The 116,118-nt window shown below is 43.8% G+C and overlaps 3 protein-coding genes across 4 annotated transcripts; 1 reads left to right on the top strand and 2 right to left on the bottom strand.

The window, feature by feature from the left end:
* The first annotated feature begins 11,622 nt into the window (after positions 1 to 11,622).
* Positions 11,623 to 12,738, top strand: LOC148976942 (uncharacterized). The gene is given in 1 exon segment (XM_089118174.1): positions 11,623 to 12,738. A coding segment is annotated over 1 exon segment (1,116 nt).
* A 6,458-nt stretch (positions 12,739 to 19,196) lies between these two features.
* On the bottom strand, positions 19,197 to 88,145 carry mal2 (mal, T cell differentiation protein 2). 2 transcript variants are annotated; one of them, XM_089117473.1, is made up of 4 exons: positions 87,874 to 88,145; positions 87,438 to 87,545; positions 59,027 to 59,200; positions 19,197 to 24,383 (listed from the first exon to the last, which is right to left on the bottom strand). In XM_089117473.1, exons 1-4 carry the CDS (start codon positions 87,985 to 87,987, stop codon positions 24,312 to 24,314), a joined length of 468 nt encoding a protein of 155 aa, XP_088973599.1. In that variant the 5' UTR covers positions 87,988 to 88,145; the 3' UTR covers positions 19,197 to 24,311. The 2 variants fall into 2 exon arrangements, with proteins under 2 accessions (XP_088973599.1, XP_088973598.1); XM_089117472.1 differs by having other exon boundaries at positions 87,438 to 87,608; positions 87,874 to 88,133.
* An 8,728-nt stretch (positions 88,146 to 96,873) lies between these two features.
* Positions 96,874 to 103,217, bottom strand: colec10 (collectin subfamily member 10). The gene is made up of 6 exons (XM_039691023.2): positions 103,054 to 103,217; positions 102,005 to 102,076; positions 98,919 to 98,990; positions 98,041 to 98,094; positions 97,837 to 97,932; positions 96,874 to 97,727 (listed from the first exon to the last, which is right to left on the bottom strand). Exons 1-6 carry the CDS (start codon positions 103,166 to 103,168, stop codon positions 97,330 to 97,332), a joined length of 807 nt encoding a protein of 268 aa, XP_039546957.1. The 5' UTR covers positions 103,169 to 103,217; the 3' UTR covers positions 96,874 to 97,329.
* Positions 103,218 to 116,118: the final 12,901 nt, after the last annotated feature.

Genomic DNA, 116,118 nt, shown 5'->3' with positions numbered 1-116,118 from the left:
CAACTGCAGAGCACTCTGAAGTTTGAGCTGGCCCAGGAGAACTTGGTATTTATAGTGCTCGCTGAGATGAGGGTGACTATTCATCAAGTTGTCAAGCGCCATCTTCAAAAGTGCAAAATCACTTTCTTTGCCACTCTCGAAAAAAGGAAGTGTCGGTTTGGGAATGCCATAAGATGTAGCAATCAAGGTCTCCATACCCGGGTAAGTCCATGGTGATGCCATCTGAACTGGTGATGCAGCTGTAGGAGGTGGTGGTGCCATTATGAAACTTGTACTGGTAGTTGGAGCCCCTTGGTACTGAGACGGGAGACTAGTTGTGACAGAAGATCTTGTCATCGGCAACACTCCACCTTCCTGAGTAGTTACCATGGAGGGAATGGGAGCAAATGAGACGGGCGCAGATGGAAGTACAGAGACTGGTACTGCAATCGGTGCTGTGCTAACAGGAACACTGATTTGGGCACTTGTGACGGGACTAGCAGATGGTGCCAATACCTGATAAGGAACAGTGGAGGAAGATGCTACCTGAACTGGCGCTAGATTTGGTTGCTGTACAGGTGGGTACTGCATGGGAACCGATGGCACCAGAGGTGGCTGTTGAGTCAATGGTGATGACAGAGGTAACTTGGAGAATACAGCAGGAGCTGACGTAGACAATGATTCATTGTTCGTCCCTGTCAGGTAGGTCTTTACAAGACTGGCAATGTGTACCTCCTTCTCGAGTTTCTTCAAGCGCCTGCGTCTCCCCATTTCTCTAGCTATTCTCTCTTTAGCCAAATGTGCTTCCTCCTGTAGTCGCTGTCCTTCTCTGGCTTGTGCATCCAATGCTGCTGCTTCTAAGTCAGCTTTCCTTTCTTCTTCTATTTCCTGTTGCAGATCAGCTAGCTCCAATCCTTTGATCTCCTCCTCTAAAGCCGCTTCTTGTATATCAGACGTACTTCGAAACAGATGGAGTCCGTAAGATAACCGAGAGGACCGTCGTGACTGTGTAGCTGACCGATAACTTGTCAAACTCCTAGCCCTGGTTGACTGAGCCTGGTCTGGTTGTCCTACAGGCGTAGAGGAGGTTTGGACCACAGGCTGTTGAGAGGGCAGAAGAGTGACTTCGTACTGGGCCAAATGTGCAGGTGGACGGGTTTCTCTCTTGGGTCGATCCAATGACTCCAGCTGCTGACCTTCAGTTGATGACTCCATAGTGTCGAGGAAAACCCTAGCTCCGGCTCGAAGGACCAATGTAAAGTATGGACTAGTGGTTCTTTGTAGGATGGGAACACTACAGAAAGATTCCGGCCAGAGAATCCTTTATCATCCTTTTATTTCACAGACCAGGATGCCAATATACAAGTTTGCAAGTGTATCTGCTGTGTGTGTGTGTGTGGTCTAAACAGAAAGAAAGAAAAAATAAATAATGAAATGATAATAAACAAATAAAGAATACTATAATATACTTATTGTCATCATTCACAACAGTATAGTAATGAAAGTAATAGTTAACATTAATCCAGTACAGAATACGTCACTATATGCCCTTTTATGGTGTACTACTGCACCTTTAAGTGACTATGCAAAATATAACATTATATCGCTATAACGCTGTAGCATCAAATAAACAGTAAATGCTGCATCCGAACACGGAATTATATGTCTAAATATACAACACAAAGAGGTCTATATCGACGTATAGATGGGCTAATTATTTACCCACAGAAAACATATTAACTATTACAGCACGCTCTGTTTCATGACTACACAAATCACACAGAATAAACGAGTTTGAATGAACATAAATAAAGTTCAAAGCATAGTATAAACATACAACAGTAGTCAGAACTTACTTGTTTTTCATAAAACGCACACAAAAGTAAAGGAAGGGGTCTCTGAGAATCCTCTCATCATCTCTGAGCGCGAATAACTGAGGCGCAAATATCTGAGGCGCGAATAACTTAGGCGCGCGCATTCCTTTCCAGGTGCAGTTCACGTGATGGAGCGCGAGCGCACTTAGGAAATATCAGCGCTGAACAAATAGGCTTTCAGACAACATACATACATAATAAACACCATATTGTACATAATAAAAGTTATATTTTCATGATAAAAGAAGTTAAGAACACAGTTAAGTTAAGTTAAGTTAAGTTAAGAACATAATGATACTCAAGAAAAACAAGAACATGTCTCCATCACAACACTCTTTACAGTAGTTTTAAATTTATTAATGGACATAAGGGTTTCTAACTTTAGCTCTTTTTGTAGATTATTCCACCCCCAAGGTGCTAAATAAGAGAAAGCAGTTCTTCCCAATTCGGTTGCAACTCGTGGCACGTTAAAAAGCAACCACTTCGAGGAGCGTAGCTGATAGGTACCGGAGCAGACAGAGAGGAGGTTACAGAGGTACAGTGGAAGTTTGCCAAGTATAGCTTTATAAATAAAGATATACCAGTGCTGTTGTCGGCGAATTTTAAGTGATGTCCAACCAACTAAATCATAAAGAATGCAGTGATGGGTGAGGGACTTTGTATTTGTTATGAATCGTAGTGATGCATGGTAAACTGAATCTACATGGCGCAAGATGGAAGATGCAGCATGCATGTACAATATATCTCCATAATCAATTACAGACAGAAAAGTAGCTTCCACAAGTTTCTTCTTAGCACTAAAAGTAAAACAAGATTTGTTTCTAAAATAGAAGCCAAGCTTGACTTTAAGTTTCTTGACTAAAACAGAAATATGTTCATTAAAGGAAAGCTTTTCATCTATCCATATCCCCAAGTATTTGTATGAAGACACTCTCTCAATTGATTTCCCATCTAAGGACAAGAGGCCACAGTTGTCAGGTAGTTGTGTTCGAGCTTTTGAGAAGACCATAAACTTTGTCTTCTGTGTATTTAAAACCAGTTTTAGACTGAATAATGTGCTTTGCAATGCCTGAAATGCAGTCTGAAGTTCCTGCACTGCTGCTAAAATGGTGGAAGCCTGAGTATAAATCACTGTATCATCAGCGTACAAATGTAATTTGGCTTGAACATCTCTATCCAAGTCATTTATAAAAATTGAAAACAGAATGGGTCCTAAGATTGATCCTTGAGGGACACCTTTGGTTATCTGAAGAAAATCTGATTTATAACCTTCAGCGTAAACACATTGAGTACGATCAACAAAGTAATTTTGGAACCATGCAACAGCCTTCTCACTTAAACCAATTGACCGTAATTTTGTCAATAACAATCCATGATCTACTGAATCAAATGCCTTAGAAAGATCAACAAATAATGCAGCAGCATGTTGCTTCTTATCTAAGGCCCCAATAATATAATTTATCACTAATGTAGCAGCAGTGATAGTGCTATGGCCACTTCTGAACCCTGACTGAAAATTATTTAAAATGTTTTGGTCAGCTAAATAGTGTTTTAACTGTACATTCACAAATGATTCCAAGATCTTTGACAAAGCAGAGAGTTTTGATATTGGACGGTAATTATTCAGTTCTGATGGGTCTCCACCTTTATGTAAAGGGAGGACATAGGCTGCTTTCCAACTTTTGGGAATAGAGTTGGAAAGAAGACTCAGATTAAAAATATGCGCTATAGGCTCAGCAATAATATCAGCTGCTACTTTTAACAGAAAGGGATCCAAATTATCTGGACCTGCTGACTTTTTGTGATCAAGATCTCTGAGGGCTTTATAAACTTCTGATACTGAAATTGGTTTAAAATTAAAAAATTCCAGATTTACATTTTCAGATGCTGACATAGCAGGGCATGGGACAGATTTATTTACGGTTTGATCAAATAAGAATCCAGCTTGAATAAAGTGTTTATTAAACTGATTGACTATGGCTGCTTTGTCTTTTATTTCCTCTGGACCACTGAGAATCTGTTCAGGGAGGTTTGAGGTCACACATGTACCCGACAAAGATTTAACTGTTTTCCAAAACTTTAAAGGGTTGTTTAAGTTTTCTGTGATTGATTTCAGATAAAAGTCAGATTTAGACTTTCTAATCATCAAAGTACACTTGTTTCTTACAGTTCTAAATGCAGTCCAATCAGCAGAAGAGTTGGAGAATCTAGCTTGTGCCCACATTTTATTTCTTAAACAGATTAACTCTGATAGGCTGTCTGAGAACCAATGGTTGTCCTTACCACTGATCCTAAACTTTTTGATTGGTGCATATTTATTTACAATGGAAATGAAAATTGAATGAAAAAAATCCCATGCCATTTCAGCATCTGAAAACAAAGACACCCTATTAAGATCACTGTGATACAGATCATGCAGAAAAGCCTGTTGTTCAAAGTTTTTAAAATGTCTTTTTAGGATGATGCGTGGTTTTGCCTTGGGGACTTTTGTATTTCTTACACAAGCGACTGCACAATGGTCACTGACGTCATTACAAAATACGGCAGTTGAGGTATATTTATGAACTGAATTTGTTATGATTAAATCAAGGAGAGTAGATTTTATTTCTGCTTTGGGATTTATTCTTGTTGGTTCATTAATAAGTTGCACTAAGTTTAAGTCATTACACAAGTCTTTAAAACAATCAGAGCTCCCAGAAAGCCAGTCCCAATTCATATCACCCATAAGAATAAATTCAGAGTCATTAATTTTATGTAATATTTTGGATATAGTTTGGAAAGCATCCTTTGACGCAGACGGAGGTCTATAGCACCCAACTACTGTAATAGCAGCGTCTTTTGAGATATTCACTTTCACGGTCAGAATTTCAAACTGTTTAGCTTTAGTTAATGACAGGGTTACAGAGCTTGTAAACTTAGATTTCACATATATGGCAACCCCACCTCCTTTGCCAACCCGATCAGTTCTGTAAACTTTAAAACCTTCAATAGAAATAAGTTCATCAGACACCGATTTTTTAAGCCAGGTTTCAGAGATAATAATGAAATCAGCATTGGTTATATTAGCCCAGATCTTAATCATATCCATTTTAGGGACAAGGCTTCTAACGTTTAAATGTATAAAACCAAGGCCATGTCTGCTTTTGAATTCTGAAGGAGTGGCCAAGGATTGTAAAGTGTTAGGAAGATCAGGAACAGGACCAGGATTGGGGTGAACATTACCAGATAACATCAATAAAAGCATAATCATACAACGTAGTTTTTGTTTGGCTGGGTGATGTTTGTCACCTCTTTCCTCTATGAACTGAGAAAAAGAGTAATCCGAGACAATAAAATGATCATTTAACAGTAGTAGCTTCTGGAAATGCAGGATCTTATTAGTTTGTGAATAATTATTTTGGTTACACAGGTTGATTTTCTGGTGGTGTATCTCATGATGATTTGTAAATGAAGTTGAGAAATGACCATAATTTAAGTGTAATAATATACTGCTTCTCATTTTGGGCTTGTCAAGTTCATCTAGTACAATACTGGACTGTAAAAGTATGAAGAGTATAAACAGATGCATGATGTCAAGTTACCAGGCTTGGTTGAAGACAGCCTTAACACAAGACAGCAGATGAACAGTACCTTAGAGTCAGAAAGTCAAGACTACAGGATGGAGGCTAGCAAGGAGACTTCCAGGTGAAAGCTGGCAAGCAGAGCTAATAGCAGCAAATTAGGAGAAGGGCTATCAGTAGCAGGCTAGCAGCAGGGCATCTAGAGGTTGGCTAGCTAGTGGGACTAGCAGTAGGACATCCAGGTGGTAGCTAGCAAGGGAAGCTAGCGGCAGGGCACCCAGATGGTGGTTATCAGGAACAGGCTAGCAGCAGGGCATCCAGTTGGTGGCTAGCAAGTGGAGCTAGCAGCAGGGCATCCAGTTGGTGGCTAGCAAGTGGAGCTAGCAACAGGGCATCCAGGTGGTGACTAGCAAGCAGAGCTATCAGCAGCAGGTTATGAAACAGGGCTACCAACAGCAGACTAGCAGTAATGTAAACCAGTAGCAGGGTAGCAGCAGGACATCCAGGAGGTGGCTAGCCGGGCTACTGACAGCAGACTAGCATAATAGATCATGCAGGTGGTGACTAGCTGCAAAGCTAGCTGCAGCAGGCTAACAAGCAGGGACTACCTGTAACAGACTGCTTAGCAGGATATCCAGGTGGTGGCTAGCAAGCAGGGCTACCAGGTAGTCAATGTCCAGGTTTTAAGTTCAAATTCAGCCTTATTCACGATTAAAATAATCCCAGTATGGAGGAAAATGTCCTGTTTTTCGAGAGTATACTCATTTGAGATTAAAAGACATAAAACATCACAAGAAAAAACTTGAATCTCGAGTTCTCAAACACTGAGATCCACACATGGGTGGAGATCGGCTGCCATCTTGGATTTGCGCTGCCATCTTGGATTTGCCAAGATGTAATCCAATTGTTTTTTATAAGGAATGGTATCGAGGATTAGTTCACATGATATAAAAATAGAAAATGCTTGTTTATAAATGAGTGGTAAAGAAGTAAATCAAGGATTAGTGAAGAAATTCTCCGGAGCTACAAACACAAACAACCGATCGCACGCGCATGCGTGAGATGTTGAACGTTTTGTTCTATTAACTTTGAAAAGATGATGATGTCGTCAATATAAACGAAACAAATCTTCCCTCTTAAATCAGACAGAACTCTCTCTATCAGACGCTGGAAGGTAGCAGCAGCATTTCTGAGCCCATACAGCATAGACTTCAATTGAAATAGCCCCTTGGTGGTGATAAAAGCAGTTTTTTCCTTACTCTGTTCCTCCATCTCCACCTGCCAGTATCCAGACTGAAGATCCAAGGAACTAAACCAAGAGGCTCCTTCCAAGGATTCAAGGATGTCATGGAGCGTCCGCCACTGTCTTGCTGTTCAGCCTCCTATAATCCACGCAGAACCTGTGTGAGCCATCAGGTTTGGGGACAAGGACCACCGGTGAAGACCACGGCGAGAAAGAAGGTTCGATAATATTGACTCGCAGCATCTGATCTACTTGCTCCTCTATAATCTGCTTTTTAAGAGGAGACACTCTGTACGCCTGGGATTTGAGCGCTATGTCATCACATAAGGTGATTTTGTGTTGTACAATTGAGGTCTTACCCAGGTTGTTGGAGGGGCCAGGCAGATCTCAACTTCAACAACTCCTCCTGATTGTCCGAGTCCCACATAGTGCTCTCGGGGAGAATGGAGAAGAGTTCTGGAAGTCTACCTGTGGATGGTATCGCATAGTATAAATTCAGCTTTGCATCCCTACGAGGAAGAACTTGACCCGCCGGGATCACAGGACCTGTTGGCATCTGTGATGGCAAGAAAGAGTAATAGGTGTTTCCTTTTTCAGATCTTAATCCATATCTGCCTTGTCCCACTTCCAGGACTGCTCCCGTGTCCCTCAGGAAATCCAAACCGGCAATAAGAGGACATGTGAGGTGAGTGTCTTTTAGGATATAAGTATCCAAACTGCATTCTTGGTCATGCCATTGAATCCTAATCTTTTGCAGATCTCTGGACTGGTGAATCGTGCCGTCCGCCATTATGAACCTCTGTGGACTGGAGATAACGACTGATGGAATCTCACCTTTCAACTGTACCACAGGCTTTCTTGCATTAACGTGTATGTGCTACCTGTGTCTAATACAGCCTTCACTTCTTTGCCGTTCACTCTTACAGGCACCATCAGAAGAGATGACACTGGATGGGGTTGTGCTAGTGTTACTCCAGCCAGGTTTTTGTGAGAGGTACGTTCAGCCGATTTCTTGTTGGTCTTTTCTTTACTGCTCTGAGTGCTGAATTTTTGCCAGTAGTCTTTGGCTCCGATGTGGTCCTTTTCCACCATAGAGCCAACCTTCACCAGCTGCTCAACCGAATTGACGGTTCCCCTCATACATCCCGCAACCCTGGGCTTGATGTTGTTTAGGGCTGAAACAATTCCTCGAGTTACTCGATTACAAAAATTCCTCGAGGCAAAAAATCTGCCTCGAAGCCTCGTTAAATTCCTATGACGCGCACTTTACGCGCACGCAGGGATCTGATTGTTTCAAACGGACCGTTGTTCAGGAAGCACACCATAGCGCATTATACATTTGACTTCATAAATGGCAGAGAATGTCTAAAGTTTGGGATCATTATATGTTTATAAAGAGAGAGAACAAGATGCAATGTGTCTGCAAAGTATACCTGGCAGGGCTGCCAACTCTCACGCATTCATCGTGAGACTCGCACAATTGAGCCAATTCTCACTCTCACGCCATACCCCCGATTTCTCAGGCTGAGGTGTCCATCCCTTCGGTCAAATGCCTGAAAGATGAGTTTGTCTATAGATCTACCTGTTGAGCCACTCGTGATCGACTAGTTTTACCGCCGCATATTAATTCGCAAGTTAAAATATGCTGTAATCTAGTGCGAGCGCGCATGCGAGATGTTGAGCTCCTAATCGCGGCTCGCGCACGACGGCAAAGAGGTAAGCGAGCGCGTGCACCCATGTCTCTCTCACGCGCCAGTCAGACCAATTGCGGCAATTCATCATGCTTAAACTTTTATGTAGTCACGCAACAAAAATTTCAGCATACATTCACACTGTATACACCGGGACGTGATGGAGGAACAAATATTGTGAGACATACACACATACACACACTCTGATGTTTGTCTTGAGATTACATATGAAAAAGTCTGACTCTTATTTATAATTTTTTTTTTCCATTTATTATTTTATAAATTGTATACATTTGTATACCTGTTTGGGTTGATATTTTATATTAATTTATTTTTTGTTTCCAGGTGTAATCCAGGTTCTTCCAGGTGTTGTTTCCAGGGTAATTTGTAGAAGGTGCAATCCTTATTTTGTAATGTTGTATTAAGAAGACAAAACTGGCCAAATGGTCTTTACTATTTAAGTTTGTATTCAAAGTTTTACATGTTATGGGATACATGTAACTGCTTTTACAGTTAATTGTTTTAACTGTATTGTTATATAATTGTTGGCACTGGCACTTATAAACACTAAATGGGTAAAAATTGCAATAATTAGTTGTGGAGCCAAATGTTGGAGTTGGAATAAATACCTGTATTTTTTTTTTTTTTTAAAGAAATAAAAGCCAAACACCTTATCATTTTTGTAATACATTATTTGTTTTGGTTGCTTAAAAACACACAAACAAATTATCCGATTAATCGATCGATTAAGTGCTAGATTAATCGATTACAAAAGGAATCGATAGCTGCAGCCCTAATGTTGTTAAGTATACGATTTACTAAGTCCTCCTCAGATATATCTGGCTTCCATTTCAGACATAAGGCCCGGTAGTCACATGCAAAGTCCCTCAGACGTTGTTGTGGCTTTTGAACCATTGTCCTCAGCTTTTCCTCCACTTCTGAGATGTAATCGTCTGAAAGAAAAGCAGTCATGAATGCCTCTTTGAAGGATTTTTCAATCCGTTACCTTGACCTTCTCCGCTTTCCACCAACTCAGAGCAGGTCCCTTCAGCACTGTGCTTAAGGTTCCTAGGAGTTCTGCACTGGGAAGGGGCCGAATCTCTAGGAAGTTCTCACATTGTTCAATAAAATTGAGCACCTCCGCCGTATCACAAGAGTCACCAAAAGAGGGGAATTCGATGCGGATAGGAGGTCGGGCACAGAATGAGGATAAACCTGCCACTAGTGAGGGGGTAAGCAGATTAGAGTGTCTATCATACATAGGATGTTGCACATCATAAGTTGCATTGAGGGGTGTATGAGTGGGAATTTTCGCTCCAGATACTCTAGCTGGGGTCGGTGGTTGTTGGACAGTGGAAAATCGGGAGGTATCTGGATAATGGGCCTGTAATCTGGTGAGTGTGGGAGTGCTAGTGAGCCTAAATTTTCTCATTTGACTTTCCCATTTCGCATCTCTCCTCAGAAAACAATTTGTCACAGCCCTTTCTAATTTTTCCAGAGCATCGGCAACATAATCTTCCAACTTTGCCAAGCTAGAATCTACAGCCTGCCTGAAACTTGTTTCCCGATTTAATGTACTGTCCATTGACTGTTTGAAATCTTGTTCTATGGTTTGTACTTTGTTATCAAGGGCCAATAAATCAACTTTACATTGAGTTATTTCTGCTTGCAATGATTGTACCATATCAACAGTTTGTGTACAACTCCCATCATCATCATCATCATCAGATTGTTCTGCATCAGAAAGGTACAATGAACTAAGCATTGAAGTTATTTCAGCAGTAGGATTACGTCTAGTCCCAAAAGAGACAGGAATACAAGTAAGATCTTTTGCTTCAGTATCATTTGGGACATTTTCAAATGTAACCAAGTCATCAGCAGTATCAACCAATTCTGTAACTGTATCGGTATTCACCACATCCATCTTGAAAAGAAAAAAACAACAAAACAACAACACAAAGTGTTAAGTGTTAAGTTAGATTAAGTCTTTTCTCCCCGTACGGGCCACCAATATGTAACGCAACGCTCAGCCTCACTTGAATGGCAGGTTACACCTCAAAATATAATTAGGGGGAAAAAACAGACAGGAAACTGACATTGAATCAACGTGGAAACGAAGTCTCTCATAACATCGAAACAACGTTGATTTTGCTCATCGAATTAACCTTGAACCAACGTCAGATGCAGCATTCTTCAAAGCTAAATGAAAATCGAAAATTGGATTGCTTTCATAACGTTGAAACAACATTGATTTCAAGTTGATTTTCCGTTAGTTTTGAACGAATGACGTCTGACGTTGGTTCAACGTTAATTCGATGAGCAAAACAATGTCAGATCAACGTTGTTTCGATGTCATGTTTCCACGTTGATTCAATGTCAGTTTGCTATCTGGGAAAACCTTTATATTTAAGTGAAAAATAAACTGATTCCCAGTGAAAGCAAAAAATCAACAACAAGATGAATGAGTCAGCAAACAGGGGACGTCCTCCGGACGTTGCGAACGTCTAATTAGGTCCGGGATCTGGTCCGGTTCATAACGTTCGCTGGGGGACGTTCGGAGGACGTCCGCATTTGGTCCGGTTCATAAAGTTCGCTGGGGGACGTTCGGAGCACGCCCGCATTTGGTCCGGTTCATAACGTTCGCTGGGGGACATTCCGAGGACGTCCGCATTTGGTCCGGTTCATAACGTTCGCTGGGGGACATTCCAAGGACGTCCGCATTTGGTCCGGTTTATAACGTTCGCCGGGGGACATTCTGAGGACGTCCGCATTTGGTCTGGTTTAACGTTCGCTGGGGGACATTCTGAGGACGTGCACTTTACATTTTGACATGGCTAGTGCAAATAAACCATAAAAACATAAGAAGTGTTGGTGGTGTAACAGACTTTGTTGAATTCTGTTATGACGCACTAATTCTGGAGGTACTGGCGCTCATTGTATATGCAACGTATTTTTCCCTTCGGGGCTTGCCGTAGTTAGGCATGTGTCATGCGCACGGTATGTACTAGAGTGTCGCGGGTTCTAGTGAGAGTTGGTGATCTGACAGGTGAAGCAATATAGTGGAGAAGAGTTCCAAAGTTAAACGGCTACCGTTTATTGTTTTCTTACTTCCAAGTGTTAGGCGAACCCTGTTTAAACGCTCGGTCACATTGGTGGCAGCGGTGTTGTTTTGATTTATTTGCGTTTACGTGATCCAGTGTTTCGGCGGGAGTTTAACTAGTTAGTTTACAGTGAAAAGAGTTAGCACGCGCGGGTTTAACGTCGACGCGGCCATCATGTGGTGTAAAGACGAGGATGATGATTTCTATCTGAGACGGGACCGCGACAAGATCAACAGGCACGTGAAAATCGAGCTGCCGCCGCCGTTCTCAGGCGACGAGAAGCAGAGCTTTCTGTGCTGGGCGCGCCAGTTCGAGGTCGCCGTCAGAGCGCTCACAGAGGGGGATGGTCCTGCGTCGGTTAATTATGAGCTAGTGAGGATTCTGCCGACACGTTTAAGCAACGCAGCATTTCTTCTGTGGGACAGCCTTCCTAAAACTGTTCAGGCTGACTATACAGCTGTAAAAGAAAGACTGAAGGAGGCTTTCGGGCAGAGGCAGTTTATGGATCGCTTCAGAGCCAGTTTATTAGCCCGCCCTCGTGCTCCACGGGAAAGTTTGGAGGTGTATGCGGCAGAGATAAGCAGGTTAGTGGACGAGGCTTTTCCTGAATATGGCGACAATGCCCAAAGAGAAGAAAAGTTTCGTCGTTTCTTGGCTTGTTTGGATCCTGTGCTCAGAGCTAAATGACATTAACAGGGAGCAACAGATTTGGAGGAGGCCGTGATAATTGCAGGTCGGTGCGAAAATGCCAGAGACTCGATAAAGACTGATTACATGCCTGTTAATGCTGCCTATGCTAATAATGATGGTGGTGCAGTGGCTGCTGTTCACTCTGTGGCTGATAATGGAGGACTATATAGAGCAGTGGATAGATTAACAGAAGAAATGAGAGATATGCAAATGGAGCTGAGGCGCTTGGGTGATGAAAACCAAAGACTGAAATCCAGTGTGAGTCCTAGAGCAATGGATGAGTGGAATGGAGGCCGCTCTCAGCCGAGTGGAATGTGCCAGTGTCTCTGCGGGGGCCGTGGATGCCAGTCACGTGTCTTTGACAGCGCACGGAGGGGCCGTTCACCTGAGAGGAAATCATTCCAACATTTTGGGCGCACATCAGGTATGGATGTTCGTGGTCATAAAGACTCATACTCTGCTCAGTCCCCTGCAAGACGCAGCCCTAGCCCCGGTCCTCGCAGCTGGAACAGCGCTGAGGATGACTCGAGAAAGCGGGGAGTGCGTTTCATGTCTCCTGGCGGAGTGGAGCACCGCAATGGGCCGGGAAACGGATTTTAGCTGATGTTGTGGCCCAAACACCAGCTATGTTGTCTGTGGGCCCTGTAATGGACAATGTTGATGATGGTGACTCAATTTCAAAAAGCGTCAATGTGATTGTGGATGATGGCCAGGAGCTGGTGTCGTACGTGAGAGGAATAATTGAAGGTGTGGAGGTTCAGATCTTAGTGGACTCTGGTTCCAGTGTATCTCTCATGAGTGCCGATTTCCGTATGTCAATTCCATCACTTCGCAATCGGCCATTGAAAAAGGACTATGTGTCAGCCCGTGCTGTGAATGGTCAAATGCTGGATACACTCGGCACCATCACAGTAACATTTCAACTGGGAATTGAGTCATGGCAGCATGTATTTCATGTGATAAGAGAAACCACACAGACTGTGTTGCTGGGCTGGGACTTTTTGTTGAGGAACCATGCTTTACTGGACCTCGGCCGCGCCGAGCTACAACTGTGGGACATCTCAGTTCCTCTCCTTACCAGCAAAGATTTTGTTCCACTGTGCTGCAACGTGTCACTGGCCACCACTATGAACTTGCCACCTCTCAGTGAGTCAGTTGTGGCAGTTAAAGTGTGTACACCCAATGCAGTCCATTTGGCTATTGACTTTGTTGGCTATCTGGAACCCAATGTCGCTGAGTCTTCTGGTCTCGTGGTTGCTCACACAGTTGGCATGGTTCACAACGGACTGACAAAAGCTCGGGTTTTGAATCCTACCGGACAGGACATTTCATTGAAACAAGGTATGCACCTGGGTGAGTTTTACACAGTTAATGACTCAGATGTTCAGCTGTTTCATGCTCCAGTTGGCGTAGCTGCAGCGACTTTGTCCAGGGTCACGCCTCCTGTGTCGTTGGATGAGTCACCTATTTCTGAATCAGAGAGAGCTGCGCTTTCAGCATTGCTGTTGGAATACAATGACATTTTCAGCTCCTCCAAACGGAATTCCAGTAGATGTACACTGGTGAAACATCACATCAGAACTGGTGAGCAGACTCCTATCAAACAGCGTGCATACCGTGCTTCCCCTGAAAAACGTGCCGAGATAGAGAAACAAGTGGCTGGCCTGTTAGAGGATGGAGTTATTGAGGAGAGCTGTAGTCCCTGGGCGTCACCAGTTGTTTTGGTGAAAAAGAAGTGTGGCACATGGCGTTTTTGTGTAGACTACAGGCGATTAAACAGTGCGACTATTAAAGACTCTCATCCTCTACCCCGTGTGGATGACACACTGGATGCGTTATCAGGCGCAGTGTGGTTCAGCACGCTATATTTTTCCAACGGTTACTGGCAAGTGGAAGTTGCTGAAGAGGACAGAGAAAAGACGGCCTTTACAACAGGACAGCGCCTCTATCAGTGGCGGTCCATGCCGATGGGCCTATCCAACGCCCCCGCCACGTTTCAACGATTAATGGAGCTTGTCCTCAGAGGGCTCCCGTGGCACATCTGCATGGTATATCTCGACGACATTTTAATTTATAACAGGACATTTGAAGAACACCTGTCTAGCATGAGAGAGGTGTTTTCAAGAATCCAATCAGCTGTTTTGAGACTAAATCCAGGCAAATGTCACCTTGCCAGAGATCACGTGGTCTTTCTTGGCCATGTCGTCTCTCGAACCGGTCTTCAACCTGATCCAAAGAACACAGAGAAAGTTTTGAACTGGCCAGTTCCCCATTCTCCTTCTGAGGTGAGAGCCTTTGTGGGTCTATGTTCCTATTACAGACGATTTGTCAAGGATTTTTCTAAACTCGCTGCTCCACTAAACCATCTCGTCGGGAAAAATGTGCCCTTTGTGTGGACTGATGAGTGCGACAAATCATTTAACCTTTTGAAAAGTGTGTTGTCATCCGATCCTGTAGTAGTGTTGCCTGACTTCAGTGTGCCTTTCAAAATCTACACTGATGCATCCAACCTGGCCGTCGGTGCAGTTCTTGCCCAGGACAGAGATGGACTTGAACATGTGGTCGCATACGCCAGCCGGGCATTGAATTCCACGCAAAGGCGTTGGTCCACCTTTGATCGTGAGCTGTGGGCTATTGTGTGGGCAGTAAGGGAATTCAAGCATTACATTGGACTTGCCTCATTTACCATTATCACAGACCATAGACCACTCTTGGCGCTTCGCCGTATGTCCATTGATGATGATCCAACAGGAAGGAGAGGGAGGTGGATTCTGGAGCTTGATCCGTTGAATTGGGTCATTGTACACAAAGATGGAAAACAACATAAGAACGCGGACGCGCTTTCTCGCCGCCCTGAGCCACCTGGCCCTAGCGAGGCAGAGGCCAGTGTTAAAGAGGTACTGGAAGTGAATGTGGTGAGTTCTGGTCAAACAGATGACATTACACGTTCCTCTGAAGTCACTGATTCGGCAGGAGATGCGACCGCTGTCAACGCACATGACAATTCAGATTGCATGTCCTCCATGAATGTTTTGTCACACAGCTTATCAGACATTAGGGCAATGCAGCATGCTGACCCTGATATTAAGACTGTGTTAAGGTTGGGTGATGCAATCCCAAAGACCATCAAGGAGAAAAATTCAAGAACCTTCTCGGTGCTTACGGAAGCTTTGGACTGAATTCAACCGTCTTTCTGTAATTGATGGGCTGTTATGCCGCTCAGTTTTCTGTCCCCTCACGAGTGGCCCTGTAGTACAAATGGTTGTACCCTCTGCTCTGATATAAGATATTCTTTTGCAGCTGCATGGGGCCCCAGCTTCTGCCCATTTCTCTTCAGAGCGTGTGTGGGAACGGGCAAGACAATTTTGTTACTGGCCTTCTATGTACAGGGACATCAAAGCATGGTGTGAGCAGTGCAAGGCGTGTCAGACACGGCGCGGTCCGGTTCCTGCCCTCTGTGCACCAATGGGGGGGTCCCAGTCAGTACGGCCATTTGAAAGGGTAGCTATGGACATCTTAGAGCTGCCTGTGACTTCAAAGGGAAACCGGTATGTGCTGGTTGTGGAGGATTACTTCACCAAATTTGTCAACCTGTATGCCTTGCTTAATCAGTCAGCACAGACAGTAGCACGTTGTCTGTTTGAGGACTATGTTCTGATTCATGGCGTTCCAGAGACTTTGCATTCGGACCAGGGTCGTCAGTTTGAGGCAGAGGTGGTCCAGAATCTCTGTCTTCTGCTTGGCATTAAAAAGACACGCACCACACCCTACCATCCGCAGTCAGACGGTATGGTTGAGCGATTTAATCGGACTCTGATTGATCAACTGGCTAAGACTCTTTTGACCTATGGGGGGGGGAAGGGACGATTATGTGAAACATGTAGCTTTCGCTTACAACACAACGACTCACTCCAGCACTCGTTTCACACCTTACTTCTTGATCCATGGTCGGGAAGCACGGGTTCCCTGCTGATGTACTGTTACCCACCCGTACTCTTGTTCCTCGGATGTCAGCATCACATGCTGAGTTTGTTTCTAAATTGCTGACAGAACTGAACTCTGCCTTTAGCAGTGCACGGATGCACAGTGAGGCAGCTCATGACCGTCAAAAACTGTATCATGATGTAAGATTGCGTCACCAGCCCTATGATGTAGGTGCCATGGTGTGGCTCCACAATCCGGTGGAGGGTCGCATGAAACTGGCACCCCATTGGAAGGGACCGTATAAAATAGCGCAAGTCATGGATTCATGTGGGGAACAAGGACTGACTTACCGGATTATAGATCCTTTTGACTCTAGTGAGAGGGCACAGGTCGTACATTACAATAGGGTGCGGCCTTACACGTTGCCTTTTTCTCCTCTGTCACAGGACCAGACGTTGTCAAATGTTCCAGACTCACAGCCTGAGTCTCTTTCCATAGAGGCAGGAGTTTCTGGTGGAGAGGAGTGCTTTTCTCCCCAGAAAGATCTGAGTGCTTTGTCTGACTCACCATGTTCTGTTAAGGGGTCTGAGCAATACATGAGTAGGACTGGAAGAGTTCATAGGCCTCCGGGCCATTTGAAGGATTTTGTTTTCTATTGAAGTAACTGTATACCTATGTGTATGGGAGAGTGCAAGTTGAATTTGTTCTATTGTGGAGCCTGTAGTTACAGAGGAAAATAGTGTGTTCTATCAATAGGCTTGTTACAGTACCAGTAATATGCTATGTACTCTGTTTTGTGGTTTTTTTTTTTTTTTTGGTACACAGCTGTTTTTTCATGACTGATGATGTTACTATTCTGAAACATAAACGGGGACGTTTATTTTGTGAGGGGGGGACGTATGTAACAGACTTTGTTGAATTCTGTTATGACGCACTAATTCTGGAGGTACTGGCGCTCATTGTATATGCAACGTATTTTCCCCTTCGGGGCTTGCCGTAGTTAGGCATGTGTCATGCGCACGGTATGTACTAGAGTGTCGCGGGTTCTAGTGAGAGTTGGTGATCTGACAGGTGAAGCAATAAAGTGGAGAAGAGTTCCAAAGTTAAACGGCTACCGTTTATTGTTTTCTTACTTCCAAGTGTTAGGCGAACCCTGTTTAAACGCTCGGTCACAGTGGTATAAAAAATACTGCCTATGAGCATTTTTAGCACATGTTCAAATGAAATGATATGAGGCTTGAGTGTTCGCAAAAACATAAAAAAATCTTAATTAAAAGTGCCATTGAATGATAATTTGCACCTAGGAACGGGTCATAACTTCAAAATAAGTTTTACTATATTCATGCTTTAATAATGATATTTTTATTCAAGTATAGGTTCTAATTCTAGTTTATGTTTGATGCATTTTAACCGGCATGCGCATGAAGTTGAGTTGCCATGGAAACGGAGCGTCACCAGTGCAGACAGCAAAACTCCGACTCTCCCTGTTTTCACTGCTTTCAGGTGAGTTTAGTCTCTAAAATCACACAAATAATACACACGACTGTTCTTGACACTTCTCTTAATTGTAACTGACACGCTTCTGTTTATTACTTTATAGAAATGGGTTGTGTCTTCGAAAAAGTCCATTAGCATCACTACCGTTTTCAGAAGAGTTAATCACATTTTATGTGTTGATGAGAGGTTTTGATATTTTTGTAGCCTAAATATTTTGCTTGGAATTGAGCTAAAAACGTTACGTTTTATAACTGTTAATCGATGACGTCACTTACACGGCTGAAACTAGCTCAATGGTTAATAAATATTGATAAATAAATTCTGTGATTTCAGCAGCAACAAGATAACTTGGCTATGTGACAAATGGTTTGTTGTGTTCCTAGATCGCTGATGCCCTGCTCCGATAGCAGAGTTGAACTGACCATCATCTGAACCTGGCAACCGGACGGGCAAACACACACGCTATACCCTATGTGGCCCGGCTACACCGTCTGCCCAGCGAGAGACTGTTCTTGTCCCGTCTGCCCAGTGAGAGACTGTTCACGTCCCGTCTGCCCAGCAAGAGAGACTAGTATATATATATATATATATATATATATATATATATATACAGTATACTGGGAAATATCCTCTTGTTACAGGGTAAGTGTGACATTGCGGGCCGTAAATTAAAGTGGTGCTTGTTACCCTCTTGTTCCATGTAGTTACAGGGTAAGTACAATAAAAATTTACACACAATCTCATATCACTGATTTGGAAACCTTTAGGCCTATTTGAAAAAACAACTTAGGACAGTTGGTCTGAAGCAAAAGTCTACACTCTACAGTTTAAAAAGTTCAAAATATTGTTATTTTTCTTACAAACACCTATCATTTCCCTTCAGAAGACATTGATCCATCCATTGGGGTTGTATGGATTACTGCAGCAAAAGTCTGTAATAATCCATACAACCCCATCAGACCGCAGTGTTGTTTGATGCTCCACTTTTTTTCCAAAACTCACATGAGCTCGCATGATATGTATTCGCAGAGATGCATTTTTATTTTTATCAAAACCTTCATTTGTGTTAATCTGAAGAAGGAAAGATGTATACATCTTGGATGGCATGGGGGTACAAGATGAGTAAATGAGCACGTATTTCTGGGTGTACTGCATTTTCAAAAGGAACAAGCCAAGCAAGACAAAAAAGGGGGACAAAACATGCAACTTTATGTCAAGACTTTAAGCATTTGAAATGAATTGTTGATTGAAAAAGAAGTTTTAAAGGAAAAAAAAGTGTGGTAAATCTGTTTTGAATTAAGTTATTTTTCAAGGTTTCCGAGTCAGTGATATAAGATGTGTATGTATTTTTATTGTTATTGCAACAAGCACCACTACATGAGTATTTTTTCCCAATATTTAAGCAAAAGTTTAAGCACTTTTGTTAAAAATATTACTGTATAAATGCATATGTACCCTGTCATTTAAAAAAAAAAATACATGTAAGTACTTTATACGTACACTATTATTACAGAAAGTTACACTGAAAAATCGCTTTAATTACACAGTACATTCCAGGCTGTAATCATTACCAATGTTTTTTTATTGTTATTTAAATCAGTATAAATTAATGGAAATATGTATTTTTGAGATAAGAGTGAAACATGACTATATTTTCTTAAGATTCAATAGATAAAGACCCAACTACCACCAACAATTTGATTAAATTGTTAATACACTTGCATAACATTTCATAACAACCTCTGTTTAAACACTGTGATGAGTATATTGCCTGGATAAATTTATATTTTAAAAGCATACAAATGTATAAACTACACCTTTTTTTTCCCTTGAGTTCCTGCATGTGTTTGTTCAATCTTATTATCCTCCCAAAAAAAAAAAAAACAATTCTTAGGTCACCCAAATTTTGCCATGTTGGAATAATTAAGACCAGCATGATAGTTAACCCTTTGCAGTCAAGATTTCAAATCAAACAAGCCGACATCAAACTGTCAGGGTAAAGGTTTAACTGGTTTGGGAAATTACAGACCTTTTAAACATATAAAGGTTTAAAAACTTGCAATTAATAAAAAAGTGAAACACATTGTTTAATATTTTCCTTTCAAAACAGTAATTGATACAAACAAATCTTTAACAACACGGTAAATGATTCACTCTAATAAATTTTATTGACGCCTCTTTAACTTAACTTTAACGGTATATTGTGGGTAATGATACTATCTACACCAAGGTTGCTCTAAAAAAAAAACCCTTTCAATGAAGGAACTAGGCAATTGCATTTTTGCTTTTATAATTCATGAAAAGGATGCACTCTAGTGGCCACATTTGACCAAACAGAAAATTCCACAGGCTATTACAAAAAAATATGGTTTATAAAAGCTTTTATAAAATCTAACATGAGTTAGGTACAAAAAAAACAAAAACAATTTTATTAAATATACTATGCTTATTACAATACACAGTTGCATCTAACTTAAACACATTTGTCATAAAAATACCTTTTGCCTTGCTGTTGTTACAGCAGTTGCTAGAAAAAAACCTATTCCAAAATGTATTTAAAATACATTTATTTCATACTACAAATCCATATTTACTGGCATATTGCTTGAGACTTATATAAATATTATATTTAAACTTTATTTGGAGTTCTTCTTTATTGCACAATGCACATTTCTTAATATTAAGCCTAAAATGTGTTTAATATCACTATCCATAAGGATAGTATGATTTCTGCATAATATCAGATTTTAAATGCAAGATATAAATTCTGTCTTAGAAGAAAATAAACACAATCTATTTGATACAGTGGCTAAATAAACGGGAAATAAAGCTTCAACTTCTGATGTTTCCAAACAGCACAGCAGTAATGACTTTATGAACTTCTTTACTTGCAAGACATAGGGAGAAATTATAAGGGAGACATAGGGAGAATTATAACCATACAACCATATACTACAGTATCGCTTCAAACAGTGCATTGTAGTGTCCCGAGTAAAAATATATTCATTGCTAGGAGAGGAAGAATTGTCTAAACTCTTTAAATCATCTTAATCGACAACATGTATTTTAGACCCTATAGTGACTAAGCTACTGAAAGCGATGCTTGCAGAGGTCATAGGTCCTCTTTTTAATATCATTAATTCCTCTTAGTCACAAGGATTAAACCTAGTGACCTAGAGAAATTAAACTTCTTATTAAAAAAACTGCAACTTGATTCAAGAGAATTTGTCAATTACAGGCAAAAGGCAACAAGGCAGTATCCTCACAAATCCTTTCAGAGAGAAATGGTACCTGCAAGGATTTCCTATCAGACCGTACCATAGGACTTGCTCTTATTATAGTCACAAATAATTTGCTCTTATCGTCCGATCTCTCTATAGTGTTACTGGATCAATATTCTTTTGAATAGACTCGGAAATTATGTTGGTGTTATAGTGGAACTGCATTGGCATGGTTCACAAAATTAACAGAATGCATATTACAGAATAACTTATAGTCTGTAAAAAATTGGATGACTAGTAATTTACTCTTTCTTAATTTGGAAAAAAAAAGAGTTTCTTATTATTGGACAACAAATGCTCGTAATAACCTATAAAATCAAACACTTGATGGCTACTCTGTCATGTCTTCGTCGTCAGTTATGAACCTGAGTTCACTTGAGAATATACTGTATCTTCATTAATAAAAAACAATACAGGAACAAATGAGTAACCCACTATTAACATTCTAGTAACTATTAACTAACAAGAAACTCTGAATAACAATTTAGTTAGTACTCAGTCAAATGTGGTAATTCACAAATAGCTAATCAATAACTACCTAATATTGACTGAAGACATTGTAAGCTTTCAAGGTTTTTGTTAGGTTTTGGATAGTAATAAGGTCACGGGTGATGATCATGAAGGAGGTGGAACCTTTATTTACAGGTGAGGTTTCCCCTGGGGAATTCTTCCAGTGTGGGACCCGTAAAGACTCCGGTTCCGGTGTTGTGCCGAATTCTGACCCCTGCCAAATTATTACCCCACTAGGTTTAGGATTAGTTTTGGGGGAGGGGTTAGGATTAGGGGTGGAGTTAGGATTAGGTAATCAGGCATTGACTTCAACGAGGGGGGTAATAATTTGGCAGGGAGTCGAAATTCGAGCACAACACCGGTTACGCCGGGTAACGACACAAATTATCATTGAATAATTGAAAACAGGTGTGGGAAGAGAATGAGTGCATCAGCGTTTGGGACGCACAACAATTGAGAGTAATATAAAAAGGCTTTGCATTCTAAACAGGAGGCCCTACCGCCGGGGTGTCTTCCAGCCAGTGTGTGGCTCGGCAGTTGGATTGTTAGGCCAGTTTTGTGTTCCAGATGGACAGACCGGAAGCAAGGAAAAGGGGTAAGTTTGACGTACTGAGACCGAATTAGAAAATTGGAGAGGAGAATCATTGTTGAGGAGGGATGTGTTGCACATTGACTGGGTTCTGATTTGATGGATGCCCTTGGGAATGTTCTTCTTCAAGTCCGTTGCAATCTCAGATGTCGTTCTGCCAATATCTGGTGCAGATCACAGCTTAACCAACCACTTTTAAATCCTTTTAAATGATCATTTTAAACAAACTTTTATCCTTGTCTGTCTGTGTCGGCTCCTCACGTTGATGCCCAAGTCAGGGGTGTGGCCGGTCATCATAGTGCCCACCCCGACCTTTGACAATAACTCAAGTGTTACTACATCTTTCTAAAGGAACTGCTAATTATTTGGATCAGTATTCTGAAGTGAAGATCATGGGAACACCATAGTAATGACTAAAGTGTTACCAAATACACCAGAAGGAATTACTGTTAAAAATTTTACAAAAATCTTAAAAGCTTTCAATGACTTCAGTCAATAATAGGTAAATGGTAAATGGACTGCATTTTATATACACTGTAAAAAAAATATAGTTGGTTTAACTTAAAAAAATGAAGTAACCTGGTTGCCTTAAAATTTTAAGTTCATTGAAATGGACAAATTGAGTTAATACAATGAAGGAGTTTGATTTAACCATCAGAAACTCAAAATAGTATGTTATGTGAACTACATAAATTATTTAAGTTGATTTGACAAAAGAAAAAATGTGATTACAAATCATGAAAATATTTTTTTGCAGTGTAGCACTTTCACAGACCCAATGGCCACCAAAGCGCTTAACATTTTTGTCGCACATTCACTCACTCATTCATACACTGGCGGCGGTGTCAGCCATGCAAGGCGCCATCCCATCCAGCTGGGGTTAGGTGTCTTGCTCATGGACACCTTGACACTTGGTCAGGTGGAACCGGGAATTGAACCACAAGGTTTGTAGACAACCTACATGAACCACTGAGGTAGTAATGTTTTTCACTTTAGAATACTCATCCAAATAATTAGTAGTTTCTTTAGAAGGAACTACTAATAATTTGATTCATAACACTTGAAGTCATTACTAGTGGGTTACCATACCTTTTATTATAAATTATGCATTATTTATGTTAATTATGAACCTGTACATATAGTATATAACTCAGAGAGGTATGAAAAAAATGCTAGTTACTGATTAGCTAATAGTAAACTACAACATTCAACTGAGTGCTACTAATTGGTTAAGCAATTATTTTTATTGTTAGTTAATAGTTGTTACTGAGTGTTAATGCGTTACTCATTTGTTCCTGTGCAGTTATTCATTAATGAAGGAACAATATTCTAAAATGTTACCCACAAACCTAGATTAAACACACATAATACGCATTGGCACCAGATTGGCACGCCATCACCATTTTCACAGATTCACTTTTTAAAAGTTTACACAGAGATGATAACGGTATTGTTTTCAAGACTTTTCACAAAACCTACTTCAAAAGTTTGCGTCCTACTTCTCAGGCCACCAAAACACTGCTGTCGTGTAAATAACAGTCAGAAAGCATTAAGAGTTTTCTGTTGTCAATTGAAAATGGTGATGCGGCCGCTAAGTTAACTAATAATTTTTGCAATGGAAATGAATCAATCAAAAACTTAGACAATGCTAGACAATGACTTTCTTCGATTTTCTCAATCAGTATTATAAAAAGCACTATATAAAAAGGTGAGCTAACTTGACTTGACTGTTTAAAGTGTACCTAAAGTATACTTGAAATAGTTCTGCTTAAGCACAATCAAATATACTTAAGTATATCTTTAGTTGGTCCTCAGTAACTAAAGAACAAAATATTTTTTTTTCCAATTTAGAATACTTTTAAGTATACCCATTTAGTATACCAAAAGTACAATTGCAGGGTATTTATATTAAGTACATAAATATGTATTTGTAGTATAGTTAGCATAACATACATATATTTCAAATACATTTTACTATATTTATTTAGTATATTTTTATTTTTCTGATTATTTTTCACTAGGGTAATACAGGTGAAAAGGGATTTACAATTTGTTTTTGGGACTGACTCAAAATCTAGCACTGACTGGTGAAATATTGTACCACTCTGAGCACCAGTGAAATGTAACGATAACATCTTAAAACAAGTAAAATTTAAATACGATTGTATATCATTTTTGGCCAAATCACCAAATATTTAAAATATTTTACAGCTGTTAAAATGACTCTTTACTTTAATGCGAATAAAGACCATGGAAACATTGTGGTAAACCAGTGGTACCATTATCACCTTATGTAATGTCCATAATAGTACAGTTGACATTTGAATACATTCGTGTTATGAATGGGTCACATATGCTCCACTTTTTGTGAGTTATTTTCTCCATCTCCTGAAGCCCATGAACATACTGCAGCCATAACACAGAGTCACTATAAAGGCAAATATCTGCGGAGAGAGAAATAACAGAATTATTTACATACTGTAAGTGTTTAGTATTTGAATCACTTGAAAGCAAATGCAAGCAGGGCTCACATTACAATTTTGTTTCTGTTTTAGAACGTGGATGGTGAAAGTAGCATAGGATGGTTCTTATTGAACACTTTTCAAACTTAAACAGGCAGAGTAACAAATGTTATTTTGGCACAAAGTAGAGCTTAAATGACGAATGACAAAAGGCATTGGCGAAAGACATTGATGCCATTGACTGGCCCTGACGTTCCCCAGACCTAAATCCATCTGAGAACATCTAGGTTACCTCTGTAACCTCTGTTCCCCGAGAATAGGGAATGGGACATGCCTCCTTGCCATGCCTCGGGGCCTGCCTACCAAACAGTACCTTCAGACAATAAGGTGATTGTCATGTTTGCAAGGCAGCACTTTTATACTTCCAGGGAACAGGGAATGGGAGACTGCATTGAAACACATTGTGGAACGCCTCAGGCGTGACAGGTGTCTGAAACTGCTATTGAATCATGGCATTCCTATTGACCTGCAACAGCCCATGTCATCATTGTGTGACCTGGAAGTATAAAAGGGCAGCCTTGCAAACATTAAAAAAAAACGTATAGTCTGAGCGTACTGTATGGTTGGCAGGCCCCGAGGCATGGCAAAGAGCCATGTCCCATTCCCAGTGGCAGTTCTACTTTGAATTACACCCAGGGCAAGACCACCTTTGAGTGCAAACCCCCCCACCACCACCAAAAAAAAAAAAACAGCAACAACAACCCAATAATAAAATTACATACCACAGTTAATAGAATCCAGTTATTTTGCTAGATTAATCTAACTTTCAAGGGAGGAACCATTAGCACATTGGTTACTGCCTTGAATTATATGCATGGCACACTTTTAGTTATGAGTTGTTAAACTATACTTTGTCACAAGATACTTATGTAGGAACACATTACTTAGGCTATCGCTTAAGTAATTTAGAACAGCTCTCATATTAACAACTATCCAAACTGTTATAGACCTAAAATACTTGTAGCTTTTGTAGCCCTATGTCACTCTTAAAATGTCAGAGAAAAGGACAGAATCAGAGATTATTTTTGATATATACTTTATTGTCCCCGAAGGGAAATTTGTTGTGGACACTGTCCATTCCGTAGCTTTACAAGACAGCAAAAAAAGACAATTCACAGCAAAAAAGAAAACACAAACAGATATTGCACACTCTCTATATGGCCCTACATATTACATACTCCATGGAACACATAAAAATTACAGTTAACATATTGCACTCTCCCTTAGGCTTATTTACAAAAAATACGTAGTTGGCATACTACGCACCCTATAGTACTGTATTGCACAATCCATCTGGCCTGCAGAATATACAATTAACATATTGCGCATATTGTAGAATACACAATTAATATATTGCACCTCCTCTATGGCCTACAAATCATCCAAATGACCTATAACACCCAACTCAACAACCAACATATTGCACACACCCTCAAAACACTACATGTTCGAGTTAATAAGCTTAATGGACATAGGTACAAAAGAGTTTTTATAGGGATTTAACCTACATTTAGGAACTCTGAATCTTCTGCCAGAGGGTAAGAGCTGAAATTCTGGGTGGAGGATGTGGGTCGGGTCAGAAACTATTTTTTGTGCCTGTCTGATGACCGACTGCTCATAGATTTTCTGGGGGGGCAGATAGTTTTTGACCCCCATAATCTTCATAGCTATTTTTATTTGGCGAGCGATCTGTGATTTTGATTGTACTTTCAGGTTCCCATACCAGCTCGTAATACCATACTTAAAAATGCTCTCTAGTATTGCGTGATAAAACAACAACATACATTTTTGTTCTACTCCATACAATCTAAGTCTCCGTAAAAAATGCATCCTCTGCTGGAGTCTTGAGCAGATAGTGTTTACATGGTCCTTCCAGGTCAGTGCATTATCAATATGTACACCCAGGTACTTGTAAGAGCTAACCTGAGTAATGGGTACACTGTTAATTACTACAGGCCTGGTGTCACCTATAGCTTTTGGGTCAAACACCATCTCCTTAGTCTTAGTTACGTTTAGCTTACGATAGTTGTCATCGCACCACCGAACAAATTCCTCGATTTCTGTATAATACGTGGCTGGAGTTTTATCTTTATGCATGATACCCAGGATTGCTGTGTCATCGGAGAATTTAATAATATAATTGTCAGTATGGTGTCGGAGGCAATCATTTGTATATAATGTAAAAAGGGCCGGTGAACTGACACAGCCTTGCGGGACACCAGTGCTGATCGGCCTGGGCTCCGTAAGAGCATTATTTACTTTAACCTGTTGAGTGCGGTTTGTTAGAAATGAAAAGTACCACTTAACTCTTTCCCCGCCAAACACGGAATTTTCCGTGTTTAATGAAAAAACGCATCTGCGCCAAACACGGAATTTTCCGGGTATCCGTGTTTTAGGTGGTATACGGTAAGGAAGACCCGCGCGCATGTCCTGAATGATTGCGCAACTCTTTGATCAGAGAAACAGATCGCAATCGTCTCAAACAGTGGAGTAGTGAGAATGTATCAGACAGACAATGCAGAGGTATATGGCTGAAGTACTGGAGGTTAATGGACTCGGAGTCCGATCACTCTTTATTTGATAATTCTGAATCTGATCGGGACGAAGTAGTCAGTGAGAGAGATGCACATGTTCATGCTAGCCATGGACGTGCCGCAGATAGATCGTATAATATTATGACACTATAATATACGTGTGTGTGCAGGCATTTATGTGTGGCTGTCTAAATATGAAGGTGTAATTGTCAATTTATTTCTCTCTTTGTGCACATTTACCACATTGTAATATGTATTTGTGTGTGTGTGTGTGTGTGTGTGTGTGTGTGTGTGTGTGTCTAGGCCTGTTTATTGTAATTCCAATTATTCATTATTCACAGGTAGAACACAGAGAGGCAGAGCAGAGGCAGAAGTTTTATTGCAAAAGTTACATTTCCCTTACATCCTGGGAAATTTGATATATTTTACATTTATTTTATGTTTTTAATTTATTTTGGAAAGTTTTATATATGAAGGAAACAACATCTGAATGTATTCTGCTTTTAAATGCACTTGTTTGATAAAAATACCTTTTTCTCAGTTTTTTGTCCAAAATGTTGTGTTTTTGACAAAACCTACCTCTGTTCAAGAGGCAATAAAAAAAGAACAGATGAAGATAAAATAAAAACGTTTTTTTTGCCTAAAAGCAGAGGCTCAGATCTTTATTTTTATATATATCATCTTCATATATTCATGGAAGAAAATATTCAGCGGGGGCATTCAAATTTAGCGAAAATCGTCAAAAACCCTGGCGGTGGCTGGCAACTTTTTTTTAAAACGCTGGCGGGGAAAGAGTTAAGAATAAAATAATTAACATTCATGTGTTTCAATTTATAAATGAGCATGTGAGGCTGTATAGTGTTGTAGATGCGTAGAAAACAGAGGAGTCGTTGGTAACTTTATGACAAACTCACTTTAATGTCATCTTCCATGAAGTTCCTGAACATACTAACTAAACTCCGCCCCCTAACCTCGCGCTCTCCTTTACTGCTCCCGTACATCTAGGAATAGATGCGACACCCCAATATTCTACATCTTTCTTCTTTTTTTTTTTTTTCTTTTTTTTAACAAGTGAAAGGATTGAGAAAAAAAAAACTAGCAACATGTAACATATAACACATTCTCAGATCTATTTCAAACACTGTGTACTGAGAAATCAATCAGTGTGTAACAAAGTCTTTGAACCTTGAATTAGGCTTGGACACCCTTCCCGATCGAGTGACAACAAGCGAAGCTGGATTCTCTTGCCTGGAGCTGTCGCTGCTTTGTGGCGACGGCATATCACATCCATTTTCTGAAGTGTCATGTGACATTACAGTACATGGCCTTGCTTGGGGTTCTGGAGAGATCACGGGCATGGACGTGATGGTGGTCTCCGGACAGTATGATTCAGTCACCCGTAGAAGGTGACGGCGGTTTCTTACAAAAGTCTTCCCATGAGACTGGACCATATAACTGTTAGGTTGAATAGCATTTCCTGAAACTGTGGCCAGCTTGTCAAACCCACGCGTCGTTTCCATGCGTACCGTCTGCCCGGGCTCCAGCGGCGAAAGACGTCTGGCAGATTTATCATGGCTGATCTTCCCTTTTTTTCTGAGTGCAAACAAAGCAGCCTGGACATTAGTCTGAACTTTCGGTGTGAGCTGGGATGGTACCATGGGAATCAAGGACCTGGTGCGTCGGGACAGTAGACGTTGTGCCGGAGAAGGCATGCCGTCTCTGGGTGTGTTGCGCAAGTTGAGCAAAGCTGCATGGATGTCAGAACCGTCACGCGCACACTTTTCTAGAAGATGCTTTGCAGACCTGACAGCACGTTCCGCCAGACCATTTGACCTAGGGTAATTGGGACTGCTCGTGACATGCTGAAAGTCCCACTGGTGAGCAAAGCTCTTGAAATCCCTGCTTGAAAATGATGTTGCATTGTCAGTCATCAACTGGTAAGGGATCCCATGAACAGCGAATTGCCGTTTCAATAACCTGATCACAGCATTACTGGAAAGGTTCGGAAGGACCTCATACTCCCACCAACCAGAGTACGAATCCACTAAGACCAGGTAAGTCTTCCCTGACCACTCGAATATGTCAGCTGCCGTGATGGACCATGGACTGTCTGGTATCTGGTGAAGTTGCAGAGGTTCTCTCATCTGATGCTGCTTTAGAGCATTGCATGGGGCACATCTGGATACCTCCCTTTCAATATCACTGTATATTGTGGGCCAGAACATGGTTTCGCGTGCCCGTCGCTTAGTGGACTGAATGCCAGGATGACCTTGGTGGAGCTGTGTGAGGTAGTGTTTCTGGAGCGAGTGGGGGATTACATACCTCTGACCACGAAGAATCAAGCCATCATCCACAGTCAATTCATCTCTCATGGCATAGAACGGACGGATGTCATGTGGAACGTCCTTGTACGAGTCAGGCCAGCCAGTGAAAATCGTGTCTGCGAGTCGCTTGCAGACAGCATCAGTCTGTGTGTTTTGCCTGAGTTCCTCAATCCTTCTAGATGACAGCACCCCTTCTAGAGCTAGCACATCATAGTCCTCGATGGTTTCAGGGCTATCAGTGGTGTGGAGGTGTGCACGTGATAGTGCATCCGCAACATACAGTTCACGGCCTCGTTTATAAATCACATTCAGATGATAACGCTGAAGTTTGAGCATCATTCGCTGGATGCGCACTGACGCTGTGTGAAGAGGCTTTCTCAGAATGGTTATGAGGGGTTGATGATCCGTTTCCACAGTCACTGGCCGGCCATAGATATAATCATGGAATTTTACACAGGCAAAGACTAGTCCCAAGAGTTCTTTTTCAATCTGTGCATAGCGCACTTCCGTGTCTGTGAGGGATCTCGATGCAAATGCAATAGGTCTGCCATCCTGAAGACAAACTGCTCCAAGACCATGCTGGGAGGCATCAGCAGATAAGGTCACAGGCTTGTGCACATCAAAATACTGTAGGACAGGTGGACTTGTCAGTTGTTCTTTAAGTGTGTCTGCAGCAGCAGCATGTTGTTCAGTCCAACACCATTGTGCATCTTGGCGCAGGAGCTGACGAAGGGGAGCCGTTATCTCGCTGTACCGATGGATGAATTTTGAGAGATAATTTGTCATGCCAAGAAACCTCTGCAAACCATGTTTGTCTTCTGGAGTGGGCATCTGGCGAATAGCCTTGGTTTTCTCTGGGTCGGGTTTGACACCTTTATCTGTAAGAAGGTGGCCGACATATGGCACCTCTGAGACCCTGAAATGACATTTTGTCGGGTTCAGCTGCATATTAATGGCTCTGACACGGTCTAACACACATTTGAGACGTTTGTCATGTTCTTCAACAGAAGAGCCCCAGATCAAGATGTCATCCACGACTATTTCACATGGCTGGCCTGCAAAGAGCTGTTCCATGCATCTCTGAAAAACTTCACTTCCAGTCGAGATCCCATATGGCATTCGTAGAAATCTGTACCTCCCGAATGGGGTCATGAAGGTTGTGAGTTTCGATGATTCCCCGTCCAAAGGGATCTGCCAAAATCCGCACCTTGCATCCAGAATGCTGAAAATCTTTGCCTGTGGCATATCAGCGATTACTTGCTCTACAGTCTTCAATGGGTGATATGGCCTCAGGAGAGCCTTATTAAGATGTACAGGGTCTATGCATATGCGTACCGAGCCATCCTTTTTGACAGCAGCTGCCATGGCAGACACCCAAAGGGTAGCCTCCTCCACAGGCACAATAATGCCCATTTTCGTCATTCTTTCCAGCTCTTGTGCAACTTTGTCTTTCATGGCCAGCGGGATCCTTCTGGGCGCACACACAGTCGGATGCACCGACTCATCCAGGCGCATGTGATATATGACTGGGAGCTTGCCAACAGTGTCAGAACGAAACAAGTCCTCATATTCGTCCATCTCGGGAGCCTGTTGCTGTATAGCATGTACTTCTGGGCTAAGTTGTATGAGATTTAACCTCATGCTGTCTGGTAAGCCTAATAGGCTCTTAACATTTCCATCTACTATGTGGAATTGCAATTTCCCCCCTGAGAGAACAAGGGTCACAGTGCCCAGTGTCTGAATTGTGTGACCACCGTAAGCTATCAGATTCACTCTGTGTGACTGATCAATTTGGGCATTTGAGTCAATGTGCTGTAATGTAGATAAAGACATAACATTGCATTTAGCCCCAGTGTCTATTTTCAGCTTAATCTGCTTGTTACAATTTGTTGTGAGAGAGGTGAATATTTCTCCTTTGTTTGCAGACAGGTCCACGCTTTCACAAAGAAAATCATCTTGGTGGAATTCACCTTCCACTGCATTTACTCTGTGTAGGTTTTTTTCACTAGATGGCGCCATCCTCCCGCCTGTGTATTGAGGCTTTGATCTACAACACTTGGCAAAGTGGTTCCATTTGTTGCATGAGTTACAGCGTTTATTGAAAGCTGGGCATTTGTTGCGCTCAAAATCATGCTCACCCCCACAATTGTTACATCGCCTTTTGTTGTGCTGCACTGCAAACACTTCAGCCTCCCTTTTAAGCTCCTTGGTACCCTTTTCAGAACGCTCAAAGAGCATGCAAATCCTGATTGCTGATTGCAATGTCAAGTCTTTTTCCCTTAACAGTTGAGAACGAACTGCATCATTATGTATGCCACAGACAATCCGGTCACGTACTAGTTCATCAGTTAGCTCTCCAAACTCACATTTTTTTGCCAACAGTCTTAACGTGGCCACGTAGGACTGAATTCCTTCGTCAGGTTTTTGCATTGTGATATTGAAAGCGTGTCTGTCCATTATCACGTTCCGTTCTGGCAAGCATATCTCATCAAATTTTTTTATTAACACGCAGGATCCTCTTTGTCCTCGCCCTCTTGAAAGTGAAATGACTCATATTTATCTAGTGCATCTGAACCGGCAAAGTTGAGGAGAGTGTAAGCTTGCACCTTTTTTGATTTGTCCGACAGTCCTGCTTTGCTGTACACGTCCCATTCTCTCTTGAATTTCAGCCAGTTGTTAGCGATGTCGTCATCAAATACGAGCGGTTCTATGCGCCGGAGACTTTGAGCCATGATTTCTCAGCACTCTCACTTCTGACACCATGTAGATGCGTAGAAAACAGAGGAGTCGTTGGTAACTTTATGACAAACTCACTTTAATGTCATCTTCCATGAAGTTCCTGAACATACTAACTAAACTCCGCCCCCTAACCTCGCGCTCTCCTTTACTGCTCCCGTACATCTAGGAATAGATGCGACACCCCAATATTCTACAAGTGTTAAAAGCCGAACTAAAATCAACAAATAAAATACGTGCATAGGCTTTGGGATCTTCAAGATGTTTACTGACCAGATGTGAAATGCTACTAATAGCGTCGTCAGTGCCACGCCCCTGCCTGTAAGCAAACTGAAATGGATCTAAAAACACACCAACATCTTGTTTAAGAAATGACACCATTATCTTTTCAAAACATTTCATAACAATGGAGGTTAGTGCCACCGGCCTAAAATCATTATTTACCTTTGGGCATGGTTTTTTAGGTACCGGTGTAATTACTGATTTCTTCCACAAGGTGGGTATGACATGTGAGTCTACTGATTTTTAAAAGGTTGGAGACCATGCAGGTGTCAGTTCATCTGCACATGTCTTTAACAAAAATGCGGATATTCCATCCGGACCCGTTGCCTTCTTAGTACATAAGTTTTTAAAATGCAATCTTACCACTTTGGGTTCTACCACCAGCCTTACATCCTGCTCTGTGGCATTAATTGTCTCTAAAATATTCTTCCCTTCAAAAGAAAACTCCTGGGTTTCGAATCTCAGATAAAAGTTATTCAGTTCATTAGCTCTTTGCAGGTCATCCGGAGTGCTGATGCGTTTTTGAGCCGGTGTCATGTTCGTGATTGCCATCATCGTGTCCCATATATTTTTTGAGTTCTTTTCTCTAAAACTCTGTTCGATTAGTTCTTTATGTCTCTTCCTGGCTTCCCTGAGCAAGTGATTAAGCTCAGCTTGCACAGCTTTCAGTTTTGCTCTGTCCTGGTTCTTAAATGCCAATTTCTTACGGTTGATACAGTCTTTAACCTCCTTAGTTATATATGGTTTATTGTTGGGATACATAATTATTTCTCTTTGGGGTATAACATTGTCTACGCAAAATTGTATGTAATCCGTGACCGTCTCTGCCGCTTTGTCCACGTCTAGTTCGTGAAAAATACTCCAGTCTGTCGAGAGAAAACAGCCTTTAAGGGACTATGCTGTCGCTCGTCCACACTTTCACAGTCTTTGTGTATGGTTTACAGCTTTTGAGAACAGTTCTGTAAGTAGGAATGAGATGTACTACATTGTGGTCCGAATTTGACAACGGGGGTTTAGCCCTGCTCACATAAGCATTCTTTACATTACAATAGCACTTATCAAGAATTCTGTCCTCTCTTGTACCACATTTAACATACTGTGAGAAACCCGGGAGTGACAGTTCCAAATTGCAGTGATTAAAATCCCCTAGAATCACAACCGCGGCCTCCGGAGTGCGCAGTAACTGTTGATGTACACAGTCAGTTATATGTGCCGCAGCGTTCGCGGCGTTCCCGCTTGGAGGGACATACACACTGCACAGGATGATGTTACCAAACTCTCTGGGCAGATACAGGGGTCTTAAACTCAGGCACATTAGTTCGACGTCGGGATTACAGACAATTTTCCGCACTGTATATTGCCTGCACCATTTATCATTAATAAAAACACAAATGCCTCCGCCTCTTTCTTTACCTGACGTCTCACTCCTATCGGAGCGAATGAAAGAGAAGCCCTCCACTTCACACAGAGAGTCAGGAACATCAGGACGCAGCCATGTCTCCGTGAACACCATTATAGATGACTCGCGGTATTCATAGCAGGCTGAAGCGTTAATCCGTAACTCGTCCATTTTCCTTTTCAAAGATCTCACATTGCTGAGGATCATGGAGGGTAGCGGTGGCCTGTTACCCCTCCTTCGGAGACGCTGTCGGATACCTCCTCTCTTTCCTCTTCTCCGAGTTCGTCTCCCCGGGTCCGAGGACCGTATATCCTCGATGAGGTTGGGCGGTGGATGGTCTTCCGCAGCACGAAGGGCCAGCAGCTCGAGTCTGGTATATGACAACGCCAAACTATTTCCTTTGGTTTGGCATGGCCGGAGGAGTTCCAGAATAAAAAATACAAATATAAGTTTTTCCAGGGTCGTCATTGTGTCGACTATAAAACCAAAAACACTAAAACCAACGTTAAAAACAGACAAACAAACAAGCTACGACGTGAAACAAGAGTCCGTGTCGCAGCAGTACCGCGCCACCGGAAATGGACCGCTATTTTCTATTTATTTAGAAAATAGAACATTGTACTTTGCATAATATAGGCTACTGGCGACTAGGCGACTCAACGCCGGCAATATGTTATGGCGCCGTTTTATATATAAACAATATTTATATATAAACAATATGAAGGTTAGCCAGAGGAGAACTGGCCCCCGACTGAGCCTGGGTTCTCCCAAGGTTTTTTTCTCCATCCAATCTGATGGAGTTTTGGTTCCTTGCCACTGTCGCCTTGCTTTTGGCTTGCTTAGTCGGGGTTATTTAATATTTAATATTTAACAATATTATTGATCTGTGTTGTACTACTTTCATGTTATCACTGTGAAGCTGCTTTGATACAATCTGTATTGTGAAAAGCGCTATATAAATAAATGTGACTTGACTTGACTACCGTAAAAAAAACCCACATAATTAAAGTTGATTTTAGTTGATCATTATGAAAATTATTTTCATTTCATGAATAGGCTATAGTGGCCAAAATGATCACATACATAGAATCTTGTTCAAAAAGCCTAATAGCCTACACAGTGAAATCAATTCACCAAGTTAATAAGTCAAGTCAAGTCAAGTCACATTTATTTATATAGCGCTTTTCATAATACAGATTGTATCAAAGCAGCTTCACAGTGATAACATGAAAGTAGTACAACACAGATCAACAACATTGCTAAACACTAAATAACCCCAACTGAGCAAGCCAAAAGCAAGCCAAAAGCAAGGCGACAGTGGCAAGGAACCAAAACTCCAACAGATTGGATGGAGAAAAAACCTTGGGTGAACCCAGGCTCAGTCGGGGGCCAGTTCTCCTCTGGCTTACATTCATATTGTTTATATATAAATATTAAATATAAATATTGTTTATGTATAAAACGGCGCCATAACATATCGCAGGCGTTGAGTCGTCTCTTCACAGGCGTTGGTCCTCTCATCACAGGCGTTGGGGCATCCGAAATCCCCGTGAGAGGCTGGATACAAAACTGGACCTGACGAACGCCATTTTTCTCGGGACAAGCGTCCCGAGATAACAGCAGAAAGGCAGATGGGAAATAATTAGCATAGCTGATGTTCATAATGATTTCCATTATACGGGAGTCGGTGTTAGAAAACCACTATCTCACAAACTCTCCGTAACCTGAACTCTCCGCAACCCAACCATACGCGCCGATGTGTTTGACTAAGGCTGTCAAGCCCCACTGTCGCGGAAATGCGTTTCAGTGGCAAACGGTTCCGTGACTATGTGAATGCTTGACTAAAGAGATGCGTCTTTAATCTAGTTTTAAACTGTGTCAGCGAGTCAGAGCCTCGGACCGTATCGGGAAGGCAATGTTAGCAATGGTAGCAATGTTTCTAAGGTGGAAAAAGGCTGTTCTTGTAACATGTGAAATATGATTTTCGAAAGACAAGTTGCGGTCCAGTATAACACCCAGGTCTTTTACTGTAGTGGATAAAGTAACAGGATATCCGTCTATATTAAAGTTGTATTGTAAGAGGTTTTGTGAGTTGTTTTTTGGACCAATAAGTAATACCTCCGTTTTATCTGAATTTAATAGCAGGAAATTACGCGTCATCCAGCATTTTATATTTTAGATGAGTTAGTGTTTTCATCTGGTCGTGATGAAATATATAATTGAGTGTCTTCAGTGTAACAGTGGAAATTAATTCCATGTTTTCTTATAAATATTACCAAGTGGCAGCATATATATTGAGAATAGCAGAGGGCCTAAAATCGATCCTTGCGGTACTCCATAGTCTACTGACGTTATCTTTGATTTTTTCCCATTTAAACAGACAAAATGATAACGGTCCGATAAGTACGATCTAAACCAGCTTAATGCCTTTCCCTGAACACCAGTGTAGTTTTGTAGTCGATCCAAGAGTATTTTATGATCTATAGTGTCGAACGCAGCGCTAAGATCAAGTAGGACTAGTATTGAGATACAGCCTTGGTCAGAAGCTAAAAGTAAATCATTTGTAATTTGAACTAGCGCAGTTTCTGTACTATGATGTGGTCTGAATCCTGACTGGAATTTTTCATAGATATCATTTTCTTGCAAAAAAGAGCACAATTGAGCGGACACTACTTTTTCTAGTATTTTAGACATAAATGAAAGATTTGAAATGGGTCTGTAATTTGCCAAGTTATTTGGATCTAATTGCGGTTTCTTAATGAGAGGTTTTATTACTGCCAGCTAAAATATTTGTGGAACATGACCTAAAGATAAAGACGAGTTAATAATATTGAGGAGAGGCTCTTCCACTAAAGGTTATAGTTCTTTCAGTAGTTTAGTGGGTATTGGATCTAATAAACAAGTTGTTGGTTTAGATGCAATGATAAGTTTATTTAGCTCCTCCTGTCCTATCGTTGTAAAGCGGTGTAGTTGTTCTAGAGGGGCCATAATTGAAGCTGAATCATAAGACACCATAGAGGATTGTACATTTATAATTGTGTTTCAGATGCTTTCTATTTTCTCATTGAAGTAATTCATAAAATCATTACTACTAAACTGTAACGGTATATTTTGCTCTGGTGATGTCTGTTTATTTGTTAGTCTAGCCACGGTGTTAAATAAAAACCTTGGATTATTTTGGTTATTTTCGATTAGTTTGCGGAGATGCTCAGCCCTGGCTGTTTTTAGTGTCTTTTTATAACGTGACATACTGTCTTTCCACGCGATTCTAAAGACCTAAATTAGTAAATTAGTTTGTTTCCATTTACGCTCTAAGTTGCGAGTTTCTCTCTTGATAGCAAACGTAGCACTGTTGTACCATGGTGCTTTAGTTTTCTCTCTAACCTTTTTTAATCTAATTGGTGCAACAATATCTAATGTACTAAAAATGGTGCTTAAACTGCTAGTCATTTCCTCTAATTCATCTGTTTGTTTGGGTTCACTTAGCAGCTTAGATGGATCAGGTAAGCTATTTGAGAATCCATCTATAGTGGTTGGAAGGATTGTTCTGCCTGGTCTGTAACGTGGCGCAACATGACATATTTCAGCAGTACGTATTATGCAAGTCACCATGTAAGGATCAGTGACATCATCGCTTTGTGGTATAATATCTATATCAGTTGGATTGGTTCCATATGTGTGTGTATGATCTAGTGTATGATTTAGATGATGAGTGGGACCACTGACGTTTTGTTTGACCCCAAAAGAGTTTAATAAGTCTGTAAACGCAGCCCCTAAAGCATCATTTATATTATCTACGTGTATGTTAAAATCTCCAGCAATTATTGCTTTATCGACATTCACCAATAGATCGGAGAGAAAGTCTGCGAACTCTTTTAGGTATTCAGCATATGGCAGCAATATTCAGTAATAATAACATTTAAAGCAATAATAACATTTAAAGATTTGTTTTAAAGGAGTATCTTTTATGTTACCTACTAAACTTAAAAAAGGTTAACACAAAAAAGGTTTTATAAAAAGATAAACCTCATATTTCAGCATTTAAATCAGTCAATAAAGATATATTCCTGACATTTATAATGTACAGTAGCTTATCTTTTATTATTAATAGTAAAAATTTGGTCCGATTTCCCCATGGCTGTCGTTGCTATACAACCATGCACTGGGCTCTCCACAACGACAGAGAAGTTTTAGTAGCTAATGTATTTCCACCACAGAAAAACGCTTGGTGTATCTCTGCTAAAAGATTTATTTACGGAGAAGAGAAAAACACCCAAGAGTTTGGGTGCACGTGCTGAAAAGTTTATGAGCCCACTTCCCGTGAGCCCATAATGAGCGCGCTTCCCGTGCGTGCGCCTATTTGAAATAACGACCTCGAGCATGCAAAAAACGCGATACGTGAACTAATCAGGAGACCCTCTTGACATTGCTTCTGTGAACTGCTCCTTCTCAGCAAGCAGGGGTGCCATTGCCAATAATTGAATCGAAGTGATAAAAAATAGAAAACCTTCGCGGCACAGAGGATTTTTTTAACTGCTCGTGCCGCCCCCCATGTGACATGAAGAAATGCCGCCCCGGGCGACTGCGCAGTTCACCCGCGCCTAAAACCGCTACTGCCCATTCCCTGTTCTCAGGGAACAGAGGTTACAGTCGTATTCATTGTAAAATTGTGGACCTATTTTTCCAAACGGCTTATGTACATTCTTCCGTTGAGAGCTTGAATAATAGACACTCCAGCCCAGTTGGTGGCGATAATGCATCTTTGCCAATTGACCCTTCTCATTGAGCTTGATTGACAGGTAATCTGACCAATCATAGTTCGCCATCCGCCATTAGAAAATAGAACATTAACATGGGAGGATTTGAACCTGAAAAAAACTGAGTGTACTGATGTCTTGAAAAGAACATTCATTCTTATGTTCATTCATGTTTATTTGATGCTATAAATGAGTATTTATTAGGGCCCAAGCCCTGAAAGGAAGAAGGCCCTATTGTTTTCCTTAGGATTATTAGGGCCCAAGCCCTGAAAGGGCGCAAAGCCCTATTGTTTTCCTTGGAATTATTTATTAGGGCCCAAGCCCTGAAAGGGCGAAAGCCCTATTGTTTTCCTTAGGATTATTAGGGCCCAAGCCCTGAAAGGGCGAAGGCCCTATTGTTTTCCTTAGGATTATTAGGGCCGAAGCCCTGAAAGGAAGAAGGCCCTATTGTTTTCCTTAGGATTATTAGGGCTCAAGCCCTGAAAGGGCGAAGGCCCTATTGTTTTCCTTGGGATTATTTATTAGGGCCCAAGCCCTGAAAGGCCGAAGGCCCTATTGTTTTCCTTAGGATTATTATCAGGGCCCAAGCCCTGAAAGGGCGAAGGCCCTATTGTTTTCCTTAGAGTTATTCTTTTATATTATTATTAGGGCCCAAGCCCTGAAAAGGCGAAGGCCCTATTGTTTTCCTTAGGATTCTTATTATTATTAATTATACGACTATTTGGGCACTTTTGGGGCCCTTAACGTGCTCGAAAACTATTGAAACTTTGCACACAGGTCAGAACCCGCGTCCATCAGGGCCGGGCTGAAGATGGTACCCGGGCGTGGTAGGGGGGGCTAGACAGCGCCCCCTGGAACGGGGTCCGAAAACTTGGTCCATAAATCAAACACGCTTGCATGTAATAGTATGAAACTCGGTACACATGTAGATCTCATCGTTTCATATATACCTCACACTCTTACTTTTACCCCAGCCCAACAGGAAGTCGGTTATTTAGGGTTGTTCGTAAAACACATGCAATGGAATTTGAAATACTCCTCCTAGAGAATTCAAACACATGGGACGAAACTCAGTCAGCATGAAGGCAAGACATTGAGGATGAAAGTTTGCGAGGGGATTTTTGATATCTCGAACGGTTTGGCTGTGGCGAGGAAACCAAATTATGGCGAGAAACGTGAAACAGGAAGTGTGTTATAACTTAAGCATACATTAACTGATCTTGATGAAACTTCATCAGTGTGTTCGCTGTAAGAGGACGATCACATGGATGTGACTATTGTGAGTCAAAGTTATAGTGCCACCAACTGGCAGCAGGAAGTGTGTCACTTCACAAAATGCTTTGAAATCACCCTCTTATTTTTACCCGATATGCTTCAAACTTCATCTGTATAATGTAAATGCACGGCAGATGAAGACCTGTGAATGGATTCTTGACTTTAAAATTCTTTTTTTTTTTTTTTTGAGACTCTTAGCAGCTTTTGGGGCCCTTAACGGGTTTGAAAACTCTTGAAACTTTGCACACAGGTCAGATCCCACAGCCATCAGAGCCGGGCTGAAGATGGTACCTGGGCGTGGCAGGGGGGCTAGACAGCGCCCCCTGGAACGGGGTCCGAAAACTTGGTCCATAAATCGAACACGCTTGAATGTAATAATATGAAACTCGGTACACATGTTGATCTCATCGTTTCATATATACCTCACACTCTTACTTTTACCCCAGCCAGACAGGAAGTCGGCTATTGAGGGTTGTTTGTAAAATGCTTGCAATGGAATTTGAAATACTCCTCCGAGAGCTCTGATCCAAATTCGATGAAAATTCGGTCAGCATGAAGTCAAGACATTGAGGATGAAAGTTTGCAAGGGGATTTTTGATATCTCGAATGGTTTGGCCGTGGCGAGGAAACGAAATTATGGCGAGAAACATGAAACAGGAAGTGTGTTATAACTTCTGCATACATTACCCGATCTTGATGAAACTTCAGCAGTGTGTTCGTTGTAAGAAGCCGATCACATGGATGTGACTATTGTGAGTCAAATATATAGCGCCACCAACTGGCAGCAGGAAGAGTTTCACTTTCAAAATGCTTTGAAATCACACTCTTACTTTTACCCGATTTGCTTCAAACTTCATCTGTATAATGTAAATACTCGGCAGATGAAGACCTGTGAATGGATTCTTGATATCTTTGAAACAGTTGCCGTGGCAACACTTCAAACTTTGAAATTATTTTAGGATGCTTTTGAGACTCTTAGCATGCTTGAAATTGCATGAAACTCAACAGACACATCACATTTATTAGCCAGTAGACGTGCAAAGTTTCAGAAACGGGCATGGTGCAGGGACTAAATAGCGCCACCTTTTGACAAAAGTGGGGTTGTTAGTTTTATCTACAGTTACAAAAATCGGTATATACATTGTACTCCTCAAGCCGGACAACTTTCTAATTCATAGTCATTAGCTCGGACCAAAAGGAAGTGAGATATTTTGGTTTGAATATGGTGAGCCTCTCTCTGAGCCTACGTCCCTGTATGGCAAGCCCGCTTAACATTTAAAAGCTAAGTTTGCCTATCCGGAATTAACATTGTATTTATCAGCAATGTCTTTCTGTCTAGTCGTAATTACATTTTGGATAGTTTGTATTATCATTTAAGATATCTGTAACATAATTTTGACTAGTCGAAATGACAGAGTATGGCAAGCCGTTTTAACATTTAATCATGAAAGGGGCAAAGCCTTCGGCACCGCCACCCCGGTGCCTTTAGGTAACTAAAGGAGCCGGGGTTGCGGTGCCACCGGCTTGGGCCCGCCATCGCTGCTCGCAGCTATATTTTTCCTTGGGATTATTCTTTTCTATTATTATTATTATTAGGGCCCAAGCCCTGAAAGGGCGAAGGCCCTATTGTTTTCCTTAGGATTATTAGAGCTCAAGCCCTGAAAGGGCGAAGGCCCTATTGTTTTCCTTCCGATTATTTATTTATTTATTTATTTATTTATTTTATTTTTTTCTAACGACTACTCGGGAACTTTTGGGGCCCTTAACATGCTCAAAAACTCTTGAAACTTTGCACACGGGTCAGAACCCGCGGCCATCAGGGCCGGGCTGAAGATGGTAGCCGGGCGTGGCAGGGGGGCTCGACAGCGCCCCCCTGGAACGGGGTCCGAACACTTGGTCCATAACTCAAACATGCTTGTATATAATATTATGAAACTCGGTACACATGTCGATTTCATTGTTTCATACTTCTTTTTGCACTTTTACTTTTTACCCCAGCCCAACAGGAAGTCGGCTATTTAGGGTTGTTTGTAAAACACTTGCAATGGACTTTTAAATACTCCTCCTAGAGCTCTGATCCAAATTCGACGAAACTCGGTCAGTGTGAAGTCAAGACATTGAGGATGAAAGTTTGCGAGGGAAATCCTGAAAATCCGTTTTAACATTTATTCATGAAAGGGCCAAAGCCTTCGGCACCGCCACCCCGGTGCCTTTAGGTAACTAAAGGAACCGGGGTTGCGTTCCCACCGGCTTGGGCCCGCCCTCGCTGCTCGCAGCTATATTTCATCTAATTATTATTTTGCTACTTTTTGGGCACTTTTGGGGCTCTTAACGTGCTCGAAAACTCTTGAAACTTTGCACACGGGTCAGAACCCGCGGCCATCAGAGCCGGGCTGAAGCTGGTACCTGGGCATAACAGGGGGGTCCATAACTCAAACACGCTTGCATGTAATAATATGAAACTCGGTACACATTCATCTATACCTCGCACTCTTACTTTTTACCCCAGCCCAACAGGAAGTCGGCTATTGAGGGTTGTTTGTAAAACACACGCAATGGAATGTGAAATACTCCTCCTAGAGCTTTGATCCAAATTCAACGAAACTTGGTCAGCGTGAAGTCAAGACATTGAGGATGAAAGCTTGTGTGGGGATTTTTGATATCTCTAACGGTTTGGCCGTGGCGAGGAAACGAAATCATGGCGAGAAACGTGAAACAGGAAGTGTGTTATAACTTCAGCATACATTAACTGATCTTGATGAAACTTCAGCAGTGTGTTCGCTGTAAGAGGACGATCACATGGATGTGACTATTGTGAGTGAAAGTTATAGCGCCACCAACTGGCAGCAGGAAGTGTGTTACTTTCAAAATGCTTTGAAATCACCCTCTTATTTTAACTCGATTTGCTTCAAACTTCATCTGTATTATGTAAATACACGGCAGATGTAGACCTGTGAATGGATTCTTGATATCTTTGATACTGTTTCCGTGGCTACGAATCAAACTTTAACATTCTTTTTTGATGCTTTTGGGACTCTTAGCATGCTTGAAATAGCTTGAAACTCGACAGATACATCACATTTATTAGCCAGTAGACATGTGCAACTATGGCAAAAGATTAAAGTAATGTCAAAAATGTCTTCTAAAAATGTAATTATACAACATTTGTTTCTAAATTAAATTATACAAATATTATAATTAAACCAATTTTTCCCTTTTTTCATTTAAGAATTATGTTTACATTCAAAAACAGCCAGAACGGTTGTAAAATTCAGTCTTACGTAGTTCTATACTGCCCTCTTGTGTTCAATATCAGGTAGGCCTATTGTGTATATTCCCACCGGTTAATCAACGTGTGACTCCGCTGGGACTTGGGAGCTTTTAAATCGCTTACTTAAAACCGAAAGTCAAAATACAGATGTCCGCACAAGACATTAATGGTGTGGAGTAGAGCGAGCATTTTAAATAAATTCCTTTTAAGTAGGATTGAACTAAACAGAATGAATGTTCACTCTGTTCTGCTGGTTCCTCGCTGGTGGATCATAATCTATGACAAAAATGCTATTATGAACTATATTAATGGATAATACACATTGCTCTTTGTATTGTTGAAAAATACATTAATGAAAAACAAGATAACAAAAATCAAAAAGATATAGCCATGGCTACTATAAAATTGAGACAACATGTTTGAAATGTATAGCACAGATGTTTAATGAGGCAGCAACATATAATTGAAAGGCAATTAATAATCTGTCATTGCGTCACTGCATTATGATATTAAAGGCTCCAATACAGTGCAACACAAAGCGCTTATGTGCATCCCGAGCGGAGAATGATGTGCTTGAAGCCACATGAAGTTACAGCGCGTATTGTTTTCCTTAGGATTATTAGAGCTCAAGCCCTGAAAGGGCGAAGGCCCTATTGTTTTCCTTCCGATTATTTATTTATTTATTTATTTATTTATTTTATTTTTTTCTAACGACTACTCGGGAACTTTTGGGGCCCTTAACATGCTCAAAAACTCTTGAAACTTTGCACACGGGTCAGAACCCGCGGCCATCAGGGCCGGGCTGAAGATGGTAGCCGGGCGTGGCAGGGGGGCTCGACAGCGCCCCCCTGGAACGGGGTCCGAACACTTGGTCCATAACTCAAACATGCTTGTATATAATATTATGAAACTCGGTACACATGTCGATTTCATTGTTTCATACTTCTTTTTGCACTTTTACTTTTTACCCCAGCCCAACAGGAAGTCGGCTATTTAGGGTTGTTTGTAAAACACTTGCAATGGACTTTTAAATACTCCTCCTAGAGCTCTGATCCAAATTCGACGAAACTCGGTCAGTGTGAAGTCAAGACATTGAGGATGAAAGTTTGCGAGGGAAATCCTGAAAATCCGTTTTAACATTTATTCATGAAAGGGCCAAAGCCTTCGGCACCGCCACCCCGGTGCCTTTAGGTAACTAAAGGAACCGGGGTTGCGTTCCCACCGGCTTGGGCCCGCCCTCGCTGCTCGCAGCTATATTTCATCTAATTATTATTTTGCTACTTTTTGGGCACTTTTGGGGCTCTTAACGTGCTCGAAAACTCTTGAAACTTTGCACACGGGTCAGAACCCGCGGCCATCAGAGCCGGGCTGAAGCTGGTACCTGGGCATAACAGGGGGGTCCATAACTCAAACACGCTTGCATGTAATAATATGAAACTCGGTACACATTCATCTATACCTCGCACTCTTACTTTTTACCCCAGCCCAACAGGAAGTCGGCTATTGAGGGTTGTTTGTAAAACACACGCAATGGAATGTGAAATACTCCTCCTAGAGCTTTGATCCAAATTCAACGAAACTTGGTCAGCGTGAAGTCAAGACATTGAGGATGAAAGCTTGTGTGGGGATTTTTGATATCTCTAACGGTTTGGCCGTGGCGAGGAAACGAAATCATGGCGAGAAACGTGAAACAGGAAGTGTGTTATAACTTCAGCATACATTAACTGATCTTGATGAAACTTCAGCAGTGTGTTCGCTGTAAGAGGACGATCACATGGATGTGACTATTGTGAGTGAAAGTTATAGCGCCACCAACTGGCAGCAGGAAGTGTGTTACTTTCAAAATGCTTTGAAATCACCCTCTTATTTTAACTCGATTTGCTTCAAACTTCATCTGTATTATGTAAATACACGGCAGATGTAGACCTGTGAATGGATTCTTGATATCTTTGATACTGTTTCCGTGGCTACGAATCAAACTTTAACATTCTTTTTTGATGCTTTTGGGACTCTTAGCATGCTTGAAATAGCTTGAAACTCGACAGATACATCACATTTATTAGCCAGTAGACATGTGCAACTATGGCAAAAGATTAAAGTAATGTCAAAAATGTCTTCTAAAAATGTAATTATACAACATTTGTTTCTAAATTAAATTATACAAATATTATAATTAAACCAATTTTTCCCTTTTTTCATTTAAGAATTATGTTTACATTCAAAAACAGCCAGAACGGTTGTAAAATTCAGTCTTACGTAGTTCTATACTGCCCTCTTGTGTTCAATATCAGGTAGGCCTATTGTGTATATTCCCACCGGTTAATCAACGTGTGACTCCGCTGGGACTTGGGAGCTTTTAAATCGCTTACTTAAAACCGAAAGTCAAAATACAGATGTCCGCACAAGACATTAATGGTGTGGAGTAGAGCGAGCATTTTAAATAAATTCCTTTTAAGTAGGATTGAACTAAACAGAATGAATGTTCACTCTGTTCTGCTGGTTCCTCGCTGGTGGATCATAATCTATGACAAAAATGCTATTATGAACTATATTAATGGATAATACACATTGCTCTTTGTATTGTTGAAAAATACATTAATGAAAAACAAGATAACAAAAATCAAAAAGATATAGCCATGGCTACTATAAAATTGAGACAACATGTTTGAAATGTATAGCACAGATGTTTAATGAGGCAGCAACATATAATTGAAAGGCAATTAATAATCTGTCATTGCGTCACTGCATTATGATATTAAAGGCTCCAATACAGTGCAACACAAAGCGCTTATGTGCATCCCGAGCGGAGAATGATGTGCTTGAAGCCACATGAAGTTACAGCGCGTAAAGTCCGCATTGAAAAGTTCAAAGCACAAAGGAAATACATATTAATGAACAGTGTATTTTAAATAATCTATCTATGCAATAGTTTATTGAGCCTTTTCTTTTAACGGTTTTAAATTTCAGTTACTGTGTGCATGAAGAACAATTATAGTTGTCTGACTCTAGTGTTGTGATCTAACCAACAGCGTCCGACACCCGGTAGAAAGTATGGTGCCTTTTTGCAACAGCTTCGCTATCTCTGCGTGGAGCGTGTTGATGGCCACCGGGCTGACAGTGGTCTCGAGCCGAGCGCGGAAGCGCAGCGGGCGACGACAAAACTGTAGCAGATAGCCGTTCTTTATAATGCTTAACATCCACAGGGAAATGCCCGGAAGGGCTTCCCACGCTTCTGAGCGAGCGGCTAGCGGTTGAATGGCTAAAACGCCCTGATTGCTGTACATAGCAGGTTGGACACAGTGTGTGGGCACACTTGAACTGTATGTAGCAACGGGACTTACACTCAGAGATGAGTTTATGGGCCTTGAAGCAGAGCGAGCAGAGGGGGGATGCGCTCACAGGCTCGTGGGCGCGCTTATGTTCTCTGATTCTAGAGCGGGCTGTGCGGGACATGTGGTGCTTGTGTGTAAGAGTGAACACATGCTTGTGGGCACATTTTTTACACGAGAGAAATTTTTGCTCTTTTTGAGATTTCTCTAGGTAGCTGTGAGAACGGCTTTTTGACGCTCGCAAGCGGGCAGGGACGCCGGCTTATATATACAAAAAAGTATAATAAAACACTGTAAAACAAGTGTATAATTAAAAAAGAAATACTGCAGTCTTGTTAAGAGAACCTTTTCCTCATAAGTGATTGGTGAGGGCTGTTAAGATATTTAATAGCTCTGCAATATGTACTATTGAGGAAGCGAGAGGTTTTAGTCTTAATAGCTCTTATCCTTCTTCCTGATGGAAGTATGGAAAAGAGGAAGTTAGATGTACAGGGGCTGGGACAACTTCCCCCTTCTACGGAAGTCAACCACTAGCTCCTTAGTTTTGGAGACATTTAATTATAAATTATGGTTGGAACACCATTCAATCAATGAGATGACCTCTGTCATATAGGCAACATCATCATACCCAGAAATGTCCACTACTGTTGTGTCATCTGCAAATTTAAACATTTTAACAGATTCAGTGTGTAATGTGCAATCATCTGTATATATTGAATATAAAAGAGGTGACAGAACACACCCCTGAGGGGCTCCAGTGTTAATATGCCTAACATTAGAGATGTTATTGCCTATTTTTACAAATTGTGTTCTCTGCACCAGAAAGTCCCAGATCCAGTAACATAAAGAATTGTGAACACCGATTTCCTGGAGTTTCAGAAAAAGTTTGTTGGGTAAAATTGTGTTAAAAGCAGAGCTATAATCTATAAAAAGGATCTTTACGTAATTCCCTGGAGCCTCCAGGTGCTGTAGAATGGAATGAAGACATAGGGATACAGCATCCTCAACAGACCTATTTGCCCTATAGGCAAATTGAAAGGGGTCGAGCCTGACAACGCTAGCCAGATGATTACAAACTATTTGCTCAAAGATTTTCATTATAACAGATGTTAGTGCTACAGGTCGGTAGTCGTTCAGGCAGGTTATATTGTTTTTTTTGGGGCAGGGGAATTATTACCGCAGACTTAAAACATTGGGCAACAGTGCATACCCTCAAGGACCAGTTAAAAATTTCTGTGAGGACTGGAGCTAGTTCATCTGCACAATATTTGATAGTAGCAGAGGATACAAGGTCAGGACCTGCAACTTTCCTGCAGTTCTGCTTCCGTAATAAAAGCCTAACCTCATCCACCTCTATTACAAAAGGAGGGCTGGGGGTATTGATGTTTGTCAATTGTGTGATGTCATCAACATAATTTCTGTCAAAGCGACAGTAAAACTCATTAAGACAATCAGGCAGCCTAGAATCATCACTGACCACTGGCGATGTACTAGTATAGTTGGTAATCTGCCTCAGACCCTCCCATACCCCTCTATTGTCATTAGCCTGTAGTGTACTTTCCAGCTTATGCCTATAGTCAGCCTTAGCCTTATGAACAGCTCCCTCAAAGTCGTATTTAGCCGCCTTATATAGATCTCTGTCACCACTCTTATAAGCATTATGTTTATTTTTCCATAGATGTTTTAACTCTCTGCTAAACCATGGCTTATTATTACTGTACACAGTCACTGACTTTGTAGGCACACATACATTTTCAGCAAAGTTAATATAGGCATTAACCACCTCAGTAAATTCATTAAGATCACAACATGACTCTTTAAAAACAGACCAATCTGTATTATCAACAGTCCTTGAGTGCATCAATTCCTTGAGAAGACCATTGTTTAACAACCTTAGTTTTAGCTTTTACAGATTTTAATTTCTGACGATAAACAAGGATCAGAAGGACAGTGTTATGGTCTGACTGTCCCAAGGGAGCCCAAGCTACTGCATGAAAGGCATTACCAATAGTACAATAACACTGGTCCAATACTTTATCATACCTGGTTGGCACCCGGATCTGCTGTTTAAACCTGGGCAGAGACCGCTTCAAGTTGACGTGGTTAAAGTCCTCTAAAATCAACACTGTAGCGTCCGAGTAAGAGTTTTCGATGCTCATGATATGACCAGAAAGTTGTTGAACTGCCTCAGACTCAGATGCTTGAGGCGGTATACACAGCGACCAGTATGATAGAGGTAAAATCCCTTGGTAGGTAAAACGGTCTGCACTTTATGGTGAGCCTCTCGAGAACTGGGGAGCAGGCCTGTGCGATCACTGTTGTGTCCGTGCACCACCTCTCGTTCACGTAGAAACCTACACCGCCACCCTTTGTCTTCTGAGAAGCTTCAGTGCGGTCTGCGCGGTGAAAGGTGAAGCCATCCTGGTTAACTGCCGAGTCAGGAATGCCAGCGCCAAGCCAGGTTTCGGTAAAACACAGTATGGAGCAGTCTGCAATAACCCGTCTGCTATTTAGGAGGATGGCGAGCTTATCACAATTGTTGACTAATGAGCGAACGTTAGAGATTAGAATGCTCGGTAGTGGAGATCGATGCCGTTTGAGCCGGACCAGAGCGCCAGCTCTTTTGCCCCATTTCCTGGGCTTCCACGGGGGTTTGTGGTTGGTATGCATTCGCTTACCCCCGGTGTCCGCAGACCCGACAAAAACGTCTTCAGGATAAGAGACCAACTTTAATTGAGTTTGGCATATTTAAAAGAGTTTGGCAACTTTAAAGTTTGGCATATTGTCCCGTATGTGCAGGAGGGCCAGCCTATCATAATTTATCTGGCCAAAGACATAATCCACACGAAGACATAACACCAACAAACATATCGACAGACAGAGCAGCACTATGTCGCCATACGACGGCACCATTTCCAATCCGCTTCCAGCGGAAGCGTATAGCTCGCTGAAGGATGAAAAAATCAACTTATAAGCCTACGAGGGCTCCTTTTATACTCTCTAGCCACGCCTATTCTGGCGGGCTCTGATGCAATGAGAGCGTGTCTGCTTCTCATTGGTTGCGGGCTCAGCCCTGCTCTCCCATAGGCTTAAGCAGTTCTCTGTGAGCGAACCAATGAGCTGCTAGCTAGCCCGCTCATGGTCTGCTGCAAAGGAGCTGCGTTGACAATGGATACAAATTATGGAATCATTTTTTGGCTTCAACTTCTCAGAAAAGATTAATCTTTCCCATAGCGTAAGCTAGCTTACGCAATACGAGAGAACCTCTCGTAAGAGAACTGCCGTACGTACGTTTCCAGCCCCGTTTTGTGCGTACGCACGCACGCTTTATGAATGAGACCTCTGTCCAGTCTGTCAGCGTGTTGTCAGTCTCCAATCTACTCCGTGATGTATTTTTCACTGCGTGAGAACTGGTGTGCGTCTGAGAGCAGCGTAACTGAGGGGGCAGGTCATTGCGAAGGGTCAATTTCAAGCAAACCACTGGCCTTTCACTGAATGGGCTATATGCACGCATAAGTTCCGCATTTGACGCAAGGATGCTCTTCAGTTTCCGGTTGGGGAGATTTAAAGCAGAGGAAAACCGAGGAAAACGGGATTATGACAGAGTCTTCCAAATTTACTGTCCTCCCGTCTTTGAAACAAAACTTTAATACATTTAGATGTAATTTAAATATAGTTATGTTTATTTAATATAATTTAAAAATGAATCATAAACACAATGTGGGGTGTCTGTTCTGTCTGTTTTCTGTTTAATGTTTTTTTTAGCATAACCATAGAGTATGAAATCCAATATAAATTAGCATTGGACTCTACGATCAGCAGAAGTAATCCGCCGATCTAACCCAGCATGCTTAGACCTAACCATCCTGAGCATCCTTAGACCTTCACCGGAAATACCACCATGCATAGAGCCCATACACAGATGCAGAAGAATACAAACAACCTAATTTTCATTTCCGGCGGTTGAGCCTCACAGCACATCCAATTCAAGTCAATGTAATTGGACAAAAACTACAATAAAATCTGTTGGAAAGCATCCATGAGTTTTACGTCTTTGTAAACTAAAGTTGAATGCGTTTTAGGAAGGATTGTTCCAGTACACCTACAGTATCCAAATTTCAATCTTAAGGCCCTTTCAAGCGATGCGTAACGGAAAAGCGAAACGAAAAAGCGAATAGTTCGCGTGAGAATATTTCGCGTCAAAACCATTCACATCAGCGAATTTGCGACGTTCAGAACTTCAACATTCCAAAACATTCGCGCCGATGAAAGCAGACCTGATTTTCATCAGAAAACGTAGGCTACTCTATACTTATTATTATAGCCTATAGGTGAATAAATATAGATTTTATATTAGATGTCTTTTTGAAGTGATGTTAACATGATGCTTTAATAGGCTTAATAAAAAAAAAAAAAATCCCAATCTCTAAATAGCACATTTTCAAATAAGCACATAAGTCCATTAGGAAAGATAAAGATGAATGCGTTCTTACCGGATTCGATCAGTGCATTTTGAATTTATATTGTTTGTCTGATGATCTGGCAGCTTCGATTGGACCTTCTTTTTAATTATGTGCATGTCAGTAACTCGCAGTAACTACTGGCAGGTGGAGCTCACTTTCACCAGTTCACTTTAGGTCCACAGTTGCCTGGTTCCTTGTCCACGCAGCATTCATCAGAGCAAACACTCTCTCCACGAAGAGTTTGTTTGTTTGTGATGGCTCCATTAACGTCTGTGCTGTGCATTTTCTATGTTTTCTTATTACATTTTTTTAAATTGTAGAATTGTTATTTAAAGGACGATTAAATAAAAGGATGCAGACAAAAAAAATGCGGTACAGTGCTATGACTTGCGGGACGTGGCACATAGCTTCTTCATCACTATCATTATCATCCAGTGAAGACAAGCTTTTTATTTTATTTAAAAGCAGAAAAGAAGGTTTGGGGCACCCACTACCGGAGCTAGAAACATATGGCAGAAGGTGAGCTGTCCCATTCATCAGGGGCTACGTTTACATGCAATCAAATAAACACTTTTAGTAAACGTATTGAAGGCTCAAATGGACTGAAAAGCCTTGTAAACACCCGGTTGGGCTCGATACGAACGAACGAGCACAACGTCCCACCAGTCCTTGTTTCAGATGTTCATTCACAGACTCGACACACAAGCAATCAGAAGGTCCGTCCGTCATTGCTGCGGTCACGTCACCTTTGTTTCCCTGTATGATTGGCTGAAGCCTTTTCTTTCGCCTCAAAAATCGACATCGAAGCGAAAAAAATAAAAGTCGTTTTTTCGCCGCAGCAGATTCGCGTTCGGTGTGGAAGCACTCATTACACAAACAGCTGATCAAAAAATAAAACCATCGCGCGAATTATTCGCGCGTCAAAATCGCGTTCAGTGTGAAAGGGCCTTTAACCTTGGTATTTTATCAGAAACGATCTTAAAACAGGACTTTAAGTGTAAAATACTGAACTTGTCCTTTAATATCAGCTATTTTATTATTAAAGGGATAGTTCACCCAAAGAGTAATCAATCAGTTGACAGTAGCCATTGATAGTTTTGTTCTTTCTTTTTCTTTTACATACTATGGAAGTCAATAGCTACTGTCAACTGTTTGGTTACCCATATTGTTCAAGTTTCAAGTTTGCTTCTGAGTTTAGCAGAAGAAAGAAACACATAGAGGTGTTGGAACAACTTGAAGAAGATTAAATAATGACAGAATTAAAAATAAATAAATAAAAAAGGCGAAAAAATACGAATAAACAAAAACATTTCCCATAGCAAAACATAACAACTTTGCAAAAGCAAAGAAAATACTGGACAGTGAGTAGAACTAAAAATAAGATAAACTAGCTTATCACTTTTTAAAGAACTGTGTACCCCTTTAGTGTGATTTTTTGACATGCAGGCTTTCGCATTGTTTTCATTGATAAACCTTTGCATAACACACAGACATGATGGGCATGGACATTTTATAGTCATGTTGAAATAAATTGGGTTATAATTTTCCCATAATGCCAAATGTGTTGATTGAGGTACGACTTTCAATTTAAACAACCACAAATATTTCTATTAAACAATTTAGATATTTTTGAGCAAATAACACTACTCCTTACCCAAACCATTTATAAATTACAGCTATATAAAATAAGACACATATAACAGGCTTGGTGTATTTTGGAATTAACTAGTCATTTATAAAACTTTTTTTTGTCTTGGGAGAAAACATTTTATGTAAATTATGCAGTATTGTTTCATGGACATATATTTAATCCATCAAACTGTAGAAATGATTCAGATTCAAGTACTTTCACAGGCTAGCATATTTCAAAAAGTACCAAACAATTGGTTTGTGTTAGGAACAGTACCAAAGCGATCACTATCGTTTGCCGTAAATATCCTCATCCTCATCACACTTTCAAAAATTACTGCTAGAAAAAAAGTCACATTTGTCATTTATTTGATTGTAAAATGCTTTCAGCTTTTGTGTGTCTCATGATTGCGTCATGCTAAGGTTCGTATTGTATGACTTCAGAAGACTTGGAATGCAACATCAGTTCCCTTTCGTAGTCACTCCGAGTTACGTCAGGAGTGACGGAGAATGGGGGTTTCGCCTAGAAAGCCAATCCTCTTCGAGTATTAAAAAACGAGCCAATGGCAAAGAAATGCCATGGGTCTGCGGAATTTGCACAGCGTATCTCCGCCTCACCCCGTGAGTATAAAAGGAGGAAGCGGACGCCACCGCAGTATGTTTTCGCTTCGGAGCCAAGAAAACTTCTTCACTCCACAAGCCACACAATCTGAGTTTACTATTGTGACTCACCTCTTCGAGACGAGCGAACTCTCTGGTGTTGGTGTGACGGCGGTACCCAGCGAGTTTCACATTGCCTGCGATCTGAGCAGTGGTCTGCCAGTGTGTGTGTCTCTCCCTGGTCGCTTCAACATCCGCGGAGTCTTCTCCTCTCACTGAAAGAGTGTGCACGCGGCACGTCATTTTAAAGACGCGTCTTTTTAAAGACGATTTGCCCGTGTATTCCTGAGTGCGGTATTCTGATAGTCAGCGGATGGGCGCGAGCGCTGTTTGATGTGTTTGGGCTTTGATCACGCTCAGACAGCACTCGTGGGTGTGTCACGTTCTCTCATTGGGGACGTGATCATCGCAATGTATACGGTTGAGACTCCGTGAGCTCAATAGAGTGAGAGTCCCCTCATCCACTAACCAAACTATTTTCTCCACGTGAGATAATACTTCGGCTAGTGGCCAGGGTGACCAAAAGACGTCAGGTCTGGAACTAAACCGCCGAAAATTCCTCGGCCCACACCCCGTCTTTCACGTTGCAACCCACGTGGTCCAGAGTGAGTGGGCGGGGCCCGCCCGCGGGCCCGCTTTCTCATTCGGTCCCCCAGCTGATGAGATCATGTTTATCGCCGCATCACAAGGTGAGCTGGAGGCCTCTGGAGATGGCTCTTCTGTGCTGCTGTCCTCGGATGTGCTAGCATAGTGAGTTTGATTCAGGGTTCACAGCTATGCTTTCCCGGGCTGCCACGAGTGTCGGGTTTGTGTGGAAAATTCTGCCATGTCCCGAGCACTTAAGGCTGATGATTGGTTTTTGGGGGTGGCGAACCCAAATCCTTTCTTCCCGGATGTGCATGAAGAGGCCGTGAGATCGTGGAAGTCTCCTTTGACTTTTCACGATCACTCAGGTGCCTCTTCTGCCTTCCCTGCCCTCGTAGAGGCCGCAGTCTAGGGTACACTGGGGTTCCCCCCTATGGAGTGTTCTGTGGCAACACTTATGTGTCCCACAGCGCCTCCACCTGGCGTGGCAACCCTAAGCACCCCTCCAATGCCTGTAGGTTCTTGTCTACTCCAGTGGCGGGGAACTGTAGAGCTGCGGGGCAGACTGCCACCTCACTGTATGTTATTGTCATCCTTATGGGTGTTCAGTGACATGCACGAGGATAGGGCTGATTCAGTACTCATCCATTAGCTGCCTGCCGTCACCAACCTTACTCTACGAGCGACGAAGGTGACCGCATGCTCCCTGAGTCAGGTGATGTCCACATGCGTGGTCAGACATTTTTGGCTTAACCTGGTTGATGTGCGTGAGGCTGAGTGAACCAGTTTCCTCAACTTCCCCATATCCAAGGCTGGCCTTTTCGGCGGCGCGGTCGTGAACTCTGCCCAACAGTTCTCGTCCGCCCAGAAGTGGACTGTGGCTTTTGTCTGTCAACCAGCCGCTGGCTCAGACGCTTCAGTCCGCTTGCCGCCGAATGCACTCTCCTGCGACTTCCGCCCCCTCCCGCCCGGCCCCAGCAGCACTGGGCCGTACCGTACATTCAGTTCGCACGGTCTCCTCCCCGCTTCAGGGGAGTCCGCTTTACGGTGGTCTGTGGCAATGTCCTGATCATGAAAGCGGAGGTTGCCACCCTGCTGGCGAAGGGTGCAGTCGAGGCTGTCCCTCCAGCCGAGATGAAGTCAGGGTTTTACAGCCCCTACCTTATTGTCCCCAAGAAAACCGGTGGGTTACGATCGATTCTGGACCTGCGCGTTTTGAACCGCACACTTCACCGGCTGCCGTTCAAGATGCTCACGACCAAACGCATTTTTGAATGTGTGCGGCCCCAGGATTGGTTTGCAGCGATAGACCTGAAGGATGCCTACTTTCATGTCTCCATTTTACCTCGACACAGACCGTTTCTTTGGTTTGCTTTCGAGGGGCAGGCATATCAGTACGCGGTTCTCCCATTCGGGTTGGCTCTGTCTCCTCGCGTCTTTACGAAGATTGTCGAGGCGGCCCTTGTTCCCCTTCGCGAACAAGGGGTTCGCGTCCTGAACTATCTCGACAACTGGCTGATCCTAGCACACTCTCGAGAGACGTCTGCGAACACAGAGACCTTGGCTCCGGCACCCAGCCCGTCTGGGCCTTCGGGTCAACTGGGAGAAGAGCAAACTTTGCCCCATGCAGAGGATCTCTTTTCTCGGAATGGAGATAGACTCGGTCGCCATGTCCACTCACTGCTGACTTGTCTTCGACAGTTTGAGGGCAAGAGTGTGGTTCCACTGAAACTTTTTCAGAGGCTCCTGGGGCATATGGCATCCGCAGCCGCGGCAACGCCACTCGGATTGCTTCATATGAGACCGCTTCAGCTGTGGCTTCGCGATCGAGTCCCGAGGTGGGCATGGCATCACGGTACGCTCAGAGTTCCAGTGACTCCGACCTGCCGTCAGACCTTCACCCCGTGGAGGAACCTCAGCTTTCTACGGGCCGGTGTTCCCCTAGAACGAGTTTCCAGGCATGTTGTTGTCTCCACAGATGCCTCTGCCACGGGTTGGGGCGCCATGTGCAATGGGCATGAAGCCGCGGGCTTCTGGTCAGGACCCCAGCGCCTTATGCATGTCAATTGCCTCGAGTTGCTGGCAGTAGGCCTTGCCCTGCACCGCTTCCGTGCGTTGCTCAAGGGTCAACACGTACTAGTCTGTCAGACAATACCGCGACAGTAGCGTACATCAACCACCAGGGGGGTCTACGCTCTCACGTATGTCGCAACTCGCACGCCACCTCATCTTATGGAGTCAGAAGCACCTGAGGTCCCTTCGTGCTATCCACATTCCAGGAGTTCGGAACTGTGCAGCCGACGAGCTGTCACGGCTCCGTCCAGTCTCTGGCGAATGGCGACTCCATCCCCAGTCGGTCCAGCTGATTTGGGATCAGTTCGGGGACGCACAGATAGATCTGTTTGCCTCCCACGACTCATCCCATTGCGCCCTGTATTACTCTCTGACCGAGGGCAAGCTCGGCACAGACGCACTGGTGCACAGCTGGCCGCGGGGCCCACGCAAATATGCGTTTCCCCCAGTGAGCCTTCTCGCACGTACCCTGTGCAAGATCAAGGAGGACGAGGAGCAGGTCATTTTGGTCGCCCCATACTGGCCCACCAAGACCTGGTTCTCCGAACTGATACTCCTTGCGACAACACCTCCGTGGCCAATTCCTCTGAGGAAGGACCTCCTTTCTCAGGGACGGGGCACCCTGTGGCACCCTCGACCCGATCTCTGAAGGCTACATGCATGGCTCCTGGACGGGTCGAGGCAGGTTTAAGTACCCTGCCACCTGCGGTGGCGGCTACTATCACTTCCGCTAGAGCGTCGTCCATGAGACACGTCTATGTGTTGAAGTGGAACCTCTTTGTCAACTGGTTTTCTTCTCGCCGAGAAGACCCCCGGAGATGCTCGATCAGTGTCCTGCTTTCCTTCCTGCAAGATGGGTTGGAGTGAAGGCTGTCTCCCTCCACCCTGAAGGTGTATGTGGCTGCTATTGCCGCATATCACGAAGCAGTTGAGGGTAAGTCTCTGGGGAAGCACAACCTGATCATCAGGTTCCTGAGAGGAGCGAGGAGACTGAATCCTCCTCGCCCTCCTCTTGTTCCCTCTTGGGACCTCTCAGTGGTTTTAAGCGCCCTGCAGAGGCCTCCCTTTGAGCCTCTGCAATCAGTCGAGATTAAGTTCCTGTCGCTTAAGACAGCGCTCCTGGTTGCACTGGCCTCCATCAAGAGGGTAGGGGATCTGCACGCATTTTCCATTGACGAAGCGTGCCTGGAATTCGGGCGGGTTACTCTCACGTGATCCTGAGACCCCGGCCTGGATATGTGCCCAAGGTTCCTACCACTCCCTTCCGTGACCAGGTAGTGAACTAGCAAGCGCTGCCCCTGGAAGAGGCAGACCCAACCTTGGCACTACTCTGTCCAGTCCGCGCCCTCCGTGCTTACGTAGACAGAACGCAGTGTTTCAGGACCTCAGACCAGCTCTTTGTCTTTTCTGGTGGGAGCCAGAAGGGAAGGGCTCTCTCAAAGCAAAGGTTGTCTCACTGGTTAGTGGACACCATTGCTTTGGCTTACCAACAGCAAGGTCGACCGTGCCCCCTTGGTGTGACAGCCCACTCCATCCGGAGTGTGGCTTCCTCTTGGGCTCTAGCGCATGGCGCCTCGCTAGCAGACATCTGCAGAGCTGCAGGCTGGGCGACACCCAACACATTCGCTAGATTCTATAATCTCCGAGTGGAGCCTGTGTCCTCTCTTGTACTCGCTCACCCGGCCAGTACTGGACCCGCTCAGGTGTCTTCGCTTGCTCGCCATTCCACTCCACCGAATGGGATTAGTGCGATTTTTCTCAGCTGAGCCTTCTACGGAAGCCCTGAGTTCCTCCAGCACTGTTGACGCTGACGCCAGTGTATTGCTTGGACGTCGTTTAGGTGCCTCCTTGTGCATGGTTCCTGCTAGTAACCCCCACATGTGTATTTCCACTGTAAGACTCTCGGAGCATGTGTCTTCCCTCGGCAAGCCACCTTGCCACCCCTGGAGTTAAGATTCTAGCCACCCTACGGGTTGGTGACTCCAGTGTTCCTCCATACGAAGCCCCCTGGGCCGTATGTGTATCCCTAAGTCCTCCTCACGGGTAGGCGTACTGCGGCATATTTCCTCTGGGATATGCTCCCCAGTGTACCTTGGTATTCCTGTGTCAAGAAGGACTCCTCGTCAGTAAGTGCGTTAGGGGTCAGACTTGCGCAGGGCACTGGAAGACAGCTGTGAAGGTGGCGTGATTACACGGGGGACCCCCATTCTCCGTCACTCCTGACGTAACTCGGAGTGACTACAAAAGGGAATGTCTCGGTTACGTATGTAACCCTCGTTCCCTGAGTAGGGAACGGAGACGTTACGTCTCCCTGCCACTTCCGCTGTACCGCTGGGTAGACGCCTGAGTTCAGTCTCGGCTCCTCAGCTAAGACATACTGCGGTGGCGTCCGCTTCCTCCTTTTATACTCACGGGGTGAGGCGGAGATACGCTATGCAAATTCTGCAGACCCATGGCATTTCTTTGCCATTGGCTCGTTTTTTAATACTCAATACCCCATTCTCCGTCACTCCTGACGTAACGTCTCCGTCCCCAACTCAGGGAACGAGGGTTACATACGTAACCGAGCCGTTTTTTGTAATACTTTTATCCTGTTTTTGGTCAGTTTTTGATATAAATATCTCATGTTGTCAGTTTGTTTTGATTTCTGTTCTTGTCTGTGTTTGGTTAATCTGTTAATTAGTTGAGTTCTGTCTTTCTCCATCTCCTGCCTGTTTTTTGTTTGTTTGTTTGTTTGTTTTTTCCATGGTAACTGATTTGATTTTAGTTCCAGTACAGGGGTGTCTTGTAAATTTGCTCCTCAATTGCTATAATTAAGCACTGTGTTTCTATCAGTACTTTGTCAGTTCTATGTTGCATGTTCGTGGTTGTTCTGTTCATGTTTCTGTTTCTGAGATTCTGTTTTGTGAAGTTTTGAGTTTGTTTTTAAATAAAGCTGCTGCACTTAAATGATTTGATTTGATGATGTGTCTCTGCTGCATCCACATTGTAACAAAATACTTTACATTACAAATGAATTGACTTTAATTTGTCTGTTATGTGTATGTGTTTTTAAAAAAATATATAGTATAAGTATAAATATTTTTTAAAATATTTCTACTTTTACAAACACAAACAAAGAATTAAATGCATCTTGATATGATGCATAAGGTAACTGAAAGCAATGGTGTAACTTGCTCATCAAAAAATTACGCTAAAGAGGTACAATGAAAAAGCAAGGGAAAATAAAGGTAGTGTTAACAACTCACCGCAGCAGCAACATTAATGCTGTATTCCCGATAGTCCAGAAATGTCATTATATTGCCACGGGGTCTGCGTATACAGGTGGTGCTGTTTACATATGTACCCGCAGATGAAACTGTGGCCTCCAACAAGAATGCACCAAAATAAAACAGCAAAGCGATGAAATGGTAGAACATATCCTGTAAATGGAAGACAATTTATAATGCTTTTGAGTACAGATCACCAGTTCAAAGGGCTGTATTTCAGAGAATCCTGACAGATTAATAATTACTTTAGCTTTTTAAAATCAGTTTTAAATGTATTCACAGACTAAAATGAGCAACATAATTATATATACATCACTGCACTATTATTAACCTCCGTTACTATATGGTTGTTGTCACATTTTTCTTGTTTTGGACCTTGAATCACTTAGGTTTTCATGTCTTTTATTTTGTAATTGTCATAGCTATATGTTCCTAGTTTTGTCATGTTCCCGGCTGTTCCTATGTATTATGTTGTTATTGGTTTATTCTTGTCATTTGTTTCTCTGTTCTGTTTAGGGATTCACCGCACACAGTTTGGCAAAGGCTGTGAGTATTTTATGCGCAGCTTGTCAGTACAGTGTGGGTGGTCGGTAATAAATGCTGCTCCATCTGAACGCCAGAGGGTGCTCTCATGCAGACCAGGGGCTAGCCCTCTAGTTGGGCCCCGGTCACCGAACCAACAGATGGGTCCCTTACAACACAATACCCAACACCCGAGACTGCTTTATTAGGGCCCGAGCACTAACAGTGCGAGGACCCTATTGAAACTGTTAGGGTTATTTTTAGGGCCCGAGCACTAACAGTGCGAGGACCCTATTGAAACTGTTAGGATTATTTTTATTAGGGCCCGAGCACTAACAGTGCGAGGACCCTATTGAAACTGTTAGGATTATTTTTAGGGCCCGAGCACTAACAGTGCGAGGACCCTATTGAAACTGTTAGGGTTATTAGGGCCCGAGCACTAACAGTGCGAGGACCCTATTGAAACTGTTAGGGTTATTTTTTTTTTTTTCTTTTTTCTGCAAAGTAAGTGCCATTTTCGGGGCCGCAACATGCTCAAAAACTCACCAAATTTGGCACGCATGTCAGGACTGGTGAAAAATTTCGTATTTTGTGGGTTTCGCAGATGGGCGGGGCAAAATGGCACGCTAGCGCCACCTAGAAAATTGGAAAAAATTAGCCCCTCGTCCACGTTCAACCTACATGCACGAAATTTGGTGGGGACGTGTATCATATCAAGACGCACAAAAAAGCCTCAAGAACCCATACCCTAAACTCGACAGGAGGTCCGCCATTTTGAATTTGGCGGCCATTTTTGGACGATTTACAGACTCCGTACTTTAACGAACTCCTCCTAGGGATTTAGTCGGATCGACTTAAAATTTCTGCTGTGCCTTCTAAAGGCATTGACGATGTAAAGTTGTGCTATCTGCGCGTTTTCGTCGATGGGCGTGTCCGTGGCGTCGAAGATTCGCCATGAAACAGGAAGTTGTACTAACTTGGCTGTAAATGCCCAGATCTGCACGAAATTTTACACATTTGACAAGAGTCACGCCCTGAACAAATCTACATGCCGACATTCACCCACAGTCATAGCGCCACCTGCTGGCAACAGGAAGTGACCTTTAACGAAGCAGCCCCCGCCGCTTGTTTGACCGACATGTACGAAATTTCTGTGGTACATCTACCATGACCAGACGCACAAAAAAGCCTCAAGAACCCATACCCTAAACTCGACAGGAAGTCCGCCATTTTGAATTCGGCGACCGATTTGGGACGATTTACACACTCCGTACTTTAACGAACTCCTCCTAGGGATTTAGTCGGATCAACTTCAAATTTCTGCTGTACCTTCTAAAGGCATTGACGATGTAAAGTTGTGCTATCTGCGCGTTTTCGTCGATGGGCGTGTCCGTGGCGTCGATGATTCGCCATGAAACAGGAAGTTGTAGTAACTTGGCTGTAAATGCCCAGATCTACACGAAATTTTACACATTTGACAAGAGTCCCGCCCTTAACAAATCTACATGCCGACATTCACCCACATTGATAGCGCCACCTAGTGGCAAGAGGAAGTGACATTTAACGAAGCAGCCCCCGTCGCATGTTTGACCGACATGTACGAAATTTCTGTGGTACATCTACCATGTCCAGACGCACAGAAAAGTCTCTTGGAGCGATGCCCTAAACTCAACAGGAAGTCAGCCATTTCTAATTTTACCGCCATTTTTGGATGATTTACTCATTACGTACTTTAACGAACTCCTCCTAGGGCTTTAGTCGCCTTCAAATTTCTGCTGTGCCTTCTAAAGGCATTGACGATGAAAAGTTGTGCTATCTGCGCGTTTTCGTCGATGGGCGTGTCCGTGGCGTCGATGATTCGCCATGAAACAGGAAGTTGTAGTAACTTGGCTGTAAATGCCCAGATCTGCACGAAATTTAACACATTTGACAAGAGTCCCGCCCTGATCAAATCTACATGCCGACATTCACCCACAGTCATAGCGCCACCTGCTGGCAACAGGAAGTGACCTTTAACGAAGCAGCCCCCGCCGCTTGTTTGACCGACATGTACAAAATTTCTGTGGTACATCTACCATGACCAGACGCACAAAAAAGCCTCAAGAACCCATACCCTAAACTCGACAGGAAGTCCGCCATTTTGAATTCGGCGACCGATTTGGGACGATTTACACACTCCGTACTTTAACGAACTCCTCCTAGGGATTTAGTCGGATCAACTTCAAATTTCTGCTGTACCTTCTAAAGGCATTGACGATGTAAAGTTGTGCTATCTGCGCGTTTTCGTCGATGGGCGTGTCCGTGGCGTCGAAGATTCGCCATGAAACAGGAAGTTGTAGTAACTTGGCTGTAAATGCCCAGATCTGCACGAAATTTTACACATTTGACAAGAGTCACGCCCTGAACAAATCTACATGCCGACATTCACCCACAGTCATAGCGCCACCTGCTGGCAACAGGAAGTGACCTTTAACGAAGCAGCCCCCACCGCTTGTTTGACCGACATGTACGAAATTTCTGTGGTACATCTACCATGACCAGACGCACAAAAAAGCCTCAAGAACCCATACCCTAAACTCGACAGGAAGTCAGCCATTTCTAATTTTACCGCCATTTTTGGGTGATTTACTCATTACGTACTTTAACTAACTCCTCCTAGGGCTTTAGTCGGATCGACATCACATTTCTGCTGTGCCTTCTAAAGGCATTGACGATGTAAAGTTGTGCTATCTGTGCGTTTTCGTCCATGGGTGTGTCCGTGGCGTCGATGATTCGCCATGAAACAGGAAGTTGTTGTAACTTGGCTGTAAATGCCCAGATCTGCACGAAATTTTACACATTTGACAGGAGTGCCGCCCTGAACAAATCTACATGCTGACATTCACCCACAGTCATAGCGCCACCTAGTGACAGCAGGAAGTGACCTTTAACGAAGTAGTACCCGTCGCATATTTGACCGACATGTACGAAATTTCTGTGGTACATCTACCATGTCCAGACACACAGAAAACTCTCTTGGAGCGTTGCCCTAAACTCAACAGGAAGTCAGACATTTCTAATTTTACCGCCATTTTGGGACGATTTACAGACTCCGTACTTTAACGAACTCCTCATAGGGATTTAGTCGGATCAACTTCAAATTTCTGCTGTACCTTCTAAAGGCATTGACGATGTAAAGTTGTGCTATCTGCGCGTTTTCGTCGATGGGCGTGTCCGTGGCGTCGATGATTCGCCATGAAACAGGAAGTTGTAGTAACTTGGCTGTAAATGCCCAGATCTACACGAAATTTTACACATTTGACAAGAGTCCCGCCCTGAACAAATCTACATGCCGACATTCACCCACATTCATAGCGCCACCTAGTGGCAAGAGGAAGTGACATTTAACGAAGCAGCCCCCGTCGCATGTTTGACCGACATGTACGAAATTTCTGTGGTACATCTACCATGTCCAGACGCACAGAAAAGTCTCTTGGAGCGATGCCCTAAACTCAACAGGAAGTAGGCCATTTCTAATTTTACCGCCATTTTTGGATGATTTACTCATTACGTACTTTAACGAACTCCTCCTAGGGCTTTAGTCGGATCGCCTTCAAATTTCTGCTGTGCCTTCTAAAGGCATTGACGATGAAAAGTTGTGCTATCTGCGCGTTTTCGTCGATGGGCGTGTCCGTGGCGTCAATGATTCGCCATGAAACAGGAAGTTGTAGTAACTTGGCTGTTAATGCCCAGATCTGCACGAAATTTAACACATTTGACAAGAGTCCCGCCCTGATCAAATCTACATGCCGACATTCACCCACAGTCATAGCGCCACCTGCTGGCAACAGGAAGTTGCCTTTAACGAAGCAGTGTGGCAAATGCACAGCCGCACTGGCTGAGCTGCAGAAAATGAAACGTGGCCGCCTCAGACCCCGACGTGCTACAGGTGCGAGGGCCCGCCCATCGCTGCTTGCAGCTTTAATTTTTATTTTATTTTTTTTTTTATTTTTTCTGCAAAGTAAGTGCCATTTTCGGGGCCGCAACATGCTCAAAAACTCACCAAATTTGGCACGCATGTCAGGACTGGTGAAAAATTTCGTATTTTGTGGGTTTCGCGGATGGGCGGGGCAAAATGGCTCGCTAGCGCCACCTAGAAAATTGGAAAAAATTAGCCCCTCGTCCACGTTCAACCTACATGCACGAAATTTGGTGGGGACGTGTATCATATCAAGACGCACAAAAAAGCCTCAAGAACCCATACCCTAAACTCGACAGGAGGTCCGCCATTTTGAATTTGGCGGCCATTTTTGGACGATTTACAGACTCCGTACTTTAACGAACTCCTCCTAGGGATTTAGTCGGATCGACTTAAAATTTCTGCTGTGCCTTCTAAAGGCATTGACGATGTAAAGTTGTGCTATCTGCGCATTTTCGTCGATGGGCGTGTCCGTGGCGTCGATGATTCGCCATGAAACAGGAAGTTGTAGTAACTTGGCTGTAAATGCCCAGATCTGCACGAAATTTTACACATTTGACAAGAGTCCCGCCCTGAACAAATCTACATGCCGACATTCACCCACAGTCATAGCGCCACCTGCTGGCAACAGGAAGTGTCCTTTAACGAAGCAGCCCCCGCCGCTTGTTGGACCGACATGTACGAAATTTCTGTGGTACTTCTACCATGACCAGACGCACAAAAAAGCCTCAAGAACCCATACCCTAAACTCGACAGGAAGTCCGCCATTTTGAATTTGGCGACCGATTTGGGACGATTTACACACTCCGTACTTTAAAGAACTCCTCCTAGGGATTTAGTCGGATCAACTTAAAATTTCTGCTGTACCTTCTAAAGGCATTGACGATGTAAAGTTGTGCTATCTGCGCATTTTCGTCGATGGGCGTGTCCGTGGCGTCGATGATTCGCCATGAAAAAGGAAGTTGTAGTAACTTGGCTGTAAATGCCCAGATCTGCACAAGATTTTACACATTTGACAAGAGTCCCGCCCTGAACAAATCCACATGTCTACATTCACCAACAGTCATAGCGCCACCTAGTGACAGCAGGAAGTGACCTTTAACGAAGCATTCCCCGCCGCATGTTTGACCGACATGTACGAAATTTCTGTCGTACATCTACCATGTCCAGACGCACAGAAAAGTCTCTTGGAGCGATGCCCTAAACTCAACAGGACGTCGGCCATTTCTAATTTTACTGCGAATTTTGGATGATTTACTCATTGCGTACTTTAACGAACTCCAAGTAGGGATTTAGTCGGACCAACTTCACATTTCTGCTGTGCCTTCTTTGACGATGTAAAGTTGTGCTATCTGCGCATTTTCGTCGATGGGCGTGGCCCTGGCGTCGAAGATTCGCCATGAAACAGGAAGTTGTAGTAACTTGGCTGTAAATGCCCAGATCTGCACAAAATTTAACACATTTGACAACAGTCCCGCCCTGAACAAATCTACATGCCGACATTCACCCACAGTCATAGCGCCACCTGCTGGCAACAGGAAGTGACCTTTAATGAAGCAGCGTAGCAAATTCACAGCCGCACCGGCTGAGCTGCAAAATATGCAACGCGGCCGCCTCACACCCCGACGCGCTACAGGTGCGAGGGCCCGCCCATCGCTGCTTGCAGCTTTAATTAGGGCCCGAGCACTAACAGTGCGAGGACCCTATTGAAACTGTTAGGATTATTAGGGCCCGAGCACTAACAGTGCGAGGTCCCTATTGAAACTGTTAGGATTATTTTTTTTTTTTTTTTTTTTTTTTTTTTTCTTTTTTCTGCAAAGTAAGTGCCATTTTCGGGGCCGCAACATGCTCAAAAACTCACCAAATTTGGCACGCATGTCAGGACTGGTGAAAAATTTCGTATTTTGTGGGTTTCACAGATGGGCGGGGCAAAATGGCACGCTAGCGCCACCTAGAAAATTGGAAAAAATTAGCCCCTCGTCCACGTTCAACCTACGTGCATGAAATTTGGTGGGGACGTGTATCATATCAAGACGCACAAAAAAGCCTCAAGAACCCATACCCTAAACTCGACAGGAGGTCCGCCATTTTGAATTTGGCGGCCATTTTTGGACGATTTACAGACTCCGTACTTTAACGAACTCCTCCTAGGGATTTAGTCGGATCGACTTAAAATTTCTGCTGTGCCTTCTAAAGGCATTGACGATGTAAAGTTGTGCTATCTGCGCGTTTTCGTCGATGGGCGTGTCCGTGGCGTCGAAGATTCGCCATGAAACAGGAAGTTGTAGTAACTTGGCTGTAAATGCCCAGATCTGCACGAAATTTTACACATTTGACAAGAGTCACGCCCTGAACAAATCTACATGCCGACATTCACCCACAGTCATAGCGCCACCTGCTGGCAACAGGAAGTGACCTTTAACGAAGCAGCCCCCGCCGCTTGTTTGACCGACATGTACGAAATTTCTGTGGTACATCTACCATGACCAGACGCACAAAAAAGCCTCAAGAACCCATACCCTAAACTCGACAGGAAGTCCACCATTTTGAATTTGGCGACCGATTTGGGACGATTTACACACTCTGTACTTTAACGAACTCCTCCTAGGGATTTAGTCGGATCAACTTAAAATTTCTGCTGTACCTTCTAAAGGCATTGACGATGTAAAGTTGTGCTATCTGCGCGTTTTCGTCGATGGGCGTGTCCGTGGCGTCGATGATTCGCAATGAAACAGGAAGTTGTAGTAACTTGGCTGTAAATGCCCAGATCTTCACTAAATTTTACACATTTGACAAGAGTCGCGCCCTGAACAAATCTACATGCCGACATTCACCCACATTCATAGCGCCACCTAGTGGCAAGAGGAAGTGACTTTTAACGAAGCAGCCCCCGTCGCATGTTTGACCGACATGTACGAAATTTTTGTGGTACAACTAACATATCCAGACGCACAGAAAAGTCTCTTGGAGCGATGCCTTAAACTCAACAGGAAGTCAGCCATTTCTAATTTTACCGCCATTTTTGGATGATTTACTCATTACGTACTTTAACTAACTCCTCCTAGGGCTTTAGTCGGATCGACATCACATTTCTGCTGTGCCTTCTAAAGGCATTGACGATGTAAAGTTGTGCTATCTGTGCGTTTTCGTCCATGGGCGTGTCCGTGGCGTCGATGATTCGCCATGAAACAGGAAGTTGTTGTAACTTGGCTGTAAATGCCCAGATCTGCACAAATTTTTACATATTTGACAAGAGTCCCGTCCTGAACAAATCTACATGCCGACATTCACCCACAGTCATAGCGCCACCTAGTGGCAACAGGAAGTGACCTTTAACGAAGCAGCCCCCGCCGCATGTTTGACCGACATGTACGAAATTTTTGTGGTACAACTAACATATCCAGACGCACAGAAAAGTCTCTTGGAGCGATGCCCTAAACTCAACAGGAAATCGGCCATTTCTAATTTTACCGACATTTTTGGATGATTTACTCATTACGTACTTTAACTAACTCCTCCTAGGGACTTAGTCGGATCGACTTCACATTTCTGCTGTGCCTTCTAAAGGCATTGACGATGTAAAGTTGTGCTATCTGCGCGTTTTCGTCGACGGGTGTGTCCGTGGCGTCAATGATTCGCCATTAAACAGGAAGTTGTAGTAACTTGGCTGTAAATGCCCAGATCTGCATGAAATTTTACACATTTGACAAGAGTCCTGCCCTGAACAAATCTACATGCAGACATTCACCCACAGTCATAGCGCCACCTGCTGGCAACAGGAAGTGACCTTTAACGAAGCAGAGCAAATGCACAGCGGCACTGGCTGAGCTGCAGAATATGCAATGCGGCTGCCTCACACCCCGACGTGCTACAGGTGCGAGGGCCCGCCCATCGCTGCTTGCAGCTTTAATTATTATTATTTTTTTTTTTTTTTTCTGCAAAGTAAGTGCCATTTTCGGGGCCGCAACATGCTCAAAAACTCACCAAATTTGGCACGCATGTCAGGACTGGTGAAAAATTTCGTATTTTGTGGGTTTCACAGATGGGCGGGGCAAAATGGCACGCTAGCGCCACCTAGAAAATTGGAAAAAATTAGCCCCTCGTCCACGTTCAACCTACATGCACGAAATTTGGTGGGGACGTGTATCATATCAAGACGCACAAAAAAGCCTCAAGAACCCATACCCTAAACTCGACAGGAGGTCCGCCATTTTGAATTTGGCGCCCATTTTTGGACGATTTACAGACTCCGTACTTTAACGAACTCCTCCTAGGGATTTAGTCGGATCGACTTAAAATTTCTGCTGTGCCTTCTAAAGGCATTGACGATGTAAAGTTGTGCTATCTGCGCGTTTTCGTCGATGGGCGTGTCCGTGGCGTCGAAGATTCGCCATGAAACAGGAAGTTGTAGTAACTTGGCTGTAAATGCCCAGATCTGCACGAAATTTTACACATTTGACAAGAGTCACGCCCTGAACAAATCTACATGCCGACATTCACCCACAGTCATAGCGCCACCTGCTGGCAACAGGAAGTGACCTTTAACGAAGCAGCCCCCGCCGCTTGTTTGACCGACATGTACGAAATTTCTGTGGTACATCTACCATGACCAGACGCACAAAAAAGCCTCAAAAACCCATAACCTAAACTCGACAGGAAGTCCGCCATTTTGAATTCGGCGACCGATTTGGGACGATTTACACACTCCGTACTTTAACGAACTCCTCCTAGGGATTTAGTCGGATCAACTTCAAATTTCTGCTGTACCTTCTAAAGGCATTGACGATGTAAAGTTGTGCTATCTGCGCGTTTTCGTCGATGGGCGTGTCCGTGGCGTCGATGATTCGCCATGAAACAGGAAGTTGTAGTAACTTGGCTGTAAATGCCCAGATCTGCACGAAATTTGACACATTTTACAAGAGTCCCGCCCTGAACAAATCTACATGCCGACATTCACACACAGTCATAGCGCCACCTGCTGGCAACAGGAAGTGACATTTAACGAAGCAGCCCCCGCCGCTTGTTTGACCGACATGTACGAAATTTCTGTGGTACATCTACCATGACCAGACGTACAAAAAAGCCTCAAGAACCCATACCCTAAACTCGACAGGAAGTCAGCCATTTCTAATTTTACCGCCATTTTTGGATGATTTACTCATTACGTACTTTAACTAACTCCTCCTAGGGCTTTAGTCGGATCGCCTTCAAATTTCTGCTGTGCCTTCTAAAGGCATTGACGATGAAAAGTTGTGCTATCTGCGCGTTTTCGTCGATGGGCGTGTCCGTGGCGTCGATGATTCGCCATGAAACAGGAAGTTGTAGTAACTTGGCTGTTAATGCCCAGATCTGCACGAAATTTAACACATTTGACAAGAGTCCCGCCCTGATCAAATCTACATGCCGACATTCACCCACAGTCATAGCGCCACCTGCTGGCAACAGGAAGTTGCCTTTAACGAAGCAATGTGGCAAATGCACAGCCGCACTGGCTGAGCTGCAGAAAATGAAACGCGGCCGCCTCAGACCCCGACGTGCTACAGGTGCGAGGGCCCGCCCATCGCTGCTTGCAGCTTTAATTATTATTTTATTTTTTTTTTTCTTTTTTCTGCAAAGTAAGTGCCATTTTCGGGGCCGCAACATGCTCAAAAACTCACCAAATTTGGCACGCATGTCAGGACTGGTGAAAAATTTCGTATTTTGTGGGTTTCGCGGATGGGCGGGGCAAAATGGCACGCTAGCGCCACCTAGAAAATTGGAAAAAATTAGCCCCTCGTCCACATTCAACCTACATGCACGAAATTTGGTGGGGACGTGTATCATATGAAGACGCACAAAAAAGCCTCAAGAACCCATACCCTAAACTCGACAGGAGGTCCGCCATCTTGAATTTGGCGGCCATTTTTGGACGATTTACAGACTCCGTACTTTAACGAACTCCTCCTAGGGATTTAGTCGGATCGACTTAAAATTCCTGCTGTGCCTTCTAAAGGCATTGACGATGTAAAGTTGTGCTATCTGCGCGTTTTCGTCGATGGGCGTGTCCGTGGCGTCGAAGATTCGCCATGAAACAGGAAGTTGTAGTAACTTGGCTGTAAATGCCCAGATCTGCACGAAATTTTACACATTTGACAAGAGTCCCGCCCTGAACAAATCTACATGCCGACATTCACCCACAGTAATTGCACCACCTGCTGGCAACAGGAAGTGACCTTTAACGAAGCAGCCCCCGCCGCTTGTTTGAGCGACATGTACGAAATTTCTGTGGTACATCTACCATGACCAGACGTACAAAAAAGCCTCAAGAACCCATCCCCTAAACTCGACAGGAAGTCCGCCATTTTGAATTTGGCGACCGATTTGGGATGATTTACACACTCCGTACTTTAACGAACTCCTCCTAGGGATTTAGTCGGATCAACTTAAAATTTCTGCTGTGCCTTCTAAAGGCATTGACGATGTAAAGTTGTGCTATCTGCGCGTTTTCGTCGATGGGCGTGTCCGTGGCGTCGATGATTCGCCATGAAACAGGAAGTTGTAGTAACTTGGCTGTAAATGCCCAGATCTGCACGAAATTTTACACATTTGACAAGAGTCCCGCCCTGAACAAATCTACATGCCGACATTCACCCACAGTCATAGCGCCACCTGCTGGCAACAGGAAGTGGCCTTTAACAAAGCAGCCCCCGCCGCATGTTTGACCGACATGTAAGAAATTTCTGTGGTACATCTACCATGGATAGACGCACAGAAAAGTCTCCTGGAGCGATGCCTTAAACTCAACAGGAAGTCGGCCATTTCTAATTTTACCGCCATTTTTTGATGATTTACTCATTACGTACTTTAACTAACTCCTCCTAGGGCTTTAGTCGGATCGACTTCACATTTCTGCTGTGCCTTCTAAAGGCATTGACGATGTAAAGTTGTGCTATCTGCGGGTTTTCATCGATGGGCGTGTCCGTGGCGTCGATGATTCGCCTTGAAACAGGAAGTTGTAGTAACTTGGCTGTAAATGCCCAGATATGCATGAAATTTTACACCTTTGACAAGAGTCCCGCCCTGAACAAATCTACATGCCGACATTAACCCACAGTCATAGTGCCACCTACTGGCAACAGGAAGTGGCCTTTAACAAAGCAGCCCCCGCCGCATGTTTGACCGACATGTAAGAAATTTCTGTGGTACATCTACCATGGACAGACGCACAGAAAAGTCTCTTGGAGCGATGCCTTAAACTCAACAGGAAGTCGGCCATTTCTAATTTTACTGCCATTTTTGGATGATTTACTCATTACGTACTTTAACTAACTCCTCCTAGGGCTTTAGTCGGATCGACTTCACATTTCTGCTGTGCCTTCTAAAGGCATTGACGATGTAAAGTTGTGCTATCTGCGGGTTTTCGTCGATGTGCGTGTCCGTGGCGTCGATGATTCGCCTTGAAACAGGAAGTTGTAGTAACTTGACTGTAAAAGCCCAGATATGCATGAAATTTAACACGTTTGACAAGAGTCCCGCCCTGAACAAATCTCCATGCCGACATTCACCCACAGTCATAGCGCCACCTCCTGGCAACAGGAAGTGACCTTTAACGAAGCAGCGTAGCAAATGCACATCCGCACTGGCTGAGCTGCAGAAAATGCAACACGGCTGCCTCAGATCCCGACGTGCTACAGGTGCGAGGGCCCGCCCATCGCTGCTTGCAGCTTTAATTTTTTTTCTTTTTTCTGCAAAGTAAGTGCCATTTTCGGGGCCGCAACATGCTCAAAAACTCACCAAATTTGGCATGCATGTCAGGACTGGTGAAAAATTTCGTATTTTGTGGGTTTCGCGGATGGGCGGGGCAAAATGGCACGCTAGCGCCACCTAGAAAATTAGAAAAAATTAGCCCCTCGTCCACGTTCAACCTACATGCACAAAATTTGGTGGGGACGTGTATCATATCAAGACGCACAAAAAAGCCTCAAGAACCCATACCCTAAACTCGACAGGAGGTCCGCCATTTTGAATTTGGCAGCCATTTTTGGACGATTTACAGACTCCGTACTTTAACGAACTCCTCCTAGGGATTTAGTCGGATCGACTTAAAATTTCTGCTGTGCCTTCTAAAGGCATTGACGATGTAAAGTTGTGCTATCTGCGCGTTTTCGTCGATGGGCGTGTGCGTGGCGTCGAAGATTCGCCATGAAACAGGAAGTTGTAGTAACTTGGCTGTAAATGCCCAGATCTGCACGAAATTTTACACATTTGACAAGAGTCCCGCCCTGAACAAATCTACATGCCGACATTCACCCACAGTCATAGCGCCACCTGCTGGCAACAGGAAGTGACCTTTAACGAAGCAGCCCCCGCCACTCGTTTGACCGAAATGTACGAAATTTCTGTGGTACATCTACCATGACCAGACGCACAAAAAAGCCTCAAGAACCCATACCCTAAACTCGACAGGAAGTCCGCCATTTTGAATTTGGCGCCCATTTTGGGACGATTTACACACTCCGTACTTTAACGAAATCCTCCTAGGGATTTAGTCGGATCGACTTCAAATTTCTGCTGTGCCTTCTAAAGGCATTGACGATGTAAAGTTGTGCTATCTGCGCGTTTTCGTCGATGGGCGTGTCCGTGGCGTCGATGTTTCGCCATGAAACAGGAAGTTGTAGTAACTTGGCTATAAATGCCCATATCTGCAGGAAATTTTGCACATTTGACAAGGGTCCCGCCCTGAACAAATCTACATGCCGATATTCACCCACAGTCATAGCGCTACCTAGTGGCAAGAGGAAGTGACCTTTAAAGACGCAGCCCTCGCCACATGCTTGACCAACATGTACGAAATTTCTGTGGTACATCCACCATGTCCAGACGCACAGAAAAGTCTCTTGGAGCAATGCCCTAAACGCAACAGGAAGTCAGCCATTTCTAATTTTACCGCCATTTTTGGATGATTTACTCATTACGTACTTTAACTAACTCCTCCTAGGGATTTAGTCGGATCGACTTCAAATTTCTGCTGTGCCTTCTAAAGGCATTGACGATGTAAAGTTGTGCTCTCTGCGCGTTTTCATCGATGGGCATGTCCGTGGCGTCGATGATTCGCCATGAAACAGGAAGTTGTAGTAACTTGGCTGTAAAGGCCCAGATCTGAATGAAATTTGACACATTTGACAAGAGTCCAGCCCTGAACAAATCTACACGCCCGAATTCACCCTAAGTCATAGCGCCACCTGCTGGCAACAGGAAGTGACCTTTAACGAAGCAGCGAACCAAATTGACAGCCGCACCAGCTGAGCCGCAGAATATGCAACGCGGTCGCCTCACACCCCAACGCGCTACAGGTGCGAGGGCCCGCCCATCGCTGCTTGCAGCTTTAATTAGGGCCCAAGCCCAGAAAGGGCGAAGGCCCTATTGTTTTCCTAACGATTATTATTAGGGCCCAAGCCCTGAAAGGGCGAAGGCCCTATTGTTTTCCTTAGGATTATTATTATTATTATTATTATTATTATTTATACGACTATTCGGGCACTTTTGGGGCCCTTAACATGCTCAAAAACTCTTGAAACTTTGCACACGGGTCAGAAACCGCGGCCATCAGGGCCGGGCTGAAGATGGTACCCGGGCGTGGCAGGGGGGCTAGACAGCGCCCCCTGGAACGGGGTCCGAAAACTTGGTCCATAAATCAAACACGCTTGCATGTAATAATATGAAACTCGGTGCACATGTTGATCTCATCGTTCATATATACCTCAAACTATTACTTTTTACCCCAGCCCAACAGGAAGTCGGTTATTTAGGGTTGTTCATAAAACACTCGCAATGGAATTTGAAGTACTCCTCCTAGAGAATTCAAACACACGGCACGAAACTCGGTCAGCATGAAGTCAAGAAACTGAGGATGAAATTTTGCGAGGGGATTTTTGATATCTCGAACGGTTTGGCCGTGGCGAGGAAACGAAATTATGGCGAGAAACGTGAAACAGGAAGTGTGTCATAACTTCAGCATACATTAACTGATCTTGATGAAACTTCAGCAGTTTGTTCGCTGTAAGAGGACGATCACATGGATGTGACTATTGTGAGTCAAAGTTATAGCGCCACCAACTGGTAGCAGGAAGTGTGTCACTTTCAAAATGCTTTGAACTCACCCTTTTATTTTGACCCGATTTGCCTCCTACTTCATCTGTATAATGTAAATACATAGCAGATGAAGACCTGTGAATGGATTCTTGATATCTTTGATACTGTTGCCGTGGCAATGCATCAAACTTTAAAATTCTTTTTTTTTGATGATTTTGAGACTCTTAGCGGCTTTTGGGGCCCTTAACGGGTTTGAAAACTCTTGAAACTTTGCATACAGGTCAGATCCCAAAGCCATCAGGCCCGGGCTGAAGATGGTACCTGGGCGTGGCAGGGGGGCTAGACAGCGCCACCTGGAAGGGGGTCCAAAAACTTGGTCCATAAATCAAACACGCTTGCATGTAATAATATGAAACTCGGTACACATGTTGATGTCATCGTTTCATATATACCTCACACTCTTACTTTTACCCCAGCTAGACATGAAGTCGGTTATTTAGGGTTGTTCATAAAACACACACAATGGAATTTGCAATACTCCTCCTAGAGAATTCAAACACACGGCACGAAACTCGGTCAGCATGAAGTCAAGAAACTGAGGATGAAATTTTGCGAGGGGATTTTTGATATCTCGAACGGTTTGGCCGTGGCGAGGAAATAAAATTATGGCGAGAAACGTGAAACAGGAAGTGTGTTATAACTTCAGCATACATTAACTGATCTTGATGAAACTTCAGCAGTGTGTTCGCTGTAAGAGGCCGATCACATGGATGTGACTATTGTGAGTCAAAGTTATAGTGCCACCAACTGGCAGCAGGAAGTGTGTCACTTTCCAAATGCTTTAAAATCATCCTTTTATTTTGTCCCGATTTGCTTCAAACTTCATCTGTATAATGTAAATACATGGCAGATGAAGACCTGAGAATGGATTCTTGATATATCTGATACTGTTGCCGTGGCAACGCATCAAACTTTGAAATTATTTTAGGATGCTTTTGAGACTCTTAGCATGCTTGAAATTGCATGAAAATCAACAGACACATCACATTTATTAGCCAGTAGACATGTGCAAAGTTTCAGAAACGGGCATGGTGCAGGGACTAAATAGCGCCACCTTTTGACAAAAGTGGCGTTGTTAGTTTTATCTACAGTTACAAAAATCGGTATATACATTTTACTCCTTAAGCCGGACAACTTTCTAATTCATAGTCATTAGTTTGGATCAAGAGGAAGTCAGATATTTTGGTTTGAATATGGTGAGCCTCTCTCTGAGCCTACTGTACGTCCCTATATGGCAAGCCCCTTTAACATTTAAAAGCTAAGTTTGCCTATCCGGAATTAACATTGTAGATATCAACACGCCACCTTTTGACAAAAGTGACTAGTCTTAATTACATTTTGAATAGTTTGTATTATCATTTAAGATATCTGTAATGTAATTGTGACTAGTCGAAACGACAGATAGAGTATGGCAAGCTGTTTTAACATTTCATTTAATCATGAAAGGGCTAAAGCCTGCGACACCGCCACCCCGGTGCCTTTAGGTAACTAAAGGAACCGGGGTTGCGGTGCCACCGGCTTGGGCCCGCCATCGCTGCTCGCAGCTATATTTATTATTATTATTTATACGACTATTTGGACACTTTTGGGGCCCTTAACATGCTCAAAAACTCTTGAAACTTTGCACACGGGTCAGAATCCGCGGCCATTAGGGCCGGGCTGAAGATGGTACCCGGGCGTGGCAGGGGGGCTAGACAGCGCCCCCTGGAACGGGGTCCGAAAACTTGGTCCATAAATCAAACACGCTTGCATGTAATAATATGAAACTCGGTGCACATGTTGATCTCATCGTTCATATATACCTCAAACTATTACTTTTTACCCCAGCCCAACAGGAAGTCGGTTATTTAGGGTTGTTCATAAAACACTCGCAATGGAATTTGAAGTACTCCTCCTAGAGAATTCAAACACACGGCACGAAACTCGGTCAGCATGAAGTCAAGGCATTGAGGATGAAAGTTTGCGAGGGGATTTTTGATATCTCGAACGGTTTGGCCGTGGCGAGGAAACGAAATTATGGCGAGAATCGTGAAACAGGAAGTGTGTCAGAACTTCAGCATACATTAACTGATATTGATGAAACTTCAGCAGTTTGTTTGCTGTAAGAGGACGATCACATGGATGTGAATATTGTGAGTCAAAGTTATAGCGCCACCAACTGGCAGCAGGAAGGGTGTCACTTTCAAAATGCTTTGAAATCACCCTCTTATTTTTACCCGATTTGTTTCAAACTTAATCTGTATAATGTAAATACATAGCAGATGAAGACCTGTGAATGGATTCTTGATATCTTTGATACTGTTGCCGTGGCAACGCATCAAACTTTAAAATTCTTTTTTTTGATGATTTTGAGACTCTTAGCGGCTTTTGGGGCCCTTAACGGGTTTGAAAACTCTTGAAACTTTGCACACAGGTCAGATCCCACAGCCATCAGAGCCGGGCTGAAGATGGTACCTGGGTGTGGCAGGGGGGCTAGACAGCGCCCCCTGGAACGGGGTCCGAACACTTGGTCCATAAATCAAACACGCTTGAATGTAATAATATGAAACTCGGTACACATGTTGATCTCATCGTTTCATCTATACCTCACACTCTTACTTTTTACCCCAGCCCAACAGGAAGTCGGCTATTGAGGTTTGTTTGTAAAACGCTCGCAATGGAATGTGCAATACTCCTCCTAGAGAATTCAAACACACGGCACGAAACTCGGTCAGCATGAAGTCAAGGCATTGAGGATGAAAGTTTGCGAGGGGATTTTTGATATCTCGAACGGTTTGGCCGTGGCGAGGAAACGAATTTATGGTGAGAAACGTGAAACAGGAAGTGTGTTATAACTTCAGCATACATTAACTGATCTTGATGAAACTTCAGCAGTGTGTTCGCTGTAAGAGGACGATCACATGGATGTGACTATTGTGAGTCAAAGTTATAGCGCCACCAACTGGCAGCAGGAAGTGTGTCACTTTCAAAATGTTTTGAAATCACCCTTTTATTTTTACCCGATTTGCTTCAAACTTCATCTGTATAATGTAAATATACGGCAGATGTAGACCTGTGAATGGATTCTTGATATCTTTTAAACTGTTGCCGTGGCAACGCATCAAACTTTACCTTTCTTTTAGGATGCTTTTGAGACCCTTATCATGCTTCAAATCGCATGAAACTCGACAGACACATCACATTTATTAGCCAGTAGACATGTGCAAAGTTTCAGAAACGGGCGTGGTGAGGGCTCAGTAGCACCACCTTTTGACAAAAGTGGGGTTGTTAGTTTTAACTAGAGTTACAAAAATCGGTATGTATATTGTACTCCTCGAGCCGGACAACTTTCTAATTGACACTCATTAGCTAGGACCCACAGAAAGTCAGATATCTTTTTTGAATGTAGAGAAAATCTTAGAATTTTGCCAGTCTCTCAGTGTCTCTCTGTGTGAGTGAGAGGAGGGGCGCCTGTCAGGTTAATTTTAACCCTTTATTTGCTGTGTGCGACTTCTCTGGCATTTTCGGGGGTTTTAACATCCTCTAAAACTCTTGAAACTTTGCACACGGGTCAGAACCCATGGCCATCAGGGCCGGGCTGAAGCTGGTCATCGGGCGTGGCAGGGCGGCTCGACAGCGCCCCCTGGACTGGGATTCGAACATTTGTCCATAAATCAAACACACTTGCGTGAATTAATATGAAACTCGGTACAATTATAGATCACATCAGGCCAAACAACTTTCGTGCTCTAAGTTTTACGACAATTAAAATGGAAGTTGAGAATTATGGGTTGTTTGAATAGTTGTCCTAGGAGAAATACATCAAATTACAACGCATGTGCTTACCAATCACAACCAAACTCGGTGTGCAAGAAGTCAAGACATTGAGGATGAAAGTTTGTGAGGGGATTTTTGATATCTCAAACAGTTTGGCCGTGGCGAGGAAACGAAATTATGCGAGAAATGTGAAACAGGAAGTGTGTTATAACTTCAGCATACATTAACATATCTTGATGAAACTTCATCAGTGTGTTCGCTGTAAGAGGACGATCACATGGACGTGACTATTTCGAGTCAAAGTTATAGTGCCACCAACTGGCAGCAGGAAGTGTGTCACTTTCAAAATGCTTTGAAATCAACCTCTTATTTTTACCCGATTTGCTTCAAACTTCATCTGTATAATGTAAATACATGGCAGATGAAGACCTGTGAATGGATTCTTGATATCTTTGATACTGTTGCCGTGGCAACGCATCAAACTTTAAAATTCTTTTTTTTGATGATTTTGAGACTCTTAATGGCTTTTGAGGCCCTTAACGGGTTTGAAAACTCTTGAAACTTTGCACACAGGTCAGATCCCACAGCCATCAGGCCCGGGCTGAAGATGGTACCTAGGCGTGGCAGGGGGGCTAGACAGCGCCCCCTGGAACAGGGTCCGAAAACTTGGTCCATAAATCAAACACGCTTGCATGTAATAATATGAATGAAAAACTTCATCTGTATAATGTAAACAGATGAAAAACTTCATCTGTATAATGATGAAAAACAGATGAAAAACTTCATCTGTATAGTGTAAACATACGGTAGATGTAGACCTGTGAATGGATTCTTGATATCTTTTAAACTGTTGCCGTGGCAAAGCTTCAAACTTTGAAATTATTTTAGGATGCTTTTGAGACTCTTAGCATGCTTGAAATTGCATGAAACTCAACAGACACATCACATTTATTAGCCAGTAGACATGTGCAAAGTTTCAGAAACGGGCATGGTGCAGGGACTAAATAGCGCCACCTTTTGACAAAAGTGGGGTTGTTATTTTTATCTACAGTTACAAAAATCGTTATATACATTGTACTCCTCAAGCCAGACAACTTTCTAATTCATAGTCATTAGCTCAGACCAAGAGGAAGTCAGATATTTTGGTTTGAATATGGTGAGACTCTCTCTGAGCCTACGTCCGTGTATGGCAAGCCCTTTTAACATTTAAAAGCTAAGTTTGCCTATCCGGAAATTAACATTGTAGATATCAACAATGTCTTTCTGTCTAGTCGTAATTACATTTTGGAAAGTTTTATTATTATTATTTAAGATATCTGTAACATAATTGTGACTAGTCAAAATGACAGACTATGGCAAGCCGTTTTAACATTTAATCATGAAAGGGCCAAAGCCTTCGGCACCGCCACCCCGGTGCCTTTAGGTAACTAAAGGAGCCGGGGTTGCGGTGCCACCGGCTTGGGCCCGCCATCGCTGCTCGCAGCTATATTTATTTATTTTTTTATTTTTTCTGCAAAGTAAACGCCATTTTTGGGGCCGTAACATGCTCAAAAACTCACCAAATTTGGCACGCATGTCAGGACTGGTGAAAAATTTCGTATTTTGTGGGATTCGCGGATGGGCGTGGCAAAATGGCACGCTAGCGCCACCTAGAAAATTGGAAAAAATTAGCCCCTCGTCCACGTTCAACGTACATGCACGAAATTTGGTGGGGATGTGTATCATATCAAGACACACAAAAAAGCCTCAAGAACCCATACCCTAAACTCAACAGGAAGTCGGCCATTTTGAATTTGGCGCCCATTTTGGGACGATTTACACACTCAGTACTTTAACAAACTCCTCCTAGGGATTTAGTCGGATCGACTTCAAATTTCTGCTGTGCCTTCTAAAGGCATTGAAGATGTAAAGTTGTGCTATCTGCGCGTTTTCGTCGATGGGCGTGTCCGTGGCGTCGATGATTCGCCATGAAACAGGAAGTTGTAGTAACTTGGCTGTAAATGCCCAGATCTGCACGAAATTTTACACATTTGACAAGAGTCCCGCCCTGAACAAATCTACATGCTGACATTCACCCACAGTCATAGCGCCACCTGCTGGCAACAGGAAGTGACCTTTAACGAAGCAGCCCCCGTCGCATGTTTGACCGACATGTACGAAATTTCTGTGGCACATCTACCATGTCCAGACGCACTGAAAAGTCTCTTGGAGCGATGCCCTTAACTCAACAGGAAGTCGGCCATTTCGAATTTTACCACCATTTTTGGATGATTTACTCATTACGTACTTTAACTAACTCCTCCTAGGGCTTTAGTCGGATCGACTTCACATTTCTGCTGTGCCTTCTAAAGGCATTGACGATGTAAAGTTGTGCTATCTGCGCGTTTTCGTCAATGGGCGTGTCCGTGGCGTCGATGATTCGCCATGAAACAGGAAGTTGTAGTAACTTGGCTGTAAATGCCCAGATCTGCACAAAATTTTACACATTTGACAAGAGTCCCGCCCTGAACAAATCTACATGCCGACATTCACCCACAGTCATAGCGCCACCTGCTGGCAATAGGAAGTGACCTTTAATGAAGCAGCGTAGCAAATTCACAGCCGCACCGGATGAGCTGCAAAATATGCAACGCGGCAGCCTCACACCCCGACGCGCTACAGGTGCGAGGGCCCGCCGATCGCTGCTTGCAGCTTTAATTAGGGCCCGAGCACTAACAGTGCGAGGACCCTATTGAAACTGTTAGGATTATTTTTTTTTTCTTTTTTTTTTTTTTTTTTTCTGCAAAGTAAGTGCCATTTTCGGGGCCGCAACATGCTCAAAAACTCACCAAATTTGGCACGCATGTCAGGACTGGTGAAAAATTTCGTATTTTGTGGGTTTCGCAGATGGGCGGGGCAAAATGGCACGCTAGCGCCACCTAGAAAATTGGAAAAAATTAGCCCCTCGTCCACGTTCAACCTACATGCACGAAATTTGGTGGGGACGTGTATCATATCAAGACGCACAAAAAAGCCTCAAGAACCCATACCCTAAACTCGACAGGAGGTCCGCCATTTTTAATTTGGCGGCCATTTTTGGACGATTTACAGACTCCGTACTTTAACGAACTCCTCCTAGGGATTTAGTCGGATCGACTTAAAATTTCTGCTGTGCCTTCTAAAGGCATTGACGATGTAAAGTTGTGCTATCTGCGCGTTTTCGTCGATGGGCGTGTCCGTGGCGTCGAAGATTCGCCATGAAACAGGAAGTTGTAGTAACTTGGCTGTAAATGCCCAGATCTGCACGAAATTTTACACATTTGACAAGAGTCACGCCCTGAACAAATCTACATGCCGACATTCACCCACAGTCATAGCGCCACCTGCTGGCAACAGGAAGTGACCTTTAACGAAGCAGCCCCCGCCGCTTGTTTGACCGACATGTACGAAATTTCTGTGGTACATCTATCATGACCAGACGCACAAAAAAGCCTCAAGAACCCATACCCTAAACTCGACAGGAAGTCCGCCATTTTGAATTCGGCGACCGATTTGGGATGATTTACACACTCCGTACTTTAACGAACTCCTCCTAGGGATTTAGTCGGATCAACTTCAAATTTCTGCTGTACCTTCTAAAGGCATTGACGATGTAAAGTTGTGCTATCTGCGGGTTTTCGTCGATGGGCGTGTCCGTGGCGTCGATGATTCGCCATGAAACAGGAAGTTGTAGTAACTTGGCTGTAAATGCCCAGATCTACACGAAATTTTACACATTTGACAAGAGTCCCGCCCTAAACAAATCTACATGCCGACATTCACCCACATTCATAGCGCCACCTAGTGGCAAGAGGAAGTGACATTTAACGAAGCATCCCCCGTCGCATGTTTGACCGACATGTACGAAATTTCTGTGGTACATCTACCATGTCCAGACGCACAGAAAAGTCTCTTGGAGCGATGCCCTAAACTCAAAAGGGAAGTCAGCCATTTCTAATTTTACCGCCATTTTTGGATGATTTACTCATTACGTACTTTAACTAACTCCTCCTAGGGCTTTAGTCGGATCGCCTTCAAATTTCTGCTGTGCCTTCTAAAGGCATTGACGATGAAAAGTTGTGCTACCTGCGCGTTTTCGTCGATGGGCGTGTCCGTGGCGTCGATGATTCGCCATGAAACAGGAAGTTGTAGTAACTTGGCTGTAAATGCCCAGATCTGCACGAAATTTAACACATTTGACAAGAGTCCCGCCCTGAACAAATCTACATGCCGACATTCACCCACAGTCATAGCGCCACCTGCTGGCAACAGGAAGTGGCCTTTAACGAAGCAGTGTGGCAAATTCACAGCCACAACAGCTGAACTGCAAAATATGTAATGCGGCCACCTCACACCCCGACGCGCTACAGGTGCGAGGGCCCGCCCATCGCTGCTTGCAGCTTTAATTTATTTATTTTTTTCTTTTTTCTGCAAAGTAAGTGCCATTTTCGGGGCCGCAACATGCTCAAAAACTCACCAAATTTGGCATGCATGTCAGGACTGGTGAAAAATTTCGTATTTTGTGGGTTTCGCGGATGGGCGGGGCAAAATGGCACGCTAGCACCACCTAGAAAATTGGAAAAAATTAGCCCCTCGTCCACGTTCAACCTACATGCACGAAATTTGGTGGGGACGTGTATCATATCAAGACGCACAAAAAAGCCTCAAGAACCCATACCCTAAACTCGACAGGAGGTCCGCCATTTTGAATTTGGCGGCCATTTTTGGACGATTTACAGACTCCGTACTTTAACGAACTCCTCCTAGGGATTTTGTCAGATCGACTTAAAATTTCTGCTGTGCCTTCTAAAGGCATTGACGATGTAAAGTTGTGCTATCTGCGCGTTTTCGTCGATGGGCGTGTCCGTGGCGTCAAAGATTCGCCATGAAACAGGAAGTTGTAGTAACTTGGCTGCAAATGCCCAGATCTGCACAAAATTTTACACATTTGACAAGAGTCCCGCCCTGAACAAATCTACATGCCGACATTCACCCACAGTCATAGCGCCACCTGCTGGCAACAGGAAGTGACCTTTAACGAAGCAGCCCCCGCCACTTGTTTGACCGAAATGTACGAAATTTCTGTGGTACATCTACCATGACCAGACGCACAAAAAAGCCTCAAGAACCCATACCCTAAACTCGACAGGAAGTCCGCCATTTTGAATTTGGCGACCGATTTGGGACGATTTACACACTCCGTACTTTAACGAACTCCTCCTAGGGATTTAGTCGGATCAACTTCAAATTTCTGCTGTACCTTCTAAAGGCATTGACGATGTAAAGTTGTGCTATCTGCGCGTTTTCGTCAATGGGCGTGTCCGTGGCGTCGATGATTCGCCATTAAACAGGAAGTTGTAATAACTTGGCTGTAAATGCCCATATCTGCACACAATTTTACACATTTGACAAGAGTCCCGCCCTAAACTAATCTACATGCCGACATTCACCCACAGTCATAGCGCCACCTAGTGACAGCAGGAAGTGACCTTTAACGAAGCAGCACCCGTCGCATGTTTGACCGACATGTACGAAATTTCTGTGGTACATCTACCATGACCAGACGTACAAAAAAGCCTCAAGAACCTATACCCTAAACTCGACAGGAAGTCCGCCATTTTGAATTTGGCGACCGATTTGGGACGATTTACACACTCCGTACTTTAACGAACTCCTCCTAGGGATTTAGTAGGATCAACTTCAAATTTCTGCTGTACCTTCTAAAGGCATTGACGATGTAAAGTTGTGCTATCTGCGTGTTTTCGTCGATGGGCGTGTCCGTGGCGTCGATGATTCGCCATGAAACAGGAAGTTGTAGTAACTTGGCTGTAAATGCCGAGATCTACACGAAATTTTACACATTTGACAAGAGTCCCGCCCTGAACAAATCTACATGCCGACATTCACCCACAGTCATAGCGCCACCTACTGGCAACAGGAAGGGTCCTTTAACGAAGCAGACCCCGTCGCATGTTTGAGCGACATGTAGGAAATTTCTGTGGTACATCTACCATGTTCAGACGCACAAAAAAGTCTCTTGGAGCAATGCCCTAAACTCAACAGGAAGTCGGCCATTTCTAATTTTACCGCCGTTTTTGGATGATTTACTCATTACGTACTTTAACTAACTCCTCCTAGGCATTTAGTCAGATCGACTTCAAATTTCTGCTGTGCCTTCTAAAGGCATTGACAATGTAAAGTTGTGCTCTCTGCGCGTTTTTCATCGATGGGCATGTCCGTGGCGTCGATGATTCGCCATGAAACAGGAAGTTGTAGTAACTTGGCTGTAAATGCCCAGATCTGCACCAAATTTTACACATTTGACAAGAGTACCGCCCTGAACATATCTAAATGCCGACATTCACCCACATTCATAGCGCCACCTGCTGGCAACAGGAAGTGACCTTTAATGAAGCAGCGTAGCACATTCACAGCCGCACCGGCTGAGCTCCAGAATATGCAACGCAGCGGCCTCACACCCCGACGTACTACAGGTGCGAGGGCCCGCCCATCGCTGCTTGCAGCTTTAATTAGGGCCCGAGCACTAACAGTGCGAGGACCCTATTGAAACTGTTAGGATTATTTTTTTTTTCTTTTTTCATTTTTCTGCAAAGTAAGCGCCATTTTCGGGGCCGCAACATGCTAAAAAACTCACCAAATTTGGCACGCATGTCAGGACTGGTGAAAAATTTCGTATTTTGTGGGTTTCGCGGATGGGCGTGGCAAAATGGCTCCCTAGCGCCACCTAGAAAATTGCAAAAAATTAGCCCCTCGTCCACGTTCAACCTACAAGCACGAAATTTGGTGGGGCCGTATATCATATCAAGACGCACAAAAAAGCCTCAAGAACCCATACCCTAAACTCGACAGGAAGTCGGCCGTTTTGAATTTGGCGCCCGTTTTGGGACGATTTACACACTCCGTACTTTAACTAACTCCTCCTAGGGATTTAGTTGGATCGACTTCAAATTTCTGCTGTGCCTTCTAAAGGCATTGACGATGTAAAGTTGTGCTATCTGCGTGTTTTCGTCGATGGGCGTGTCCGTGGCGTCGATGATTCGCCATGAAACAGGAAGTTGTAGTAACTTGGCTGTAAATGCCCAGATCTGCATGAAATTTTACACATTTGACAAGAGTCCCACCCTGAACAAATCTACATGCCGACATTCACCCACAGTAATAGTGCCACCTGCTGGCAACAGGAAGTGACCTTTAATGAAGCAGCCCCCGTCGCATGGTTGACCGACATGTAAAAAATTTCTGTGGTACATCTAACATGGCCAGACGCACAGAAAAGTCTCTTGGAGCGATGCCTTAAACTCAACAGGAAGTCGGCCATTTCTAATTTTACCGCCATTTTTGGATGATTTACTCATTACGTACTTTAACTAACTCCTCCTAGGGATTTAGTCGGATCGACTTCAAATTTCTGCTGTGCCTTCTAGAGGCATTGACGATGTAAAGTTGTGCTATCTGCGCGTTTTCGTCAATGGGCGTGTCCGTTGCGTCAAAGATAAGCCATGAAACAGGAAGTTGTAGTAACTTGGCTGTAAATGCCCAGATCTGCACGAAATTTGACACATTTGACAAGAGTCCCGCCCTGAACAAATCTACATGCCGACATTCACCCACAGTCATAGCGCCACCTGCTGGCAACAGGAAGTGACCTTTAACGAAGCAGCCCCCGCCGCTTGTTTGACCGACATGTACGAAATTTCTGTGGTACATCTACCATGACCAGACGTACAAAAAAGCCTCAAGATCCCATCCCCTAAACTCGACAGGAAGTCCGCCATTTTGAATTTGGCGACCGATTTGGGACGATTTACACACTCCGTACTTTAACGAACTCCTCCTAGGGATTTAGTAGGATCAACTTCAAATTTCAGCTGTACCTTCTAAAGGCATTGACGATGTAAAGTTGTGCTATCTGCGTGTTTTTGTCGATGGGCGTGTCCGTGGCGTCGATGATTCGCCATGAAACAGGAAGTTGTAGTAACTTGGCTGTAAATGCCCAGATCTGCACGAAATTTTACACATTTGACAAGAGTCCTGCCCTGAACAAATCTACATGCCGACATTCACCCACAGTCATAGCGCCACCTAGTGGCAACAGGAAGTGACCTTTAACAAAGCAGCGAAAAATTTCACAGCTGCACCGGCTGAGCCGCAGAATATGCAACGCGGCCGCCTCACAGCCCAACGCGCTACAGGTGCGAGGGCCCGCCCATCGCTGCTTGCAGCTTTAATTTATTTATTTATTTATTTTTTTCTGCAAAGTAAGCGCCATTTTCGGGGCCGCAACATACTCAAAAACTCACCAAATTTGGCACGCATGTCAGGACTGGTGAAAAATTTCGTATTTTGTGGGTTTCGCGGATGGGCGGGGCAAAATGGCACGCTAGCGCCACCTAGAATATTGGAAAAAATTAGCCCCTCGCCCACGTTCAACATACATGCACGAAATTTGGTGGGGACGTGAATCATATCAAGACGCACAAAAAAGCCTCAAGAACCCATACTCTAATCTCAACAGGAAGTCCGCCATTTTGAATTTGGCGGTCATTTTGGGACGATTTACACACTCCGTACTTTAACGAACTCCTCCTAGGGATTTATTCGGATCGACTTCAAATTTCTGCTGTGCCTTCTAAAGGCATTGACGATGTAAAGTTGTGCTATCTGCACGTTTTCGTCGATAGGCGTGTCCGTGGCGTCGATGATTCGCCATGAAACAGGAAGTTGTAGTAACTTGGCTGTAAATGCCCAGATCTGCACGAAATTTTACACATTTGACAAGAGTCCCGCCCTGAACAAATCTACATGCCGATATTCACCCACAGTCATAGCGCCACCTGCTGGCAACAGGAAGTGACCTTTAATGAAGCAGCCCCCGCATGTTTGACCGGCATGTTCTGTGGTACATCTACCATGTCCAGACGCACAGAAAAGTCTCTTGGAGCGATGCCTTAAACTCAACAGGAAGTCGGCCATTTCTAATTTTACCGCCATTTTTGGATGATTTACATTACGTACTTTAACAAAATCCTCCTAGGCATTTAGTCGGATCGACTTCACATTTCTGCTGTGCCCCTTCTAAAGGCATTGATGATGAAAAGTTGTGCTATCTGCACGTTTTCGTCAATGGGCGTGTCCGAGGCGTGGACAATTCGCCATAAAACAGGAAGTTGTTGTAACTTCAGTGTACATCCTCAGACCTGTGCGAAATTATTGAAAACTGGCACAATGCTTATTCTTTGAAGTCTTGCTATTAGATTTATCTGAGCCAAAGGCCTATTCTACAGCTTGCAAAGCAGGACTATATTGAAACTTCTTTTATTTCTTCTTTTTCTTCTGCCTCCTTATCCTTGTTTCTGTGGGCCAGCTTTAAATGCTACATGTAAGATTAGAGCTTGAAAATCCCCCACTTTTTCACTTTCCTGACATTGACATTGTACAACGGTATTTGTTTGAATTGTGATTTTTATTTTCTTGCCATTTATCTTTCTCAAATTTAATTAAATTAAACATAATGTGTGTTGATTTTTTTTGCACAACAAAGAAAAAACATAACTGTTTAAACACTGTCAAAGGGTAATTTGATTTTTTATTCACAGGTATTTCTTGTTACAGCAACTTTTTAAGTTAATTGGGGCAAATTTGTAAGTTGTGGTGATCAAATCATTATTTAAATGTAGTGTAATAGCTATAAAATAACCACAAATTCTAAAATGTTTTTAAAATTACCTTTATTTTATACAAATAAAGATGCCGTTTTATTTAAAGTGTATTCCTAGCATATAAAATAACCTGAAATATGACCTTAAATCTTGCAAGCACTATAATTTCCTGCTCCAACAATGTGACCTTGAGACTTTACCCCAAACTCTACTTGGAGGATTGTTCTGGAAATTTGTATACAATAATCTACACTTCAGTGTCAACTCCATGTCTGTGTTAGAGTTAGTCTGAGCACTGTGCATTTGTAAAGAAATACACACTTACCATGAAATTCCAGTCAATGTTAATCTTGTCAGCTAGGCCCAGCAGAAACAGGGCGAGGTATGCAGATGAACAGATGAACATGGTTACAGACACAAACATCACCCATCCCTGCAACAATGGCACGGACACATTTGTTGATGCTACTAATATCCACACCAATCCTCCAAACACCTAGTGTTTGAAAAAAAGAAGACGAAATTGCTGAATTCAAAGATTGTGTCACATAATTGGTGTGTACAGACATAATTAATATAGTATTACTGTGTTCTCTGTCAGACTATAAAGTATTAATAAGCCATATTGTTATGATTTCCATTTTTGGGCCATGTTTTAGTTATCAAGGGGTGTTCTGCCATAATAAAATGGACACACCTTTGTGAGTTACAGAAAATTAAACCCAGTAAGTCTTGAAATAGCTACAAACAACAATACTTACAATTTCCAAACAAATCAGGGCCCCGGAATACGTCCTCAGTATTTCCACTCCGACGGGTAGAGAAATAGTCGGTGCTGGGAAGGAGGTAGTGGCAGGGTTCGGTGTTTCCGCCATCCTTATTCAGCTCCACGAGCACAGGTTGAACAAAAGACTAATGCATATGAGAATTCTGCTGGAGTCATGTATCAGGAACAGGTCTGACAGGTGTGTGGCCACTCCCATTTTGTTCGGCCTTTTCTCACTCCCACAGTTCAGCCAAATCCCTGGGACTGAGGGCATGCAGTTTCATTTACTGTGAATGAATACCTCCTTTAAAAAATAGGTAGGCCTATTTAAATACCTATTTAAAATGAAGGTATTTGAAACGTGCCTCTTGTGAAACGTGATTTTTCTTCTTCTGTTTGGTCACGTACAAAATAAATTAATTGTTTCACAACTTTGGTTAATGATTAATGCACATGCTTAGGTTCAACATACCTGAGTAAATATTATGTTACACACTAAAATGATTATAAAGAAAAGCCCAGAAAAAGCAGAGAAAACTGTGAATGTGCTGCGAATTAGCCTTGTATTACTGACATGGGATTGCTTCGAGAACATAATCTATGTAATAATGTATTTGTCCCTAGCAAATAAACTATACATTTGTGGAGTTATAAAATCCATTAATGGAGTTTAAAATGATTTGTTTTATTTGAATTAGGTACTGAATGAAATCAGTAGCTATATACTAACAATTGAACTAGAAACATATCGAAAGGGGTAATAGGCTTTAAAAGGTCATTGTTGATAGAAAACCTTCACCATCCATGAATAGAGATGAAGTGAATAGACCTATTTTCGTAAATTTTAGTTTCATGCATAAGACCACTGCTTTAGTGACTCTGTTTAGTTAACAATGATGAGAGATATACATCTGAATACTGCTAATGTGCACAGAACATTTGAAGTTTTTTCAGGTATTTAGTATTTATCAGAGCTACTAAAAGTATGAGATGTTCCATTTCGTAGTCACTCCGAGTTACGTCGGATGACAGAGAATGGGGGTCCCCCGTGTAATCACGCCACCTTCACAGCTGTCTTCCAGTGCCCTGCGCAAGTCTGAACCCCTGTCGCACTTAGCTTACGGACGAGGAATCCTACTTGACACAGGAATACCAAGGTACACTGGGGAGCATATCCCAGAGGAATATGCCGCAGTATGCCTACCCGTAGGGAGGATTTAAGGATACACATATGGCCCAAGGGGGCTTCATATGGAGAAACACTGGAGTCACACCCATAGGGTGGCTAGAACCTTAACTCCAGGAGTGGCAAGGTGGCACATGCTCAGAGAGGCTTACAGTGGAGAATACACATGTGGAGGTTACAATCAGGAACCATGCACACGGAGGCACCCAGCCGACGCGCAGGCAACAGACACTGGCACCAGCATCAACAGTGCTGGAGGACTCAGGGCTTCAATGGAAGGCGCAGCTGAGGAAAGTACCGGGCTTATCCAGTCCGTGGAGTGGAATGGCGAGCAAGCAAAGACACCTGAGCGGGTCCAGTACTGGCCGGTTGAGCGAGTACAAGAGAGGACACAGGCTCCACTTGGAGGTTATAGAATCTCGCGAATGTGTTAGGTGACTAATTTGACATTCAAGATGGCGCCAGGATGTTTGCCGGCTTGCCACAGTCTGTCCTTGTCTCTTTTATTTTTAATGTTTCTTGTTTGTTTTATCACGCGCTCTGTTTGCTCCCCTCTGATATATGATCGCATGACGCTATTGAATATTCGATCGGCTGTGTCCGATTGTTTATTTCGTGATCTCAGAGATGATTGGCATCTGCACTCGTATTCCGTGCCAATCACACTAAGGAAAGTGTGTTACCTGCCGGGATGTCTGTGCATGCGGAGGAAACGGCGAAAGAGGCGTGGGAAGCGTGCTGGAGTCCTTGCGAGATCAAAGAGGGTCGGGAAGTTTCCAGTCATCGGACCTGCCTCTTCGATGGCGGAGGCCGTGGTCGTGAGCCTGAGATGTTCACACATTGTGCCTGTCTTCCCGTCTTCGTCGTTGACGCCTCAGTCATCGCGGATGGTGTACGTAAGGCGTAAGTCTGCGGATCGAGGAGCTGATCTTCGAAATCTTCGCTCTCTATCACGTGACGGGAGTCCGGTAACATTTTGTGATTCCTCTCTGATTGTGAAATCCTCTTCCGATCCCACTCCAGTGACAATGGCGTTGATTAACGCGAGATCTCTGGCAAATAAGACCTTTATTTTGAACGATCTTTTTCTTTCTCAAGAAATTGATTTTTTATTTGTTACTGAGACCTGGCTTAATGCTGGTGAGATGACTTCTCTCTCTGAACTTTCTCCTCCTGGTTGCAGTTTTTTTAGTACCCCTAGGTCGGTTGGCCGGGGCGGGGGTCTTGCAGTTGTTTTTAAAGACAAGTTTAAGTGTAGACTTTCACCTTCTGAGTCTTATAGCACTTTTGAATCTCAGCTAATTACGCTGAATTCTTTTAAATCTGTGTTATGTGTACTGATTTACAGACCCCCTAACTTTCATGGGGGTTTTATACAGGAGTTCTCTGAACTTTTATCTGGGATTGTGCCTTCTTTTGACAATATTTTGATTTTGGGGGACTTTAATATACATGTGTGCTGCCCTTCAAAGCCCCTGGTCAAAGAATTTTTACATTTATTAGAGTCGTTTGATTTTTTGCAACATGTTTTGGGTCCAACTCATGAACGTGGTCATACCCTTGACCTTGTATTATCAAAGGGATTCTTTGTTGATAGTGTGAAAATTGTCGATACTGTTTTTTCTGACCATAAGACTGTTATTGTAAACACTAGCTTTCCTTGTGGTGCGCCATGTAATATTGCTTCTGCCTCAGTTTCATCTCGCATACTCAATCCATGCACAGCTAGTAGTTTTTCAGCTGCTTTTAATGTCTCTTCTTTTTTTTCATTGATTGAGTCACACTCTCCCTGCATAGGTGTAGAAGAGTTGGTTGATCAGTTTAACTCTTCTTGTTTAGAGATTTTAGATGTTGTGGCTCCGGTCAAAGTCAGGGGGAAAAAAGTCAAATCTCAGCCCTGGTTGAATAGTACTACCCGTGCTCTTAGGCAGGAGTGTAGGAGGGCTGAACGCAAATGGGTTAAAGATAAATTGCAAGTTTCTTATGAAATTTTGAAGAACCGCTTGAATGAGTATCAAAGAGCTGTTAAATTGGCTAGATCAAATTATTTTTCTGACATCATCTCCAGAAACGGTAATAATTCTAGAGTACTTTTTTCAACTGTAAATGCTGTTCTTCATCCTACTGCAACTCCTTCATTTACTCCTTCTGCTAAGTTATGTGAAGAGTTCTTAAACTTTTTTATTGGTAAGGTTGAAGGAATTAGATCTCAGATTTCATCTGTTGCCAATGATTTTATCGCTCATGTTGACCCTACGAACCAATTTACTAGTTTTATGCCTGTTTCTTTACAGCAGATAAATGATATAACTGCTCATATGAAGCCCACCAGGTCTCCTGGTGACGTGCTCCCTTCTTCTCTGTTTAAGAAGGTACTTGATTCAATTGGCCCGACCATTCTTTCTATTATGAATACTAGTTTGTCATCTGGTGTTGTTCCGGTTAGTTTTAAGCATGCGGTTATTCAGCCCCTTTTAAAAAGAAATGGCCTAGACTCCTTTGACATGAGTAGTTTTCGTCCAATTTCGAAATTACCTTTTATTTCAAAGATACTGGAAAAAATTGTGCATGCACAGCTAAATGACTACTTAATGAGGAATAATATTGCCGATAGATTCCAGTCAGGTTTTAGAGCTGGTCATAGTACAGAATCTGCTCTTTTGAGGGTCTCTAATGATATCCTACGAGGTGTTGATTCTGGAAACCGTGTTGTTTTGCTTTTGTTAGATCTTACAGCGGCTTTCGATACAGTGGATCATAACATTCTCATTAATCGTCTTAGGAATCAGGTTGGTATTCAGGGCTTAGCCCTGAAATGGTTCTCTTCATATTTGAAGGATAGGACCTTTTCAGTCAGTTTAGGGGAATATTTTTCTTCTGTTGCCCCTCTTGTGTGTGGGGTTCCACAGGGATCTATACTGGGACCTATTTTATTTTCCCTTTATATGCTCCCTCTAGGCTCGATTTTTGAGAAATTTGGGATTCAGTATCATCTGTATGCGGATGATTCTCAAATTTATTTACCATTGAAACATGGGCATAAATGTGCCATTCAGTCTTTCCATGCATGTTTGGCCGAAGTTAAGTGTTGGCTTGCGAATAACTTTCTCCAATTAAATGAGGATAAGACCGAGATGATTTTATTTGGAAATAAGGGGTGTGTGGATGATGATTGCCTGGGGTTGTTTCCTGGGAAAAAGCTGTCTAGTGTGAGGAACCTTGGTGTCATTTTTGACTCTGAGCTTAAATTTGACCGGCAAATCAATGCTGTCGTTAAGAATAGTTTTTTCCATCTTAGATCAATTGCTAAATTGAAATCTATCCTTACTTTTGATGATATGGAGAAGGTTGTTCATGCTTTTGTGTCATCCCGTTTGGATTACTGTAATGTTTTGTATTTGGGTGTGAGTCAGGCCTCTCTCTCCCGTCTGCAACTCGTTCAGAACTCAGCTGCCAGACTTTTAACAGGTACTAAGAAGAGAGAGCACATTACTCCGGTTTTAATTAAATTACACTGGTTACCCATAAGATACAGAGTTCAATACAAAGCATTGTTGTATGTTTTTAAGTCTCTGAATGGCCAATCACCTGAATATGTTACTGACTTAATTAGCCGCTGTCAATCCAGTAGATCTCTGCGCTCAAATGATCAATTGCTTCTCATGGTTCCGCGGTCCCGTTTGAAAGGTAAAGGTGATCGGGCCTTCTCTGTTGCGGCTCCTAGGCTCTGGAATGATCTTCCCCTGTCTGTGAAATCTTGTCCTTCTTTGGGTGTTTTTCAGAGTGCGCTTAAAACTTATTTGTTTTCTTTAGCATTTGATAATCCTTTGTAAGGTTTTTTTTTTTATGTCATGTGTTTGTATTGTTTTTTATTTCTTTATTTTACTTTCTATTTTATTCATTTTGTACAGCACTTTGGTTCCACTTGTGGTCTTGAAAGTGCTCTATAAATAAAGTTGAGTTGAGTTGAGTTGAGTTGAGGTGTCGCCCAGCCTGCAGCTCTGCAGATGTCTGCTAGCGAGGCGCCATGCGCTAGAGCCCAAGAGGAAGCCACACTCCGGGTGGAGTGGGCCGTCACACTAGGGGGCACGGTCGACCTTGCTGCTGGTAAGCCAAAGCAATGATGTCCACTATCCAGTGGAGCCCTTCCCTTCTGGCTCCCACCATAACAGACAAAGAGCTGGTCTGAGGTCCTAAAACAACGCGTTCTGTCGACGTAGGCCCAGAGGGCACGTACTGGACAGAGCAGTGCCAAGGCTGGGTCGAAGGGAGGCCTCTGCACAGCACTTAAAACCACTAAGGTCCCAAGAGGGTACGAGAGGAGGGCGAGGAGGATTCAGTCTCCTTGCTTGCCTCAGGAACCTGATGATCAGGTCGTGCTTCCCCAACGACTTACCTTCGACTGCTTCATGGAATTGCAGTCACAATTGCAGCCACATAAACTTTTAGGGTGGAGGGAGACAGCCTTCGCTCCAACCCTTCTTGCAGGAAGTAAAGCACGACACTGATCGAGCATCTCCGGGGGTCTTCTCGGCGAGAAGAGCACCAGTTGATGAAGAGGTTCCACTTCAACGCATAGACGTGTCTAGTGGTCGAGGCTCTAGCGGAAGTGATGGTAGCCGAGACCCGCAGGTGGCAGGGTACTCAAACCTGCCTCATCCCATCCAGGAGCCACACATGCAGTCTCCACAGATCGGGACGAGTGTGCCACTGGGTGCCCCGTCTCTGAGAGAGGAGGTCCTTCCTCAGAGGAGTTGGCCAAGGAGTAGCTGTCGTGAGGAGTACGAGTTCGGAGAACCAGGTCTTGGTGGGCCAATAAGGGGCTACCAACAAGACCTGCTCCTCATCCTCCTTGATCTTGCACAGAGTCCGTGCGAGAAGGCTCACTGGGGGAAACGCATACTTGCGTTGACCCCGTGGCCATTTGTGCGCCAAGGCGTCTGTGCCGAGCATGCCCTCGGTCAGAGAGTAATACAGGGCGCAATGGGATGAGTCGTGGGAAGTGAACAGATCTATCTGTGCTTCCCTGAACTGGTCCCATATCAGCTTGACCGGCTGGGAATGGAGTCGCCATTCGCCAGAGATTGGCCGGATCCGTGACAGCTTGTCGGCTGCCAGGTTCCGCTCTCCTTGAATGTAAATAGCGCGAAGGGACCTCAGGTGCTTCTGACTCCATAATAGGAGGTGGCGTGCGAGTTGCGAGTTGGAGGGACAGTCTCGATTGCACCCTTCGCCAGCAGGGTAGCAATCTCCGCTCTCATGATCGGGGCATTGCCACCGACCACCGTAAAGCGAACTCCCCGGAAACGGGGAGGAGACCGTGCGAACTGAATCGCATAGCCGAGCCTGATCGTTCGGGCGACCCAGCGAGATAGGCCAGGGAACTCTAACCAAGCTCCCAGGAACCGATCGAGCCGGGTCATACGAACCATAGGCGTCCCCTCGGAGGGGCAGCAGGGTGGAGAGACCAGCAGACACGGGGGTGTTACCCCCCGCGGGTGCGCAGTCGAGCTCCGCTCCCCGACAGAGGAGACCAGGGAAGGACCAGCGTTCCACGGGGGTCTGCTCTGCCGGGGGTCTGGCGATAGAGGGGGAAGGGAGCGGCGTGGTCCGGGGACGACACGCTCCCTTCCGCTCTCTCAGAGACAGAGAAGAATGAGTGACGCAAGGGGACGTCTTGCACACTCATTCTGCTCTGTGTGCTAAGTGATAGTGTCAAGTCTTTCTTTAACCAACTCAGGGTGCTGCCCACCCGTGGGTGAGCAGCGGGGAGCTGAGAACAAAAGATTCTCACCCGGCCCTCCACCGGGGGGAGGGGGCCTGCTACCACCTCCTGGAAAGGACTTGATGCCATCACTGAGCAGCCCGTCTCAGGAACGCCGCTTTGCCTGGCGTTTAGCGGGGCGCGGAGCCTGAGGGAGCTTTGGCGCCTTCCTGCGGCCTCCTCCACGGACCGGGTGAAGGCTGCTGCTGTGGCCTGCGGGAGGGAGGGGAGCCGCAGGGGGGCTGCGAGCAGACTGAGGCGGCTGTACCGACGGCTGGGTGGAGGCACTAGCTGGCCGTCTGGGCAGGATGTGTTTGATGGTCTGCTTCTGGGCGGTCGAGAACTGCTGGGCAAAGTCCGCACCGCTGAAAAGGCCAGCCTGGGAGAGGGGGGCATCGAGCAGACGAGTCCGCTCGGCGTCCCGCACGTCTGCCAGGTTGAGCCAGAGGTGGCGCTCCTGGACCACGTTAGTGGCCATCACCTGACCCAGGGAGCGTGCAGCCACTTTAGTCACCCGGAGAGCGAGGTCAGTAGTTCATTAAACGCCCCTGGATCAGTCCCGCCCTTGTGCATGTCCCTGAGCAGCTTTGCTTGAAAAACCTGCAAGGTGCTCATTGCATGCAGGGCAGTGGCCGCCTGTCCTGCAGCTCTATAGGACCTCGCCACCATAGATGACGAGAACCTACAGGCCTGGGACGGGTGCTTAGGAGTACCCTGCGAGAAGGCGCTCTGCGGACACAGTTGCATCGCAACAGAGCGCTCCACCGGGGGAATCCCAGTGTACCCACGGGCATCCGCGCCGTTGAGGGGAGGAAAGGGGATCGCTCACGGGAGGTCAAAGGAGCCTTACAAGTTTTCGTCAGTTCCCCATGCAGCTCGGGGAAGAAAGGGATTGGGGTCGGCTGTGGCCGTGAGGTGGCAGCCTTGCCCAAAAACCAATCATCCATCCGCGAGCGATCGGGGCAGGGCGGAGGGTTCCACTCTAGCCCAATGCTCACAGCGGCCCGAGACAGCATGGCCATCATCTCGGGATCAGACACGAGCAATGCACTCCCGGCGCTCAACGCAGCCGCATCCTCACTTCCCGAGGAGTCTAGCCCACCTTGTGATGCCGTAATCGACATCACATCCTTCTCTGGAGCACCGAATGAAACAGACGGCACCTGCGAAGAGGCACTCTACTAAATCACTGCAGCACTCGCAGGTTGCAACAGGGGGGTGCTGAGGGGGGTGTGGACCGAGGAACAAGCGTCGGATTTTTGTTCCACACCGTCACCGTCAGATCACCCTGTCCGCGAGCCGACGAGCTTCCCCTCAAAGAGGAAGCAGATCGGGTAACGGACGTGGGGACTCTCACTGTCAGATCATTGAGTCTAGATCTCAGCGTTGCGATGGTCATGTTCCCACAAAGAGAACATGAATCATCCACGAGCACTGCTTTTGCGTGCTCGAAGCCCAGACACACAAAACAGCGCTCGTGCCAATCAGAGGAAGACAGGAATCGACCGCACCCAGAAGAACGCGGGCAAACCATCTTTAAAAAGACGTGCCACGTGCAGCTCTTTCATTAGAGAGGAGGAAATTCACTCTTCAGCGCTGAGGCGACCAGGGAGAAGTGCAAAGTCTGGCAGACCGCTGCACAGATCGCAGGCAATGCAGAATCTCGCTGGGTACTGCCGTCACACCAACACTGGAGAGGACGTTCGTCTCGAAGAGTTGAACTCAGTACAATGGCTTGTGGAGTGAAGATGTCTCTTGGCTCCGAAGCGAAAACATACTGCGGTTGCATCTGCTTCCTCCTTTTATACCCACCAGGTGGGGCGGAGATACGCTATGCAAATTCCGTAGACCTAAGGCATTTTCATGCCATTGGCTCGTTTTTTAATACTCGAAGAGGATTGGCTTTCTATGCGAAACCCCCATTCTCCGTCATCCGACGTAACTCGGAGTGACTACGAAAGGGAACAGTGAGATCTAACAGTAAAGGATTTAGTGTGAAAATTTCCCTCAACCATTATTTAAAGAAAGATGCATAGACACAGATCCCTTGTTATCCTATTTACTTTTTATTTAATTAAAGTGATTTTAATGGTGGTGGATAATTTTCATAAAATCAGAAACATCAAAACATTTTTACAAAAAACAAACAAAACAAAAACACATTAGCCAACATGAGACAAGATATATGACATTTAATTGGCTTTATGCCCAGCTAAACTACTTCCTGATCTTCAGCCAGCTCCTTGTTTCCTATCTGCCATTATTGGCCAAATTGATTAATTCAGGTGTGTCTGATTATTGTTGCCATGACTACTGAGGTCAGGCACACCTGGATTAATCAATTTGGCCAATAATAGCAGACAGGAAACAAGGAGCTGGCTGAAGTTCAGGAAGTAGTGCAGCTGGGCATAAAGCCAATTGTACATTACCATAGCATATTTTAAATGATGATTTAAAAATACAAATTATTTTCCTCTGTGGCCATTAAACCATTACAAGACTTAAGTTGCTGAAGTGTTTTTGTTTTTGACAAACTCGCATATGTAGTACTGTGTGGCTCCACAATCTACCTGGCTCCAGCCTCCGGTACTACCAAGCTGCAGACAGGCACCTTTACTGCTGTGTGGCCCCTGCAGAGCCCAGACTGTGGTATTCAAGACGGGGTTACCATCAACATACACATACCCCACCTCTGTCACCCCTACCTGTAGTCCTATGAACACATGAGTAAGATCAGCTTCTCTGATATAGTTGGCCAGCAAGGTGTTTGTCTCTGTAGTTCTGGGCATGGCAAGAGACCCCCCACGCAACTTGCAGTTTAGAAGTGAGTCTTCATACCTCCGTGCTTCTGTCACCAGCAGGTAAAACATGTTTTCAGTCTCCCTAATACCTAGAACCACTTTAAAGACATTGACAAAACATAGAACAGGTTAGTTCCTTGTAAACATTTGTCCTTGTTTTCAGTGGAAATAATTGTGACATGCAATCTGAAGTCACAGAAGTCACACCGTTCTTAAGAAACTTGACCGCATTTCTCAGTTTGCTTATATTGATGTCCATCTGTCTGAAAACCTTTCTGTACCTCCCACAGTCACAGGTCGTACCTGTTACAAAAATTGTTATCACAAACAATAATAAAAATGAAGAAAATCATTTTGAACTCCACGGAAATGAAATTTCCAAACGGAAAACACAGATGATATGACATTTACCAGGTTTTCCTTTTAACCCTGGGAGACCATCAATTCCTTGTTGTCCTTTGTCACCTGTCACAGTAACAGATTAACCGTTATAATTTAATCTCTGTCATTTCATTTAAACATACAGTCTAATAACTAAACATTAGCCTCTAATTATTAATATTGCAAGCACATATCAATGATTTATAGAATCCAGTAATAAGAGTGAATAACCAGTAGGTGGCAGCAGTGCACATCAAGTGAAAAAAGTGAACTACTTCACACTGGTTTTTCCCCTTATCTGCAAAGCAAATTATGTCTGTTTCCAACTAACCATATTTTTTCTTTTGAAACATTAGTGTTTTGTGTCCTATTATAAGTAAATCTTTTTTTTCCCTTTTCTTTTTTCTTTTTTTTTCATGCAGTTATGTTCAGAGTAAGTAGAGAATAATTTCAAATTGTGTATCAGTTATTTATTTTTCAAGAGTGCCAAATTTTACTGGTACAGTATTGTTGTGAACTAATTGATGTAGGGCAATAAATACCTTCACTGTCTAGAAGGGCATTAGGACATTCACATAATTAGATCATTGAGCACTCCATTTTGAGTCAACAAGTGCTCTGCACATTTTCAACAAACTTTACAGATCAACTAAAAGTAATCATTACCATTAAATAAGATTCTTTTTGGTTGTGTTTAAGTGTGTTGTTCTCTGTCTGGAATAAATGTTTGAATATGAACTAGTGAATAAAAAGGGCATAGACAAATTAGAAAATACTGCACAACATGGGTGGAAAGGAAAGTTGCCTTCTGTTGATGAATCCCAGACACAGTGTTATCAATATAGCATATAACATGTAAACATAGCATGCATAAACAAACAGCATTCAATCTCTGTTTAGAGTCTAACCTCTCGTTCCCCTAGGGCCCATCTTTCCCATTTGGCCCTTTTCTCCTTTTTCTCCATATTCACCGGTCAGGCCTAAGGAAGAAAAAAACAAAGTTACTGGTTATCTGACTTTGCCAAATTTCATGAAAATTGTCTCAAAATGCTTTTCCAATGGAATCAAAAGCACACTATCAAAGCACAATAAGTCTTGTTATGTGCATACTCTTTTAGCCTCAATCATTGCATTTTGTGTGTGGCGAAATTATATTGTGTCAGTAGTCTTTGATATAAAACTGATTAAATTACATTTTCCAGCTCGTTAAAAGGTTTGAGACAGCTGTTTTTGGGACTGCTCGTGACAGCCTAGTACCAAAGTTCCTAATTAAATATCCATCTGGAAATGGTATAGGCATTCCTGAGTTTTGCGAAGCAATAATACAACTGCCAAAGCATTAATATAGGATGCAATTGCTTTCATTTCTGTACTGCCATTTAATATCATCTCTGTGATTAATCATTTTGGCTGAGTGGCACTGACATATGTTCTCATACTCATATTTTTTTTTTTTTTTTACAGAATAACGTGTTTGAGTTGCTGTTTGCCATCAGCAGTGATTGCTCCATTTATTCAAATATTTCAGTTATATGGCAAACTATGCTGGAAAACCTGAAAAACAGACAGCATTTATGAAATGATTTGTGGCGTACAGGAACCATCCTTGTGTCTAAACAAAATTATGTGGAGAGGAGGAACTGAACCATCTGAATGTCTCAAAATGATCTTTTCCCCTTGTGTATGATTTTGTGTTTGCTTTGAGGGTGTGAGATTGATTTAAAAACTGGAATGATAATTTACAGTAAAATTAATTAAAGCAGAGTCTAGCATGGTTTTGACAGTCAATCCCATCAGTTCTCAGTTTCTTTTTTTTCTGATAAATTTTTAGCTGTTTTGAAAACATTTTGCAGATATGTTAGGCTACGCTTAGATGCATAGCTAAAAATACAACTAAAATTTGCAGTAAACATTCAAAAACTTAATACCACCGTGGTCACTCTGTAGAGTGAAAAAACAGGCCGAGAGCCTTCCTGGCATTTTGGCTTTTTTCATTTTATTTTTAGTAAAGTACGTTTATGTGTGGAAAAGAGGTCATGTCTTTCTGTGATTGCAATTGCAGGCGTCCTTGGACTGGTTCGATTAACAGCCTGGAAGAGGCTTGTCTGCTGCAGAACTCTACACTTCCATCTTTGAACACATGGCGACACCGCTGCCCCTGGCCTCAATTAACATGTCTGCCTGCCCCTGACGTGACTTCCCTCAAGGGAAGATGTGGTCTGGCAGAAACAGACAGTCTACCAGCTACACTCTGATGCCCAGTGAGGGCAAGGACACATCAAACAGCTAACTTCAGGTCAAACTTAGTACAGTAGTACATGCTACTACTTTTTTGGAGTGGTACATAAGAAGCTACTGTCTAGCAGGAAATTCCAACAGCTTGATCAGTGTGCAGCTCAATTTTATAAAAATACATAATCCACAAAACTCATACAAGTTCACAAAACTCTGGACTACTTATTGTACCAATAGTATTTTAAAGTAAATTTACTTACTTTTTTTATTTTTTATTTTTATTTAATTTTTTTTTTTTTTTGCATTTGGCTTCTAAACTCTGGAGTGTCCTTTCTCAAAACAAGTGTGGTTCAGATAAAAGTTTCTTAAATCTAGATTAAGACACAACTCTTTAGTCATATCAAGTCAAGTACATTATATAGCACTTTTTTATATCCACATTTGGTAGAGCTGATCAAGGGTATTATTGATTGGTTAATTAATTTGATTATCCCCAACTGAGCAAGCCAATGGCAAGGAACCAAACAACTCCATCAAGTGACCTAATGGTGTCCTAAAACTCCATCAGGTGGAGAAAATGGAGAATGGAGAAAAACAAAACAAAAAAAAAACCTTGGGAGACCCCAGGCTCAGTTGGGGGCCAATTCTCCTCTGGCGTTTATGAACAAGATTTGTCTCTAAACAGACTTTAAACACAAACCTGTGATAAATGCTGATGGCGTTCATATGCGCATTAAGAATTTATTCTATAGTTATGTGCATTTGAATATACGTGTGCCGGTTTTTAATTCCCTCATACCTGAACAAACTACTTGTCCTGTCTATAAATTTGATACAGAATATTACAACGCTTTATCTGTAGAGGGGAAAACGCATTCACATAACACATCTCATAATTTATTACATAATTTATTATTATTATTACAGTTATGTCTCATGAAAGTGTGAAGTGTCTGAAATAATCCTTCTCCTTTGCTTTCTATTTTGGGATTCTCATACTAAGGATACTAGAGTATTCAAAAACAGATGGATTTGTTAAACTCCATAATATTTTCCGTATTTTGCAATCATTATATTCAAAAGCTGTATTTACTACCTTAATACTGCTTGCTCAGTTGGGATTATTTAGTGTTTAGCAATGTTGTTGATCTGTGTTGTGCTACTTTCATGTTATCAGTGTGAAGCTGCTTTGATACAATCTGTATTGTGAAAAGCGCTATATAAATAAATGTGACTTGACTTAATAATGTGTCAAAAGGCAGCATAATTTTACATCTGTTTAACTGAACATGTGACTTGAATCTTAAAATACGTATTGTTATATGATGACATTATTTTGTTGCCAGAGGAGTATGGGACCCAGATGAGACTGATTCTTTTCAAGATTTTTCTCCAACACCTCACCACCTTTTCACCACACACCTCAAAACACCTTTTTCCTTTGGCAGCTCATTTGTGGCTAAAAGAGATAAATGGACAATTTTTTATTTATCGCTAGATTCCCTGTTCATTATGGCCAAAATGCATTTACCTGAAACAATCTGTTTGAAAAAGTGTACAAAATAAATATTAATGAAATTGAAAAAAAATAATAAAAATCCATTCCCAGCACAGAAAGAGCAACTGCATTATAAAGCTTTATCAAAGCAGCTGATTTGAGTTTACTGGATATTTTGGCTATGAACAGGCATGCTTTAACCAACTTCCCTTTAATCTATCACTGATTCATTAAATAACAAACCAACAACGTCTCAGAGACCTCGCTGGCCAGGTGGACCGGTTTTCCCCACTCTGCCCTCTTCACCGTTTGTTCCCACGTCACCTGGATCACCTGTTATGAAGACAAAGTTAGAGATTGGGGCCTCTCAACAGAAAATGTACAGACAGGTCTTACCCAAACATGCTTCTCAGTTACATTGCAGCTGTTTAAATACAGACAGTTATTCAATATCAAGAAGGGTTGGTTTATTGGCATTGCCAAAAGTATGAGCTGCGGGGAGAGGCATTTCCTCTTAACAGTTTTTTTGTTTGTTTTGTTTTGTAAACAAACTGTTTATATTGTGTAACACACACACACACACACACACGCACACACACACACACGGCATATACAGAAATAGCATCAGCTCTTTAAATGCTGTCTGTTTGCCGTAATGGAATAATCACTGACATGTTAATGTTCCAGACAACCCTTTGGAACAAAGGCACACTGTAGGGTTTACCAGCAGGTTTTCTGTCATATGAGAAGCTACTGTAGCACATTAAATTGATGATTTCAGCTAACCAATATGACAACAACAAACCAGTTGGGAGCCAACAATGTTAAAAGTGGTCATCAAGTGTCACCTTAAAGAGCTATTTCTAACTGATCTTTCCCTGCAATTTAGATTTGTTAGTGGAACCTAAGTTATTCAGGTTGATACTGTAATGCCCTGCCATGGACAGGCCATCTATCCAGGGAGTTTCCCTGCCTTTAGCCCAAGACTCCGAAATAGGCATCCCCTGCTGTTTGGCAAGTTTGGAGCAGTTTGGAGAATAAATGTTATTCAACATTAATATCAAATAACATTTACATTAATTTAGATGTTACCACATGAATTATCATATCATAGCAATTCTTTTCGCAAAGTGAAGGTTATTTATCCAAACTAATAATGATAATGTTTGACCTGAGCAAATAATAATCATAATAATAATAATAATAAACTACAAACTGGCTGTTCTGAAATCTGTACTATAAAAACATGTTAAAAGATTATTAAAAAGGTGATAAAATAATCTTTTTTCATAAAAAAAAAACACAAATACCTTTTGATCCAGGGATAATGCTGTTGGAGCAAATTTCAGTTGTATTACAATAAAGGTGTACATTACAAAGTAATAGAAATAATAAAAGTTTCCTGCTAAAAGTGTGTACATCCATGACTTGAATTGGAAACTTCGTTCTGTTCTCAAGAGAGTGAAAAGGGAGTTTAACATATGTTTACCAGACCTTATCATATCTGTGTTTAGCTTTCAAACAACACTGTCCAGACTATCTCCTTGCACTGCACGTGAGGAATTTGGTTGTGTAAAAAAGTGTTGCCACCACCTAATTGAGTTGGCTTGTGAAAGCCAACTTACTGAAATCCTATTTAAACTTATTATTCTTCTTACTCAGAAATTTCTATCCATCTATCTATCTATCTATCTATCTATCTATCATCTATCTATCATCTATCTATCTATCTATCATCTCTTTCTATTTTCTAATAATCTTTCTTTCTTTCTAACTATTATTTCTTTCTAACTAATCCTTCTATCTATCTATCTTTCGAACTAATCTTTCTTTTAAACAAATCAATTTTTCTTTCTTTCTAACTAATCCATCTTTCTTTCTTTCTACCTAATCCATCTTTCTTTCTAACTAATCTATCTTTCTTTCTTTCTAAACTAATCCATCTTTCTTTCTTTCTAACTAATCCATCTTTCTTTCTAACTAATCTATCTTTCTTTCTAACTAATCTATCTTTCTTTCTTTCTTTCTTTCTATCTAAATTCTAACTAATCCTTCACTATGGTAACCCGGCAAACATGTGACTATGGCGGCTTGTGTCTCTTTTTTCATGTTTTGTGTAATAGAATCACCTGTATCATTTCCACCAGTACATCATCGATTCCTGCTTCTTTCCCAGGTTTCAGACTGCTCATTGCAGCTTCAAGTTCTTGTGGATCGAAAGGCTTGTTGAGTGCTCTGGCGGGGTTGTGGGTGGTCAGGACCGGTACCGCTGTTCCGCGGTATTCTCTTGTGGGTCTGTGCTGTTTTTGGCTGTGGCTGTTTGCCACCAGTCCTGCTACTGAGTTTGCTGTGACTGTTGTGAGTGTAGAGTGATCTTCCCCGACTTTGTTCAACAGGATATCTCCAAGTTCCATGGTGGTGGGGGAGAAGGGGTCCTCCCCGTGATAGGCACAGCACTGTAGTACACCATATTGAACTTTTGACCAATAAGACATCTCTTCATTTACTGCTATAAATTGATAACTGTCAGATAAGTATGATTTAAACCAGTGGTTCTCTCCCAGGGGGGCGCGAGTAGACTACAGGATGGGAGGGGGGGAAAACTGGGAGGAAAAAAAATTACATTTTTTTATCACTAAACTACTGTCATAAAAAGTTATAGTTTTGTATATACATAACTACTGAATAAAAATTTAAATGTGTTTGTTTGGACTGATTTAAAAAAAAAAGTTTTGAACAAATTTAAATTGGTTTGTCGATACACAGCAAATTCTGTTTTTTGGAATAAACTCCCTGTTAGTTAAAATCAACTCAATCTGAGTGTACATGTGAGACCATCAATTAGACTCCAGCGCAGAGTTAAAATAACTCTGCCCTTGGAGTTGAATTTTTAACACTTTTTTTCAGAGTTAAAATGGAGTTAAAATACTAATCCTACAGAGAGTAAATGTAACTCTAAAATTAATTATATGAACTCATTACCAGTGTTACCAGTTTAGTTTAACACTTCTTAGAGTTAACATTTATTTAACACAATATAATGTTTTGTGTGGAAATTACTACACTGGACACCATACTCTTGATTAACTGCCTTTATTTGAGCAAATCCATTTGGTTCAGACTTGAGGAGGAGTAACCTTCAACTGCTTGCTGCAGGACAGTCGTCTGAAGATCACAAAAACAACAGCATGAGGCATAATATAATCTAGCACCATTCATTGAGAATGCAAAAATATATAAGCTGAAAATCACGCACATCGTGGGTCACCAATATAGCCTAACGTTACATAGCTGTTACAATTCAATTGCCTGTAATGCATTGATGCATCAATTTCACGGCAAAACACTCATTTTCAGAAACACGGTGAATGGAAAGACGGTTAGCTAATGTTAACTCGTTTACATCGACAAAAAACCCACGCAAATAGCCATTTCAAAATTTGAAACAAGTAATTTAAACATGCGTTCAACAGCAAGTTTGTCATGGTCGTTGACGTTAATTAGTAAACAAACTAGCCTGTAACGTAACAGCTACGCGATGACCAAACGTGTTTGTCAGAAAATATATTTTTTAAATAGTTTTATATAAGTTACACTTTTACCTACCTCACGACGAAGCGTAAGTCCATTATTCCTTTGTGCAGCGGCAGGGTCGTGTCGTGGCGCACTTCTCAAAAATAACTCCAGGTGTAGTGTTAAAACACGCTCCTGAACACCAATGAATGAACTCCAAAATACAACACAGCCGGGGAGTATCCAATAACACAAACCGTGGTCAGAGTTAAAAAAATAACTCCAAAAAATTAACTCTTTCACACTTTTTTGCCTAACTCATGATTTTTCAACTCCTGAAATTTGCTGTGTAGTGCGCGCAAATGCATGGTGATAAGCGGTTTTATTACAGTATTTCTGAGTTGCTAAAACACTAAAATCCATTTGCAAAACCAAAGTTGCAAGTGTACAAACCACTTTATTGATTGAATCACACAGTTTGCAGAACTTTAAACACTTCTCATGTGGTTAGACACAACTAGCAAATCAGAATCACTGTTTGAGCAAAACTGTAAACACATTGTCATTCTCAAAGCACATGTAGCATTGTGGTGTACTTCAACTCAGAATGGCACAACACAGCCCCAAAAGTGAAATACAAGTAACACACTGTTGTCATCGGTAACACACAATCACTCAAAATTGAACACACCTGTTTCAAATCATTAATGTGTTGCACCTAATCAGTAATGTGAATATAAAGCCATGTCAAATCCAAATGGCATGTGTGATTTTCACAATGGAGGGCATGAGAGAAAGTGGAAGTGGAAGTGGAAGTGGACGTGGACGAGGAGGAGGAGGAGGAGGAGGAGGAAGAGACAGAGGAGGAGGAGGAGGAGGAGGAAGAGACAGAGGAGACAACGGAGGAGGAGGAGGAAGAGACGGAGGAGGAAGAGACAGAGGAGGAGGAAGAGACAGAGGAGGAGGAAGAGATGGAGGAGGAGGAGGAAGAGACGGTGGTGGAGGAGGAGGAGGAAGAGACGGAGGAGGAGGAGGAAGAGACGGAGGAGGAGGAGGAAGAGATGGAGGAGGAAGAGGAGGAGGAAGAACAAGAGCCATCATTTCCAATGAAATTAGAGCAACAATCATACACCATGTTCTGGTTCATGGAATGAGTATGAGGGAGGCAGGACTACGTGTCATATAAGCAGGTTCTCTGTGGCCTCCATTGTCAGGACATTCAGAGAAGAGAACCGGTAAGTGTACTATCATTTATGGTCCCTCAAACTTACAGTACAGTATGTACAGTTGTGGAACGTCTCAGTAAATTACTGTAACATCACCACAAATTGACCCTTTTCTAGCAGTATTACAGTAAAACTAATAGTATTACTGTAAAATATATATTTAATGTATTGTACATTTTGGTGACATTGCATTAGGTCTGTTTGTACAATTGTAACAAGCGGTTTTATTTGCTAGAATTGAAAGACCATGATATCATTGTCAATATGGTCCTTCAAAATAATCTCATTCGTCTGCGTGAAATAAAACAGCGAGTTGAGGAAGACAACGAGAACTTTGAAGGAATCAACAGTGTGAGTCTCTCCACAATTGACCGTGTCCTGAAACGCAACCTGATAAGTCTCAAACAAGCCTACCGCGTACCATTCGAGAGAATTTCTGAGAGGGTAAAAGAGCTACGATATCAATATGTACAAGTAGTAATCATGTTCAGAGATTATACAGCACTATTGAGTTTCTGTACATCTTCACTGTTGAATGAAATGCAGCACATGTATACAAAGCCATGAAGCCTGGAATGCTATATCATTTATGTTATATCAAAAATGTACTTATTTTCATTTCTATAGAGAATGTTGAACTGGATTCCATGGAGAGGCCTCATGAGTGCATCTTCTTGGATGAAGCTGGCTTCAATCTTGCCAAGAGGAGAAGAAGAGGCCGCAACATTATTGGTCAACGAGCCATTGTAGAGTTGCCTGGGCAGCGTGGTGGCAACGTGACCATATGTGCTGCCATCAGCAGCTACGGGGTCATTCACCGCCATGTGACTTTGGGACCTTACAACACTGCCCATCTTACAGTTTTTTTGTATTCGCTTTGATTTATCTTAGAAGTTACTACAACTTCCTGTTTCATGGCGAATCATCGATGCCACGGACACGCCCATCAACGAAAACGCGCAGATAGCACAACTTTACATCGTCAATGCCTTTAGAAGGCACAGCAGTAATTTGAAGTTGATCCGACTAAATCCCTAGGAGGAGTTCGTTAAAGTACGGAGTGTGTAAATCGTCCCAAATTCGTCACCAAATTCAAAATGGCGGACTTCTTTGCGGGCCTCTTGTCAAATGTGTAAAATTTCGTGCAGATCTGGGCATTTACAGCCAAGTTACTACAACTTCCTGTTTCATGGCGAGTCATCAACACCACGGACACGCCCATCGACGAAAACGCGCAGATAGCACAACTTTACATCGTCAATGCCTTTAGAAGGTACAGCAGAAATTTGAAGTTGATCCGACTAAATCCGTAGGAGGAGTTCGTTAAAGTACGGAGTGTGTAAATCGTCCCAATTTGGTCGCCGAATTCAAAATGGCGGACTTCCTGTCGAGTTTAGGGTATGGGTTCTTGAGGCTTTTTTGTGCGTCTTGAAGTGATACACGTCCCCACCAAATTTCATGCATGTAGGTTGAACGTGGACGAGGGGCTAATTTTTTCCAATTTTCTAGGTGGCGCTAGCGAGCCATTTTGCCCCGCCCATCCGCGAAACCCACAAAATACGAAATTTTTCACCAGTCCTGACATGAGTGCCAAATTTGGTGAGTTTTTGAGCATGTTGCGGCCCCGAAAATGGCGCTTACTTTGCAGAAAAAAAAAAATAATAATTAAAGCTGCAAGCAGCGATGGGCGGGCCCTCGCACCTGTAGCGCGTTGGGGTGTGAGGCGGCCGCATTGCATATTCTGCAGCTCAGCCAGTGCGGCTGTGCATTTGCTACGCTGTTTTGTTGAAGGTCACTTCCTGTTGCCAGCAGGTGGCGCTATGACTGTGAGTGAATGTCGGTGTGTAGATTTCTTCAGGGCGGGACTCTTGTCAAATGTGTAAAATTTGGTGCAGATCTGGGCATTTACAGCCAAGTTACTACAACTTCCTGTTTCATGGCGAATCATCGACGCCACGGACACGCCCATTGACGAAAACGCGCAGATAGCACAACTTTACATTTTCAATCCCTTTAGAAGGCACAGCCAAAATTTGAAGTCGATCCGACTAAATCCCTAGGAGGAGTTCGTTAAAGTACGTAATGAGTAAATCATCCAAAAATGGCGGTAAAATTAAAAATGGCCGACTTCCTGTTGAGTTCAGGGCATCGCTCCACGAGACTTTTCTGTGCGTCTGGACATGGTAGATGTACCACAGAAATTTCGTACATGTCGGTCAAACATGCGACGGGGGCTGCTTCGTTAAAAGTCACTTCCTCTTGCAAATAGGTGGCGCTATGAATGTGGGTGAATGTCGGCATGTAGATTTGTTCAGGGCGGGACTCTTGTCAAATGTGTAAAATTTCGTGCAGATCTGGGCATTTACAGCCAAGTTACTACAACTTCCTGTTTCATGGCGAATCATCGACGCCACGGACACGCCCATCGACGAAAACGCGCAGATAGCACAACTTTACATCGTCAATGCCTTTAGAAGGTACAACAGAAATTTGAAGTTGATCCGACTAAATTACTAGGAGGAGTTCGTTAAAGTACGGAGTGTGTAAATCGTCCCAAATCGGTCGCCAAATTCAAAATGGCGGACTTCCTGTCGAGTTTAGGGTATGGGTTCTTGAGGCTTTTTTGTGCGTCTGGTCATGGTAGATGTACCATAGAAATTTCGTACATTTCGGTTAAACAAGTGGCGGGGGCTGCTTCGTTAAAGGTCACTTCCTGTTGCCAGCAGGTGGCGCTATGACTGTGGGTGAATGTCGGCATTTAGATTTGTTCAGGGCGGGACTCTTGTCAAATGTGTAAAATTTCGTGCAGATCTGGGCATTTACAGCCAAGTTACTACAACTTCCTGTTTCATGGCGAATCTTCGACGCCACGGACACGCCCATCGACGAAAACGCGCAGATAGCACAACTTTACATCGTCAATGCCTTTAGAAGGCACAGCAGAAATTTAAAGTCGATCCGACTAAATCCCTAGGAGGAGTTTGTTTAAGTACAGACTGTGTAAATCGTCCCAAAATGGCCGCAAAATTCAAAATGGCGGACTCCCTGTCGAGTTTAGGGTATGGGTCTTTGAGGCTTTTTTGTGCATCTGGACATGGTAGATGCACCACAGAAATTTCGTACATGTCGGTCAAACATGCGGCGGGGGCTACTTCGTTAAAGGCCACTTCCTGTTGCCAGCAGGTGGCGCTATGACTGTGGGTGAATGTCGGCATGTAGATTTGTTCAGGACGGGACTCTTGTCAAATGTGTAAAATTTCGTGCAGATCTGGGCATTTACAGCCAAGTTACTACAACTTCCTGTTTCATGGCGAATCATCGACGCCACGGACACGGCCATCGATGAAAACGCGCAGAGAGCACAACTTTACATCGTCAATGCCTTTAGAAGGCACAGCAGAAATTTGAAGTCGATCCGACTAAATCCCTAGGAGGAGTTCGTTAAAGTACGGAGTGTGTAAATCGTCCAAAAATGGCCGCCAAATTCAAAATGGCAGACTTCCTGTTGAGTTTATGGTATGGGTTCTTGAGGCTTTTTTGTGCGTCTTGATATGATACACGTCCCCACCAAATTTCGTGCATGTAGGTTGAACGTGGACGAGGGGCTAATTTTTTCCAATTTTCTAGGTGGCGCTAGCGAGCCACAAAATATGAAATTTTTCACCAGTCCTGACATGTGTGCCAAATTTGGTGAATTTTTGAGCATGTTACGGCCCCGAAAATGGCGCTTACTTTGCAGAAAAAAGAAAAATAACCCTAACAGTTTCAATAGGGTCCTCGCACTGTTAGTGCTCGGGCCCTAAAAAGAAAAAGAAAAAATAACCCTAACAGTTTCAATAGGGTCCTCGCACTGTTAGTGCTCGGGCCCTAATAACCCTAACAGTTTCAATAGGGTCCTCGCACTGTTAGTGCTCGGGCCCTAAAAATAACCCTAACAGTTTCAATAGGGTCCTCGCACTGTTAGTCAAGTCAAGTCACATTTATTTATATAGCGCTTTTCACAATACAGATTGTATCAAAGCAGCTTCACAGTGATAACATGAAAGTAGTACAACACAGATCAACAACATTGCTAAACACTAAATAACCCCAACTGAGCAAGCCAAAAGCAAGCCAAAAGCAAGGCGACAGTGGCAAGGAACCAAAACTCCATCAGATTGGATGGAGAAAAAACCTTGGGAGAACCCAGGCTCAGTCGGGGGCCAGTTCTCCTCTGGCTTTCTTTCATATTGTTTATATATAAATATTAAATATAAATATTGTTTATGTATAAAACGGCGCCATAACATATTGCAGTTGAGTTGTCTCTTCACAGGCGTTGGTCCTCTCATCACAGGCATTGGGGCATCCGAAATCCCTGTGAGAGGCTGGATACAAAACTGGACCTGACGAACGCCATTTTTCTCGGGACAAGCGTCCTGAGATAACAGCAGAAAGGCAGATGGGAAATAATTAGCATAGCTGATGTTCATAATGATTTCCATTATACGGGAGTTGGTGTTAGAAAACGTCTCGGTTACGGATGTAACCCCCGTTCCCTGAGTAGGGAGACGTTACGTCAGAAGTGACGGAGATTGGGGATTTCACATAGAAAGCCAATCCTCTTCGAGTATTTAATCACGAGCCAATGGCATGCAATGCCTTGGGGCTGCGGAAATTTGCATAGCGCACTCCGCCCTACTCCGTGAGTATAAAAGGAGGAAGTGAACGCAACCGCAGTATGTCTTCGCTGAGGAGCCGAGACTGAACTCGGGCGTCTACCCAGCGATACAGCAGAAGTGGCAGGGAGACGTAACGTCTCCGTTCCCTACTCAGGGAACGAGGGTTACATCCGTAACCAAGACGTTCCCTTTCGTAGTCACTTCGAGTTACGTCAGAAGTGACGGAGATTGGGGATCAATGCCATCACGCCATCTTACAGCTGTCTTCCAGTGCCCTGCGAAAGTCTAGACTCCTGACTGAAGGCTTAATCCAGGAATCCTACTTTGACACAAGAATACCAAGGTACACTGGGAAACATATCCCGGGAGGGAGATGTTACCAGATGCCTGCCGTAGGGAGGACTTACAAAGTACATATGGCCGCATAGGGACGCATATAAGAATCACTGGAGCACCAACCGTAGGTGGTACTTAGGCTCCAGGGGTGGCAGATGGCTTGCCAAGGAAAGACACATGCTCAGAGAGGCTTACAGTGGATAATACACATGGGACAGTTACCGTAGGGAACCGTACGCATGGAGGCACCTAGCCGGCAACCAGAGCGAAGCAGTGGTGCCCACGTCTTGGGTGCTGGAGGACTCAAGGCTTCAAAGGAAGACTACTGAGGAATATCGCACTTATCCAGTCGAGAGTGGAATGGCGAGCAAGCGAAGACACCTAAGCGGGTCCGGTACTGGCGGAAGCGAGTACGTGAGAGGACACCGGCTCGACTCGTAGATTATAGAATCTGGCGAAGGTGTTTGGTGTCGCCCAGCCTGCAGCTCTACAGATGTCTGTTAGCGAGGCGCCGTGCGCTAGAGCCCAAGAGGAGGCCACACTCCGAGTGGAATGGGCCGTCACACCAAGGGGGCACGGAAGGCCTTGCTGCTGGTAACACAAAACAATAGCGTCCACTATCCAGTGAGACAGCCGTTGTTTTGAGAGAGCCCTTCCCTTCTGGCTCCCTCCATGACAGTCAAAGAGCTGGTCTGAGGTCCTGAAACACTGCGTTCTGTCCACGTAGGTGCGAAGAGCACGTACCGGACAGAGCAGTGCCAAGGCTGGGTCTGCCTCCTCCAGGGGCAGCGCTTGCAGGTTCACCACCTGGTCCCGGAAGGGAGTGGTGGGAACCTTGGGCACATATCCCGGCCGGGGTCTCAAGACAACGTGAGAGTAAGCCGGCCCGAGCTCCAGGCACGCTTCGTCAACGGAGAATGCTTGCAGGTCCCCCACCCTCTTGATGGAGGCCAATGCAACCAGGAGTGCTGTCTTCATAGACAGAAACTTTAACTCTACCGATTGCAGAGGCTCAAAGGGAGGCCTCTGGAGAGCACTTAAGACTACTGCGAGGTCCCAAGAGGGTACGAGGGGAGGACGAGGCGGATGTAGCCTCCTCGTTCCCCTCAGGAACCTGATGACCAGATCGTGCTTTCCAATGGACTTACCTGCAACTGCATCATGGGACGCGGCAATGGCCGCGACATACACCTTGAGGGTGGAGGGTGACAGCCTACGCTCCAACCCTTCCTGCAGAAAGGAAAGCACAACACTAATCGAACAACTCCGGGGGTCTTCTCCGCGAGAAGAGCACCAGTTGACGAAGAGGCTTCACTTCAACGCATAAAGGTGTCTCGTGGACGACGCTCTAGCGGAAGTGATGGTTGCCGCCACCGTAGGTGGCAGCGAACTCAGACCTGCCTCGTCCCGTCCAGGAGCCACACGTGTAGCCTCCACAGTTCGGGACGAGGGTGCCACAGAGTGCCCCGTCTCTGAGTGAGTAGATCGCGTCTCAGAGGGATGGGCCAAGGAGGTGCTGTCGCGAGGAGCATGAGTTCGGAGAACCACGTCTTGGTGGGCCAATAAGGGGCTACCAGCAAGACCTGCTCCTCGTCCTCCTTGATCTTGCACAACACCCGTGCAAGGAGGCTCACTGGGGGAAACGCATATTTGCGTGGGCCCCGAGGACAGCTGTGCGCCAGTGCATCTGAGCCGAGAGTGCCCTCGGTCAGGGAGTAAAACTGGGCGCAGTGGGATGAGTCCCGGGAGGCAAACAGATCTATCTGAGCCTCCCCGAACTGGTCCCAAATCAGCTGGACCGTCTGGGGATGGAGTCGCCATTCGCCGGAGACGGGGCAGATCCGTGACAGCTCGTTGGCTGCCAGGTTCCGGTCTCCAGGAATGTGCACAGCACGAAGGGACCTCAGGTGCTTCTGACTCCATAGCAAGAGGTGGCGGGCGAGCTGCGACAACTGGTGCGAGCGTAGACCCCCCTGATGGTTGATGTACGCTACAGCAGTGGTGTTGTCTGACCGGACAAGTACATGTTGGCCCCTGAGCAGTGCTCGAAAGCGGTGCAGGGCCAGGCGTACTGCCAACAGCTCGAGGCAATTGATGTGCATGAGGCGCTGGGGTCCTGTCCAGGAACCCGCGGCTGCATGCCCATTGCACATGGCACCCCAACCCGTGGTAGATGCATCCGTGGAGACAACGAGATGCCTGGAAGCTCGCTGAAGTGGGACACCGGCCCGCAAGAAGCTGAGGTTTAGCCACGGGGAGAAGGTACGGCGGCACGCTGGAGTCACTGGAACTCGAAGCGAGCCGCGATGCCATGCCCACCTCGGGACTCGATCGCGAAGCCACAGCTGAAGTGGTCTCATATGAAGCAAACCGAGCGGTTTGCGGATGCCATATGCCCCAGGAGCCTCTAAAAGAGTTTCAGTGGAACCACATTCTTGCCTTCGAACTGACGAAGGCAAGTCAGCAGTGAGCGCGCGCGCTCGTTCGTGAGCTGCGCGGACATGGCGACTGAGTCTATCTCCATGCCGAGAAAAGAGATCCTCTGCACGGGGCAAAGTTTGCTCTTCTCTCGGTTGACCCGAAGGCCCAGACGGGCTAGGTGCCGGAGCACCAGGTCTCTGTGTTCGCAAACCTGTTCTCGAGAGTGTGCCAGTATCAGCCAATCGTCGAGATAGTTCAGGATGAGAACCCCTTGTTCGCGAAGGGGACGCGAGGAGACAGAGCTAACCCGAATGGGAGAACCGTGTACTGATATGCCCGGCCTTCGAAAGCGAACCGCAGAAAGGGTCTGTGTCGAGGCAAAATGGAGACATGAAAGTACGCGTCCTTCAGGTCGATCGCTGCAAACCAATCCTGAGGCCGAATGCATTCGAAATGCGTTTGGCTGTGAGCATCTTGAACGGTAGCCGATGAAGAGCACGGTTCAAGCTGCGCAGATCCAGGATCGGTCGTAACCCACCGGTCTTCTTGGGGACGATGAAGTAGGGGCTGTAAAACCCGGATTTCACCTCGGCTGGAGGGACAGTCTCGATTGCACCCTTCGCCAGCAGGGTCGCAATTTCCGCTCTCATGACCGGGGCATTGCCACCGACCAAAGTGGAGCGAACTCCCCTGAAACGGGGAGGAGACCGTGCGAACTGAATCGCGTAGCCAAATCTGATCGTTCTGATGACCCAGCGGGACAGTCCGGGGAGCTCTAGCCAAGCTCCCAGGAAGTGAACCAGCGGGGTCATGCGAACCACAGACGTCCCCCCGGAGGGGCAGCGGGGCGGGGAGACTGGCATGCGTTCGAATGTTACCCCGTGCAGATGCACAGTCGAGCCCCGCTCCCCGACAGAAGAGACCAGGGGAGGACCAGCGTCCCACTGGGGTCTGTTCTGTTGGGGTTCTGGCGAGAGAGGGGGAGGGGAGGAGCGTAGTCGAGGAACGACACACACTCCCTTCCGCACCCTCAGGGACAGAGAGGAATGAGAGGGTCGAAGCACTGGGGCGACGAGCGTACTCATTCCAGTCTGTGGGCTCAGTGATGATGTTAAGTCTTTCTTTGACAAACTCAGGGTGCTGCCCACCCGTGGGTGAGCAGCGGGGAGCTGTTTTGAACAAAAGATTCTCCCCCGGCCCTCCACCGGGGGAAGGAGGGGGCCTGCTACCTCCTCCTGAGAAACACTCAACTTCATCACTGAGCAGCCCGTCTCAGGGGCGCTGCTTCGCCTGGCGTTTAGCGGGGCGTGCGGCCTGAGGGGGCTGGGACGCATGCCTACGGCCTCCTCCACGCCGCGTCCCGGATGAAGGCTGCTGCTGGGGACGCATGGGAGGGAGGGGAGCCGCAGGGGGGCGTCCTCGGCGGCGAGCAGAGGGAGGTGCCTGAGCCGACGGCTGGGTGGAGGCAGCAGCTGACCGTCGGGGCAAAATGTGTTTGATGGCCTCCGTCTGCTTCTGGGCGGTGGAGAACTCCTGGGCGAAGTCTTCAACCGCACCGCCGAAAAGCCCAACCTGAGAGAGGGGGGCGTCGAGCAGCCGTGACCGCTCGGCGTCCCTCTGTGTCTGCCAGGTTGAGCCAAAGGTGGCGCTCCTGGACCACGCTAGTGGCCATCACCTGCCCAACGGAGCGAGCCGCTACTTTCGTCGCCCGGAGAGCGAGGTCAGTAGCCGCTCGCAGCTCGTTAAAAGCCGTGGGTCAGTCCCGCCCTCGTGCATGTCCCTGAGCAGTTTGGCTTGAAATACTTGCAAAGTGCTCATGGCATGCAAAGCAGCGGCCGCCTGTCCCGCCGCTCTATAGGATCACGCCGCCATAGATGACGAGAACCTACAGGCTTTGGATGGATGCTTGGGAGGCCCCCGAGAGGAGGCGCTCTGCGGACACAGTTGCATCGCGACAGAGCGCTCCACCGGAGGGATCCCTGCGAAGAGGCAGACGCCTGAATCGAAGCAGCGCTCGCTGGCTCTAACACTGGGGCGGTGGGTGTGGCCCGAGGTTCTTTCGTCGGGTTTTTGTTCCACACCGTCACCGTCAAATCACCCTGTCCGCTAGTCGAAGCGCTTCTCGAGGAAGAAGTGGATCGAGTAACGGATGTGGGGACTCTCACTTTAGTTAGATCATTGAGTCTCGAACGCAGTGTAGAGATGGTCATCTTCCCAC

This window comes from Pimephales promelas, chromosome 12, assembly GCF_988280905.1.
Source record: "Pimephales promelas chromosome 12, fPimPro1.hap1.1, whole genome shotgun sequence".
Classification (NCBI taxonomy): domain Eukaryota; kingdom Metazoa; phylum Chordata; class Actinopteri; order Cypriniformes; family Leuciscidae; genus Pimephales; species Pimephales promelas.
Note: the sequence above shows the minus strand (reverse complement) of the source record. Positions and strands in the feature narration are given on the sequence as shown.

What these genes read in the sequence shown, in the direction of transcription:
- mal2 (XM_089117472.1), bottom strand. Translation starts at nt 87,987, where the DNA reads ATGGCGGAAACACCGAACCCTGCCACTACCTCCTTCCCAGCACCGACT. An exon ending in CCCTGATTTGTTTGGAAATT is followed by an intron (nt 87,609 to 87,873) that starts GTAAGTATTGTT and finishes TTCAAACACTAG; the next exon opens with GTGTTTGGAGGATTGGTGTG. An exon ending in GCATTAATGTTGCTGCTGCG is followed by an intron (nt 24,384 to 59,026) that starts GTGAGTTGTTAA and finishes CTCTCTCCGCAG; the next exon opens with ATATTTGCCTTTATAGTGAC.
- colec10 (XM_039691023.2), bottom strand. Translation starts at nt 103,168, where the DNA reads ATGGATGTACACACTTTTAGCAGGAAACTTTTATTATTTCTATTACTT. An exon ending in CGGTCCACCTGGCCAGCGAG is followed by an intron (nt 98,991 to 102,004) that starts GTCTCTGAGACG and finishes TTTCTTCCTTAG; the next exon opens with GCCTGACCGGTGAATATGGA. An exon ending in AGGGTTAAAAGGAAAACCTG is followed by an intron (nt 97,933 to 98,040) that starts GTAAATGTCATA and finishes TTTTTGTAACAG; the next exon opens with GTACGACCTGTGACTGTGGG.